At 32.1% G+C, this 117,355-nt stretch overlaps 15 protein-coding genes, 3 non-coding genes and 1 pseudogene across 23 annotated transcripts; 5 read left to right on the forward strand and 14 right to left on the reverse strand.

Annotated features, from left to right (window-relative positions):
• Positions 1-5,318: 5,318 nt before the first annotated feature.
• On the forward strand, positions 5,319-9,314 carry LOC125849172 (pentatricopeptide repeat-containing protein At3g20730). Of its 3 annotated transcripts, none has more exons than XM_049529199.1 (3): positions 5,319-7,561; positions 7,969-8,088; positions 8,917-9,314. In XM_049529199.1, the coding sequence occupies exon 1, from the start codon at positions 5,599-5,601 to the stop codon at positions 7,441-7,443; it is 1,845 nt and encodes a 614-aa protein (XP_049385156.1). In that variant the 5' UTR covers positions 5,319-5,598; the 3' UTR covers positions 7,444-7,561; positions 7,969-8,088; positions 8,917-9,314. The 3 variants fall into 3 exon arrangements, with proteins under 3 accessions (XP_049385156.1, XP_049385157.1, XP_049385155.1); XM_049529200.1 differs by lacking the exon at positions 8,917-9,314 and having other exon boundaries at positions 5,319-6,604; positions 6,713-7,561; positions 7,969-8,579; XM_049529198.1 differs by lacking the exon at positions 8,917-9,314 and having other exon boundaries at positions 7,969-8,579.
• Positions 9,315-9,637: 323 nt separating this feature from the next.
• On the reverse strand, positions 9,638-9,711 carry TRNAT-AGU (transfer RNA threonine (anticodon AGU)). Its single transcript has one exon. It is a non-coding gene; the product is annotated as a tRNA-Thr (tRNA).
• A 3,340-nt stretch (positions 9,712-13,051) lies between these two features.
• LOC125848589 (uncharacterized) lies at positions 13,052-14,410 on the reverse strand. 2 transcript variants are annotated; one of them, XM_049528472.1, is made up of 3 exons: positions 14,166-14,410; positions 13,821-13,876; positions 13,052-13,666 (listed from the first exon to the last, which is right to left on the reverse strand). In XM_049528472.1, exons 1-3 carry the CDS (start codon positions 14,385-14,387, stop codon positions 13,069-13,071), a joined length of 876 nt encoding a protein of 291 aa, XP_049384429.1. In that variant the 5' UTR covers positions 14,388-14,410; the 3' UTR covers positions 13,052-13,068. The 2 variants fall into 2 exon arrangements, with proteins under 2 accessions (XP_049384429.1, XP_049384428.1); XM_049528471.1 differs by having other exon boundaries at positions 13,052-13,669.
• A 3,245-nt stretch (positions 14,411-17,655) lies between these two features.
• TRNAR-ACG (transfer RNA arginine (anticodon ACG)) lies at positions 17,656-17,728 on the forward strand. Its single transcript has one exon. It is a non-coding gene; the product is annotated as a tRNA-Arg (tRNA).
• Positions 17,729-17,875: 147 nt separating this feature from the next.
• Positions 17,876-21,674, reverse strand: LOC125847766 (uncharacterized protein At4g18257-like). 2 transcript variants are annotated; one of them, XM_049527448.1, is made up of 4 exons: positions 21,264-21,674; positions 20,094-20,408; positions 19,234-19,400; positions 17,876-18,204 (listed from the first exon to the last, which is right to left on the reverse strand). In XM_049527448.1, the coding sequence occupies exons 1-3, from the start codon at positions 21,572-21,574 to the stop codon at positions 19,244-19,246; spliced, it is 783 nt and encodes a 260-aa protein (XP_049383405.1). In that variant the 5' UTR covers positions 21,575-21,674; the 3' UTR covers positions 17,876-18,204; positions 19,234-19,243. The 2 variants fall into 2 exon arrangements, with proteins under 2 accessions (XP_049383405.1, XP_049383406.1); XM_049527449.1 differs by lacking the exon at positions 17,876-18,204 and adding an exon at positions 18,514-19,158.
• Positions 21,675-23,347: 1,673 nt separating this feature from the next.
• Positions 23,348-23,419, reverse strand: TRNAT-UGU (transfer RNA threonine (anticodon UGU)). Its single transcript has one exon. It is a non-coding gene; the product is annotated as a tRNA-Thr (tRNA).
• A 405-nt stretch (positions 23,420-23,824) lies between these two features.
• On the reverse strand, positions 23,825-27,529 carry LOC125847764 (urease accessory protein G). Its single transcript, XM_049527446.1, has 7 exons — positions 27,383-27,529; positions 27,108-27,296; positions 26,419-26,479; positions 25,676-25,877; positions 25,409-25,530; positions 25,200-25,304; positions 23,825-24,106 (listed from the first exon to the last, which is right to left on the reverse strand). Exons 1-7 carry the CDS (start codon positions 27,454-27,456, stop codon positions 24,023-24,025), a joined length of 837 nt encoding a protein of 278 aa, XP_049383403.1. The 5' UTR covers positions 27,457-27,529; the 3' UTR covers positions 23,825-24,022.
• A 961-nt stretch (positions 27,530-28,490) lies between these two features.
• On the reverse strand, positions 28,491-31,235 carry LOC125847765 (cytochrome b561 domain-containing protein At4g18260). The gene is made up of 4 exons (XM_049527447.1): positions 30,928-31,235; positions 30,600-30,764; positions 29,991-30,139; positions 28,491-28,970 (listed from the first exon to the last, which is right to left on the reverse strand). Exons 1-4 carry the CDS (start codon positions 31,057-31,059, stop codon positions 28,583-28,585), a joined length of 834 nt encoding a protein of 277 aa, XP_049383404.1. The 5' UTR covers positions 31,060-31,235; the 3' UTR covers positions 28,491-28,582.
• Positions 31,236-33,453: 2,218 nt separating this feature from the next.
• Positions 33,454-34,232, forward strand: LOC125847284 (uncharacterized; annotated as a pseudogene).
• A 158-nt stretch (positions 34,233-34,390) lies between these two features.
• Positions 34,391-36,840, reverse strand: LOC125846982 (60S ribosomal protein L18a-2). Its single transcript, XM_049526699.1, has 4 exons — positions 36,670-36,840; positions 36,469-36,584; positions 36,308-36,371; positions 34,391-34,908 (listed from the first exon to the last, which is right to left on the reverse strand). Exons 1-4 carry the CDS (start codon positions 36,682-36,684, stop codon positions 34,567-34,569), a joined length of 537 nt encoding a protein of 178 aa, XP_049382656.1. The 5' UTR covers positions 36,685-36,840; the 3' UTR covers positions 34,391-34,566.
• A 1,600-nt stretch (positions 36,841-38,440) lies between these two features.
• LOC125846983 (60S ribosomal protein L18a-like protein) lies at positions 38,441-44,633 on the reverse strand. The gene is made up of 4 exons (XM_049526700.1): positions 44,237-44,633; positions 41,434-41,509; positions 40,935-41,049; positions 38,441-38,763 (listed from the first exon to the last, which is right to left on the reverse strand). Exons 1-4 carry the CDS (start codon positions 44,448-44,450, stop codon positions 38,704-38,706), a joined length of 465 nt encoding a protein of 154 aa, XP_049382657.1. The 5' UTR covers positions 44,451-44,633; the 3' UTR covers positions 38,441-38,703.
• Positions 44,634-46,175: 1,542 nt separating this feature from the next.
• On the reverse strand, positions 46,176-49,100 carry LOC125848340 (F-box/kelch-repeat protein At3g23880-like). The gene is made up of 2 exons (XM_049528190.1): positions 47,800-49,100; positions 46,176-46,512 (listed from the first exon to the last, which is right to left on the reverse strand). The coding sequence occupies exons 1-2, from the start codon at positions 49,017-49,019 to the stop codon at positions 46,440-46,442; spliced, it is 1,293 nt and encodes a 430-aa protein (XP_049384147.1). The 5' UTR covers positions 49,020-49,100; the 3' UTR covers positions 46,176-46,439.
• A 1,603-nt stretch (positions 49,101-50,703) lies between these two features.
• LOC125848121 (GDSL esterase/lipase At4g10955-like) lies at positions 50,704-52,094 on the forward strand. Its single transcript, XM_049527926.1, has 2 exons — positions 50,704-50,879; positions 50,961-52,094. Exons 1-2 carry the CDS (start codon positions 50,743-50,745, stop codon positions 51,970-51,972), a joined length of 1,149 nt encoding a protein of 382 aa, XP_049383883.1. The 5' UTR covers positions 50,704-50,742; the 3' UTR covers positions 51,973-52,094.
• A 176-nt stretch (positions 52,095-52,270) lies between these two features.
• LOC125848496 (F-box/kelch-repeat protein At3g23880-like) lies at positions 52,271-55,587 on the forward strand. The gene is made up of 2 exons (XM_049528373.1): positions 52,271-53,773; positions 55,295-55,587. Exons 1-2 carry the CDS (start codon positions 52,374-52,376, stop codon positions 55,344-55,346), a joined length of 1,452 nt encoding a protein of 483 aa, XP_049384330.1. The 5' UTR covers positions 52,271-52,373; the 3' UTR covers positions 55,347-55,587.
• Positions 55,588-65,239: 9,652 nt separating this feature from the next.
• On the reverse strand, positions 65,240-67,261 carry LOC125848721 (cytochrome P450 710A11). The gene has a single exon (XM_049528646.1). The coding sequence runs from the start codon at positions 67,051-67,053 to the stop codon at positions 65,548-65,550; it is 1,506 nt and encodes a 501-aa protein (XP_049384603.1). The 5' UTR covers positions 67,054-67,261; the 3' UTR covers positions 65,240-65,547.
• Positions 67,262-68,716: 1,455 nt separating this feature from the next.
• Positions 68,717-71,997, reverse strand: LOC125848974 (40S ribosomal protein S14-2). Its single transcript, XM_049528941.1, has 6 exons — positions 71,846-71,997; positions 70,927-71,046; positions 70,796-70,841; positions 69,343-69,428; positions 69,110-69,239; positions 68,717-68,978 (listed from the first exon to the last, which is right to left on the reverse strand). The coding sequence occupies exons 1-6, from the start codon at positions 71,846-71,848 to the stop codon at positions 68,911-68,913; spliced, it is 453 nt and encodes a 150-aa protein (XP_049384898.1). The 5' UTR covers positions 71,849-71,997; the 3' UTR covers positions 68,717-68,910.
• An 872-nt stretch (positions 71,998-72,869) lies between these two features.
• Positions 72,870-77,663, reverse strand: LOC125848835 (phospho-N-acetylmuramoyl-pentapeptide-transferase homolog). 2 transcript variants are annotated; one of them, XM_049528776.1, is made up of 8 exons: positions 77,334-77,645; positions 77,143-77,217; positions 76,246-76,463; positions 75,602-75,836; positions 75,443-75,507; positions 74,554-74,747; positions 74,134-74,342; positions 72,870-73,232 (listed from the first exon to the last, which is right to left on the reverse strand). In XM_049528776.1, the coding sequence occupies exons 1-8, from the start codon at positions 77,499-77,501 to the stop codon at positions 73,050-73,052; spliced, it is 1,347 nt and encodes a 448-aa protein (XP_049384733.1). In that variant the 5' UTR covers positions 77,502-77,645; the 3' UTR covers positions 72,870-73,049. The 2 variants fall into 2 exon arrangements, with proteins under 2 accessions (XP_049384733.1, XP_049384732.1); XM_049528775.1 differs by having other exon boundaries at positions 72,872-73,232; positions 75,602-76,049; positions 77,334-77,663.
• A 2,764-nt stretch (positions 77,664-80,427) lies between these two features.
• On the reverse strand, positions 80,428-85,698 carry LOC125847953 (la-related protein 6A). Its single transcript, XM_049527718.1, has 11 exons — positions 85,324-85,698; positions 84,115-84,196; positions 83,814-83,908; positions 83,614-83,685; positions 83,450-83,529; positions 83,273-83,357; positions 82,950-82,997; positions 82,799-82,864; positions 82,570-82,704; positions 80,860-80,983; positions 80,428-80,771 (listed from the first exon to the last, which is right to left on the reverse strand). The coding sequence occupies exons 1-11, from the start codon at positions 85,528-85,530 to the stop codon at positions 80,644-80,646; spliced, it is 1,122 nt and encodes a 373-aa protein (XP_049383675.1). The 5' UTR covers positions 85,531-85,698; the 3' UTR covers positions 80,428-80,643.
• A 3,564-nt stretch (positions 85,699-89,262) lies between these two features.
• LOC125848105 (uncharacterized) lies at positions 89,263-93,187 on the reverse strand. The gene is made up of 3 exons (XM_049527910.1): positions 93,028-93,187; positions 90,264-90,764; positions 89,263-90,108 (listed from the first exon to the last, which is right to left on the reverse strand). Exons 1-3 carry the CDS (start codon positions 93,116-93,118, stop codon positions 89,525-89,527), a joined length of 1,176 nt encoding a protein of 391 aa, XP_049383867.1. The 5' UTR covers positions 93,119-93,187; the 3' UTR covers positions 89,263-89,524.
• Positions 93,188-117,355: the final 24,168 nt, after the last annotated feature.

Below are 117,355 nucleotides of genomic sequence, written 5' to 3' on the forward strand. Positions count from 1 at the left end.
AACTCCAAGATTTTTCATTCCAAACTTGCTTTTTAACATACGTTTAGTAGCATTTATGTCATTGTGTCTCTATTGATGATCAACATATCACCAATTATACAAACAAACAATGACCTAGTGATTTTAATGTAAACACATTTACCACTTCCATCATTCTTACATCCATTTACCAACATAGTTTGGTCAAATATCTTCTGTCATTGTTTGGGCGCTTATTTTAGTCCATAAAGTGACTTAACAAGTTCACACATTTTTTTTTCTTTACCAGGAACCATAAAACTCTCGGGTTGTTCCATATAAATTTCTTCCTCCAATTCTCCATTTAAGAGAGTTGTTTTCACATTCATTTGATGAATTTGGAGGTCATATACCACAGCTAACACAATTAACATCCAAATGAATGTAATTCTAGTTACTGGCGAATATGTGTCGAAAAAATCAAGACCTTGTTTTTTTCTTGCTTTATATCTGTCAACAGGTCCATTGACTTTCATTTTCCTTTTGAGGATTCACTTTGAACCCAAAAGTTTATTTCCTAGGGGAAGATCAACCAACTTCCAATAGGATTGCTCAAGATTGAACCAATCTCACTATTAACATCATCTGTCCAAAATGATGAGTCTACAGAAGACACAAGAAATGTTACAAAATCATATTCGAAGAAAGTAGATGTCCTTTGACATTTACTACATCTCGGAATCTCTTTATTAAGTACATTTTCCTTTTGTTCTTTCCAAGGTCGTTTAGACCTTTCACTAGACTACTCAAGTCTAATATTACAGTCCACTGTCTTAGGTCCTATTTTAATCCTTTTAGGAATAGGAACTTGAACTTTGGCTAGACACCCCCACACTTTGAAATATTTCAAGTTGGATTTCCTTCATTTCCATTTCTCATATGGAATAGATTGTGTCCTGGAAAAACAAAACTTTTTATTTCTTTTTTTATGAAAAGACAAAACTTTTTGTTGTTCCTTTTTGCAGTAAGGATAGTTCCTCCACACAAATTTTGTATTAAACCAGAACTTATAAGTAATGCATTGATCATTTCCTTCAAAGTTCAGTTTTTTTTTCCTATTAGATTGAGGTGAATAGGGCAATAGTTTGATGGATAATTCCACTTTTCAAACATATTTCTGCAAAATGAGATTTATATTCTCCATCCCTATCACTTCTTATCTTTTTCCCAACTGATTTTCAACTTCAATATTATATTGTCTAGACGTTTCTATTGCTTCATCCTTACCATTCAACAAATAGACATAGTCGTTTCTAATGCAATTGTCAATGAAAGTTACGAAATACTTTTTTCCACGACGAGATAGTGTTGACTTCATATCACAAATGTCAGTGTAAATCAATTCTAAGGGATTAGAATTCCTTTCAACAGATTTATAAGAATGCTCAGCATACTTAGATTTCACACAAACTTGACATTTTTTATTTATTGCACTCAAAGTTAGACAAAACTTCTAAGTTGATCAATTTTCCTTACAAAGTTTTGTAATTGACATGTCCCAAATATTCATGTTACAAATAGTTTGACTCAAGCAAGTAAGAGCAAATAAAAATATTGAGTTTGAAAAGCTCTCCGCGAGGTAGCTTTTTCTCATAGATATTTCTTCCTTTTTCTTACAATTTTGTATGACACAAACATTGTTTAGAGTCATCACCTTGTCAAATGTCCTTTTCAGCAGGACCTTTCCATAACTTTCAATTTGATTGTTATAGAACTACCCATGAACAAAGTTTCATCAAGTCCAATAAAGACAATATAGTTCAAATGTTTCTTTTACAAAACATAACGAATAACTATTCACCAATATTCATGTCTATGCAAATACTTTATTATAATAAACATATCTTTTCATGAAAAATCACAACATTTTAAGTGACACGTTTTCATAAAAGAACACAATTATTTTGAACAAGTATATATATAATTTGGTAGTTTCATACTAGTCACATCATATACTAGTAATAGAGAAACTCAACAACCACAATACCAAATATACTCCAAGAATTTTGTGGGTCTAACATAATACAAAAGTATCATTGAATTTCATATCTTTTGCTCCAGAATTAAATTAGACACCAAGTCTAATTTTATCTTTATCATAAGTAAAGAACCCCCACATTTTAAATGTGATCTCAAAAATATTTTTCAAGTACTTGAAAATAGTTTTTCCACATATTTTCCCAAACTATCAAAATGTCATTGGTAGTATGAAACCTCTTTTGGAAATATTATTCTACAAAAGAATTATATTGCTTCAATTCTCTTTGACAATCTTTACATAGTGTCAAAGTTCATTCCATAGAAGCACAAAATCACAAACTTTAAGTCACTGGTATATTTTCCTCTATCACAAATAGACATACCACTTCGTATTTAGAATACTAACAATAAAGACAAAAAATTTTGTACAATATGTTTCTATATAACAGTGAAGTTTATAGAAAGTCAAAAGTACAACATTGACTTATTATGTGAAGTTTTCATATTTTTCAAACCAATTGCATAGTCTGACTTATCCAGAGTAAAAACTACAAAAGTTTTTAGTCTACAAAAATCAAACACAATCAAATTTCACATGGAGTACACAACTACAAAGGTTTTTTTCATCTCCAAGCAGAATTAAACATATTCTTTATCACATAGAAATGTTTTTATTTTCAATAGCCTTCCAACTATAACATTTTGACATACTATTTTATCAAATAAAAATATGCATCTCTCATTTTGCAAACTAAAGAATTTTAAAGGCAACACTATTTGCCAAGCAAAATTCATTCCACAATATATGGTTTGCAGATCTTTTTCCAAAGATACACATGATAAAAAATCAAAGTTGTTAACTCTTAGAAACTATTTTTCTCCTTAGACAAAATAATAAGAAGGTTACCTAGTGTAATTTTTAACCGGAATACCATCACTTTTTATGTACATTCTCACTTCGACCTTTCTAAACAAAGCACCAAATTCTGGAGAAGTAATGCATTAATCTTCTACTTCCATGATTTGTTTCTCTCAATCAGTAGAATACAAGAAATACCAACAGTATAATAATTTCCTTAAGATTGTTGTTCATTTTGTATTCCTAAGATACTTAGAACAAAACTTTGAAGAACTTGGTAAGATACAATAAAGTTTAAGAACATTTTCACAACTAGAAAATTAAAACTAGTAGAGAAACTAGAATCAGAAACAGATTAGAAAAAATATACGAAATATTTTTTTTTAAAGAAGAATTGTTGTCAATCTGTGTTTAAAGAATCTTATTGATTCCAACAAACTTTGCAGAAACACGAAGTTACCAAAGTTTAATGAACCAGTGAAGAACAGAAGAACATAAATTAATTCACAAATCTAAAATCTGTAACACATACCAGAATCTGGAAAAACAAAAAGAAGATTAAGTTCACTGAATGTACAATGTCCTCTTAAGGAAATTATTCCTCTCTAATATTCGAGGTTTGATTTGGAATATGTCCTCCCAGGATAGAATGATCTCAATCACCAATGTATTGATACCCAAAATGCTGGTGTTGGTGAGCCACTCAACGGCAGTAAAGTACACTTTGAATACTAGATTTAGTAGTAGAAGAAGAAATCCAGAAATTGGTTCTTTTAAAATGAGAGGAAATCCCTCAGGTCTGTTTGGAAAGCCACCTGGTAATTGGAATTGGTGTAATTACTAGGGTAGTAATTACTAGCCTACTAATTACACAATCTAGTAATTACATTGACTTGTTTGGTTGCCACAGTGTAATTTCCTTTGTCCTGTTTGGTTGGACGAATGTAATTACACAGTTAAATTTTAAAATAGATCAGATTTTGAATAAATAATATTACTATGTATATGATTGTTAAAATCGATTTTTTAATTTATTATTATTATTATTATTATTATTATTATTATTATTATCAGAAATTAAAGAAAAAAATTAATTCTCATATTTATTTTAATCTCAAAACTAACAGGAGAAAATACAAAAATAAAATTCATACATAATCTACCTAGACATCAAAATATGAAAGTAAAATGAATCAAGAAATAAATCTTACTTGAAAGAAGAAGTACAGGGCTTGTTACTGTGCTGCCGTTCTTCGAAATGGAAATGTCCAGACAAAAAAGGAAGAAGTGTCTTGGTATTCCAAACAAAAATATATTTAAAAAATATAATATTAAAAAATTCATGTAATTACATGGTGTAATTACACTCAATTCCTTACCATCCCTTGGGAATTGAGGAGTGTAATTACTCCCCTTCAATTACATCCAATTCCCCTCTTACCAAGTAATTACTTGGTCTACCAAACAGGACAAAGAGAGTAATTACACCAATTCCCAATTCCATTGTGGCCTTTCAAACATGCCCTCAATTTATAGAAAACAGAGGGTAGTGTAAAAAGGTTCTTATTATGCCTTACCGGAAAGGTCACAAACCTTTGAAAAGTCGCAATCTTTCGGAAAGGTCACCATATTTCATAAAAGTCACAACTTTTCATAAAAGTCGCAACTTTTGATAAAAGTCACAACTCTTCATAATAGTCACAATTTTTCATCAAAGTCACAACTCTTCATAAAAGTCGCAACTCTTCACTTTCCATTCACCCCTTTTAAAATCCAACAATATCTAATTCCACTTTTCACAATTGCACTAATTCTGTGTATGTTTGGAATGATCTTCTTCTTAATTTCCTATCTTTACTGCTTTGAAAATGTTTTCTCTACTAAAAAAGTTTCCTAGCAAAATAGTTCTTCTTTCTGTTTTTTTTTAATTAAAAAATGACTTCTCTAGCTAAGGAGCAAGTCATTTTCTTTTACAAAATTTTCAACTTTCGTTCAATTTGGTAAACACTAATTCATTCTTAATCAAAATTTTCGAATTGAATCTAAGTCCCCTGAATATAAAGGTATCTTTGCTAAAGAGTGTTTTAATCCCATTCATGTGGATATCAAGCACCAGATGAAAAATCAAAAAAAGAAAAAATTCTGAAAAAACGGATTTAAATTTTATGATTTCAGAATTGATGATGAACTAATGAAAAAGACTGCTCAGATCAAAATCTTTGTAAAAAACAAAATAGCTTATAAAAAAAAGAGGGCACTGCAATTGTGTAATTACTCACTTTAATTTGGTAGAGAGCTTAAGCCCAAGTGTCGAGCTATTCGGAATTCGGGTAGAGATGGCTGCGCCGGCGATTGCTACGGTGGCTGGCACCAAAATCTTTCCTTAAAGTTGAAACCCTTACTTTGTCAGTTCTCAGTTTTGTTTGGGCAAGCGGGCTTGGGCTTTGCCCTGCTTTGGGCTTAGCAGCTGCAGCTGCAGCTGGATTCTTCTTCGCAGGGGCAGTAGCAGAGACAGGCTTAGAAGCTGCAGATCGAACCGATGTAAGCTTGTAGGAGCTCTTAGCTTACCAGAAGCAACAAACTTCTTCAATTGGTTAAGCAACAATTTGTTGAAATTTGGTGAAAGATTTATCTGTTTATCTTCAATGAACTTCGTAGCAGAAAGCTTGAAAAGAAGGCTATTTCTATCTCTTCTCCTTCATCATTCGGTTTTTCTGTAGAGAAAGGAAAAATGCAAAAGAATGATGAATAGAACGTATAGAAATGTAGTGAACTGGCTTAGCCTAACCTCTCAGTTCCCTCCCTTGAAATCATACATTGAATCGCTCTGTAATGCCAAAAGGCTTACGGAAGCTCTAAGGCTTGCTTTTGACAACCCCATTGAAGCAGATTATACTATTTACTCAAATATAATTCAGCTTTGCATTGACCTAAAGGCTCATAAGCAGGGTCGTTTGGTTCACTCCCATCTTATAACTACTGGGTTTCCTTCAAATGTTCATTTAGGGACCAAGTTGATCATTTTCTACACAATGTCTGGTGACATGGTGTCCGCCCGCAAGATATTTGATAAATTGCCCGAAAGGAATGTGGTTTCATGGACTGCACTTTTATCTGGGTACTCTCAGAATGGGGATTCACAAGAATCCCTTAATGTGTTTGTTGCTATGCGTAGGGAAGGGGTGAGGGCAAATCAGTTTACTTATGGAAGCGTTTTGAGGGCGTGTACTAGTGTGTCAGGTATAAATTTAGGAAAGCAAATACAAGGGTGCATTCAGAAAAGCAGGTTTGTGGATAATTTATATGTACAGAGTGCGTTGGTTGATTTTAATTCTAAGTGCGGAGAAATGGAGGATGCTTTTTGTGTTTTTGAGTCAATGGCAGATAGGGATTTGGTTTCTTGGAATGTCATGATTTCTGGATATGCTTTTCGAGGTTATAACATTGATGCATTTCTGCTGTTCCGTTGGATGTTCAGACAAGGTATACTTCCCGATTGCTTCACATTGGGAAGTGTTCTCAAAGCATCTGTAGGAGGTGGCAAGTGTGGTGGACTAGCAAAAATCAGTCTGATACATGGATGTATCATTCGACTTGGTTATGGGTTGTATAGTATTATTAGTGGAGCGTTAGTTGATGCCTATGTGAAATGTGGAAACCTGGCTAATGCAAGTTATATATACAAGAAGATGCAGAACAAAGACAGGATTTCATGCACTGCGCTAATTACTGGATACGCACGTGAAGGTAAAAATATAAATGAGTGCCTAGAACTCTTTTGTCAATTACATCAGAATCATAGGGAAATTGATAGCATAATTTTATGCTCTATGATCAACATATGTGCCAATACAGCGTCACTGTCTTTGGGGAGACAACTACATGCTATTGCGATCAAATATCAAAGCACTCTTGATGTGGCAATGAGTAATGCTTTGGTTGATATGTATGCAAAAACAGGAGAAATTGAAGATGCTAACAATGTTTTTCAGCACATGACGGAGAAAAATGTAATATCATGGACGTCAATGATCTCTGCATATGGTGTGCATGGTCGAGGAGTCGATGCAGTTTCATATTTTAAGAAGATGGAGTGTGAAGGCTTTGAGCCAAATGATATAACATTCTTGTCTCTCCTGTTTGCTTGTAGCCATAATGGGTTGACTGCTGAAGGATGGAAATGTTTCAGTGAGATGGTTAGAAAATATAAAATTGTTCCAAGAGATGAGCATTACTCTTGCCTAGTGGACATTTTTGCACGCAGTGGCTGTTTGAATGAATCATATGATTTGATTTGCAGGCTGAATATAAAACCTAGGGCCTCTCTTTGGGGTTCAGTTCTTGGGGCATGTAGCATATATGGCAATATGGACCTTGGAAAGGTAGCAGCCAGGCATTTGTGCAATATCGAACCTACGAATGCTGTTAGCTATGTGGTTCTAGCAAGTATGTATTCTGCAGCTGGCTTATGGGATAGCGCATGGAAGGAACGAGATGTGGTTCAAACTAGAAGGTTACCAAAAGATCCTGGTTACAGCCTTTTTCATTCTGGCAATGATATGGTAGCACTTCTACCTACTGGCTGATACATGAAAATGATCCAGATCTTCCTTGTAATGTTTCATATTACCTGGATTTGTCAAAAGTAAGTTTTGGTAGTTATAGTTTCAGCGTGCAGTGATGATGCAATGAAGCTATGAATAGGTATTCGTTCTTACCCACTTAATCGCTTATACTTCTTACATGTCTTGCCTGGTCATGTTTTACTCAATCTGTCGAATCTGTGATTTAGCGTTGGGGATAAAATGAAAAGCTTATACTTTTTCTATATGAAATTTCAGCTTTTGATATAGCTACATCTTAAACCTTCTAACTTTAGCCTACTTTAAGTCTAAAGTTATTGTAGTAGATACCTTGTGGAATTAGCCGAGGTGTTCACAAGCTGGCCTGGACATCAAGGTTATAAAAAAATTAGAGTCTAAATTTCATTCTCGACATTTATAGGACTTGGTGCTACTTGAACACTGCATCAGTCCCAGTTTAGGTGTTTTGATATAGGCTAAGAAAAAGCTAAAATACATCTTCTACAATATTGTTCTGATTTTTCTCAGGTGAAAGCGGATTTGACAGAGGGATCAGCTAAACTAGCCGATGCCATTGGTGATGATTCTGATGTGGTAATATGTACTATAGGTTTCCAGCCTTCGTGGAAATTGTTGGCACCTTGAAAGGTTAGTCAACTCAATCCACATAAGAAAAGCAAAATCTGTTTATCTAGGGTAGATGTGTTGATTTGATTCATTGAAGCCTAAGAGATATCGAAACACTCTGGGGGTAATCCCTGCAAAAAGTTGAAACTCTGAATAACAAAAGTCTCCCGGTTGTGAATTTTCTTATGCTGTGATAGTTTGTTCCATTTCTTTGATATCTCTGTTTTCTTTTTCCCTTCCGTGTGTATTTTGTTGTTTTATATTTAGAGGAAAGAGCACTTAGTTGCAATGTTTCTTGAGAGTGAAATGTTCTCCTCAGCAAAAAATGCATGGTGAAGCTCGTGGCATGAGTTTATGTTCCTATTACTGATCTTTTAAAGATCATGGGTCACACTTGGTTGTTTAATTCAGCTATACAGTTAAACACATGAAACAGTTGACTATTATGAACCCAATATCTCTAAAAAATATCAGTTCTTCAGTACTTTAACTTTGTGCAACAAGTTACCATGTCAATTTGTATCTTATACTTGTATTCTGGGACAAGTGTTTTATGATTACTAGCCAGTGCCACAGTGGAAAGTTTTTTATTCTTTGATGCATCTTACAAAAAAACAACATTTGTAAGTAAATTTACATTGTCAAAGTATATCCAGTAAATTGAAGACATGATTTCTCATTTTAAGATTTTGTTAAAGTGGCTGAATTCTTTGATTTTGCTTTGAGATTGGCCCTTACCATCAAAGCTACCAAAGGTAAAAAAAATTGAAATTATTTAGATTTGCTTTGATTGAACTGAAATGGGAACTGCAAATGTGACTTTCATCTGATAGCATTCCATCTTTACAGAGAAGCCTATTATCGTATCAAAGCTGGAGAAAGTGGCTTCAAATGAGGGGTTTTAATGTGAAGAGAAAAGATGGAACCATGACAATCCAGTGTATAAAGAAAGGAGAAAAGGGCAGCTAGCAATTGATGTAGAGATTTTTCGAGATTATACCTTTTCATGTGATGAAAATGGAAGTGACAAAAAAAATCAGGGACACACTATAAACTGAGAAAAGCTCCCTTTTTTTCTAAACTTTATGTCCTCACATAGTGCCATATAAATTGGAACAGAAGGAGTAATTATTAATGTGCTTAGAACATAGCTAAGAAAGATCAAAGATTAATCATGGTACTTGTTCAAAGTATATAAACAGATGTACAATTATCAGTTAATTGGTCCATTACTAATAGACTATAAAGGTACCAAATTCAGCAAGCAGTTTTCATATACAATCAGTTATGTCTTTCAAAATGAACCCTAAGGGTCTTGTGAATTTTTAAGAATATGAATTGAACCCGCCCTCGGCCCTGCATAAACTAAAACATGTACTACTTCACATAATCAACCATGCACCCCACTTCGTTGCCATCCCTAACCAGAAAACATGAGCCTAATAAGTGTGTAATTAAAAAAATGACATATCCCTGCCATCTCTAACCAGAGAACATGAACCTAATAGTAAGTGTGTAATTAAAGACACATCCACATGATTCGAAGAAAAATGAATAGAACAAAACAAAATGCTCTTGTTGAGAGTCGAACTCAAGACCTCCCGCTTACTAAACGGGTGCTCTAACCAACTGAGCTACAAGAGCCAGGCGAAATAAATTTTAAACTCTTTAATGAAATCTTTTGTTGGACATCTTTGAGTAAAATAAAAACATGTTTTACGAAAAAATTTAAATCACTAGATGGATTAATAATAGTGCTATTTAACTTTCAATCTCATACTACACATCCACCCTCAAATTTTGTGCTATTACAAACAGGGGCGGAGCTAGAATGTCAGCTACGGATTTGATTGAACTCAAATTCAAACTTTAACAGATTTTGTCTTAGAAATTTTTTAATCAAGTTTGTACATTTTATTAATTTAGAATCTAATGATTTTAAAAAGATTAGAATCCAAAATTCATATTAACTTCACATCCCAAGTTCGTTTTCATTTTCAAGCTAATGTTTCGTTTCTTAGTGAGGAGGGTCTTAATTGTATAGAAAGTATATAAGATAGGAAGTAAGTAGAAGTCTTTAATTATTTACCTTTTGTTTCAATACTTTTGTGTAGAGTTGTCGATATGGTCTGGTCCACCTCATTCGGGCTAATTCATACAGGCTTTGAAATTTTACGAGTCAGGCCAGGCTAGCTCATTTTTTGTGTGGGCCAGAAAATGGTCGGTCAAACCCACAAGTACGTGGGCTACGGGTTTTGCCAGGTCAGCCCTCTTTTTTTTAAAAGTATACTTTCTTTATAATTTTTTAAATTAAATTATAATTTAAAAATATTATCATAAATATCAACAAGACAATATTACATGGTGTTAGTGTTACTACTTGTTAATCAAATCCACAAATAAAATTGTCTTTATAATATTTATTAAGTTTGATTTCAAGTAAAAGCATAAATAGTTAAATAGAAATATTAATCTAATTGTTTTCCAATGATCATAATAAAACACAAAAATTATGACAACATTCCATAGGTGACGGCCTATGCAGTGATTCCCTAGAAATTTTAGGAAAATTTTATTTTATGTAGTACATATTTTATAAACATAATTTTATATTTAAATTGTAATATTTCAAACTTTTAACAGATTTTGAGTTTAGACGATTGTTACTTTTAATACTCTATTTTTTTATTTTTTTTAATTAATTTTTATTTAGCCCACAAGCTGGCTCTATCCATATTTCTCAAGCCACACAAATCGACATGCTTATTCAGGCCGGGCTAAAAGCCCTTTTCTTAAATGGGTTCAAAAAATCGTATCTCAATCCTATCAAATCACGGGTTAGGCCAAGCCGGCCCTACTGGCCTAGCTCATATTGACGACTCTACTTTTGTGTTTGTTAAAACTTTGAGACCGAATATATAATATGAACAATAACGTCATATACGATGTATCATCAATGAATTTTTATATTATTTGACCCAAAAAAAATTGTGTTGTTTAAGATATTTAATTTGAAACAAACTCATACATCTTTTATTTTCAAATATTACATTTTAAAACACCCTCAATATTTCCATCAAATCAATAAATACACAACTTATACTTGTATATAGAATTTTACGTTTTAACTATAATACTAAGAAATTTACTGCTAATATTCTGTTCTCTTCGTTTTTGCTTCAATTTCTAATTAAGATACTTTAACGAAAATGGACAATTCGATCCTTATATACAATATACAAGCTACCCATAATGTGGCTAATTTATATTAGTTACCAATTATTCTCAGGTTTATCTATTTTGTAATGTCTCTTTAAATGTAGGAAATATAATAATGTTTTTAAAAAGTATATATATAGATCAAAAGAAGTTGGAAGTAAAAAAAATTAGTTGCATTCAAAACATAAAATAAAAGGCTTACAATTAGTGTTTTAATTTGTATAGTTGGGTACTTAGTATTTTTGATTCGGGATGATTTTGTTATGTTTTTATTTAGCGCAACAAGTTTAATTAAATGGGTGTGGTGAAATCATATACAGTGGATTGGTCATTTTTCATAATGAAAATGATTGTTCTTGCTAATCCTATTCATCCTTCCTTCTTTCATAATGTTAAAATCATAAATTTTTATTCATTGAATATAAAACAAACATATTCGTTGACACAATATTGATTACTAAGAATTGAAATTACATTTTTATCCTTATTTTTATTTGGTCAACGAAGTGAGAAGGTCAATCCAACTACACATTAAAATAAGTATTAGTAATACTTTCAATGTAATTAAACCAAAGAAAATTACAAAATATTTTTGTGAACTCCATTGAATTTACAGTTCTCGTGTTACAAGTCAAGTTATTTACTGTAATTTTTTATGTGAATTCATTTATTCTATTTCCCAGTAAACCTTATATGGTAATTAAGAAAAAAACACACATTTAACTAATAAATAATCAGAACTGTTTGAAAAAAATAGTGTTGACTCTAAATAGGACTTCTTTCGTCTCATTTTATGTGACATTCTTTAATTTGATACAGAATTTTGAAACATGTGGTCTAAAACAATCCTTAGATATTGATGTGGTTGAGAATCATTTCACTAAGGGTGAAAGGGAAATTTTAAATTTACTTCCTCTATCCAACAAAATTTTTCCACTATTAACTTTGCACACATTTTAAGAAACTATAAACAGAAGAGAATTTTACTATATCATATTTTGAATATAATAAATACAATGTTTTTAAAATGTAATATAGAAGTGATTATAATTAATGATAATGGTAAATTGTGAACTAAGTATAAAATTATTTATTGATTTCATAAAATGAACAAGTATTGTTGGACATTCCAAAATAATATAATTGACAATTATTGTTGAATGAAAAGAGTAAATTATTTCTAATTTATCCTCCGTCTCATTTTACATAACACATTTCCTTTTTAGTCTTATTTAAAAAAGAATATCATTTTAAAATAATTAAACTCTAAAATTTCCATTTTATCCTTATGATATGATTTATAACCCACACAAATATCTAAGAATCATTTTAGACAATGAATTTAATAAATCTCTTTTTTGGAGTACTACATTCAAAGAAAATATATTTTCTGCATTCTTTTAGCTGATACACGTGATGAAGAAGAACTCATATACTTACCATATTACCGCCGCACGCCGTACACTGGAATACAATTCAAAAACGACAATGGAAATTACAGTTCTATCCCTATTTAGATTTGTTCAGCGTAACACAAAGTTTACATTTATGTAAAAAAAAAAAAAACATCGCCACACATGCCAAGGCTACAGTACACTGAAGCAAATTAAAACTAGTATATGTACTCACCTAGAGTAGACTAGAGTAGGACATTACAAACATGAAACAAAAATAATCTAACATAACCTAAAAAGTCCCTATTACAAAAAAAAAAAGTTACAATATTCTACGATAATACAATATCACAAAACATGTTATAGCTAGATATTGTTGTTGAGAATTTCACATTAAAGATTTGAGTGACCTAGCTTTGATGGGCTTACGGGTTCTTTTGATCTTCAGCGTACTGTTTTCAACTTCTTCATCATCATCATTATCGTCTTCAATATAGTCAAATCCTTCATTATCCATTTGAGAAGATGAAGATTGTGCTCCCTGAGTAGACTTCCCAGTCGACGACGAACCTCTTTTTTTTCCCCATAAAGGACCAAAACCCGAATAATAGTAAAATTCGGAACTCGACGATTTCTTAGGACGATGTGGGCGGCCGCGAGAACTCTGAGTCGTCTCAGCTGCCGCCACAGGCCCAGCAGCAGTACTAGTAGTAGTAGAATGAGCTGATTCGTTGTTGCTACTACTGTATTGCTTCTTCAGTACTTGAGCAAAATGGTGCTCACATAAATTATGCCCTCTTTTCGATTCTCTACTGCATTGCCATCCCTTTCCGTCATTCTTCACGCACATTGTTGTAATATTAGCATTTCCATCCTTGTCGAAATTGCCGGAATCAGCAGGAACATCAGAGACTATATTATTATTCTCCGAATAATCCATCTCTTTCCTCTTACTATCATTCACCTCCTGCTTCATTGACGTGATGCTACTAGAAAAAAACAATGCTAACTCAATGAAATTTTGAATCGATCTATATATATACCCAACTATTACGCCCGAAATTTTGAATCGAACTTCTAATTATCGTTTTCTGAAGATACTGGTAGCTAGCTAGTAAAAACAAATTGAGTAAAAGTTACCTCAGTTCAGAATCATAAAAGGTCCCATTTACAGCGCAACTATCATATCCATACAACTGCGCGCAGCAAAGCAAATCAGAAATATTTTTTTAAAAAAAAACTTTATTTCTCAAAAGAATACAAGCTGTGCGTTGGGAAATAGGGCGAAACAGTGAAATAAATTGAATAAACAAGGCTAAATACACAACATAAATGGTGAGATTGAGATTGTTTTCATTAACCCTAGTGATGATAAAAAACCCTAAAAAAACCAGAAACCGAAGAGACATTGAAGAAACGAAATGAGCGTTATTCTATAGATCTGGAAAAAGGAAAGGAAGAATAAATGAGATTTATTGAACTGACCTTGTAAGAAGAAGAAGACGGCGCCGGTGCCGGAGGAGGAGGAAGTGTGTGGTGGTTAATAATATTATCGTTTTGTAAATCTTCAGCGGGGAATGTGATAACATCCCATGGAGATTGATTGAGCTGACAAACGTGGGGCTGTAAAAGGGCACCGTGCTGTTGGAGAAATACGGAAGAAGCATAGTGGAGCGGGGAAATTTTGGCATGCTTCCTTATTCTCATGGCTGAAAAACTCCAAGTGTATTTTTGAGGGGTAGGCACGACGGAAACAGATCCAAATGGGTCTTATATGTGTTTTTTTCTTTCTTTGTTAACTACGAGGGCCCAATCAGCATTATATGTTTTATATTGACAGTTGTACCCTTATTTTGTGTTGGTCACAAAATTAAAAATTGCCAGACATAAATATATATTTTTGTATCATAATATATGACTTTAGTTTCTAATTAGGTACAAGTATATATAGTTGAAAGAACAAAATTAAAGATCAAATTTCCTTTTTTTTTTTTCGTTTTCCAATTTTCATTAAATAATCCCTGTTAAATAATAAGTACTCATCTACACATTGAATAATGATTAATATTTAATAGAAGGATAAAAAAGACACAAAATAATAAATTATTATTTGATTTTATAAACTGGACATCTTAAAATAGTATAATGGGCAAATAAAAATGGACGGATGGAGTAACATATTTTTCATTAGTCTTACTTGACATAAGCTCTAAGTACTTGAAGTTTAACCGTGGGGAATTTTAAGCAACAATCAAAAGTAGAGGGTTGAATTTGAACATTTTTCTTGAAATAATATATTTCCGGTCAATATATGTGATGATTTAAAAATGACAAGAATATGAAATGTCTCAAAATATAACGAATTGTTAATTAAAATATTTATTTTGTATAATAAATGAGTAAATTGTAGACTTTCCCCTTATAGATATATTTTAATTGAATTTGGTTTATGGCCTACTATAGCAACTACAAAAACAGGGTAAAATTGGTTTATGGCCTATTTATACATTTTTTTGGTTTTATGTTATATCTCTTGAGAGAATTTTATTCTTATACATAGAATGGTTATTTTTTTCCATTTAAATTGTAAAATGTCATAAAGTTCAATCATATTTCTAGGACATGGATCAAGAAATAAGAATGCAATTGCAACCTAGTGGATAAATTAACTATTCAATATTAGTTTTGTATGTATATGTTTGATTAGATTCTGAATTTAAAAAGTCAAAGAATAATTTGACATATTAGGCATTCTGCAAAGTCTTTTTATTTTCTCTCTCCTTAAAAAAGAATGAATTTATATGGCAGCTAAGATTAGATAGTTCTTGAAAAATGAAACATATTTTCTTCTATGGAAAACAAAATGAAAGAAAAGTGTCATATAATAACATTAAAACATATATCACAGAGAGTAATAAAAAAAAACAGGGGTTACAATATGCATAGAAAATTATAAGCATCTTACAAAAATTATAAGGAAATAAGCATATTATACCAAAAAAAATGAGCATGTGGAGATTCCAATTTCTAAAATTAGAAACTAAATTGGAATATAATTATTTTCTTTTATAATTATATAATTACAGCTGACCAAGTGTCGTCATCTATTTTCTATGAAACTGTTGCACACTATATATATATTTGTCTTTGTCTAATATGTGTAGGATCTCAAAATGAAACTAGTGTAAAAAATAATATTTATTTGTTCCCTTGAATGTTTTTCTCTTCGGTTTTGGTAAAAGGAGATTATATATAATAGCTGTAAATATTACTGTCCTACATAGACTATATTAATTATTCTAAAATTATTTCATATTCATTATTTAGTTTGATATATTAAGAATAGTTCTGTATTTACCTATACTTATTCATGTATTGCTAGTATCTTAGTTAATATTATATTACTTATACCTTCTATAATACTGAATTAAATAAATTTTAAGTAATATCATAATAATACAAATACACATATATATATATAACAATTCTATGATACATTCTATCAAACGATTATTTTCCTTAGACTTCCTTGATGTAGAAGAGTAGAAATCTGATATTTAAATGCTTGCTTTTACCAAAACAAGTAAATTGTACACCTCCTCAATCCAATCTACTGTCACACATCTCATTTATATGTACATCTGCAATTCAAACACTAATAAATTCCTCTCATTATTACTTCCTTTTTCCCAATTTCTTTTGAATCATCCACATTTCCCTCAATATTTTGTTTCTGTAACCAACGCGCAATAATTTTTCTTTTGATTAGAGTAAGTTATTAAAAGAGCACTCTTTATTCTATAAGTCAATAACTTATTAAAGAGTGTGCTAAATTAAAAATATCACTTATTTTAAAAGGCATACATACTTGAAGATGATGTTAAATTAAATTATTGCGAGTTAGGCTAAAAACAAATTACCTCGATATAAAATTATTTTTTATTCCTAATTTATAAGATTTTGAATTTTAGTTTTGGGCATATGTGCTTTGTCAAAATTACAATTTTTAACTAACAAATAAAAACAAGTTTATTACATCCAAATGGCATCCATGCACAGCTGCAAGAGCCTTACACCTCACTGCTACTCTCCGCCGCCGGCGTTACCACCTGATCCTCTTCGCTGTCTCTTCCCCTCAAACTAAACGACAACGAATTCAACGGAACCAGGAACCGCCCCGTAGGTGGGACCCACAGGTTGAGCACCCCTTGTGGCCTACCAGAAGGTCTCCAAACTAGCACTGTCATAAACTGGATCGGATTATTCTCCAGCATCTCCGACTCCGGCGATTTTGTATCCTTCAACACATCGGAGAGCAAAACTCGAGCGCTCCCCACCAGTTTCTCTCGAATGTGACCGTGAGCGTAAATATCCACGTTTAACGCCGCCATGATGTCATTTTCCGGCAGCTTTTCGTGGAATTTCACCTTCACTACCTGGTTCCAGATTGGATTGGTCCCGTCGTCTCCGTCGCCGGTGTGCTCCGCTACTTTGGTTTTTGCCACGTGGACGCCCTTCTCCACGTAGACGTCGGCGTAGGTTCTCATCCTGGTCAAGTGCTTCACGTTCTTCAGGCCTTCTGCTGAGTATATGAGAACTTCTATCTCTCTAAGCCGCTCCTCCGGCGGTGACCTCCGCCGGCGTAAATGAGATTCAGGCATTCCGGAGATGAATTGGAATTGTTAAAGTGATTTTGCAGAATGCTAGCTTATGTAATTTCTTTGGTCCAACTTATATATTTACACCGATTCATCTTCTGGAAGTTTCCGGTTGCAATAGAATTTAATTTGAAATTATCAGTTAGATTTAGATATATGATACTCCTATTTATACTAGGAATTTAAAATTCTTCCAATTATTAATTATCATCATATATTATAATGTTACTTATTTGAAAATAGCAGCATTATAAGTACTTTAAAAGCTCAAGGGGAATTAAAATAATTACCGAAAGGTAAATTATCGTAGCATCTAAGACTCCATGGCCCAATGGATAAGGCGCTGGTCTACGAAACCAGAGATTCTGGGTTCGATCCCCAGTGGAGTCGTATTTTTAATTTTTGTTGCTACACAACAATACAGGAAGAACATTTTCACTCTATACATCTTATCCTTTTGCTCATCAACAGTGTAATATCTGTTGAATTTAGCCTCTTAGCTGTCTAAACACTGTAATAACGAAAATTTTCATTTCTCTGATCACTGAAAAGACGAGAGATTCACTATTTTCTTTTCCACCAAGTATACAAAGTAATCGCCTTTACATGATACACATGAAAGGAAACAAGAGAAACCGTCTGCAATTTGAGTTAACATTGGAGCATTCTCTGTAACGATTGAGCTTTCTAATCATTGATACAGCTGCACTGGAACTTGAACTACTTGGTTTCTTCTAAGAAAGTCCACAAATTCAAGGTGCTAGATGCATCCCGCCATTAAGTTACCAAAGCTGATGCTTGGATTCGCTATCCTCAGGGCTTTGTTCAAATGAAGTGCAAATTCAAACTTCCAGCCTCAAAAACACCTGTCAGCCAAATTGAAGATGTCCAAATGTGATTGTTGCTACAAATGCTGTAAGAGTCTTTTGCAGGAGGTGAATGGGGTTTGGAGTATCAACTTAAAAAGAAATTCTAACAACTGGGAGGTGAATAGGGCTGCTGAATTCTTCCATCTTTTAAACACATATCAGCAGCTAAATAACACAGAAGACAGCATAACATGGATCTCCCTAGCAACAAGGGTGTGATTACGGGGAGTTCATGTTAAGTCCTTGGTATTTTTCAAATAGTTTAGGGGTATTTTTGACCCTTTTCCCATTTATAAAACCACTTTACTTCTCAAAAAGAGTATTCTTGGTAGAACATGACTTACCAAACAACCAGCTTTCTACAGCTTAATCTAGAATCTGCAATACCTTACTCCTAATTTCTCAATAGTAGATTACATGAATAATACAAAAAGGTAATCATAACAAATATTTGCTCATTTATAAAGCTCAACTCCAAACATGCCTTAAAAAATATTTGACATATATTCCAACAATCTAGAATTCAATGCATTGCCAGAACACCAAGGCTTATAGTCTAGTACAAGTAGTATCAGCGAGAGTTTTCCATAAGGTAATTCCTACTACATTCCCCTATGCAATAGGGAAAAAAATTAAAAAACATTGTCAAATATGTTCAAAAACTTGTAAGTAAGTTCATTAACACAAACAAAAAATCAACACCGAAATCTCAGTTAATTGCCAATATGACTGCATACCACTTCAATTTTTTTCTTGACTAATAACAAATACACGGACATTAAGGCCCAAAACACCCATGCTAGTCTACCGGCGTTGTTTGGAGACTACAATAAACCTGAAGCTTATATTCAGGTGAAAATTTGGTGCACACACAATACTCCAGAATGTAAAAGATGATGAAATTCTTCCAAATAGCATGGTGTCACCAATCACAATGAAGTCTAAGGAACGCTGTAACAATTTCACAATCTTTCAGATGCCTAAGCTGAAGAAGAACGTTATTGTTATAGGAAGTTAGAAGTTTACCTCCTCTGGTCTATGTTTGCTCTGTCTTGGAAGCCTTCAATTTCTCAATCTGCTTGAGGAGATAAGCCTGCTTTAGTTTTTCTCGACGTGCTGCAACTTGTTCTTGCCTACGTAGCTTGAGTTCTGATGCTTTTTCCCTTGCTTGACTTGCTTCTTTATGAACTTCCCTGAGAACAGCAACATGCAATGCAAATGTAAGTAGATAAAGGTTGTGAACAAATTAAATATAGTAAGAGAAAACAGACTGATAAAGCAATAAATGAACTTCTTCGCAAACAATTAATGATAATTTTCTGCACTTGTAACTTATGTTTAGGGATCAAATTCTTTGTTCGGGAAGAAAGTTACTTCTGAAGCAAACTACCCAAGAAAAGGAATGGAAAAATAAACAAAGACAAGAAGAGGAAGGAGGAGAGGGGTTTCCTTAAAGCTGACAATCAAGAACAAACCTAAGATACCTAGGATGTTTTGGCACCCAAACTCCCATCCTTAAAATCCAGACCTGTAATTTATGTTATTTTGATGAATATTGTTAACTGTTTCTCTTTTCTCTGTTTTTTGCGGGAGCCTTTCTGCGTTTGAGCACATAAGCAAGTACCATTCTGATCATTTATTGGTTCATAATTCTTCCATCACAATTGAGTAGATGTTTTATTTTCCTAAACCTATTAAATTATATAAGCAGAAAGTGCTTGCAACAAATAATGCTATGCACAAAATGAAACAGACAGGCTTATGAGTGACTGCAAAGTCTCGCAAACATCTTAAGTAGTGTAAAACACAGGAACTAGAATTTTTTTCTACTCAACTGAGCATACAAAAATCTAAGCTCAAAAAGGTGTATAATTTGCAATACATACATTACAAAGCGCTTATGTTCACTTCGGTCGAATGTGCCAGCTTTGCCAAGTCCTGCAGCTTTTGTGTCTGATAGTAGGGAGGCATCATCATCTCCATCTTCATCTCTTGGTTCTGTGTTAGAAATGTCATGCCGTTGAGGCTGCTCAGAGTCTTCCTGCTCCTGGCCCTTCCGAAAGAAATCAACACAGTACTTCTCTTCCTCCTCCCCATCAGAAAGCTCACCCCTCACCAGCTTATCATATAACTTAGCCTTTCGTTCTAAGGCAGCATAGCTTACAGAACCGTCCTTGATTGCTTTCATCTCAAGCTTGTCCCTAAATTGAAGGAGAAAACAGACATGAATTACACTGTCGTGGAATCATAATATTAACATCTCATAGAGAGTCACGCATATGCCTAAAATCCCTAAAGGTTGCGGGCTTGCGGCTTCTCTATTAAAACTAACTTCTTCCTGCAAGGCTGTGCCTTCTCTAATTTAATTAAACACTCTCCACCATTCATGCCTAAAGGTGAAAAAGAATACAAAGTATAGAGGGAACTTGATATGGAAAGACAAATTAATATGCGACGGGGAGACTGCTGGCACATACAAACATGATTTGATTCTACAGTAAAGGGCTGGAGCACCAATTACTCTAGTGGTTCAGACAATATCCTCGGAGGTTTTCTGGCTCACAGGCCTCATAAGACACCAATATGCTACCAGAGCAGTCCTCCACCCACTGCTTAAACATATGCAGGACTCCAGAAAATTATCCCAAAATAAGATAAAATCCATCTTCAACTCATGATATAATCAATCAGAACAAAGAATCAAAATTGGCCCTAATTTCCACAATTGCATTAAACTATAAAATTCTAGTATATGACTTACTAACCGCCATCCTTTCCCAATTCCAATCCTACAATCAAAGCCAGAATCTTAATCACATATACAATTGCAATATGTAAGCCTGCTAAGACCAAATTCCAATCTTAGTTTATCACAGAATCCGATTGCTAGAGAATGCTAGTATCCACTCTTTGATATTAACAAACAACCATTAACACATTCTTACTTTACCAAAATAGATTGTAAATTATGAAACCCCAGAGCCTGGACACGAAAAATTGAAAACGAATACTACAATCAAATAGCAAAACTAGGTCAAGGGAAGCAGAAACTATACTTGGCCTCTCTGGCATCAACCCCATGATTCTTAGACGAAAAAACGTTCTTGGCAGTTATCTTCTTCTTGGCACGATGGATCTCTAGATGGGAATAATTCGGGTCAGCAGCAGAAGGGTGGACGGTCTCTTTGGCGACGCGTTTGGCCTCTTCTTGAGATTTGTATAATTGGGCTTTAAGTTCAAGGATGGAAGAAGCGCCGACGCCTTCAATCGGTCGGATCTTTTTGGGCATGATGGTGGATTCCGTTAGCCATCCTAACGACTCCACCACAACCCTCTTCTTCTCGTTCTTCTCCCCTCCTTCCGCCATTGATTTCTTGCTCTGCACAAATTCACACACACCTGTATTGGTTTTTGATGGTTCGAGTTGTTCCTTCGCTTCTTCTCACTGTCGTTTGGGTTAGGATTGAGGATTTGGGAAATTTTGGAGACTTTATTTGAAATACGACATTTTATAGGGGCTTTCTGAGAAACTTACAAATATTCTTCTCTTAAAAAAAATTCCATGGGCAAGTGGTCAAATTTGGCTATGAGCTATATGAAATGAAATATTAAATTTGTTTTTCGTTAATAGTTGGGCTTAAATGTTTCGTCATTATTACTGAAATAAGTTGAATATCGTTATTGTAAAAGTAAAAACTTAGCCTTCGATAATGTCACATGTCTCATGATTAAAAAACAAAGGAAAATTTTGAACCTTTAACATAGTTCAACTTCTTAATTTTGATAATTTCCCCTCCTTTTTAATGTTTATTGAGTTTCTTAGTTTTTTTATTCGGATTGAAAATTTTCTGCTTGTACAATAATTGAATTGGAAGAACTCTTCTATTTCTGTTTATCTCTTCCCGTCATTATCACCATCATCAATATCATTATTTTTACTTCGATTTTCCTTATTCTTTCTCTCACTTTGTTGCTTTAGCGCTTTATTCACTAGCAGAAGGGAATGTGTTAAATGACTTGAACATGCAATATAAGATATTATCATTATTATGCAAGTATATAATCATACAAGTGTCTAAGGAGAAAGTAGGAGTGGTTGGTGGTATAGATAGTGACTGTGTGAGAGAGAAAGGATAATGCAAAGAAAATTCAAAATTTACAATTAGGAAGAAGGGTTAAATTTGGTGAAATTTTCGATTTTTAATTGTAAAAGCAAATTTAATCTATTTTAGTAACATTAAAGATATATTTGACCTAATTATCAATAAATATTTTTTTTATTTCGCCTATTTTTTGTATTATTATCCTATCATCTACACAGTATAAAACATATAATTTTTAAAAGATAATATATAATTAACTCATACGTATTTTATTTATGTAAAATCATATAAAATGATAATCAGACAATTTTACTTGATGTGCTAAATTTTGTACGAAGCAACTAAAAAAGCCATTAAACTTAATATTAGCTACTTATTGAACATATATTACTTATGCAAAAATTATCAAAATATATTACAAATTTATTAATTATGTATATTTAAAACTAATTCTTTACTATTTAAAAAAACACAAAAATATTTTATTATATATTATCAGGGTTTATTTTGTTACTTTAATTCATGCTTTATTGACAATATAATTTTTTTTTAAAGAATGTGGTGCAACAAATGAGGCTGCTCCTCCCTTAACCAAATGTCTGAAGTTTGAGCCCTGGATATGAAAGAATCCTTAGTAAGGAGCAATTCCCCCAAAATGGAAACTTATACGGTGCGAATCTGAGTTAGTCGGGCTCCAATATGGGTGGTGTAAGACAATACAAAAATAAAAAAATGTGGTTTGAGCCCTAAATATGAAAGAATCCTTAGTAAGGAGCAATTTCCCCAAAATGGAAACTTATATGGTGCAAATCTGAATTAGTCTAGCTCCAATACGGGTGGTGTAAGACAATACAAAAACAAAAAAATGTGGTTCGAGCCCTAAATATGAAAGAATCCTTAGTAAGGAGCGATTTTCCCAAAATGGAAACCTATACGGTGCGAATCTGAAATAGTCGGGCTCCAATGCGGGTGGTGTAAGACAATACAAAAACAAAAACAAAAACAAAAAATTGTGTTTGTTTTAAAAATAAAAATTTTGCCCCCATGCAGGATCGAACTACAGACCTCCAGTTTACAAGACTGGCGCTCTACCACTGAGCTATAGGGGCTTCATTATTTTGATTGTTGCGTTTATGCATTTATATTATTATTATTTATCAGCCAAGCAATAGAAACTTGAAGTTTTTCATTTTAAGTATGTAGCTTTTTTGTTTTTAGGATTATCTATTTGGACTTTTTGAAATGAAATACGTCCTTTCTTGTAAATAAACGTTACAGATTTGAAAAGTATTTTAGAAGTACCATTGTTGGAATAGTTTTCGATTGAAAATAGTCTAAATCTTACATTAAAAGCTCAACCAACCAACAAATTATTGAGTTTGGACAAAGGCGAAATACCCACCTTGAAGTGACAAGAAGAAGACATACATACCACAAGCAGTAGCAGAGTGTGGGGAGGTGGAGTATACGCAAACCTTAACCCTACCTTGTGAAGGCAGAGGGGTTGTTTCCGAAAGGAAGTAAATATGATTAATGATGATCAAACAAACCAAATTAAATATAGAAACTTACAAATACTTAGTGCTTGTACATAACAAGCATTATTCAGTAGATAGATTATATTACTCCAGAAACAGGGAAAATGAATGTTCAGATAGCATTGGAGAAGCCAAAAGATCCATAATGTTCAAGTAAAGTTTTCGATTAACATTTCAGCGCTTCTTATTGCCTGTTGAAACTTCCCAAGCTTGTAAGATATGGTTCACTATGTCCTCTACGCCAACCCCATGCTTCACCTGCAGTTGAATCAACACATTCATATCGCGTTAGGAATCAATAGATAAAAATGACCCTGTGACATTTTCCTGTGGTGTAGCTACGCAATGTATAGTTTCAATAAACAAACCAGCTTCCAATACTGTAACGTGCCTGCTTTTAAACCGCACATTTGCACAAGAAAATTCAGTTTTCACAAATGAAATCTCTTTCTTTTCTCTAGTACTAGTTCTTAATAGTAGGCAAATCTTCTGCTGTACCCACCCCTCTCAACTTTTCCTTTTCAGTCAAGAAGTTTATATATCAAGGGATCATGTTATCAAAGAAGTATATCTGAACTAGAATATTTGTGTTATTTGATCACTAAAAGTATTTATAAACGAAGATTCAGAAGCTTCTCCACCATCATCAAACAACTTCAAATAGAAGACGAGGGAAATGCCCCAGAGAATCACGAGAAACTAAAAGAGAACAAAAGATGTATGTCTGACATGAAAACAATTTCTTTCACTGTTGATTTGTGTAGTCACAATTTAGGAAAGCAAATGTAACATGGAATTCTACATAGCCAGGGCAATGATTCAAATTGCTAACACAAGCCAATACGACTTTTTACACATCTATTACTATATTCTCTTAAATCATCAATCCCCACAGTGACCAAGCTATTTTGAATAGCATGTAAATTCAGGATCAGTTTCAAAATGTATTGGTGTGCTCAAGTATATTTACTATGAAAAGAGTATATACTGAAGTCAAATCAAATGAAAACAATACAAATGATATTACTACGAGTTGATTTTGAACTTTTGGAGATAGAAAGTCTATTTATTTATGGAAAAAAGGTTAATGTTTCCCGGACAAGCTATACAGACAGAAGGTAGAACAAAGGAAGTTATTTTCGGACAAACTTTTTACATTTCAAGAATTCACAAAAAACACCAATGACATTTTGTATATGCACATCATTGTTTACTCTTCAAATACTGGGCAGTTATATAAGCTGATCTTTCAAATAGGTAAAGCTTGAACAGTGGTGATTTGATTGAGAGTCATTCATACTAATAAAATTACAAAAAACAAAAATGAATAGAGATGAGAAAATTAATGAACCTGAGCAAAAACAAAAGGGCCACCATCCCGCATCCGAAGTGCATCACGCTCCATGACGGACAAATCTGCTCCCACAGCTGGTGCCAAGTCGGTCTTATTTATCACCTAAATTTAAGAACCAACAATCATATAATAATTTGATCATGTGCAGACAGAAGTTTACACTTCATAAATTTTAGAAGTCAAAATGTGCATAATAAGAAACATACAAGGAGATCTGCTTGCGTAATTCCGGGACCTCCTTTTCGAGGAATTTTGTCACCTGCTGATACATCTATTATGTAGATTATGTAGTCAGCAAGTTCCCTACTGAAGTTGGCAGCTAGGTTGTCTGCAATGAAGGAACTTTTATTAAATGACGAGAGACCAAAATTGAAACGGGTTAATAGATCATACAGTGATGTAAATCTTACTGAAAATATAAACTTAAATATCCTTATTAGTTTGCGTCTGCAACAGTTTTTATGACCAATTACCTCCACCAGATTCACAGAGTAGTATATCTGCTTTGTACAAATTAGAAAGCTCCTCAAGAGGTCCAAGGTTAATGCTTATATCTTCCCTAATAGCAGCATGTGGGCATCCTCCTGTCTCCACAGCTCGAATCCTTTCCTCCGGCAATGCACCATGTTTTATTAAGAACTCTCCATCTTCTTTCGTGAATATATCATTTGTTACCTACAAAGAAATGCATCTTAACATGGACAACAATTCATTCTACATCTTCGAACAAAAAAGTGAAGAATTCATGATCATAGACTTGGAAAGTGATGAAAGAGCATCGGAATTCCTGAACACCAAATACATCCTTGAACATAACTTATTTCCTGCCAAACTAACAAACGTCAAGTAAACTCCCAAAACTTTGGTTTGAAGTTTTGGTAGATGCCAATATGTGATGTGCAGGAAGGAGTTCTTAATGATTGAAAAACAAGAACATGACCTATGAGATAATCTTCGAAGGCAATTGTGAATAAAGAATGTTGTTATTCCACTTGAATGACTCAATCAAATGGAAAATTGCACATAACCCCCATCTTCATCTAGAATTTCTAATGATGAGGCAGAGAAAGATATGAAAACCACCAATAAACTTCAGCTTCGTACTTCAAACCACAAAAGGGAATCCGGAAGTTCCAAACAATTGTGCAGACTAAAGTTGTTCATGAAGCAATTATATCATAATGGCAAAAGAAAGAAATCATTTGGTGGTACATACTGCTGCAAGACTGTATTTTTCCCTCAAGACATTACATAATGCCAGCATTAGAGCTGTTTTCCTGCATATAAAAGAACAGTTAGTCCCTCAAAATCTCAACATGTTCAACCAAAATTTTACAAGGTAATTACACAAGAAAGAAACTAAGTGTGGAGGCAAAGCAAAAGCAAAAACCAATACTACAACAACAATAACATACCCAGTGAAGTCCCACCAAGTGGGGTTTGGGGAGGGTAGAGTGTACTCAAATCTTACCACTACCTCGTGGAGGTAGAAACTGTTTCTGAAAGACCCTCGGAGAGGCAAAAACTAATACTATACAGTAAAAATCAATTCACTTCAGTACATTATGAACCTTGAACTGAAAAGGAAAATGCTCTTGCACACTCATACACACACTCACACAGTAAGATATGTGTCTAATGGAACAATTGTGTTCCTACATGCAGAGTTCTAAAGATTCAATTTTTATCTATAAAAATGGCCCCTTTTGTTTTTTACTTGTGTTGCTGCAGCTGAAAGAAAATCCTACTTATAACAGATACCAAAAGCTACTAAATATCATCCTCCCCCTTCTACTCTCATTTCTCAAAGATTGCATTTTTCTTCTCAAATACTGAAAACCCTTTTACTTGAACACACATCCCAAGACATAAATTCAAGAAAAATTGAGGGAAAAGAAGATATACCCAGTACCAACAGGGCCGCCAATTCCAATAGTAAAGGCTCTTTCACTGAAATTCCTGTCAATAAGTGGAGGTGCCCTTCTGCTAAAGTAGCCAGGTGAATAAATAGGTTCATGAGAGTGAGGAGCCAACCCATCATGACTATGGTATACTTTCCCATCTGCTCCTACCCATGATGTTGCTTTTGTGTCCCTGATTCATAAATTAAGTCAACTAATTAATCAAGAATCAACCCCCAAAAAAAAAAAAATTAAAAAAATGACAGAGCAAGTTTGCACTCATGGGTATGGTCATGATTATGATGGTGGTGATCATGGTCATGGTCATGCATGTGGTGATCTGGAGAAGCCATTTGAGGTGTTGGGAGAGTGGAGATTCTCACAGTCACAGAGGGTATCTCAAGAACAGTGGAGATAAGAGATTCCGAATCTGCCATTCGATTAAAATATTCCTTAAATTATTCTTTCCTTATTGGGAATAGTTGGTGAAAAGAGAATTTCAAATGGTGGTCCTTTATATTTAAAAAGTTAGTTTAATCTTGTCCTTCAAATGTGGTTGTGAGCAAAATTGGTTCTTTATTTTTATCAGAGGTAGACGGTTTATAAGACTAGAGCAAGTTATTAACATGGGAAATAATGTTACTCCATGATGTCTCATTTTTTTAATTTTAATTTTTTCACATGACATGTTTAAGATCATAAGATTAAAAGACATTTTGATACATTCTACATATCTTTAATTTAAGACTACAAGATTCAAAATTTTGTTTATTTTTTTCAAGTTAAAACTAAAAAAATAAATTGAAACGGAAGAATTAATTTAAAATTGAATGGAGATTTTCCAAGAAGAGAGCATGTTATTAAACGAAGTCCATTTAACATTAAATGGTGAAAATGATCAAAAGTGTACACTTTTTTAGTAGAGATATAAGATTACTTTGTTCAAAATTATACTTGAAGAACAAAAATAAACTTAGCACTAAAAATAAAGGACCATGTGATGATAAGTTATATATTCTCAAGGCTGTGGAGCCTTTTTGGAGTAATTCCTTTAAAAGACTACATTTTCCAAAAAATTTAGAATTCTAAATGAGCCTTTCCTAATATAGGTACTTGTTGTAGTAAAATGTAAACACATATAATTCTTTAACTTATGGTACCTTTCCTAAAATATTTGCAAATGTTGATATCTAATCACCTTTTGATTGACCAGAATTTTATGTATTTTTTAGTTGTTGATGACTGAATGCATACTTAATTGCTTATAAACAACTGAGTTTCATTTGATCATGCCTATTTTGAGATTTATCTACAGGACAATAGATTGAAAATATTGAGAAACACTTGTAACAAACATGCATGTCCCTCCAATAACTTATTATATGATTTTTATTTTTTTTCATTATTGATTTTCATACAAGATACATATGCAACACACGTACCCAGAAACTAGTAGTTTCCAAGAAACATGAAAACATTTCAAGTTTGTTGAAATAATTTGTTTAGGACATTATTTCTAGAAAAGAAAGTCCCAAGTGCATTGCTTTTCCTTCCTGACTCAGTTCTCATTATCATCTTCTGTTCATCATTTTGAGTAACAACTATTTCCACTTGAGGTGTTATAGTTTCATTATTGTCAAGAATGACCCCTTGCTTTTGTATATATTCCCATTTGTCTTGGAAAAGATAGAATAATCCCATGAATGAGATTTGAGCTGTAAAAATTATTGTCCAAAGACTTATTGGTTTAGATGTCCTTTGATTGTAAGCATTTAAGCCTGTGTAAGTGTTGATAATTCCTGCCAAGCATATTGTTGTTCCAAGTAGCCAATGGAAAAAGTACCATACACTTCTTCCTTTACTTCCCCTGTAGTCCAAAATAAGTTAGTCTTCAGTTAAATCCCATAGAGATGTGTCTATCGAGAGGAATTCAAGATTTAGAGTTAGTTGATTTAGAAAGAGTGTGATCTAATTATATGTTTTTGGTATATGTACACATAATTCTAGTTGAAAACTATGGTTTAGTGGAACCATAGAAGCACCTAGATGTGCATTACTCATATTGACATTATAAGTGTATGTACAAAAGGCTCAAAGGTGTGATATAGTGTCAATGAAATTGGTGAAAATTGTTAAACAAATCAACGTTCAAATTCTAATAAAGATAGAAAACGTACTCTAGAATTCAGAGGCGAAGCCAACGTTAGGAGTTTGGGGGTTCTAAATCAAATTTATTTGGGGGTCATATGTTAATATACATATATTTATTTAATTTTTAAATACAAATATAGGATCTACGAAAAAGCTAATGAGTTCGTCCGAACCCATTAACCCCCACCTAGCTCCGCCTTTGCTCTAGATAATTTGTTTGCATCCATAAGTTGGTGAATAAAGCTACTCAATACTTGAATTAATGAAAAATAACAAATACTGAATAGTATAGTTGATTTTCGTGCAAAATAACTATAACATCATCTTTAATTTATAAAGAAAAGTATAGGTACAAAAGGACAAACAAGAAATCTAAGGAAATACCATGGGCTACAAAAGTAACTCTCATAGAAAAACTCGAAACGGTTTTGAGCAAGAGAGTATTTGTACCCGAAAAATACACAATTAAGTAGGTAGAGGATATCTAAGGGTTTAAAACAACTCTCTCTAAGTAACTCAATAAAATTGCCTCGGGAGAGGGGACACAATGACCAACCCTAGGCGATTGTTTATAAAAAACACAAATCTTTACAAAGTCGTAAGTCCATGTATACATGTAGATTAATTTTCTTTTAGAAAGCCAAGGTGCTGTTTTTCCTACATATATTTTTATAATTCAACCTACACTAAGTATCACTATATCTATTAGTGGTGTTGAAAATAAAGGAAAAGTTACCTCTTAGGCCTTCGAAATCCCATAAAAAATTGGACATAGATGGCAATATAAAGTGCTAAGCCTATTCTTTGGTGATTGTTGTTGAACAAATTTTCAAAGCTCTTTATTGATAGCACAGCTCCAGCAGTAGCCAACACCACAGAGAGCACCTTTTCAATTAGAAAATAGAAAGAAAAAAATAGGATCAATTATTACAGCCAGAAACAAAAGAAATAACATAATTTTTTAATTTTCTATTAGTTAAATTAATCCTCATTTTTGCCACATACAATGGACATAATCATAGTCAAATATGTTTTTACTTATACTCCCACCAAACTGTGGGCTCACATAAAATGAATTTTGAATTTTTTAATCCTTACTATGATTAAAGTGCACCTATGATAATTAAGTAGCAGAACAAAGTAAAGATCATTACTTGTCATGGCTCAAAAGAAACATCTATCAAATCTTTGTTCGTTTCAATTTGCTTATCTTACTTTCCTTTTTTAGCTTATTTCGAAAAGAATGTCTCTTTCCTTTTATGACACTTAGGAAGCAATTCATCTTTTAACTCCGTGCCAAGTCGAAACTAGACAAACAAATTAAAACAGATGGAGTATTAAATACCTGAAGAGTTCCATGAAGATAAAAGAGAATTTTGAGTTTTATTGTGCTACACTCTTCTGTGTTGGAGAGTCTTATTGTGAGTATTCCAGCAGGCATCAAGAATCCCATTGAAGCCCATAATAATATTCCATGAATTTCAATATCAACTATCCTATGAGAATTCACCTGTACAAATACTTTTCATTACTTGTCAAATTCTCATTCCTTGATTGGATAAAAAATAGCAAGGAAGGGAAAGTGAAAGATCTTAAAACTCGTCAGATTTAAATTCTGAATCCGCCGCCTATGTAAACACAACAATTTTGTATGGGGGGGGGGGGGTTCATACCTTAGGAACATGTTGGTTAATGCTAATCAACTGGCTATTGAGTTGGATCTCTTCATTGGATAAACAAAAAATGAAATGTGGAAATACAAAAAAAGCAAAGACAGAAATAATTGACATCCAATATTTCCTCATTCTTGATTCTTCAGAGAACAAAAAGATCAGCAGCTTTAAAAAGGCAGCAAATTTAGTACTGAAGAAATCTGATTTTTTAGGAAAGTTGAGTAATATGATGGAAGAGGAAACTCAAGATGACAAATTATTTATTGTAGTGGGATATAGACTTTTAAAACCATGCAAGGAATTAAAGGACTACTTTCAAAGTTTTTTCACTTTATAACATTCTTAGCTTTTATAGCTTTTTTTTATTATTATGATATTTCTAATGACAAACAAGGATAACCATATTGACTTTATTTAATCTTAGTTATAATGATGAGCATGTTATCTATAGATTAGACTAAAGACATTTTGTTGTTTCTTGTATAAAAAAGGTACTCTTAGATCATTTAACAAAAAGACCAAGTGTCCATTTCTTCATGTCTTGTGCAAAATTGCTAGCTATATATAATAGTAATAACCTTTACTTTTCATATACTAAAAGTTACTACACTAGATAACACAATAACTACGGCTTCAGTTCCAAACAAGTTCGGATTGGCTATATGAATTCCCACACTTCATTTAAATGCATCTCATATAATCTTATGAGGATCCATCATGAATTGACAAGTTTTATATTAGCTGTCAGCCTACCGTAACCCTCCTCCTTTATCTGGACTTGACACCGACAATGTGAACAAGCTCATTTATAATTGAAGTTGATAATAAGTTAGCATTCCATGATTAGTCACAAGGTTAATGCATCCCCTTCTCAAAATTCAAGGGGTTGATAGAGACACAATTATAGCTAGAAAAGAATTTTTAAATGTACAGTTAAGAATAACACCACAAGTTTCAATCATTTGGAATATATATGGGGGATATCACTTTTCTAACCAAAAATTGAACAAACACCAAACATATGATTTCTTCACAAACATAGGAGCATTGCTACTACTAGATTCAACCAAAGCTTGATTAGCAAGTTTTAGTACAAGACAGGTCAACAGTAGAAAATGGTAATGATATTTGCATACTGGTGGTAGACAAAGATAAAGTGCTTTTGCCCCATGTAATCATATACCAAAACTTCTTTCCTCACATTCATAATAATGGTTCCCAAAGTGTACCATTAAAAAGCATATGCATATGAATTATAATATCAATGTAGTTTGACGTGTGATAGTAAGTTAGTTACCTCAATCTTAAAAAGTGACTTGATTGTGTAAATGATTCTTAAGCATCGTTAGTGCATAAAACTTAAAACTGTTCTACAAATAGATCATACTTAGGTGTCCAATATACCTTTCCTCATCAACTATTTCCATATTTCAATTTTATGTAATTTCTATCTATTTTAACTAAAAGAAACAAGTAATTCCTCTTCCTATTTCACTTAAGAAATATTGGTTGAAGGAACTTTAGGAAAATGTTAATTTATGACAAAGTTTGAAACTCAAGAATATTTTATCTTATTCTTTGTTGATCAAAGTAGAAAAGGATACCCTTATTTTATCCCTGTAGAAAGATTAGTTTCATGGCTTACTTTTTACTTTAATATATTGAGTATCCCCTTTTCATTTCCTCTCTTTGAAATTCTTGATTGAGGTTGGTGAAAATAAACTGTCCAAGTAATATAAGAGGTTATTTCATCTTAGGCTTGTCAAACATTGCAGCTATATAAAGTAGTTTGACAAAACTTTAGTACTACCTTTGTTGGAGTAATCATAGGTCTTTTGTAGCAAATGAAAGGCATTTTGACATCTATCCTAGTTTGGTGAGGGGTCACATCCATGTCCTAAATTCCATCTTTGTTATGCATGCACTTTTTTTTTTCTCTTTATTGTATAACCAAAATCCTTTAATCATTGTGAAAACAGATGATTATAACATGTAATTGGCATATCTAAATATGATCAGAACAAAAAGGCAATCTTAAATCAACTCAACTAAAGCACCAGAATTGCATAAATCTGAAGTTGCTTCTAAATGGACGTATGACCAAACATGTTACATGAACAAGTTGGCTATAGTGGCCCCTTTTTTTATGTATTCTTGAGGCTACCCTCAGAAAAAATATACAGCAGATTCACATATTAATTTGTAATATTTGTTTGGATGAATGTATCTTTAAAAGAGATTCTTTTTTAAAACAGACTAAAGAAAAAGCTGGATAAATAAATTGAAACAAAGATGATATATAATAGTGCAGTTCCATAAAGTTGTTGAAATATTTAACGAATGAGGTAAGGAAAAGGAAAAGGAAAAGAAAACCTATGTAAACTAGAAATCAGAAACATTACTCCTATAAAACCAATCTTCATATTGGTGTTTGGCATACCAGTACAAATTACAACATGTATACTAATATAGTATTGCTCTAATTAAATTATCACATTCCCTATTGTTATATCAGATCAGAGTAAAATGTGGTCAGAGGATCTGTTGAGGTTAATAGCTAATTGCCTTGTTACATTTACTGATCAAGTTACGTTCGCATCTGTTTGTACTTCATGGAGGTCTGTCTATATTGCTAAGTATTCGTCCTTCACATCTGCGGTGTCTACTGTATCGTGATGACGATAATGAAATAGGTGAAAAGTTTCTTTGTTTACATGAAACAAAGGTTCACTACCTCGACTTTATTCCAGAGGTCCTTGGTACAGTTGGTTAGTTTCTAGTAATGATTACTCTCCTAGAATCTCTCTATATAACCCATTCACCAAGGTTCTAATCGCCCTTCCACCGCGGTATAACTTTTCCTGATGTGATAAAATACCGTCTCACCCAGTATATGAGCTTGAAACCTATGATGATGATGGCCACACAAAAACTTACTTTGTAAGCACAAGTTTTGTGCACAAATTCAACTCTTACCAAACCTAATTGTATGGGTGCTGCCATCTATGGTTGTGAGCATTGTAACTTGGCCTACTGCAAACCTTGGAGATGAAAGGTGGACATGCATTGACAAAGGTATGATGATGTTAAATTTCATGACGAAAACTTATTATATGCTGTGACAAGTGCACGTCTTCAATTCGTCTGCTAATTCTCCAAAACTGGATACTACACAACCACCACCACCACCACAACAACAACAAAGACACGGGGGGTCTGAAACAGGAAAGACAAAGCTACTCGGTCAAGATTTCTTATTGCTCCTGGTTCAACAATTGATCTGGACAGGGTCTATACGGGGATAAAAAAAATTCAAACACAACTTGTTTTCACATATTTATGGCATACCCAGTGAGACTTCTCACCTCTTCTCAAACTGAGACAACACCAAGATGAATCAAACGAAATCAACCCCACATTTACCACCAATGCTAACAAAATTTATTAGCAAGAACTTCAACGATAAAAGCAAATAGAAATCCATGATTAAAAATACTCTAATAACCACCATCATTTGGTCAGTAGAACAAAAAGGTTTAACTTATATCTCTTTCACAATGAATCTTAACTCAACTCAACTAATGCACCAAAATTGCATAAATCTGAAGTTGCTTCTCAATGCACATATGACCAAACAAGTTACATGAACAAGTTGGGCTTAGTAGCCTTGTATGTGGTCTTGAGTTTCCTAGATGGCGGCCTGACTTTCTTGAACACCAACGGGAACTTGATCTTGGAGTCATGGAACTGCTTTGTGCTCTCCCTCTTGCACAGCTTAGCTGGAATGGTTGCTGTCTTTATGATCTGAATGCAGTGATGGCGAACTCTGTGGCGAGAAGCCATCTCAGTGTACATCTGCTCCACACCACCATTCAATGTGGTGTCACGGTACTCCTTGTACATGTTGTGGTATCCAGTTCTACTTTGGTAACGGAGCCAAATACCATAATTCTTGATTGTTGTTGGGTTCTTCTCGAAGATCTAAGAAGTTGAACATAAAATCTTTATAGTTAGGAGGTTCAACAGAACGGAGACGGAAATATTGCTGAAATGAAATCCCCTAGTTTGATGGAACAACCAAGACATATCACGAAAATGAGAAAAATTCAGGAAATCTTATAAAATCTCCACAAACAATTTAAACACAGCAGACAGAAACAACCAGGGATTAGTGCATGATGCAGTGCCACAATAACCAAAACATTAAGGTCATACCAATGGTTGAAAGGGATTGTAGGGAAGATATTATATTTGCAAGAATAAGCACAGGTGCCAGGAATGACCATCACTGGACTATAAACAGGCAACAACACTGAACACTTTCATGATTTAAACTAGCCGTTTTGATCTTGCTAGTGATTTGTTTTTTTCTTGTTTATCGACAATCATGAAACTGGATATCTGTACAAAAAGCATCATTTCATGATTGCCAATAGACAAGACAACCAACAACAACAACAGAGCCTTAATCCAAAGCTAGTTGGATTAACTATATGAATCCCCTTTGATTTTGTTCCATCTGAACAAATTTCTCATTTGCCTATTCAGTTAGGTTCTCCAACACTAAAGTTAGCTAGTTTTGCTTCTAACAAAGAAATCACTAGCAAGATCAAAAAGGCTCTAAGCAAAAATTGACCAATGTACATTTCCAAAAAATAAAAATTGGACATAGGTGTACAACTAGACCTCAATTCCAATTAGATGGTATAGCCTCTATCAAATTTTTCTCTGCTAACAATTTTGCAAAGAGGGACCAATATTGCTCAAATTTGAACATTCTAACCAACTTAAATAAAAGGGCTTCACCCAGATATTGCAGCATTTTCTAACATCATATCATAGCTTGAAATTCCTGTTGCACACCAAGAGACAGGCCTCTTATCTCCTCTTTTAAACTTGGTGGAACACTGTGTTAATTACTTGAGGGGAGTTGATGTTAATTGTTTGTATCATATGCATTAAGTTGTCGGGGTTTGGATGTGCTCCTTAATGCACAAAACAAGGTAAATAGCACTGATTCCAGCACATATTGAGCCAAGAACTTATTATTGGGCAATAAAGATGAATGGGTATTGAAAATGCAATCTCAAAATCCAATCTTTTGAGATAAAGTTTCAAACCGAAAAGAAAGCCACCCTTGGATAAAATAATATACATCAGATTTCACATATGCAACCAAAACTTCATACGATTTACATTTGTTTATTCAAAAGCGCAAATTAATTAGAACACGTAAAATAAAATAAAAAACTAATTACCAAATACTAAACACCATGCACCAAAAATTGCTATCATTGAACTACTGATCATAACATTTCTAATACATAATCTAAAACTACACTCAGTCCAGATAAACAAGAGAAATGAATCTTAATCATACCTCATTAATAGCCAGCATCTGACCGTTGCTCTTCTTCACCTTCTTAAGCTTCCTCAAGAAATACCTTTATATCCAACCAAATCAAACAAAACCCGGTTAGCATAAGCATTAACCATATATACATAAACAAGAAGATTGATAGGGAAAAAGTTGTAAAATACCAGAATTTGGACTTAGCACGAACTTCATTTGTAGCCCACAACTTCATACGATAAATCTTGGGATGCTCATCTGTTTCAGTGGGCAAGGCTCTCCCGACAACCTGGTACTGATGGAACTGCAATAACAACAAAAAATAAACACCATTGTTGATCAAACCTCAAATAAAAATGGAAACCCAGTAAAAAAGGAAGAGTCTTTACCTTGTACGTCACCATTTCGGCAATGCTCTCTTTCCCTCTGCACTACGTTTGCCGCCGAAGTGAGTAAAAAGAAGAAGAAAGAGCGTTCAAGGTAAAAGTGGCTTTACATAGAGCCCTAGCTCCTAATTTGGGCTACATACATAATTGGGAAGAGGCGGCCCATGTCTTAATGCTCCAATTTTGGGTTAATGTTTAATTTTTGTTACTTATGGGCATAAGCTTATATTTTCTATCATAATCTAACTTGTCTCATAAGGCATAACAGGTTATGTCATTTAGTACTCATTTGATAGGAGGTATTAATCAAAATAGTCCATAGATTAAAATTTAGTCCAACAAATGCATTGTTTGGTTACTTTATTTAACATAATCCATGGATTTGTTATACCTCATACAAGGTCTTATTTTATCTCTAGAAAAGGGAGGGATAACTAATCCAAGGTTTAACAATCCTTGGATAAGACCCCTAAAAGACTAAATTATCCCCAAAAAAACTTCCTAATTCTTTTTTGTAATTTAATGTTCCTTTTTATTTATATGAGAATATTTATAAATATTCTTTTAACTTCTCCAAATTTGTTCCATGTAATTTGATGATTTTCAAATTAATATTTTTTTCTCCATGTTTGATTTGTTACATTGAGTTGATTTTTTCCATTTTTTTTAAATGTAGTTTGTCGATTGACCACTTGAGCTATTTTTATTTTTTAAAAAAATAAGCTTCACGTATTTGAACAATTTAAGTAGCGTTAAATCTATGTTAAATTTAAGGTATATTTGACCAACAAAAAATTAGAAATATACCGTGCTATCAAGGATCTCTATAGTGGCATATCACACCTCAAAATTAATAATATTTTTTTATATATATTTTAATATTTAACTTGACTAGTTTAATGAAATATAGAATCTCATAATAATTCAAAGGTATAATAGGAAAGAAACTTTTTCTAGAGTTTTAAACTAGACATAAGATTAGGTGAGAAACAATGAATCAAACGCTTGATAAAAACTAATCTCTGCATTGCTAAACTCTGCATTACTAATCCATGCATTAGTAATCCCTGCATTATACATCTTTGTACCAAACGACCCCTTAATCCCTACAGAACTTATATCAAGAGAGATATTAATACTCACGGCATAACTTAGTTCCTACCTAACTAATGTATCTAGCATAAGTTCTATTTCAGAATTCCCACAAATTATGTCACAAGAGGCATAACTTAATTCCTACAAAACTTATATCATATAAGACAATTATTTCATATAAGACAAAAAATCTCTAAACTGATGCAAAGTGAATTATCTACTCACAACTTATACTGAATTAAACAAAAATTCTCTAAATTTATATAGAGGCAAATTAAATTTAGCACACAACTTTTCACTAAATGACCATAGATTTGAGAGACAAATAAATACCACCCCGAAATAAGACAATTGGTGCAAAAACTTAAAAAACCATCCAACCAATCATATATGATTTTTAATTATTATTTTTTTACAAGACTTATATATTCCAGTATGAATTAATAATCATACTGAAAATTAGTATAGGAAATTTTTTAATTTACGATAAATTTCAAAATGAATTGGATAAATGTATATTAAATCTATTATATATTTAAGTTTTAAAAAAAAAAGCATTATGAAACTGTATTATGTATTATGTATATCCAAAGAAGCCATAATCTTAAAAAATGGTGAACTTCCCCCAATGGCGCTGAATATAGTTCTGCACTTATATTTTTTTGAAATAGGTAACTTTTAGTTCTGCACTCATATTTTGGGGAATTTTCAAAAAATATACATCACTATTGGAGCAAAACCAAGAAGTACCATAAACATTACAAAGGAAAGTGCCTGTTTAGTATAAGAACCACCCAAGTCAATATTTGCTATACATATTGATTGAGAAAAGGATACATCTTTCAAACAAAAACCAATTGCTTAAGTTGCTCTATCCTCTCTCTTTCCCCCTTTTCTATGGAGATCGCCACGATAAGTTCACATATTGCAGCCTGGATAGCCTCACCAGGAATGAGTTGCCTTTGTCACACCAAAAGTCACAGCAATCAAAGCAAGCATGGCCTGATTTACCGAACAAATAAACAAAGTCAGAGGCTGATATGGTATGAGAAAAGAAATCGATAAATAATGGAGTGATGTGCAGACTGTGCTTCTATTGGGTACTGCAGAAATCAGAAAGCTAATCAGTGCATAGCTACAACTGCTTGGATGGTAATAACAAACATTTGTCCCCTCCCCCCTTCATCCCCCATCTACCCTCAACCCCAAACAAAGATAGGGTTAAAGCACTTTTGCAGCATATTACAACTCACGTTTAGCATTACTAAAAGGGTGTTTAAACTGTAACACAGAGTAGGATTGACACTAACACAAATTACTTAAGTATTGCCCTGCAAGCAGAGCAGCATTAATGCACAGGAGTATCAGTGCAGGATTGCTTATTCGCTAACATGGGAGGCTTTTATGTGACAGCTAAGAAGTTGTCCCAAATCAAATGGAGGAATAGTTAAACTGCACATTACTTGGATACAAATCCACTATCAGAATAAGAAGATTGAAAACATGAACATAAGGCTTCAAGCCCCAGCTTTCCTGAATATCAGTCAGCACTAGAAGGAAAAGTAACATAAATACATAAAGAAGCCAAAAACTCATGCAACAGTCAGATTAGGACTTTGGCTCTATTGAGAATAAAGGTTATTGTTGAAAAATTTGTGAGAAATGCTTCCTCGCAGCCTCATAGGAATGACAATTTGATGATTGGGTTAATCTGGCAGACCAGGAACATCAAACATGACATGAAAAGGGGCTAAAAGCAATTGTGCCAAAAAAAAAAGGGCAACTAAAAGAGGTTGGTCTTAGAATAAATTACCCAAATGTAATCCATCTCTTAACCTAGTCTAATTTTCCATCCTTTTAATGTTCCTCTAATATATCTTCATAGAAAAGCCAAGTTATAATATATATTTAGGACTGCTCTTGCATAAGGTAAATATCAATAGAAAAGGATATCTAAGTGAAATGAAGTAAATTCCAAGGTAGGCGGGCAAGCACTCACAGGGTGGAACAAAATATAGTTATTTAATATCAAATCCACATACTCTAGAAGTACAAAATATTTATTCTTTTCAAAATTTCTAGCTGCCCAAACCAAATTTTATTACTCACCCTATTCTATTTTATATGGCACACATTTTTTCTTAGTTTGTACAACAAAGAATAACGCCTATATATATTTGCGAACTCTTCAACTTTAAACATCAAATTTTACCCTTAATGACATGCTTTTATATCCATAAAAGTGACAATAAATGTTTAAAACCATAAGTTCTAAGGGTACTTTTGCTATGTGCCAAAAGTCTTTCTTTTACTCTGTACCCAAACTGGGTAATTGTACCCCAACAATATTGCTCAACTCGACTCCTAGAAAAGCATATTTTTTTATTTATTTTTTGATAACCGAGAAATCCGTCTGCGACCCGCCCTTTGGACCAATCACAGCCTTCTAAACTCGGTGGATAATGGGCCCGCCCCTCTACCCTTCTCCACTTAAATACCGGGCTTCGCTTTGCAGGGTGTGTGGGGCTTGAACGTGCGACCTAAGCCACAAATCTTCCACCTTCTGCCACTTGAGCTAGGCCTTAGGGGCTCCTAGAAAAGCATATTATGCCCAAGAATTTGTGACATAAGGGATATCATCAACCATACAATTGAAACAAAAACAAAGCACTTAACAAACTATTGCTACTGCACATTATCCATCCCAAAAAATGAGAGGACTTACTAGAAACATCTTTTGTCTAATTCACCCGAGCTGCGAGAATTAAATCTACAATTTATATAGCATTCAAACTTCTCATTTAACCTTACACTTCCAGTCTACCCCAACAAAAGAAATAAGTGGCCTACACTGCCACACACTGCTTAAGTTTGTTCCTTATTTTTCTTTTTCCGTTTCATCTCTTGGTAAGTGGTAATCTTATTTCTTCATAATCGTATTCATCCTTTTCTCTTTGTCAGACTATATAACTTTTGTAGAATATCACGGAGAGTTATAGCACATGTGAAAGGAATCCCGGTTTTAGGATCACCCATAATGCCAGTAGGTAGAAATGAGAGCATACTTCTGACATTAATCCAGTATTACAAGTGTGAGGCTAACATAGCCATGCCTGGCGAAATCAAGGCATATAAAGTATCTTTCACATAGTAATTTGAGAGAGAGAAATTACCCCTAATGTGCATGCTATAAGGCCAGCCTTCTCTCTATAATCAATCCGAACACACAGAAGAAGAAAAGCTCCAACGTACCAAGGTATGGTACCAAGAAAGAAACCAGAGATGAACCTTGCAAACAAAACAGAAAAAAAATGAAAGTAAGCCAACATTGAAATCTTAATCACTCTTTACAAATTGAGTTTATGAAAATCTGGTCACTGAAACACCAGAAAGAGGTAAATCCAGTAGCAACTATCAGATCACACTTTTTGAAACCGCTGAGTTGTTATTCCTGTGTGCCTTCACATTGTTTCCCCAACATCCAACTTACCAGTCTTTATTTTAATATAAATAAGACTCTAAAGACAATGAAAGAGCTCTAAAATAAAACCTGAGTATGATTACATATATCACTTTTTTTGCATAAAGCAAAATATTTATCAATCCGACCACAATACATAAAGAAAATTTAAAAATAAGGGCTCAAGAAAATGTACAAGAATAGAAACATACAAGGACCAGCCGATCCCCACACCACAGCAAGGAAGACGGTGCTCCCTCATAGGTCTACCTTCAGCAACAGCATAACCTAAGCCACGGTGAAGAAACATAATGAACATGGTGTATATCATCTGACATTAAAATAATGTTTTTGAACAACCAAATATTTTCAAACTAGCAATTAGAGCAGAAAAAATTAAAAAGCATTTTCAAAAGTGTCATTCCTGAAATTTTTCGAGACAGCGTGTATAACTAGTTCATCATTCTTCCTATGTCAGTTTTCTTCTAAATAACATTTGACTCCACTTCTACAACTTCTAAATGCTTAAAGAAAGTTGGAGACATCACATATTCCCTCTGCCCGATTAAATGTGGAAGTGTGTAACTGGGCACAAAATAATAAAAATTAAAGAAGCTTTTGACATGTAAGCAAAAGACACCAAAATAAAATTATGAAGATCCAGAATTCCAAAATTTTCTGACAGCCTAAATCTAAGGTGGATTTTTTGCTTTTATCATTTTCCTTATTCTAATCTTTATTCTTCAGTTCACTTTCCAAGAAACACAATCTTGATTCTTAACAAATCACGAAGTTACTCTGAAGAAATGTTACCAGCCTCAACAAAAAAAAAAGTTACTCTGAAGAAAGTGAATTATCCATACCACATCAATCATCATCCGTACTATAGGTATCTTCTCTATATTTCTAAGGGGGAGGAGCCATATTTTTCATAAGTGAACAAAACATTTTGTTTTATTAATATAAGCAGCCAAGCACAGAGCGCTGGACAGTACAAAAATAAGTCATTTCCCAGCAACAAAAGTTTGCCAATTGCCTAGTTATAACCCTGTTCAAACTGAAGAAAATCTATGAAACCTATCAAAAAATCTAGATTTCATACATGGTTGATTCATTCTACATCTTGAATTTTTCTGGAGTATTTTCCTATATGGCATGTGCTGCTTTTAATGAGTAGTAGGAATGGATATCATCACCAGACATATATATTTTTATTTTTTTTTTGAGAAAGTTAACTGGTATTATAAACATAGAAGTACACCAATAGTGAACTCATGTAGCAATTACATCAAAAGTATAGAGGGTTTACCAAAAAGAAACTAAGCACCTTTCTCCCTCATAAACTATCTAAGAATAGGGTGATGTCCCCCGGATCCTTGGGAATAGAATGGATACACCAAAAGTAAAAGGTCACTAAACAATTCATTTTAATGCTTTGGAAAGGGATGCTCTTGTTCTCAAAACATCTCTGATTTCTCTCACTCCATATTGTCCACCAGATGCAGGCAGGGGCAAAGTTCCATCTCTCCTTGTGTCCTGACTGACTTCCATCTCTATTCCAACATGCTAGGACTTCTGCAGTATTTCTAGGCATGGTCCATGTGATACCTCTTCGGTTAATAAAATACTTCCATAGCTTCTCAGTCACTTTACAATGCAAAAAAAGATGGTTTATTGTCTCTGTCTCAGATTCACACAAAAAACATCTGGAGCATAAGTCCTTTCCTCTTTTCATTAAGTTATCCTGAGTCAGAACAGATTGTCTTGCAACAAGCCATGTGAAGTAAGCCACCTTATGTGGTATTTTCCCTTTCCAGATCATCTTCCAAGGCCACAACTCCTTTGTTTCAGTTGAAGTGTCTAGTAATTTGTAGACTGATTTCACCTTGAACTTGCCATCTTTCTCCAGCTTCCATGTCAATTTGTCTTCCTCACAAGTGAGGTTCTTGGCTTGTTCCAAGGTATTATAGAACTGAGTCATTCTCTCCACTTCCCAGTCATTGAGGAACCTTCTAAAAATCAGGTTCCATCCTTGTTCATTTCTGACTTCTACAATTGTAGCCATTTTCTGCTGATTGAGAATATAAATGTCTGGGAACTGCTGTCTCAAAGGTGTTTGTCCCATCCATGTATCATTCCAGAACAATGTTTTCCTCCCATTTCCCACATTAATCACAGAGTTGTTCCAAATTCTTGGCCACTGATTTCTAATAGTTCTCCATAGCCCCACACCATAAGGAGTATTGACCTCCTTAGTAGTCCATGATCCTTCCTTTCCATATCTTGCAAAGATAGTGTCCTTCCATAAGCTCTGATCATCTGTTGCTAGTCTCCAGAGCCATTTTAGCAGAAGGCTCTTATTGTGGGCTTTCAAATTCTTAATTCCCAGACCTCCCTCTTTTTTGTTGGAAATAACAGCATCCCACTTGACCAAATGAGATTTCTTGACCCCTTCCCCATTACCAGACATATATTTTATGTACTACCTTCATTATGTTTAAATTTTTGCATAGAGTTCACTATATTATACAAAATTCATATGGCATTTTGACGAGTTCTAATTTAACAACTATAACTTCTTCCCTACGCATTCACCATATTATCAATCCCCTTCTTGTAATTCCTCAATGACAAGACCATACAAGGATTTCGTTTTTTTTATTGGTGACAAAACCATACAACCATCTAATCATATACTATAACCAAAAGACTTACATACCCTGCATTGTGTCCCGAATTAACTTATTAGCAGAAAAAAGCTGTACCTTAACGAATCATGCTATATATACTTGATATAGCCTCTGTACCTCGCAATATGGTTTGCCTACACTCTACCCTCCCCGATCTCACTCGTGGGGTTACACTCGGTATGTTGTTGTTATTTTAAATAAGACAGGATGAGAAGTTGAATTAAAATTCCCAACTTTAACTTAATTCACGGAAACAAACAGAATTTATCAACAAGCGTAAAAAAAGTATTCATGTAGATATATATGAATATGTGGGAAAACACACCGTGAACAGTTTGATAACCATGAGGATAGTATTGAGGAGGAGCGCCGGTAGCACCAGGCGGAGGAACGGGCTGAGGAAAACCGAACACTTGATGAGACTGTGGAGGAGGAGGCGGATGATTGGCTACTCCTTGAAATGTACCGTAGTAATAGTTTGCCGGCAAGGGTTCGCCGGTGGCCGAAGAGGCCCTATTCTTCCCGTCTTCTTTGCTCATACTTCCCCTGATAGAGATCGAGTAACAGTTTAGGGTTTCGGGATTGAGTGGAAGTCGTAATGTTTCTGACGCCGATTGTCAGAACAGATCGGCGCGGCTACGTGATCGGCGTTTTCGCGGTCTTCGGTTTCTCTTGGGGGTAAGATGTGCTGCTGGTTTTGTCAATTTGTTTTTCGGCTTCGCTTAGCTGGTAAGTTTCACGCCAACACGTGGATATAAAAGTTAATTTTGGATAAAAGTAAGAAGACCAGAATAAAAAATTATATAAAAGAAAAGAAAAAAGAATATATTTTTAATTTCAAATATTTATTTTTTTACCCCATTTCACCCCTACCCCTGCCAGCCCCACCCACTCCCCTACCCCAAAAAAAAAATTAAATTTATTTTAAAAAATATTTTCAATTTCAATTCAAAAATTATTTTCTACTCTCTAGTAAAAAAAGAGATATTTTCTCAACAATAATTTTCATTCATAAATCAAACATTAAAAAATCTTTTTCGGAAAATATTTTCCACTCACCAACCAAACATGAGAAAATAAGTCAAAAATCTACTTGTTTTTCAGGAAAACATTTTCCTTCATACCAAACANCTATTCTCTAGTAAAAAAAGAGATATTTTCTCAACAATAATTTTCATTTATAAATCAAACACTAAAAAATCTTTTTCGGAAAATATTTTCCACTCACCAACCAAACATGAGAAAATAAGTTAAAAATCTATTTGTTTTTCAAGAAAACCTTTTCCTTCATACCAAACACACCCTAAAGGGAAAAGGGTCAGAAATGTCCTTAAACTATGCGAAAGGAACAAAAATGGCATCCGTTTACGGTTTGGTCCAAAAATGCCCTTCCCTTCAATATTTTGATCCGAAAATACCCTTATTGTTATTTAATGGGTCAAAAATGTTCATTTTCTAAATAATATTTTTTTTTTTAATTTTTTTTTAATACATTCTTTTTCTAATAATATTTTTTAAATTAGCAAATATATATCTTACTTCAATTAAGAAAAAAAATAAAAAATGAAAATATTTCTTATTTTATTATAATTATTTTTTATGATGGATATATTGTGATCTTATATATATGGCATGTATTATCTGTCGAAAAGGTACATGAAGTTATTCTATTTTAATTGATAAAATGAGATTAAGAAGAAGAAAAAAAAATCCTACATTTTTATTTGTTAAAGTGATTTTAAAAGAAAAACAAAATAAGAATCTTTAATAATATGTTAATTAGGAAGAAGATACGTTTAAAAAGAAAAAAATAATATATTTATTCCGAAAAGGGCATTTTTGACTCATTTAGTAACTATAGAGGCATTTCTGACCAAACTATTAACTGTAAGAGTATTTTTGAACCAAAATATTAACGGCAAGGACATTTTTGAACCAAACTATAAACGGAGAATATATTTTGTTCCTTTCACATAATTTAAGTGCACTTTTTTTTACCCTTTTTCCTACATTAAATGCCCTTATAATATGACTCAATTGCAAAAACACTTGTGGGAAAAGGAACAAAAATTGAGTGAAGAGAACACAATGGAAGATTTTATGAAGCAAAACTTTCTTTAGTGCATAGCCAGGTTCATGATTGCGGATTGTGCAAACCAACTTATCCTGATGGCATATTGAAACGTGGTAGAAGAGGATAGCTCAACAAAGGAAGCTAAGTAAGGGCGCTACAAGAAACACAAAGGAAAGTCATGCTTCAGGATCGAACAACTAAAGTCGAATTAGAATATTCGGCCACAAACCCACCATTGTTTAATCAAGTACTTGTAAATCAAAACAATGTGCAATAGATATTAGTTGACAATCTGATCAACAAAGTAGTCAGATGAATTAAACTCATCTTCTTCTTTAATACAAACATCTGAGAGACCAGGAACTACATACATTGTGGATTCCAAACTAAAAAGATGTCAAAAGTTTTTCATGTCATCTCTAAGGAAAGCAAAAAGGGGAAGCAGAAACTTCTTTCATGCAATCCTAGTAGCCAAGTCAACCTGTTGGGGATCGTCGGTGGTAATGATCTTCAAATTTATGCCAGCCCTGCATTATCAAGAAAAAGAATGTAAGTGAGTTCTCCAAATATCTTTCAAAGCCAACAATCCCTCGCACCACTCATTTCTACTCCGAACATGCTCCTCAGAGACCCATGGACCAAATAGCTAAGAATATTATGTCTAAAACAAAGTCCCAACCAACCAAGGAGAAAAGACAGTGGACAGGAAGCAAAAAGAGAGCTTCTAAGCTAAGGAAAAACAAAGCTTGAAATTCAAGATCAAAAGCCCCAAAGATGCAACTTGAAGTAGCAAATGATTAAATGAAGAGGAGATCCTTTCTACGAGGAGAGGATTCTAGAGAAAGCTTCTAAGCTAAGGAAAAACAAAGCTCGAAAGTCAAGCTGAAAATCCCCAGAGATGCAACTCGAGTCTTGTAGTAGCAAATAATCAAATGAAGAGGAGATCTTTTCTACAAAGAGAGGACCTCTTATACTGGCTGTCAAACTAATGTCTTTGAGCATCCAAAAAATTAAGATATGGAAGTGTCACACTCCATTTGAGATAGAGGGTGCACACACACTGAATATGGTAGAAATGAAATAAGTAGCTAACCCTTTCATTGAATATAATCTTTAGTTCAACATTAACATCTATATGATTAATAACACCCATACTTGTATATACAAGTATAAAAGTTCATGAATCAAGAAATGAGATACAAATTTAAGAACACTTGCCAGAAACAAGAAAAAGAACATCTGAAAGCAGAAAAGCACTGGCTCAGTTGAACAGATAGGTACAGAATTGTTGGACTTGGTTCTATCAGTTTTTTTCTTTTGAAGCCTTGACTTAGTTAGGCAATACAATCCACATGAATTATTTCAGTGAAACTTATGTTTTTCTGCTCTTTCTTTCAAATACATAATGGTTAAAATGCTTATGGAACCAACTACCTCAGAGTCCTACAGCATCGGCAAATAGAAATTTTAACACACAAACTTCAAGGATCTAACAATCATATTATGTCTATTCCTTGTTGCTTATTGACCGCACCACAACTGATGCTCTAAAAAACAGAACACCACAGCAGCAATTCACAAGCATCTCCACTAATTGCTTAGAATTATGTAAACAAATCGTAGAGTGAGTTCACATAGAAAATTAAATCATAGTCTATCTGCTTAGTTTCACCAGGTGCCCGTAACATATATATATGCACAACATGATAAACAAAGCAACAACAACATCTCAAAGAGGGAGTTACCAATCAGCACAAAGCAAGCATATAGTAACTTAAAATGTAATTGAGAAGACAGAGATTTCATCACCGCACTTTAGGAGGTTTTCACGTGCTACTTTATCTCTAGCAGTTTGCTTCTCAACTGGTAGCATCCCTCCAATTAGAACTAGGCTCTCTGAATAGTTGAAAATCACGGTTGAACCTCTCTTGGCGTTATCGATGCACAATTTTGCCTTAACAGAACTAGTCACCGGATCAAAGAGTAACAACACGCCATTTTCATCCTCAGCTACAATGTCACCATTCCTCAAACAGCCAATAATTCTGTCAAACCCGAACACCAGTCCAACATTGCATTTCTTACTCCAACCATCTTCATCGTCCATTACCCAAACATCAACGTTATATTTGTCTGTTTTCACCCAGATTAACATACCAATGGAATCCTCCAAATTGACAAGCTGCCACCGAGTTCCCACTGTTATTCCTGGCATAGGTAACTTCTCAAATACTTTCCTATCCACATCAAAATACACCAACACCTCACGTAACCCATACTCATCCTCTACTAGAGCAGTCCAATAGGGTATCCCTTTAATGATCACATTGCAACAAGGCCCAAGAACTCTAAACCCCACCTCATTTTTCACCTGCTTCCAACAGAAACTCTTTGTCGAATACATTTCCACTTCATCCGGAACCCTAGATCCTACCCTGAAACACAAAAGACTTAGGATAATGAAATCATTCTCTTGTGAATCGTACGCCAACCCAATGGATACACCAGAGTGCACTCCCATTAGGGGTTTCTTCTTCGAAAGCTGCACCGCCCTACACTTCCTCATCATTGGGTTCCAAAGAGTGATTACATCACCCCAAGGTGGCTTACAAAGGCAAACAATGCCATTGCATGAACCCACAACGGCCATCTCGTGAAAGAAGAAAGGAAAAGGGTTATCGAGTTCGGTAACTGATGATTCCGGCGAGTCGAATAGTGAGAGTACATGATCGGTGGACTTAACATGGCGGGTGTGTATAAGAATGGGAGAATTAGTGGGCTGCAAAGAAGAAGAACGGTGTAAATGGGTGTCTATGAAGTTGGGTTTGGAAATGAGGTTCCGCCATGGCTTGCAAACACACCTGAATCGTAAAAGGGTCTTGACAGGGAGACGAGAAAGGATGTTAGAGATGATTTCTCTAGGGAAAATGCAGTCGGATGTTGGGTCCGGAGGTTTGCTCTTTGTTTTCTTGGAATTCCCCTTCCCTTTCCCTTTCCCTTTCCTTTTCCCATTTCCTTTGCCTTTAGCTGCCATCTTTGCTAGAAAGGTGAAGACGAGAAAGGGATTTGTGAATCGACAAAGACAATTTTGGGGATGCTGACAGCTTTAGTTTTGACTCTTGGCATGAAGAGGGAAAAAAGTTGGCCAATTAAAAATTCCCAAGGGTTATGGAACTGAGAATTATGATGTGGATGTGTGCGCATACTAGAACGAATAAGATTAGAAATAATGACACTAGAGATAAGTATGAGTGATTTTTGTGATGGATAAAATAAGGGTAATCAGATTGAGATAATTTGGACATGTGAAGAGGCTCCGTTATAGACTAGTTCAGATTGGCGATAATAGGTTCGAGGGGGTAGAGACACATTGAAGAAGTATTGAGGACATGTGATTTTAAACAAGATATAACATCTTTAGGAGGTTAGGGCCATAGATATGAGGATTTAGAGGTTACTAGCTTAAATAGAAAGTTAGTAGATAGTTGACCATTGTCTCGCTTTCTTGCGATTTAGGCTAGGTGGTTGTTTGGCACTCATTCATGTTTCTCCTTTGGTACAAGTAGTTTTGATAGTTTTTGTGTTTTATGTTGCTATCTATTGTGTCTTGTAGTTTGATTTTCATATTATTTTCTTGTTGTTAATGCTTCTTTTCCTGGTATGTTACATGATGCTTACTCTAATAAGTATTTGTTAACCTCTTTTCTTCCTTATGATTTTTTATAAACCTAAGTCGAGATCTTTCAAAAACTTTTCTATCTCATGAGGTAAAAATAAGATTTAAGTATGCTTTATCCCCACCAATATGACTAGACTATATATGTCATTATTGTTTTTCACTCATCAAGTATTTATTAGTCATTTAGGTCAGTAAAATTTAAATAATGGATGATAATTAGTTTTTTAAAATAAAGTTCAGATATTAGAAATAATGAAATATCTAATTCGTGTAATTTCTTATACTAAAATAATATTAAGTAATATAATATTGTTGAATATTTTCAAATAAAATCGATTGTTGGGGGACAACTGATAAGGCAATGACGATTCACCTGTCTATTTTCCTAAACCAGGTTTTTCAGGATATTAGTGTGGCGGTTGTCAAATTAAGATGAAGTTATGATATCCTATTTTATTGCCAGATTCGTTCCAATAAGGAAAGATTCAAAGAGATCGCTATTAAATAAAATTTTCATGAACTAGAATCGAGTAGAATGAGAAAAAAAGGAGATCAAAATATTTAGAGACTCGACAAACATTTGTTTAATGAAGTCGTGAATCTTCGTCTTATCCTTGAGATTCGATAAGATGTTCATCAGAAAATATAAATGAAAGTGCATGCAAAACATTAGGACAAAGAAACCATTTATATATATATATAGATAGATGTATTCCTAGAGCATTATGCTAGTTTTCTTTTAGGTCATTCAGAGCAAAACAGAATCAGATTCTGTTGTAAGCTAATCTATAGGAATAGAATAAGATCAGACATGACTAATTTTGCAAGGGTGAGTGTTCTTTACCAAGATAAAACACTTGCATTTTGTAATAATATGTATAAGATATGGCAGGAGAATCCATATTAATTCACTGGTATCCGATACCATATACAAATTATATGAAATGCAAAAGTGATTCCCTTTTAGGCGTTGGTAAGTGTATTTTTGTTCTCTTTTATGAAGGCTGGTTTGTCACATTTTATTTGCTACATACAACCTCCACCTTATTAAGAAACTCAAGAAAAAAGAAGTGACTAAATGAGAACATATTGGTCCTTCAGAAAGAATTCCATGGAGAGAAACCATTCTTTCCAGTACCATCCCAAGGCCTTCCATGTATTTGGTCCTCGACACATTTCTTCTCCCGGATGGAGAGAACTCATCAGCTCCAGTTGGTTGGTTTCCGTTTATCATTTCATGTCTTTGTTTAGATTTCAATTCCTTGTACTACTTATAATGGTGTATAGAATGTGCAGGAAGAACGAAAGCTACAAAAGAGTAGTGATGGCCTGTTTTGTACAATCAGCATACTTGCTTGAACTAGACAGACAAGAAAATAGGTATGGCCTAGAAACTGCCCTTGCACCACAGTGGTGGACACCCTTTAAGTACAAACTGGTTGAACCCCTTGTAGATGAAAGAGATGGTTCGATATTTGCTGCAGTTTTGGAGTGGGATCAAGCAGCAGCCCTGGCTGATTTTATACCAATAAGACCAACTGGTGCACCAAAAGTGGTATTAGCCATCAGAGGAACACTCTTGAAGAACCCCACAATAAGGAGAGACATCGAGGATGATCTACGTTACTTAGCATGGGAAAGTCTCAAGGGATCCTTCAGATTTGAAAGACTCTTATCGGCTCTAAAATCAATCATCTTCAACCAGCAAGGGAGCAAAAATGTGTCCATCACAGGGCACTCATTAGGAGCTGGTTTTGCTCTCGAGGTATACAAGGCGTTAGCTGCTGAAGGAACTTATGTAGAAGCACATCTTTTCAATCCACCATCTGTTTCATTGGCCATGAGTTATAGAATCTTGAGTGGAAAAGCTGGATTTGTGTGGAAAAGGTTCAAATCAATGCTTCCTTCTAACTCAGAGTATCAAAGCAAGAGCATCGCGGAGGATGCAGCTGAATCTACAGAATCAAGAATCACTTCAGAGCTTAAGCAAATGCTGCCTATGCCTCATTTGTATGTTAACACAAGTGACTACATATGCTGCTACTACAATTATCCAGATGGAGTACAAAACAATAGTTTCAATATTGGTAATAAGGAGAAAGAAGTAAAACCTGGTGGAAATGCGCTAACCGGTGTAAAGCTTTTTGTAGTGTCAAAGGCAAAGCAGAGGTTTCTTGAGGCACATAGGCTTAAACAATGGTGGTCTGATGACTTGGAACTTCAAATGGCTCTCAATAACAGCATGCTAATAAGTAGGCAGCTCAACTCCCTATACACCATTCAAGCTCCAAAACAAACTCAAGGCTAGGCTCAAGTGTACTTGAATTTGGACTGGCAAAAATATTGAAATTTCAAGATAAGAGATTGTAAGTCTTGAGATTCTGCATTTGACTTATGAATGAATTGAGTTACCTAGCTCTTATATAAACATTTGACTTGCTAAAATCGAATTTTCGATCTTGCATATAAATTTGGCTTGTGTTCCAAAATACAGAATTGAACAGCACAACAATTTCTTCTTGTTTGTTGTGGCACAAAAGGCAAATGTATCTTTAATCATGTAAATGCATGTTAAAATTATACATACCTTAATACCAAATAGATTTAAAAAAATGCACGAAACAAATATTGGTTATATGTAACATTATGTAACACTGAAAAATCATATAATTATTCATCCCAACAATATCACAGAATACAGTACAAATTATGTCTTGTATCCTTCCTTTATTCAGAGCTGATGCCAAAACCTGCAGGTCTCTGTCGAGTCCCCAGTTCTGTCACAAAAGACAAATACATGCTCTGATTTTCGCAACCCTAAAACCCTTCTTCTTTGTTAAGATTGTTACTGTGATTTCGCAAAAAACCCTTTTTCCTGCTTCTGAGATGCCTCCTAAAGGCAAAGGAAATGGGAAGAAGAAAGGTAAAGGTAAAGGAAAAGGAACTTCAAAAGAACCAAAATGCAGAGCTGCAGCAGAATCAGAACCAATTTCCCACTTCTATTTCCCAAGAGAAATCATCTCTAACATCCTTTCCCGTCTCCCTGTCAAAACCCTTTTACGATTCAGGTGTGTTAGCAAGCAATGGCGAAACCTCATTTCCAAACCCGATTTCATCGCCTCCCATTTCCGTCACTCTTCTTCTTTGCAGTTCTCCGGTTCATCTATTCTTATAGGCAGCCGTCATCACGAGTCTAATCATCATGTAGTCTCACTATACAATCCGCCGGAATCAGTTGTCCAGGTGGACAGCCCCTTCCCCTGTTTCTTCCCCAATATGTACATTGTGGGTCCTTGCAATGGCTTTATCTGCCTTTTTAATCCACCGTGGGGTGAACTGATTACCCTTTGGAACCCGGCGATGAGGAAGTATAAGATGGTGGAGCTCACTGATAGCTTGCCCCGTCAGGGACTGCACTTTTTGGCGTCTATTGGAATGGCTTTTGATTTCCAACAAAACGATTTGCTGATCTTGAGAATCTTTTGTGTGGGCATTATGTATGCAGTCCCGAACCATGTTGAGATGTATTCGAGTAAGAGTGGGAAATGGAAGAAGCTGAAAAATGAGATGATTTTTCATATTCTTGAGTTTACTTGCAATGTGATTGTTAAAGGGGTGGCGTATTGGTTGGTTTGTATGCCTGATAAGTTCGGATCGCGTGCTGTGTTTGTGCGATTTGATGTGGGGAAACTAGTTTTTGAGAAGTTACCTTCGATAGGAAGGTGCAAGAAGCATCAATATCTTGTGGAATTGGAGGGTTCTCTTTGTATGTTAGACTGGGATCATAAAGATGATTGTCATATGGATGTTTGGGTAATGGATGATGTAGATGGTTGGAGTAAGAAATACAGCGTTGGACCGTTAGTCGGGTTTGACCTAATATTGGGTTGTTTGAGGAATGGTGACATTGTAGCTAAGAATGAAAATGGAGTGATATTCTTGTGTGATCCCATAACTAGTTCAATCAAGGAAAAGTTCAGCTTTGATAATAATAAGGATGGATCATATGTGATTGTTGATTATTCAGAGAGCCTATTTCTGATTGGAGGGATGCTACCTGTTAAGAAGCAAGATGCTCAAGATAAATTGGCGCGCAAAAAAGTCACAAGGTTTGATGATCAATTTATCATTATACTCCAGTTTATGTTACTACATAAGTACATATATTATATATACTTGCTATGTGTAGGTTCTCAGCTCCCACTTTTAGATGTTGTCATTGCTTCATTTTCTTATTTTATGTGATCGTGAACGTGTTATACAGGAACTTAGCACATTAACTCTGATGCGTTAATTACTGTGTGAACTAAGTCTACTGATTACTTTAGTTAATTATGTTCAATTGGTTGAGATGCTTGTGTATTAGTGCTGCTCTTAGCTTCTTTCAGATTTCTAACCATCTTATTATCCTATAACATAGACCAATTAATTAAAAAAAAAAGAGATGATAGAGAATCCGTTGAGAAGTTAACATGTATCCTAGGTATTCATTCTTACTATAATACTTCCATAATAGCATTAGTGCAAAGGTCCCCAGCAAATGTACTTGTGGTTGTAACAAACTGCTCTGTGAACTAGTCGAGACACATACTGGCTTAGCCAATAGCACTATTTAAGAAAACATTGGTCCAATTCTATTGACCTTTCCTTATAAAAAAAATATAGAGTTCTATTGATCTTGCGGAAGAGTCTTTGAGATTTAATAAAAAGGGTGAACACATACTGAGAACTGTATTCCCTGGTCTTGGCGCTTTTTAATTTTTAAGCTGGACTTTGAATCAATAATGATACATGTGAAATACTAACAGAAGAATATATGGACGGACCTTTGTTCATTTTCATTTTTTTCTTTTGTCATTTGTCATTCTTGAAAATAGAAGAATATATGGAACTTGGAAATCAACATTATGTCATTTTTGTCACAGAAAAAAAGTAATAACATGTCGAACCTGTAGAGCAAGGGAAACTCAGAAAATTTATTAACCTCGACTCCTGAACTGATTTACTTATCTTCTATGAGACAATTGTTTTTCCCTCCCTCATTACTGATGAAAGTATTAGAAAATTTGTTGCCTTTATTCAATTGCTAATTTCCTCCTTTGTTAATTTGTCTATCAATCTTTGAATTACTAATTGACCGGTCATACTTTTGGCATCTGTAGACAATTATTATATACTCTATAGTGTAGACTGTGGAGTGTGTCTGAAGTGAATTAAGTGATATCAAGCACGGCAAGGAAGAGAAGGAGAGCATGGAAGTAGCTCCTTTAGTACTTTGTGGATAATATGGAAAGAGTGTTTGATGGAGTTGCATTTTTTACTTACAGCTTAGTAGAACATTTTTGTTCTTTGGATTGGAGTATTTCTAATATTTCAGTTAGTGTTCATGACTGGATGCTATTCGTAACAACACAGGCTTTCTTATAGGATTTTTTTTTCTTCGGATATTGTTTAAGTAGTTCAAGTATTGCAGTTAGTGTAGACTGTAGATGCTAATAGTAAAGAAACATGCTTTCTTGTAGGATTTCTACCTTTTGCATACATCTTAAATGTTGAATTTTCACATTACATGGATAAACTTTAACTCATTTTGAGAAACTTACAAAGTTTGTTTTTGTTTGATGATGCAGGGATTGCTTAAAGTTCTTGATGGGACAACCATCAGAAATCATCATACCTTGATTGATTGCTCCTTTTTGGCTAACCTCAGAGATGGCATGAAGAGTCTTTTGGTGAATTCATGTTTGTGGTATAATACTTTTTCAGATTCGTAACATCTATCTACTTTTATGTTGCCTTTCTTCTTCACCCAATGTTTGCCCTCTACTTCTTTTTGTTTCGTAGTTATTTGCATAATGTGAACTGGTCTCATTGTGATATTTGTTCATGTGTATTGATTGGGTAATGGTGTTCAATTAATATGTGAAGAGGGAGTATGACTAATTTACTCAAGTTTAGACAAATATTACATTAATTTAGTTATCCTAATCTCATTATTGGAAAGGGATATTCTTTCACCTCTTCGAAAATCCATATCATCCTTTTACGTTGTATTAGTCATATTACAAGTGCAAATAATAAAAAAAGACTTCTTATTTTTTTCTCTTTTTAATTTTGTTGATTAAAAAAGAATCTTAGATATTACTGGAAGTCTGGAACTAATCTAAAATTAAAAAAGGTTCATTTCTAGTATGATAGATTATTTTGTAAAAAAGTTATTGTCCATCTAATTTAATTGTTAATTTATTAAATTAATTATCAACAAATGAAAAACAATAAATCATTTAATATGAGATGGAATGAGCGAATAATTATGTAACTGTCACCATTTAACTAACTAAAATATTATTATTATATATATATTGTACTCCTTCCAAAATATTTGTTACAGAATCATATGAATTTTGACCAACACTTTTAAGATGTGGTTTTTTATCATAATTTTTAATATTTAAATTTTAAATATTAAGATATTGAATTAATCTAATTTAATTTAATATTTAAAAATAGTTATATTAACTATGGAGATAACTATTTTGGAATGCAAAAAGTAATGATTTCGAATTATCTTCTTATATATCACCTGTTTTTAGAGTAATATTTTTAAAAAAAGATAAAATTGGTGTAATATTTTTTAAAAAGGATAAAATTGGTGTAATATTTTTAAAAATTAATCAATTTTAATTAGTTAGATATAACATATTTGTTATAATATATTAACTTGAATATTGTTGTAAATTTTTTATTATCTTTAATATGAATAGTCTTTTTGAATTAAGAATCTGAAACTAATATCTATTTCTATATTGATACATTTTCATCACGTTTTGGATGAAAGCCCAAAATGTTAGGTTAGTATATATATAACTACTAATGGGGGTAAGCATGACATTTTGGTGCAATTTGACTCTTAAAATACTCAAATCTTTTTTCACTTTTTGAAGTCACGAACCATTTACCATCTTCAACTTTTTGTAATTTTTATCGCAAAAAAATATGCTACCAAAAGGTAAAGGTGAAATGAAAGTAAGTTTCAAGAAAACAAACACATAAAAAAGTTTCAAACGAACATCTAAATGCATTTTTTTTCAAGGGTGCTCAACCAAATTACTTACCTGAAATCAAACACATATTTTTTTGCATAATTTTTGTTTGTATTGTTGTATTCTTGAAAAATGTATAGTCTTAATTTTTATTTGTATTGTTGTATTCTTGAAAAATATATAGTCTTTGATTTTAGTAATATTATTGCTAATAATTTATAGTAGAAAGGATTAATAGGATGTAGACATTTGTTTGTAATATAATCTTCGGATAATATCGTATAAATTTTTATTTGTAAATATGAAAATGTGAGAAGTTTATTTCAAAATTTTAATATATTATCAGATATAAAGATTAAGGAGTACACAACTTTTTATAAAAATCTTTTTTATTGGGCCGCGAAATTTTGAATTACTAAAAGGGGCCTGCGAACAATAATCCTAAATATTTTCAACTAAAATCATCTTTTGAATGTCATTGTAAGTTGTCATAAGTTCACTATTTTAAAGATAATACAATATATTATAATTATCTCAATCTAACCAGAAAATTTCTGGTATTACAAAGTGAAACCATGGTGAATAGAACCCAATAATAAAGGGTTTATACGAACGAATCCTTTAAATTTTGAAAGAGACACTTTACTCAAATATTAAAGAAAAGTCAATTATTGTTTAACAAAAAAAAAAGATTCTTACTAATAGAAATATGAATGATGATGATAATTAAAATAATAATGATGAGAAAACGGTACACATTCTTAATACGTGGTTATTTTTAAGGTTAACCATGTTATAATAACTTGTAAAAAGTGAATATGACATCCCTTTGTTTGTGCAAGACGACTTTTTTGTTATTAAAAAAGACTGAAGTGTCTTGATAAAATAAAAGTTGAGTTAAAAGTATATATATATATATATATATATTTTACAAAAAAAAATAAGTGAATGGCCAAACACTATTGAGAAAAGTTTTAGAAAGTAAAAACCAATTCAAATACTTATTTGTTGGCTATCAGTTAAACTGATTTTGAATTTAAAAAATATATATATATATTATCAGAGCAAGGGTCAAAAATGCTCTTATTCCACCTATTCGATCAAATTGTCGTTCGTTCCACCTATTATAAGAAGAAAATGCCTTTGACATAAAATATAAGTATAAAGTCTCAATGTCCACGTGAATGGTGTGAGTAAGAGGGAACAAAGGTTAAACCTTTGGTTCACCCATCTAAAGACTTCTACAATTACTCCATTTTGTGGAACCAGCGCCAAGTTTCGATCCTTAATAGTTTGGTTTTGATTTAACTAATAAAAAAATGCTTATAAAATAAAGATATATGACTACTCCAATAATTTGACGCAAAAAGACAATAATGTAACTTTACAAATGCTCATAAAATAGAAACAATAATAACTAACATGAAAAGAACTATATAAGTGTAACACAAAGAGAAATACGGTTCTTACTTTAGATTTTGACGTTTTGTATAATGTGAAGTTGTGAACTCAGTCATGAAGTGTGAATTGAAGGCTAAAGGGCAAAGACAATAACTAATAATATATTGAGATTAAATAATAAATTACTACAGTCTTAATTAATTTATTGATTTATATAATAATCCAATATAGAAAAAAAATCAAAATCGAACCATGTAGTCGTTACAATTGTTGGTGTGCTGTTTTAGACCTAATGAGTTGTTGAGATAAGTCTTAGTCCTTACAGTTGTTATTGTTGCGTGGCCCTGCATTCTTGTTTCCTCACAAATATTTTCTGTGCCCACAAATTGGTAATGAAGACAAAATAAAAGAATATCTATCTGAATTTAAAAATATATTTGGAAAATAGTTTGAATAACAATAATTGCTGGATGGAACTTTTATTACTCCCATTCAAACTTGAAATATAATTGAACATAATTCGCCAGTTCAAGCTTAACCCCTAACATTATGTTTGTAAATCACATTTTTGAAATTTTTCATTGCAACACTTTTCAATTTGCTAATATTATTACTAATTTTAATATAAAATAATTTTTTTGGTTACAAAAATAATTTTCAATCATCAATTAACGCCAAACACATATTTAAGCCAGAAGATATTGAACATTAGTTCTCTTTTAGGATTAAAAATGCATAGTTTTTTTTCCAGGATTACTAGTGTTTTGAATGTACATAAGAACAATTAGAACCCACAAATGGATATAGTATTTTCGTTACAAATTTATCTAAACTTATAACTTCAATACGAAATATAAAAATATATGTTAAAACCTATTGAGATCCTAATAAATATTAAAATTGAATTATGGATCCGCCTATGTCAGAACCATGTGTACGTACTGTATGGGGATTTAGACTTGCTAAAAAGATATATATAACACCAATACTGAAATTTATTGTGTATGATTTATTTACTTTTAAAATGTCATATTTGTCTTTAAATGTAGCACGAACACTATTTAATATTTCCAATAAAAAAAAAGTATACTTAATTATGCATCAATTATTTTATTTTTTTCCCTTCAACTAACCAAAAACTATACTTTTTGTATTCGATATTAGTTGAATTTGTGAGACAATGCAAACATATTAACAAAAATATTTAAAGACATAATTTAAATCATATTTTTGACTATTGCCTTTTGTGAATCATAAATATAAATATATTTATAAGTAGTGTAATTTATCTCCTAGATAATATAAAACTTCAATAAATGAAAGGAGGATGAATATGAAGAAAAAAATTCTAACATTCATGTTGAACTCTAAACAATGAAAAAAGTCTCAAAAAATTTGAATTATTTCTAATAGATGAGTGTTTATTCCTATCTTTATCCAAAAATAATTATCTAAAATATTGTCAACTAAAATCATCGTTAAGTTGTCGTAAATTGACTATTTTAATTTGTAAGGATGCTAGAATCTCCCATTTGACAATTTTTAAAAGTGGCCTATTTTTGCCCAATAATAAAGATTTTACCCTTTTAATTAAAAATACTACTCACTTATTAATAGAAAAATAATGACGATGATGATAACTATATCCCATCTCAATTGTATGAAGTACATATAAAATATTATCCAAAATTATTTATTTATTTCAACAATATATTACTTGTACTAAATATTTATTTATTATTATATATCCCATCTATACGTATGGTATGTCATGTCACATAATTTTATAGGCACATGTTTTTTCTTTGGAAGTAAATGATGTAATGTGCCTATATATAAATTATCAATTGTGCTACCCATAAAATATATTTAGGTCCCCTACACTCTTGAAATAAAGTCCTTCGAAATTTAATTACAAAATGGTATAGGTGTGGGGCACCTCATAAATATAGATTAAGATTATAATCAAAGTCTGACTTTTTTGCTTTAATAAAGACTTGTATTATGAGAAAATTGAGAAGAGTAATGCTACCAAAAAAATAATTAGGCAAGTAAGATTTCTCAGAATTTAGAAAATTCATATAACAAATAATTAATATTTCACTAATTGTTACGCTAATCATCACCTTGTCTGATTTATTATCAGTTTCCATCTAAGTGAAGATTGTTCTAAAGATTATTTTCAATGATCGAAAAATTAAACATATAAAAAACATTGCTATATTTCCTGCCCTTCAAAATTCAAATAAACGAAAACAGCAAATTTAACGTATCGTCCACAATTTATTAAAATATCACCCAATTGCGTGGCCCATAATTATTGGAGATTGGACCCTCCATCTTTTTATCTATGTCAAAGTTTCCAATATTTTGCCATGCTCCTTTATAGGCAGATTTTATTTATTTAATTCTTTTTACGGAACAATCAATCAGTGGCGGAGCCTCAGGATAGAACACATAACTTGAAGCAATTTTTACAACTCTTTAATCACTAGTCCACTATACTAAATCTTTAACTAATTGTATCAAAAGATGTCAACACTTATATATATATATAATGTAATTTTCTGACGATTCTTGTCTTAGGTAGCTCCGCACATGAGAACAATGAAACCTTCTCTCAATAATGTCGGTCCATCTCTAGGGAATAGATATCTACTTTAATAATTTCTTAAAAAGAGTTTTACCTAGAAATTTTGACACGAATTCAATTTTAATCAAATCTTAATATAATTATCGGAAAAAAAACCTAGATTCTTGGTATTCATCTATATTTGCATTAATTTATTTTTTTTTGGGACATTAAAGCTGTATATTGCATCAGTACTGCAATGCATTAAATACGTAGATAACAAGACACTATCACAAATTTTATAAATCGAGACGCATCAATTGCAGCTAGGGTGGCAATTTCAATCCATACAAGTGAAATGAAATTATTTTTCTCATATTAAATTAAATGGATCACTCATATTTTTTTAAATGGATAAATATGAACTTCAACCTATTTAAGCTCGTACAAATATAGACAAAATGGATAAACATGAGAATTCATATATATTCATATATCACTCTATTATCATAAAAATTCCTAATTGCACTATTTATTTTTGAAAATAAAATATAAAAAATTGGAGGTGGGGGCAAACAAAAGAAATTTTGGAATTTTTTATAAAACTTTTTTTGGATGTGGGTGAGAGGTGTCATAAGGTGATGGGGTGGGATGGGATGGTAGAGGTTGAGGTATTAACAACTTAGCTTTGGTTTAATATTTTTTTGCTTTAGAAGATTAAAATGGGTTACAACCATTTTACCCAAATCATATTTGACTAAACTCATATTTACCCATATTTTATATGGGCAGATTATGATCCAATCCATTATAACTCAATCCACATTCTATCCATCAAAATCCGATCAAATCCATGCATTTGCCACCCCTAATTACAACCATTGTCCGTTTGGTGAGATTACAAATTATTATGTCTACAAATATATAATTTTTACTATTTAGAGACAGAGTCAAGATTTAAATTTTATGTGTCATTTATAGGATGTAGTAGATAATTNTTTACCCAAACCATATTTGACCAAATTCATATTTACCCATATTTTATATGGGCAGATTATGATCCAATCCATTTTAACTCAATCCACATTCTATCCATCAAAATCCGATCAAATCCACGCATTTGCCACCCCTAATTACAACCATTGTCCGTTTGGTGAGATTACAAATTATTATGTCTACAAATATATAATTTTTACTATTTAGAGACAGAGTCAAGATTTAAATTTTATGTGTCATTTATAGGATGTAGTAGATAATTTAATATATGTTTTTTGTTTAGTAAGATATGTATAATTTGGCCAGAAAATTTGGCCAAAATTTTGCCAAAATGGTAAAATAACATATTTCACACTATGTTATTTTACCTTTTTGAACATTTTTACCCTTTTAACTTTAATAATTTTTAATTAAAAAATGGAAAAAATATTAGTTTATTTTAAAATAAAAGGAAAAATCCTTTTGGCCAGAAAATTTGGTCAGAATGATATTTTAGCTATGTTATTTTATCTTTTTAAATATTTTTACCCTTTTAACTTTAGCACCTTTTAAGTAAAAAATGGAAAAAAGATCAATTTATTTTAAAATAAAAAAAATATTATAGTTTTTTTAATTTTCTAGCCATTTAGCACTTCCCAAAATAAAAAGGATATTATAGACTTTTAAATTTTCTCGCCAAATTTTCTCAATCTACTGATAATCAAGATATGTATTAATTATATATTGAATTCGTAGCTAATCATGATATTAACAAGAGCTATTAATGCATGGATAAACCCGAATAAAGACATAATTATTGCCCTTAATTTACTAAAAACATATTCACCGTTATCAACCTCATCATTACTAATACATGATATTAAATATTGTTGTTATACATTTTTTTCAAACGACCCAAATGAATTCTGAATCTAAAGACAAGACCTCAAGTGTTAGGTAATTAATTTTTGAACTAAAATTTTATATATATTAAGTTGTTTAATTTTATATATATATATAGATCGAAATCATTGAGTTCAACTATATACTATACATCTGCCCCACTCATTTTTGTTCCTCAATTATTATTTTTAACCTTTTTGCAATCCTTACAAAGTAATTTTAAACTCTAGAACCCTAAAGTGTGCTTTACATGTGTGTCATAAAAATAAAACTTTCTTCTATATTCAGTAATGTCCCATAATTGTCCCTCAATTTTTTCTTTTTGTTACTTTATGCTATAATGATTAACGTGAATCTCACAAGGGCATAATAGGAAAGTATAACATGTGATAGTTTCTATAATGATAATCTAAAATAAGAAATCTAATGCACCAATAAGGATCGTAATGAAATAGTAAGTACTCTTTCAATCTTAATCAGAAATTTTGAATTGGAGTTTCCTTGGATACGCAAGTTACCTTTATTAGAGAGTATTTTATCCCTTTACTTATCGGCGCAAGATTTAGTCGGACTCCAATGTGCGTGGTACTAGACATCAAGTGAGAAAAAAAAAACTAATTTTTGTATCAAACAAAGAAATTTGATTTTAAGATTAATTAGCAAAACAAAATATACTAATTAATTAATAATTAAAGAATATAAGTTTTAATTCGTTCGAATCACAGGTCATGTATATTTTTTAAACTTTTTTTAGGACAGATACGTACACTAATTACATATCCAGCTCATTTTATATGGAGGATGGCCTACCTATAACTAATATATCCACATATATAACCAGTTCATTGTCACAAATTTAAAAATTGCTTTGTGCACAATATTTTTTAGCAATATATGATGTGAAAGCTTTTAAATCATTGTTTTAACAATTAATTCAAAACAATACCAAAAAAGAAACAAATAACAAATCTTATGACTTGTTTCTTCTATAAAAAAAAATATATAAATGTGTTATTTAATTTAATTTCAGTTGATATCTTTGATCTCCAATTTTAGATGTTCACAAATAGATATTTAAATCTATATAAAGTTAAATAAGTAGATATGCATGTCATACATGACAATTCACGTAATGTTTTATCAATTGAAGTACAAAAATATCAGTTGGGAGTAAGTTAAAAAAAACTTTTAACAAATCTTATGGCTTAGAAATGCACTGAAAAATGGCTATAGTTAATAATAAAGAAAAAATAAAAATAAGTAATAAATTATTTATTAGCTTTCAAATTGAACAAATAATAATGGACAAATAAAAGAAAACAAATAGATTACTTGTTGGTTAAGACAAGTTTTCCAGGTCAGTGCCAATAAATAGATTTACTTGTTAGTTAAGAGTGCCAATAAATAGATTACTTGTTAGTTAAGACAAGTTTTCTAGGTCAGTGCCAATAAATAGATAAAGATTCTTTAACGTACAGAAGAAAGACAAGACAAGATATCCATGGCAGTGTTTTCCCAAACTTAAAAAAATTCACAACCCACATCACCATAAATTAAATAATCTATATCTCATCAATAATTTAAATAGTTGGGAATTCAAGGTATGATTTAGTTTAATTTGTTTGTCCACATTAAAAAGATTCATGATCAATTTAAATGAATTTAACCTTTAAAATTCTTATCACTAAATTCAAAAGTTCATATTTTAGGAAAAGTATATTCAACCAATCAAATATTATTTGTAAAAGATTATAACTAAATATAGCTTTGTTTTAAAATTTAAAATAAAGTGAAAAAATATTTTTAATAGTATGTAATAGCTTGTATATATGATCTATGGAATTATGTGACTATCTATTTTGAGATATTACTCTTTTAGAACAAAATTGTATGATTGAGTTAAATTAAGGTAGTTTTCTAGTTCTTAATAATTAGGGGTATAAACCATATTTTCATGAATGATGAGTTTATATGAATTCAACATCTGAATATAACTCGGTTATAATCTGATAATCGATTTGCAAAAAATATTTCAAGACCAACATTACATTCGAAGTTGAAGAAAAATTTAACAAGACCTGACCTGACCACACAACCAAGAAACCGACCTTGACATTGGGAGTCAAGTATTAGGTCAAGAGTCGGATTCTAGATCTCAAGTTGAAAATTGGGGTTGGGAGTTGCGATGATTTTTTAGTCGAATCACCATATTAGGGTCAAGGGTTTGGTCCCCTGGAGGGGGGGGGGATCAGAATCTGGTTCTGGATCATGAACTAGGGTTTAGGGTCGAAGTTGAAAGTTAAGACTCAAGCCAAATTTTGAATAAAGGTCAGGATTGGACCCCAAATGAGGTTAGGAGTCCTGTCATGGTCAAGAGTTGGGTTTTGAGTTTAGAGATGTGGTCGAAATCGGGAGTTGAGTCTTGGATCGTAGGATCAAGGTTCCCCGTTTGAGTTCGAAGTCGAGTCCCATGTTGGGGCGAGTCCAGGGTCTAGAAAATATCTATTTCACATAGAATAATCATTTTTCTTAAATTTAAGGAAAATATTTATTTAAAAAAAATTCTGAAAAAATTTGAAAACATCTCATATTTTCCTCATACTACCAACCACACACCTCAGATATTCTCTCAATGTCCAAATTGTACTCAAATTATAATTAATGGGTCAAAGTTTGAGTTCAAAAGTATAAATTTTATCCATTTAAAAATTATTCCCCATACAATCAAATATAAACGTATTGATAAGCTATGAGCTCATGTTGATAACAACACTATCCATAATATATATATATATAATAATAAGTACTCCACTAATTAAAAGGAATTTCTTTCATTAAAAATCTTCCACACAATCCCAAATATTTGCCACTCCATCAATTGCTCCAACAAACATTTTAAAAGAATCATTTGATCAAGTTACATGTACACACTAAAATTTAAAAAAATAAAAATGGGACCAAATTGATTAATTTTTTTAAAAATGGGCAATCATCGAGTGCACCTATGTGCAAGGAACACTTTGCAATCATCCTTTGGAGCGATGGTTGGAATATACGAGATATCATCACAGCCGTCGGTTTTGTGTCTCTTGAAATCAATCAGAGCCGTAAACATAGCAATGAAAAGCATCAAGTGGTTAATAGCATACTTCTGGCCCACACATGCATGGGCCCCAGCTCCGAATGCTAGAAAGTTCTTTTTGTAAACCCGCTCCTCTTGTCTTTCCTCCATGAACCGGTCCGGGTCAAATTTCTCCGGTTCAGGAAAACCCTGAAATGACGAGTCAAAAACCGACGGGAACACAATTGTTCCTTTCGGGATAACGTAATCTTCGGTTAACCGGAATTCTTCGCCGGCAATATGTGGCACCATAGTTGCCGGAGCTCTGATTCTGATTATCTCACGCGCCACCGCTTCCAGGTACTTCATTTCCCTGAGCATCTCCGCCGTCAGCGGCTGCTCAGATTCTGGCGACCAGAATTTCGCTACCTCCGACCGAACTTTCTCCAGAACTTGTGGGTGAGAATCCAGAAGCACGATTGCCCATAACAGAGCAGAAGTAGAAGCATCTTGAGCAGCAAAGAGGAAGTCGAACAGGTAACCTCCAAGTTCCTTGTTAGTGTACTGAAATGGCTTTTGTAATCCATTGCTATTAGCTTCATTAATCTCTCTTAAACTTTCCTGCATCCAGAAATCAATCAAGCATGTGGGTTCTTCTTCGTTTTTCATCTTGTTTAAGCTCTGTTCCACACATACCGAAAGGGTGTCGACTAATCTCCTAACTGCTAATCTAGCATTTCTGAAGGCAAAACCCGGTAAATCTACAGGGAGTTTCATTAACCCAACATTGAAGTAATTGTAATCAACATTGAATCTCTTTCTGGATTCTCCATCCAAATATGGACCAACGAACACAGTCTGGGAAGTATCTAAGTTCATATCCCGGCAAAGTAGTCGAAGCGGGATTGGGGTGTTAGGGGATTTGGATGCTTCATCTAACCAGGACTTTAAGTATTTGATAATAATCCTCTGTTGGATATCAGTGTAAGTTCCAAGAGCTTTAGGAGTAAAATTTGGGGCAATTCGTCGGCGAAGGTCTTTATGTTCTTGGCCAAACATGTAAATCAAGTTATGCTCGCCGAATAGTTTTTTCCCAAAAGGGTGACCGATAAGATGGAAAGCGTCGGGGCGGACATTGGCAAAGACCTTATGGGAGAGGTCAGTTGAGTGGATATAAAGAATGAACTTACCGATGATATAGTTAACAGAGAACCCATGTCCGGTAGACTTAGCTAAAGCTGATTGAAGGTCCCAGAATTTAGTTGGATTTGTGACTAAGGGAATTACGTTGCCAAGAAAGGGGAATACAAGAGTTGGGCCAGGAAGAAAACGCTTCTTCTTGATGTAAGAGATCTGTTCAAGAAGAAGTAGAAAAGCTATGAAAGAGAAGAAATAAGGTATCCATGGGGATAACAAGACCCAAATGGATGCCATGTGCAGTACAGTGCAGTGCAGTATAGTTCTTCTTCTTCCTTAGCCTTCCACCGGAAACTATTTGATGATATGGATTTAAATGGTGTGTAGGGTTTATATAGTAGGATGAAGGTTGGATAGGTTGGTCAAACAAGAAAGCTGAGAGAGAAAAATATAGTGAAAACTGTGCAAGAAGTTGGAAAACGTGGAAGAAGAAAAAACCAAAGCTGAATTATATTAGGCAGAAATTTCAGATTGTACAGTTTCATTTACAGGTGGTCTTGGTCGAGAAGGTGAATTTTGTTCAGTTTTCTAGTCTGAGTTTCACTTTTGGAGATGGAGAAAGTGTTATATTGGGTATAAGAAAGCGGAAAAACGAATTGATTGACTATGGTAAAGGTTCAGCTCACAAGAGAGTCAAGCAATGTTTATAACAATTTAGCTGTCGTTTGGCATGCATGCATTGTATCCTGAAACTATTATACCTTATGTTAAACGACTCGTTAGGGAATAGAGAATGATTATTTAGGGTCGAAATCCAGCTGGTCATACTAATAGGAGTGGTCCAGTCAAGACATTTGCAAAGAGACAAAAGCAAATATTACATGGGGAATTTGCTCTTCTCCTTTGAAATCTCTCTGTCCCAAAATCCTTTTAACCTATGGGGCCACCTCGATTCCATCGGACATTTCATTACCGTTCACCAATTCAAGTATGTGTTATAAACATGTGCTCAACTATACATTTTCTAAGGTCGGATTTCTAGCAATCTGATGTTAAGATACGTTTATCTGTTTACTAAGAGTGACAGATATCTATAAATTCTTAAAAGGTTGCTAATAATTGGTGATATTTTAATACAAGTTGTAATGTAACATGTTGGAAGAATGTTTACTCTTTTTTGGGAGAGTAGGGTCGTTTTTGAATGCTATTGCTAGTGGGTTAGTACTTAGTAGTGATTGAGAATACAAGAGAAGGCATGTCCTTTATTGACAAAAACAACAATATTTAACTTTACCCATCTTTTTAACATTTTTTAAAATTATTACTCCATTTTTGAAACGTTTTTCAGTTAATCCAAGTGCCTTCTCAAAAATAGTTAAATTTGGTTTATTTTTTTACATACATTAGTTCTCCAATGAGTTCTCGTTTCAAGTGTTTTACTTAAATCTGTTTGGCTTTGTAAACCATGAGTTTTTATAGAAATCGGGTTGAATATATCTCTTATATATATAGTGTCATAAACTTATCAAATTTTCATTTAGACTCCGTAACTAAAGGTGTCACACTTGATTTTTGCGTTAATCTCAAACATGACATGTGAAAAATAACATAAAAGTTCCCATTGAAAACGGAGGCTGGCTAAGTTTCTTGGACGGTATCTGTGTAAGGATAGAGACAAATTTTGGCCCCCCACACTAAAATTTTGGGTTTTTAATGGGTACATAATGCAAATTAAGAAATGTGTGTGTTATAGTGACAGTTGGAATATAAATCAAGTGATCGGTAGAACAATTAGTTAGCAAAGGAGATGAACTTACACGTACTAAATATTTTTTTGAAACCAAAAAACACAACAATGGCACCTTATTTTCCCTCCCTTCCCATCTAACTAATACAAAGTGCAATCAGCATACCAACAAGACGGGAAAACCATGGAATATAGATTCTCAACCAGCTAATAGATAGAAGGCTAAAATTCATATTTCTCTTAATTGTTTCACAAATTTAACCACGAAAAAGAAGCAAAATTTATAGGCAAGGCCAACATCAGTAGAACTACATAGTAGATGAATACGATTCAAGTTCATATCAAAACTAACACCTGCAGCATTCTCAACAAGAAACCGCATTTGCTTCTTGACAAAAGCAGCAAGCTTACAGCCTTCTTCCTCTCCTACCACCCTTTCTGCGAGTGCTATCAGTAGGAATTGGAGTCACGTCCTCTGCAAGATAATTTATAAAGTTATGTGATCCATCTACAATTTCACTTCACATTAAGTGTTTTCTCACAAGGGTTTTACTAACATAATGGACAGATAATTCTCACTTTTGATACACAAAAGCTAAACATTACCTATACGACCAATTTTCATTCCTGAACGAGCAAGAGCCCTGAGAGCAGACTGAGCACCAGGTCCAGGTGTTTTGGTCTTGTTTCCACCAGTGGCTCGAAGCTTGATGTGAAGTGCATTGATGCCAAGCTCCTGTACTCAAGAAGACAAGATCCAAAAGAGTGAGCAGAATGAAACACATTATTCAACTGATGGTAGATGGTAAGGGAAAATAAGAACTGAATATAGCTACAACCTTGCATCTCTGAGAAACATCTTGTGCAGCAAGCATAGCAGCATATGGGGAAGATTCATCCCTATCAGCTTTGACCTTCATCCCACCTATTAGAAACAGGTGACAGCAGAGATTCATTACACCTCTTCCCAATAAATAACAAAGACGGTAAAGAGCAGGAATATAGACGAGCTTTGGAATTGTTTAGAAATGCTATACAGAATTTGAAGTAGAGCTCAAATAGTTACAATCATAACAGGCTCATAATCCAGAAACTACTGAAAGTCAACATAGACAATAGCCTATTATCTTTGATTGTGATTCCTAATTATTATTGCAATTGTGATGTTCAACATAACCGGAGATAAAATCCCAAAGGTAACAAAAGTTTATATCTATTCAATTTCTAAACAAAATAAACATCACACAAGCAATATGGCCCATAATGCTTGAGATCAGCAGTAGAAGCCAAAAACCAACACCAAACCAGGGGCGGCTCAAGCATATTCGTGGCCTAAAACAAAAATCAAACGGGGCCTTAAGTTAAATTGTTAATAACTTTTATCTAATTGATTTGTTCTAGTTTTCAATTGATAATATAACCATTCTTATTTTAAATTATTTTTAATGAGATATAGTACTCCAAATATGTCAAATTCTTCTAATAATTCCTTCATTTTTCGTGAAAAATTACTTTTCCTACAAATAGTATTCAATATTTATTAAAAAAAATAATAACTTATAACCTATTATTATTAAAAATGAGGCCCCTTAAATTTTGGGGCCTAAGACACATGTCTTTTTTTTAACACTGTCGAGCCGCCCCTGCACCAAACCTAGAATACATCACAAATGTCAACTACTATAACATAGTAATCACATTATGCACCATCATTAAACAATTCTCGGTTAAAATGTGAAAGTAATTACAAGTCAAACCAATGCAACCTAACAACCATTGAAACCCAAAACTTGACTTTCTGCCATGTCTGGTGAGGATAGAATTAAGGTATACAACATATCCAGTGCAATCACATTAATCACATGTATTTTCTTATATTATTTGATAGCATTAAGGTATACATCAAATACATGGCAAAGATGTCACTCAGATGGCTTTTTTTTTGTCAGAACAGTGCTTACAATTGCGTGCCATAACTCTAAATGAATTAAAGGCAAGTAAAAGCCAGATTATGTAAAATTTGATCCCTTAATTTACAAAGGAGGAAACAAAAAATGAAAAATAGAATCAGACTTTTTTTTCTTCTTCTTCTTATCAAAACTACTGTGATAATGAGAAAGAGTAAAGAAAAAACGAAAATAAGGATCGGGGTCTTTCTAATTATTTTTTTTGCAGTTGAAGCTGCGGTGGAGGCTTCGGCTTGGCTCCCAAATCAGCCCCTCAACATATAAGCCAAGTACCAAGATATTCAAATTTAAATAAGCCTACTCTGTGAAAAGATATAGTCCTTACCAGTAATACGAACCATTGTTTCCCGTCCAGACAAATCAGTCACGTGCTGCAGTCCAAAAACAAAGTATGTAACTACTTGAGACAACGTAATGAGACAATAAAGAATAATGGATCCATCGGTTACCACATACAATGAAAGTGTCATTGAATGATGCAAAAATGTGAGCGACACCGAAAACAAGCTCTCCCTCTCTCACAGAAGGACCAAGAGTGACGGTCTCTTCCTTTGGCTCCCTAGTTCTCCTCTTCGACTGCAAGGTCAAGTCATCAACATAACAACAAAATAGATAACAATAGAAAGCTTAATACTGACCAGTCTTTCCTTCATTATTCGACAAAGCAAAACAATAATTTCCTTTTAAAAAAATAAATCTAATTAAGCGCAGATCCACCATAGACGCTAACTGTTCAGCAGAACACTCTAAATCTCTGTTAAAAAAGTTAATTAAATATGTATAAAAATCAATAAAGAACCCACTAAGCCAAAAGGATTTTGGCCTCTACCCATAAACTTAAAATCCTAAATACGCAATCTGACTAAGTTACAAGGTTCAACAAGGCTTACTTATAGAGTTCATGCATCACTTCTAAACCAGCTACAGCTTGTCCAAATTCTTTAATTTACTAGTCATAAGCTTCAACAATTTGGTTTACAGAGCAAAACTTTATCCAACCATTATCTATGGCTAAAATGTGATGTAGCCAATTTGCATCACTTTTCGAAGTGAAGTATCAAGATAGTCTACTGGGGTATGTTCCAATTCCACAGATCATTGTCCTAAATTACTGATACCTAAATGTTGTTGTAAGCAAGAGATTAACAATGGGGACCATGTCTTTAAGCAAGATCAAAACAACAACAGAGGAAAACCAGATTTTCACTAGGAAAGGTACAATCTTTTCATCAGAAATCCAGAACAATAACTAATCTAAGCATACCCAGATAACTCATGGATTGAATTGAAGCTATCCTAAAGATACAGCAGCAAATAACATCAAATTCATCCACAATATTCAAGGAAAACTAGTGTATTCGATAGATTTCATTACCATGGTGTTGTTGCTGATGAGACTTCTGCTGAAACGGCGGTGTTCAATTCGCAGGAGGTTGAATTCAGAGAAGGCGATTTGGTTCAGCTGCAGCTTTATATGTAGCAACACGGCGTTAGGGTTTCAGCATCAAACTTAAAAACTAAAATTTTATAAAACAACCCCCACATGTTTCTGATAATGTTTAATTGAATCATTGTCTTTTTTAAAAATCCAAATTGCACCATTTCTTCAAAAACTACCCTTTCTAGTTTCTATCTCCGTTCATTTTTAATTGTCATAATTTTCTTTTTTAAAGTCAAACGGTAATAACTTTGACTAACATTTTACGATGTATTTTTTCATCATATTGATATGCAAGAAATTTGAATTTATAGTACTTTTCGTGTAGTTTTTGAATTATCCAATTTTTTTATTTAAAATATTGAATTAATGTAATCTAATTTAACTTTGAAAATTAATCAAATTGACATGATAATTAAAAGTGGACATATGAGTATTTCTTTCAGTTTGTTTTTAAAAGAGAATATTATTTTTTCATGTTTGGTGAGTAACTTTTATTTATTCAAACATCTTATCTAACATGTTTAAGATGATAAAATTCAAACGTACATCTATGATACATCAAATACATATTAATGGTCGTTTGAGAAATTGAGTTGAATTTTATCAAATCAATTATAAGTTTTTAAAAATAAAATCATAATGAGTTTTTGGATACATTTATAAATGTATCAAATATATGTCTTAGAATTATATGTTTAAAATATATTATATATATTAAGTTTAAAATTAATGAAGCAATTTTCTTTTTACTTGGGCCTTGGGACGGGTTTCGGATTGAAAACAGTCGTAGAAATATCATTACTTTACTTTGGTATAAAATAAAGAGGGTGCTCTCTGTTGATTCTCGATAATCCTCCTCCTTTATCCGAATTTGAGACAGGCAATACGAAGAAGCCAGTAATAGGGTAATTTTAAGATTCTCAAATATTTGGATAATAACTATTTAATGCTAGTTAAGTTACAGAGGTCGACCAAAATTACATATATTTTTTAAAAGAAAAAAAAATAGTTTCTTCAATCTATTCTCTAAATTTGAAGGCAAAAGAGAAAATTTGCAGGAAGTGACTTAAACTTGTCAACTATGCAGTACTCTAAGAAATAGCAAAAGCAGACCCAATATGCTCCATGACTTGAGAGTTTATACTGAAGTCAGTCCCACATATCCAGCAGTCAAGGCTAAAATGCTAGAAAAAACATATGCACCAGCAACAATGACAGGTTCTTTTACTCCACATAATTCAAGGTGGTGATGTAATGGTGCCATTCGAAACAAGCGGTGTCCACTTCCTAGGAAATGTTTTGTTGTCTTGAAGAAGGAAACCTGAGACACAGGTAAGTTTGTGTCAGTTGAATCTAAAAAGTGCAAACATATCAGTGGAGATAATTCGATACAACATTGTTAAGTAATAGGTGAGGACAATCAAGGTGCAGAGGTTGTATATGAACTAGACATTAATTTCATATGCCATGCTTATAGAAACAGCAAAAACTCAACCTCATCTCAGGTCCAAGAACAAGGACCATCCGAAGCAACCTTCTTATGAGAGTGGAAAAGCCAGCTTGATTAGTTAATTACATTTGCACAGTGAAAGATTCGTAAAGCAATAAGGAAGCAAATTTAAGTAGAGTGATGCAAACTTCTCAAACTATGGAAAACACATTTGTTTCTCCTTAATTCCCTCCATGACTATATTTCTAAAGAGAAGTACACACATGGACGATCAGGAGAAAGCAAGGGAAAGAGAAACCAATGTAAGAAGCCAAAGTTGCATTGCTAGGTAGGTAGGTTGATAGAGACTAGAGAGGGAAGGGGAACTGACCACAGTAATAAAAGTTCAAAATAAAAATGAAAGGGGCTAAAGAGAGCAATGAACTCCTCTTCCAAATTCTCAAACACTAACACAAGTAGACAATAGAAGCATCTCTAGATTACAAACTTCGAACAAGAAATCCGGAGAGGATAAAGTTACCAACAACAACATACACAGTATAATCCCATAGGTGGGATTAACGGAGGATAGAGTGTATGCAGACCTTACCCCTACCTCGTGGGGGTAGATCAGTTGTTTCCGAAAGACCCTCGGCTCAAGTAATGCATACCAAATAAAAGGATAAAGTTACCAGAATGAGAAATTCTAAGAATATCATATTTGCAAACAAACTGATAATCATCCAGAATTTTTGAGAAAGAGAATTATCCATGGGTAAAGTTAACAAGTTACCTGCAGTATAACTGATAGTGCTTCCAGGACAAAAACACCAGATGAAATGAACAATGGAAAGAACATCCCTGTACAAGCAGCCATAGAAGCCAGTGCACCCCCTAAGGCTAAAGCTCCTGTATCACCCATAAAAATTGATGCTCTGTACCGGTTGTGCAGAAGAAATCCTGCACAGGCTCCTGCCATAGATGCTCCAAATATGGAAAGCTCTGTTTTGGATGCACAAACCCATACTCAGTAAGAATCATGAACATTCAGAAAATGCAAGTTTCAAGACACTGCTACTCTAGGAAATTAAAATGAAATCAACTGTTTTCATCACAAAATTTTTCATGAACAATATTGAACTAAGTAAGACAATGTAGTCAGTACACTTGAATTGCAATAAACACCACAAGGATCAACAGTTCACGCACTGACCAGAACATATAGGAAGCACTGCAATAGACATAGCAATGAACGCCAATGTGGCTGTTCCTCCAGCCAATCCGTCGAGACCATCAGTAAGATTAATTCCATTAGCCATGGAAGCAAAGCAAAACGAAGTTAAAAAAGGATAGAGTCTTCCAAGGCATATAAGCCCAAGAGGTGCGGGTAGGGGAACCACTGTTTTCCTGCATGCACACAGAAGATATGAACCTTAAGCGATACAGAACCATTTTTTATGCATATACCACATTGGATTTAATAACTAGCTGAGAAAGAACAGGTTTCTGTCACTATATACACCCTACAGGAAGCATGTTTGCATCTTCAGAAGAAGAATATCCAAGTGAACTCTAAGATTCAAGCAAGGGTTCATAGGCTTTGCATTCTTTATTTGTTCTTATTTTTGTATTCAACACTCGAACTGTAATTATTCAGAAGATGTGCAAGAAACTGATCTATCAAAAAGAATGAAGATTAGTGTTGTATCTAAAACATCCAGCATTTGTATATGCTGCTAGGAAGTTATCAAGATCAGTAATTCCTGTCATCCTCTTTTTTGGTTAGGTAACTCCTGTCATTCTTATATCCCCCTGAGTTAGTCGCAACCTTAAGTTAGAGAGTTTTTAATCCAATTACGGAATGCTACAAAATTCAAAATGTGGCATTGACCAATTAGAAAATTCAGGATACAAATTTGTTAGGACCAAAGCCAAACTAGGGACGAATCCAGTTCATTTACAAACATCAATTTGAAGACTGAGAATACATGAGCTTAAATTTTGTTGATATACTGAATAAGAAAAACTAGTTGTTAATATAAGATAGATTTGTGAGTTACCATCATAAAAAGGTTGATGAAATTAGTTACAAGAATGTATACATGCTGTAGGGTGACGATATGTCCGATGCATACAGCCAAAAGGAGAAAAATGTCCCAGCAGCTACCTGTGTGCCAGAGAGGAGTACCGTCAACTCTCCAGAGAAACAAGAAGCCAAAGTAGGATTTGCAGAAAGTACAAAAAAAGGAAAAAAGGCTCACCTCCAACATGATTCGAAATCGAGCGGATAAGCCAACATTATTATTCCTCATACTTATCAAATCATCAAGTAATCCAATTGCTGCAAAAGTTAAGGTTGCTGCAGAAGCTCCAAGAACTTCCAGAGAAGAAAACCCAACAATAATTTCAGCAACAATTACGCCAATTGGAATAAAATACAATCCGCCCATTGTAGCAGTTCCTTTCTTACTAGAGTGCCGAGCAGGCCCCTCCTTCCTTATTACAGAGTGGAGTTTCAAACTACGAAATAAAGGGACACAGACATAACCTACACAAGACACTGCCACTGCGGAGATGAGAAAGGGACGCATCAGGTAAAGTGGAGCCAGGGGCAATCTAACAATTTTCCATGCACAACAATCCACAAGAGACAGAAGCACCGTCGAGAACATTATGAGACCTATGTTGTTTAGAATGCCATATTTTATCCTGCATATATGGGTTTGAAAGGCACTTAGAGAATGGAGAAATTAACAAAAACAACCTCCCCAGAGTAATTCTAAACAGACAATCTTCATTCCTTTAAGTTCATCAGTCCAATAATTTTATAGCAGCAAAGTATAAGGCACATTGAACAGGTATAAAGATATATAGGTACCAGTTATACTGGTACAAGTAGATTTACCTTTTTCTCTTGTACGCTCTGCCAAGAATTGTTAGCTGGCGAGTTGTTATGGGGTCGTCAGCAGAATAAAGCTGCTCCTTGGAGGTAGGCAAATCAACATCCGTGATTGGCTGTAGTAAAATATCTCCATCACTGTCTTCACCTTCACTTGATGAGAACCTATATTCGATTGCTCCATTATTATCTCCCCAGTCATGAAATGAAGAGACCCCAACATCCTACATAAGAAAAAAGAAAAAGACATATCACACTGAACGAACTAGTATTAGGTTTGTTCCATGGCAGCAGGGGGAAATCGTTATAGAATATTGTCTCATTTATCTTCATTCTTGTACACCTCTTTCCTGTTGCCTAAACATATATTTAGCAGTCACTTGAAAGGTCCCACTTCAATCTGTCTTAGCAATTAGAATCCTGATATTTCCCATCAAAGAAGAACTCCAATTGGGCATTGTTTTGGTGGATGAATTTTTTGAAAGGTTTTTCTTGAGCTAAATAGTTTCCTAAGACAAACTACTTCTCTTTTTGTCACTATCTACTCTGCTCTTCACACTTCATAGCACTTGCTCCAATCAACATGAAACAATATTTTCATTCCTTGCTACTAGTAATCATCCTCATACCTTTCCTCCCTCCACCAATATGATATTTCACCGACGTAATATATAGACAGAAATGACTTTAAAACTTTAGTTCCTTAGGTAAAAACGTCTTCATGAAACAACATTTTCCGATGATGAAATTCTACATCCTACCAAATGGAACATAAACTAATAAGTATGTCTAAAATTGGTAAAAAAAATAAAATCAGACATTGGTCTATCTTCTCATAGATTAAGTGAAAAGAGCAGCGATACAAAATAGAAATAACAAAAAAAAAAAGGAGCGAAGAATTACATCATCCATTGCTCGAACTTGAAGAAGCATAGGAGGCAAACAGAACCCATAACGCCTAGCATTTGATCTACAGATCTTTATCAAAAACAAATTGCAACGTAAAACAAAGAAAAAAAGTCAATTTAATCAATAACCCACTTGAAAGGTACGAAAACAGTATAGAATTTTGCAAAGACTATTCACAATATTACCTTCAAAGGAAAATGAGAGCTTAATCGGAGATGATGAAAGTTGATCAATAAACGCTGAAATTTCAGATTCAGAGACCCTTTTCGAAATTGAGAAACCCCAAGTCGATAGAAATCAGAATTCAAATCCAAATTTGAAGCACAAGATTTGTGAGATCGCATGACTAACATTTTTCAAAGGTGTAAAATCAAAAGGATTATCCGATTTACATGAACATTAACTCCATTAAACAAACATAGGTATGAAAAATTGGTTTGGTTTTGCAGAAAGAGAGAAGAAAAAGGGAATATACTGAGTTCAAAGAAGAATGGCTAAAGAGGGAAAAAATAAATCCTCCACCTGACTTCGAATTCCACGGAAGAAAACCTTTACGGAGTGTGGTGTGTAACGCGCCATTAATGCGCGTAAGAATCGAATAAATAAAGGGATGTTTTCTTTTTTTGTTTTATAAAAATAATTGGGAGGGCGTTGAGTCTTAAGCGCATCTTCAACCCAAACATCTAATTTTACATCAAAATTGGTGTTAGCATTATTTTAGTGTAAATTAACTCCAACCCACAACATCATATTTTGTACCGAAAAAAAATATTTTCTTATTTCATAAAACAAATTCTTTCTAAAACACTCACCATATATAATTCATATTATTTTCTTTTATAGTTGTTTAATATAAAATTATTTTATATCATAATTTTTTAAATAATATAAATTGCTAGCATTGTATTATTTGTTTAATAATTTATATGTTTGCATTTTAAAATTTTTGTGAAGGTTAATTGTAGTTATATCCAATTATAATTAATAGTAGAATTAACATAAATTTATTTTTTTAAAAAAGTCATATATAGAAAAATTAATTTATAAAAAAAGCTAACTTTTATATCTAAAATTAATATTATAAAAATATTACATAAAAAATAATTAAATATACAAGTGATTTAATTAAAACATACAATTTATATAATGTTTAATAAAAGTTTTGTATAATGAAATAATATTAAAATATATAATAAAGTGAATTGGCGTGATAAATAGTGTTACACCAAATTTGATGTAACACTATTCACACACCAAAATGGTGTAAAAAATTGATGTTTAGTTGGAGTTCCAAAACATCAAATTTTACACCAAATAAGAATTTGGTGTTAGGTTAGAGATGGTCTTACGAACAAGGTTAAAATTTAACTAGAGAAAATGAGGGAAAATGATTATAAGATAGAATATCGACCTTCACTAATAAATCAATAAATTAAAATTTCAAGTAACTAAGCATCGAAATATATTTTTCTCATGTGATGGTTTGTTTTGGTGTGGTGTGAAAATGAATGTTGGATAACTGTTTTTTTTTTCTTTTTTTCTGGACGGCAAATTACAGATTTTGTTTTTTCATGAATAATTAGAAGTTATTGATTGTTACTCTTTCCCTGTCGATTTTATGTGAAGTCGACTAGAAATGAAATTTATTTGAAAAAAATTATGATCCTCAAAAAAGTTATGATATTTTTATGACAATAAGTTCTTGATATTAAACGAAAAAATACATTATTTATAAATATAGGAATGTCAATTTGTAAAACAAATTAAAAAGAAAGTTTAAATTGAAATTATCACAAACCATTTTTAAAACAAAAAAAACAATCTTAAAACCATTTGAAACGTCTCTGATATACATGTCATTAGTTAGTGCTCACCATGACCTATGTAAAAGAAGAGACAACTAATTCTTCACAAGTAATGAAGGGAGGTGTACTTTGGAATTCAATTTATTTTGATAGAAAAGAAGAATCAAAATTGATCCTCTCTCGAAGAAGTTTTAAAAGAAGGGACAACTAATTTTGCACAAGTAAAGAAGGGTAGTGTACTTTGAAATTCAATTTATTTTGATAGAAAGAAGAATTATAATTGATCCTCGAAGAAGTTTTAAAAGGTTATTTTTAGCATGTTGGCATACACTAATTCAATAAAAAACACCGATTAGCCCGACTTCCTCAAATATCCTCAAGGAGTAAGCCATTTTCTATCAATAAATTTATTCTTCTCACGCTTGATCCTGAGACATCAGAAAGTATAACCATCTTCAAACCCATTGGTGGTGCTTGGTACACATAAAAGTCTTGTCATATTATCTCCTCTAAACTACTATCCAGCCAGCATACTAATAGAGCAATCAAGGAGAAGATTTGATTACAAATTTAAGTTTGCAAGTCTTCCTCTTCTATTAGATATTGCAATTGAGCATTGCTAAGTCAGATAGGACAGACGCATAAAGAAATTGGCAAGCATTTTAACAATGAAGTTTCCATTATGGGTGACATTTAATAGCCATTCATCCTAGGGGTGTGCATTCGGTTTTTTGGTTTGGTTTTACACTATTCGGTTTGGATTTTCGGTTTTTGGTTTTGTAAAAGTGTAACCCAATCCGATCCAAAATAAATTTGGTTTGGTTTGGTTTTTCTCTATTCGGTTTGGTTATTCGGTTATGTCAATAATTAATAACATATATAACCAAAGTAATAATATTTAATCCCTTAAATATACTTTCTAATATAAATCATAAGTAAAACTTAAAACACAATACTTATAAGTATACCTATTGTAAATGCAATTCAAACATAAAAGGGAGAAGACACAAGTACCCCCTAGACTATGACCGAAATCCCATAGACACACCTTAACTAAATTAAGGTCCTATTACCCCCTTGAACTCATTTTTTTTGTAATTTTGTACACCTTTTGACTTATGTGGCACAACACGCGACTCCACGCAATATATATATATATATAGATATATATATATATAATTCGGTTTTTTTTGGTTTTTCGGTTTTTATCTTTTAAAATCCAAAACCAAACCAAAAAACCAAACAAAGTAATTTATTAATCCAAAACCAATCCGAAAAACCAAAAAACCAATCCAAATAAAATTTCGGTTTGGTTATTCGGTTTAATCCGAATAGTGCACACCCCTAATTCATCCAAGTAAAAATGAGTTCTTTAAAGTAATTTTAATAAGTCACCTTACCACAGTGCAAATTTAGGAAAGACCACATTAGACGTTGAATCAACTGGACAAACCAATGATGGCAAAATTGGCACAAAAATAGTCTTTAATAACATAATGGCACAAAAGTACAATGTTATATACCTCTGTCTCCAGGAACCCACAATTCTATAACACAGGAGTACATTTGCAAATTCGAAGCACTAACCATTGAAATTCATCATCCAAGCATTTTTCACATTGAATACATAGCAACACAATCCTCAAAACATAGATTATATTTGCAGTAAGACACATTTAACAAAACATCATTAGCTTGGAGATGAAGAAAGAGGTCGGCCTCTTCCCATAGCAAATCCTCTGGTTCCATCAGGCATTCTTGGACCAGGAGGAGGTTTTGATGGTTCAACCAAATGAGTGGAAGAAGTAGCTCCATGGCCTGGTGATGTTTAAACAAATATCATTAAATTCAAGAGAATAAGGAGAAGCAAGAGAGAGAACAAGCATAGTGTCCTCGGAAATCTTACCATGTCCATTTGTGCCACGCTTGTTTCTCCTTCCACGGCCTCGACTTCTGGTTGGCACCCTGGGCCCATTTTTCTCCTTTTGTGCATGCTCCCCAATGGTCTCCTTCAATAGATGGTCATCCTCCTGAAATGCAAAAATTACATATATCAACAATATGCAAGAGAAATTGAAAATGTACTCCACTAATCCTGAAATTTCACTATTGCTATAAGTGAACATGGCAGCTAGACAATTATTTGTCAAGTGTACAACATAAGAAGACAGTTCAAGAACGAGTAAAAAGCTGATTGGTTTGACAAATGGCACAATGAAAGAAACTGGACTGACAATAGAGTGATTGGTGGATAACCATACCACGAACTATAAAGAGGGAGTAAACAACAAGGTACTGTTTGAACCTTTTTGCTTAACGATGACTATGCTACTCCTTTCCTAATCAAACTAGTTTGAACATCTTAACTCTTTGTTCACCTTTTCATACTTCGTTTTTAAGAATAACCACCCTAAATCCATTTGGCAGACGTGTCTCGTGTGAGAAAACATTTTGGGAGAATACACAACTTCCCCTCTTGATCCGAATTATCAAAATAACACTTAAAACTTTGCACCTAATATCTCCCCAGACACAGTACTTTCTCAAAATGTGTCTCACACCACCCAGTGTGGTGACTTGATAGACAAGGGGTTTATAAAAGCATTGCAAGTGTTATTTAGACCTACTTTCCTTTGTTCCCCATCATTATTTCCCTCATTTTTTTTCAGCATAAAACTGTGCCCTGAAATTCAGATATCTTTAATGTTCTTTTTTTAGAAAAATTTCCCAAGCCATGACATAAAATTTTCAACTCAATCCAACCTTTTTCTCTCTCAAACCTTTATAAGGCTTTGATGAGGAAAAGAACCATAGACGTTGAGTAAACCGAAAAATGGAGAGGATAAAGCTTTTGGTTATGTCAGTTGTGACATTTCCTGCTGGGCACTTTTTTGGATTTTACAGACTAAAATTTTGGTCAAGTATTTTGTGAATGAAAATAGTGTAAGAAACAAGAAGAGTGAAAGGTGTTAGTGGGATTTTCTATAATGGATGTGAGTGATGTACAAGTAGATGAGATGAAATATGAATTTTGTTTCATTGATGAAAGAGGGAATAGTGAGAAAAGGGGGAAGAAGGGAGTGCACTGGTGGAGTGAGGAGATGATTTTGGGATTCAGTGGTTTCAGGGTGTGATAATGATCGAGGGAGATAGAGTGTTACTGAAATATGTTTTTTGGTGAGCTCCCTAGGAATAATCTTTGAAAAGAGCAAGGGTGGAGTTAAGTTTCATGGAAAGTGTGTCCAAAATGAGGTGGATTCTGCATGTGCCAGTTGCCATGCATGAAGGTATGGAAAATGATTGAGAATATTTTCTCTTGGGGAGAAAGAAATTTTGAATTCTGTTCCAGCCATAACAGCATACAAGCTGGCTCTTTAATTATTTTATCGACTTTCAGCAACTTCCTGACTTCCATCCATCAGTTTTTATCAACTTTTTTCTTCTTTTTGTTTTCCACTTCACCCTATTTCTTAAGGTATGTTGATCAAAACTTGGAAAATATCCATAATAAAGTAGGCATTACTCTTCTGTTTTCTAGCCACTAAAGCGAATATACTACTACTAAACAACTATATTTAGACATAAATCTAAAGATTGCAAAGTAATAATGATTAACCTCTTCGTCTTGTGAATCAACGCGATGCTCACTTGAATTGTTTTCCTCATTAACTGCCAGATCAGATGCTTGGATATTGTTATTCCTATCAAAATCTGGATCTCTCCAACCTTTCTTACTTTGGCCAGGCTTGTTCTGAAGAGTTAATATAACATGTTATACAGCATACACCAATGACAATATTATTCGATGTAAAGGGAAAGGAAGATAAGGAGACAAAACAAATTACTATTTTCTTGAGAAGCTTGACTCGCAAGCCAAATCTCCAATCCTGTTCATCATTCAAAATGGTCACCTGAACAGCCACCAACGAAATGAACATCATCAGATTTTATGAAATGACACAGCCAAAATGAATAGGAACTTTGATTCACACTCACAGCTTTTTCAGCAGCTTCCACTGTGTTATATTCCACAAGAGCATGCAACTACAACAAGAAAGAGAGAAGAAGAAATAAATGTCCATAGCATACATGAATAAATAATATAATCCTACCACTTCAAAATTTCTCATATATCCTTCAATGTGGTTAGATGCAAACATAAACAGCATGGCCAGTTGGACCCTAAACGTGATATTATTTCTCATGAACAACTAGGAAAACCAAAATTCTAAATATAAGTCAACTGTTTTGAGACCCATCCCATGCTTCACACTAGTCAGGTCTACAGATGCTCTGACGTAGAAGCTGTAATTACCTACCTTGCCACTGAGCAGCTTCTCTGCAGTTGTGCATTTTCTGGGATCTCTTTCAGTGTGTGGATCACGAATGGTAATATGCTTCACACTAGAAGTTCAAAATAATTCCAGACCATTATTTCCAGGAAAATTTAATGACCAAAAAGAAAATAGTGTATGAAAAAAGAAAAGGCAACATACTTTCCAGCCTGGCCAAATATGCTTCGAAGGTTATTCACTGAATGATCCTCAGGTAAATTTTCCACCAATACAGTACAAACCTAGAACATGGTAAGTAGAAGAATAAATTCATCCAAACTTTAGTTTAGATTATATTCATTGAGTTCCAGTAGAAGTAGCAATACCTTGGGATCTTTAATATCACTTAATGGAAGAGGATGAAGTCGCTTCACCTTTCTCCCATCACGGCTTACAACCTCCAGAATAAGAAAAAAAAAACAAAGAGAATGAAAGACATAACCTAGGAATATTTGCATAAAGACGAAGGGATTAAAAGGAGTATAAATCAATATTATTTATAGTTAACAAGAAGAATTAGACTTACAAGCAGAGAAGATTCCCCAAGTGCAGCTGCTATTATTGATGTCTCCTTCGTAAGCTTCTTAACTTTTCTAAAAGAGGCAATTACTTTCACAGGGACTGCAAGATAGAGCACTCAGTTGAGATTTTAAGATATAAAGAAGGTAGTGGAGTGCATCTGTATAGGGGAGATACTCGAGGATACAAAAACATATAGCCCCCGAAACAGTTACAAGAATAAGTGAACATAGAGAGGGAGTCGGAAAGAAATATGAGGCCACTATGAGAACCTTCCTCGTCATAAACAAATAAGCTCCAACACTTACCAAATCCTTCCTTGTCTCTAGTCACATACTTCAACAGAAACTTGTCAGTAGGCAAATTTTCATCGCTGAAGTAATACTCAACCTGCAAGAGGCAAAATTTCCTTTCAATCTGAGAACTGGATAGTCGTCAGAAGCAAAAACTGCCATGTAGTAAAAATTATATGCTACAGATTTTACTACTAATATCTAGCCACTAAAACAAGGCATGAGTACGGTTTGTGTATACCCCATCCTCCCAATACCCCACTTGTGGGATCTCACTGGTATGTTGTTGTATTTAGACACTAAGACAGAGCAGCAAAGGTATAGATACCAAGGACTAGTAGAAGGCTAGAGTAATCAAAGGTAAATTCCAATATCTGAAGGTTGTATAAAGCAAACGTTATGTTACGAGAATACCAAAGTATGTATCTGAGAAAAAAATGCTCATTAACCAAGTCTACACAACTTCACTTAAGGAAAAGGTTTCTGAAATACAAGAGTGAAATCATGCATTTGCGATCCATTCTGATAGATGCAGAAAATCTTTGTCAGGTACCACATAAAAGTCCAGAAAACATCATGCTATAACTAAAGTTCCTTTACAAGTTTCAGCAAGATGTTGCAACTACAATAAATGAACAAACCTACAATATCTCAAACAAATTTTGAAAAATTAAATCTTTTTCTCAAGTTCTATTCATATAATTAAGAACCACAGGAAGAACTTGATAGGGACATCCAATGATAAAGAAATAAATTCAAAATCAGATTTTGTTTACTATAATCAAATGAGGAAGTCTCAGAACATATGAAACAATTCACATTTATACCTCCACCTCATCTACCATATATAAGAAACATTTCTAACTTTTAAATAATAATAATCAGCTAATCCAGTAACCCTAACTTAGCAAAAACAACAGAGCAACAACAAAAATTGCAACCAATCAATCCAATTGAAAATTTTCACTTAAATAAATTTCTGGGCCACATCTACAGGAAACCTACTTGTGGGATTACTCTAGGTATGTTGTTGTATATCTACAATTAAGCAAATTTCTGAACACCCATCCAATCCAATTGCACACAATCATCTAACTCACTCATAAACTTAACGTTTTAGCATATAACCCTAAAACTCAAAAATTCACCCAAGAATGAAAAACCCCATTTTGTCAATTGATGAAATAAACCAAACCCAAAAGAAAAAACAATTAAAAAAGGAACCTGCTTAACGATCTTGTTACGAAGATCATCGGTGAGTACAGTAGCGGTGACTTGGGCATGGAGTTGATCAGGCGGCTGAGAAAGATCGTCAATAAAGTGAGACTCCGGCGACCCAACAGGTGAAAAATCAGGACGATCATCATCATGGGGCGGAAATGAAGCGGTCTGAGAGGGTATGGGGAGTACTCCACCACCGTCTGCTTCCATTTTTATTTTTTTAAGGAGAGGGAAGAGAGAAGATATGGAAAACTGAAAGGTCAAAGAAAAAAACCCATCATTTTTTTCCCATTTTTTCCCCTTCTTCTTCCTCCTTATTCTTCTTCTTCTTCTTCGCTTGATCTCTCGAAGAAGTTGTACTGTAAATAGGCAAAGTATATATAGGAAAGATCAATAGAGACGAAGGTTTTTTTTTTTTTTTAGGGCCTTTGGTTACTCAAAGTGTGCTATTTTTAGTCCAAAAAAACAAAATAATATTTAGTCTGTTTTAGTCAAATTAGTCCAGCTTTCAATTATTCTATTATAGAAAAAACAATTAAGATAATTAAATTATTTATGATGATTTTTTGAAATATTTATTAGTAATTTTAAAACATATAATTTGATTAATGTATTCCTACTAAATGTACTACAATATTAAATGGAGTTGATATCTTGCACAAAATTCATAATTAGAAATGCAATTAATGGGTGTGATTTTTGTCATTCACATAACTAATATTCTATATTAGTTGTCTATATTATAAAAATAATTGTTAATTTAAATTATTAAAATAGTACTAATTAATTTTTTTTCCTTATTTAAACCTTACAATTAATCTTCTTAAGCTATAAAAAGAATTGTAAAGTTTCGAAATAATTTTTTTAAGGGGAAAATTAGTAAAACTATTAATCTTATTTATAATTTCTTAAAGAGGTTTAAAAAAAGTGAAAACTTTAATATGAAACAAAGAAAATGTATATACTCATAAATTATGTAGAAAATCTATGAATGTTAATTTAAACTATAATAAAAAGTAAAACAAAAATAACTAAAATGATCAAAATCACCTTAGTATGTTAAAACAATTATTTTCCCAAATGGTTAAAAAGGAAAACATAGCATGCATTACTATTTCTGAATTACTAATTATTACCGTACATTGTTAATTTCTACATTATAATTTGTACGATATTAATTTTTATATAACTTATCTTTGCACAAATGCTAAACCTTTTCCATCTCAAGTTACATTACGCAATGATTACATTTCTTATAACTTACAATATTGATAGTACTTACTTTTCATATTTCAAGCGTTTCATATAAATTCTTTTCAAATTACTCTTCATAATTTGCATACGACTTCGGTGCATAATTATCGTATTGATACCGAGGTAGTGACTAGTGAGGTAGGTTTCAACATGCCACATAATCATCTATTCCTTCCGTTTATTTTAACTTATCACTTTTAATATATAAAATAAAATATTATTTTTTCTTGTTTTACACTCGGTATTAAATACTTATTCTATAAATCATTTTTCAAAAGCTAATACTAAATATTATTTAATAGGGATAGCTTGGTAAAATATCAATATCAATAGTAGTTATTTTCTTAATGATTGTGTCAAATCAAACAATGACAAGGAAAAGTAAATGGAGAGAGTAATATTTTTGTTCGCTATTATTTAGAACTCTTTATGAACTCCCTTGGTAAAAAAATAAGTTATCCTAAAAATGGCAGAATAAGTAATTTATATGGGTTATCCACTCATAGTTATCTATATACCCATTTAAAAGTGGATAATTAAATAGATAAAATAGGTAAAAAATGTTAATTCATAAAAAATAAAAAAATAAAAAGTGGTCAGGCTGGTAGGGGTGGGGTGGTAAAATAAACTTTTAAAAATTTATTATTTTTTATAAGAAATTTAATTTTTTTAGATATTTTTTTAGGGGGGATCGGGAGTAGTAGGGATGAAGGGGCTGGTCGGTGGGTTGAGTGATTAAAAAAAACCTTTTAAAAAATATTTTTTGTAATAAAAAAACAAACTATTTTTTTGGGATTGGGGTAGGGGGTTGGTTGATAAAAAACATTAAAAAAATTTGTTAAGGATTTTAACAAAATCCCTACTATAATATATGTATCCATATTTACCTATATTATCGATTGAGTAACTCGTTTTTACTCATTTAAAATATGAGTCGAGTGGAGTACTTTATCCATTTTTCTTTAGCTAATTTCGATCTATTCATATTCGACTCAATTTGCTTGTTTGTCATTCCTAGTCTATCCTAATGCAAATATTATTGAACCGATAATGAAGAAGCTAATTTAACAACTTTTTGTTCGGTTTTAAAAAGTGTGAAAAAAAATGAAGAGTTATGACTTTTATGAAGTTGTGGCTTTTATGAAGAATTACAATTTTCCGAAAAGATTGTGATTTTTCTAAAGGGTTGGGACTTTTCGAAAAGATTGTGATTATTCTAAAGATTGTGACTTTTCTAAAAGATTGTAACATTTCCACAATAAACACTTGTTCACACTATTATTTGTTGTCTATAAAAAGATTGATTTCCTCTTATTTTTAAACAAGTTTTCTCTATTTTATTCAAAGGGAAAAATGACCTCCTCCTTTTATAGCCAAACCTGCTAACTACTTTTTGTTTTGTACAAACAAATTTTAGTGTACTTTATTGCCTTTGAGTGATTCGTTAATACTGTGATTTTAGGTACCAACACACCGATAAGTAAGATCGTAATTTCTTTAAAAAACATTGTGTATGGAATAATTTCTATATACAACTTTACCGTGATTTCAAGGATCCAAAAAAGGAAAAAAGAATCCACCAGAGAAGGAAGTACTGTGTACATCATATGGATTACATAAAATGAGCCTGCAGAATCAGCTCTTTCAATTAGAAATAAAGTAAAATCAACTCCATGAAGTACAATCCAAAAATACAATTAAAGTTGGATCATAACAGAATAAATAGATTGAGTTATCAACAAAATGAAAGAAAAATCCATTTAGGAGGCAACTAGTATATTCACAGATGGAAAATAATTAAATTTATGATACATTTGGTGAGTGCAATCAATGGCAAAGGGAACGCAAAATATAAAGAAGTAAGCATAGGAAAAAGATTAGGGATCCAACATATAGAAAAAAAACTAATTTTGACCTTATATATATACCATGCAATTTTCCAGCAAAGAGTTTTGGATGAACCTCCTCCCGGTTCCTACCCTGGGTGCAACATTGTGATGAACAAAATAAAAATGATTACATCCCATCAAGTTGTCCTCAAGTTTTGGAGCCTCTCAGGATTATTCTTGAGCTGTTTACACCAATCAATCATCACTTTTAGTAATGAGTGATCGAGTTGAGAAAAGCCACCAACACAATGCATAGTTTCCCCAGTACAGCAATCAAAGTCCAGCTTGAAGATGTTCAATTTTCGTAGCTTTTTTAGCGTCTGCAAAGGGTTCTTTTATAGTCGATTCTTGACTAAGGTGAGCTTGATGAGATTAGGAGTGAAATTGCTCAAAGCTAGGTAACTTGCTTGGTGAGAAAAAAGACATCCAAGTGCATTTAAAGAAGATTTGGATAGCCTGACATAACAAATTTTCCACTCAAAATGGCATGTGTAGTGTCATTAGATAACTGAAGATTGTCAAGCTTCTTAAAGATGTATGGTTTCTCTAGAGGCACCTGAAACTGCCAATCTTCTTGTATTTTTGTGTAACCACTTGGGGTTACAGTAGCATACATTCCTTGTCTCGAAAACCCAATGTCCAACACAGAGTCGAACAAACAAAGACAGGGCACCTTACCTCTACCTTTGCGGGATAAAGAGGTTGTTTCCCATAATTATACTAGTTATTAGTCATACATCATTATAAATTTAAATAATTTCGAATATGCAAACAGAGCCAAGTATAACAAATAGATGTGTAGTAGTACTACTATTTGTCATAGCACCACAGAAGATAGTAGTGTAAAGGATCCCAAGATTACTGAACCTTAACAAAATGAAGCACTTTCAAATTTTGATTGCAAAAATACCAAGACATACTACATTGACATGAGGAGACATACATACCTTCTATTTAATACAGCCAACTTTCTTATGCCGGGGCGTCCGATTCTGGACCTCCCTGCTGTAGTACTACATTGGATCCCCATATACGTTGTGTGGAATAGAAAGCTATTCATCTTAACCCAAAACTAAGACTAACAACCAAAACATAAACCCAAACCCAAAAACCTTGACTCTGCTAGACGCAGACAGTTCAACCCTCACATCATCCACAACAGGTCCACAAAGAGAGCTCATATCATCACTTCTTGTATTGTAATAGATACTATAGAATGCGATACGTGTCCTGTCTGCCTTGGCAGTGAAATTCAGGTTAGCATTCTGAAATGAAGAATTGAAATTGGGAGTGTAATGGATGTTTTGGGCTTGATCACCAGCAAAGGCCATGATTGCTAGTGGTTCCTTGCATGAATCCCCTGCATGGCCAAACAAAAATGTCAATCTGTATGGCTTGTTAGGCTTGGTTTCAACCATCTGGGATATAATGCCTTCTTTTCCTGAAAGCAATTCTATTGCTCTCTTCCCTTCTGGAACTGTGAAGTGATATGTATCGATGTATCGAACTGCTCGATTTGATTCAACTATCCAACCAGGGAGCGATGATGTTTCCTCGTCGAGGTTGGTTGGAAGAAGAACACCGAGAGAAGTATTTCTAAACATCCATGGACCTTCTTCAAAGTCTCCATTAAGTACTGCATTATCTGTTCCAATAACCACATTAAGTAACAATTAGCTTTTATAACTACACGAATATTTCAAATCAAACTATGTCGCATAAATTAAAAATCGAACTATATAAATATTTGACCTAAACAGCTGGAAATGGGGCCCAATAAAGAAACAGATATGACCTTACTTTTTGACTTATCTGGAACGAAAAGCTTCTTGATAGCAATATCATCAATAATGGGTCCACAAGTGGGGTCATCTTCCATGCCAGGATTTGTAAAAACGACCCGCACGTCATCTTCTTCAGCCTGAAAGGCCCACGCGTAGGAATCCCAGCCTTGAACATTATACAGAGTCTGAAGATCAATGGTCTGTGATGCTGGAGGAACTGAAACGTTGAGTGACTCTAGCTGAGCGCAGGTGCGAGCCGCGCTGAAAGTGATTGAGTAAATGGAGCCTTTCTCTACTTTGAGCTCTTGGCTTATCTCGGCGTCGTTTCCAAGCCGAACGGCGTGTCTACCTTGTGGTACGATGAGGATCATTCCACCCTGTTTTTGCCCGGATTCCACTACCTCTACGGTGCCGTTTGATTTCCAGCTGGGGATTTCGGATGGCCCATCGGAGAATCCGTCGCCGGAAGAGAAACCGCCTGACGGCGGGGTCTCAAAATTACCGTTAACTAACGGGCCTGCAAAACACAACGTTGGATTGATAATTAAGTAACGATGCGCTACAAATTATAGAAACATACAAAGCGATTTAATTAACAATGCTTTTACCTACGCAGTAACATCTGAGTCGAAAATAGGGGTAAAATTTTAGTAAAGTCTATCTTCGTATATCGTACTCGTAAGATTTTCACGGAAAATGTTGTTATTGGTTTGTTTCACTTGTGCAGTAAGGAAAATGTTTTTTCATGTAAAATGTTTTACTGGAAAATAATTAAAATTTTGATTTATTTTCTTATGTTTGATTGTTGAGTAGAAAATATTTTTTTAATTTTTTTTTTTATAGTGTTTCATTTATGAATGAAAATTATTTTTTAGAAAATATCTCTTTTTTTTAGTAGAGAGTAGAAAATAAAATTTTAAATTAAAATTCAAAATAACTTTTTAAAATAAACTTAAATTTTTTGGGGGGAGGGGACTGGCAGGGTTGGGAGTTGTAGGGGTGAGATGGGTAAAAAAATAAATATTTGAAATTAAAAATATTTTTTTAAAAATAGAGATTAAATTATTTATTTGGGGGGGGCGGGGGGGGGAGAGGGTAGGCCTGGCAAGAGGGGGGTCAGGGTGAGGATGGGTTAAAAAATAAAAAAATTAACGTTAAAAAATGTTTTTTCAAAATAAGCTTTAAATTTATTTTTTCAATAAAAAAACTATACTTTGAAGTTGAAAGAAAGTTTTAGAAAATGTTTTTCTTAAGTTTTGAAGGAAAGTCATTTTCCTTAAATTTGAGAAAAACTAGTTGATTTGAAAAAACATTTTATTCAACCAAACATGAGAAAATTGAAAAATATTTTCCGAAAGTGCTTTCCTTCGTACCAAACACACCCTTATAGTTGTCTTTGTTTCTCATTGTTGTTCATCGAGTTATTGTCTCTTTAATCGAATCTTGAACGAATTTTTAGAATTGAAATACTTTTGTATGATAACTATGGTGTATGAGTCCATTTTCGCATATCTCAATTAATTTTACGAAATACTTGTCATTTAACTCTGTTCATTAAAATTAGGACAAATGGAAAAAATTTAAATACGAAAAATCATAACCCTCAATTACTTCATTGACCACAAGAAAATACTCAGTCTGTCCCTAATTACTTGTCTACTTTTGAATTGACACATCTATTAAGAAGACAATTATTGACATAATGAGTTTACTATTTTACTTATATTAATTATGAAGTAGATAAATTAAAAAATCAAGATATTTAAGAAATTTTATATTTTTTAAAATAATTAATTAAGTGTATAATAGATAAAAAAGATTATTCTTTGTTAATTTATCAAAATGTATAAGTAATTAGGATAACTAAAAAAAAGAAAAATGAACAAGTACAGAAAAAGCATGTGCATTTCATAAGCTAGAAAAAGTACAAATAATTATGTGAAAGCACCTAATATAAATAAAAATAATTTACTATTGAGGTTACTTGAAAGTCGTACCAAATAATGATATGAGAACATTTCACTCAGAGTTCACGCGGTAGAGGTAAAGCCATTTGACAGGTATTGTGATTGTATGAAAGGAATATTTATCAAATTAAATACTATGGGTAGTAACTCTGTAGGCCCTAAAATGTAACAATGGTATTATTGATATTAGCTTTGCCTACGAAATTTAAAAAACTTTTACCATGAGTGGTACATCTACATTTTTTTCGTTTTATGTGACACTAATTAATTTGATATGATATTTAATAAAAAAATAATTAATTTTTACATTAGTAATTACTAGTAACGACATAACTATTAGAGCAGCATAACTCTCTGCCATCGTCCATAAGTACTCCTACATAGTCATGATTCTTACAGGGTGTCTCAGTAACACCTCAGGACGATCAACATCAACAAAATGATTACTTATACTTAAATACAATTAATGTTATACTATTTACTTAAATAACTTTGTTTGACATTTTAAAATTAAAATTATACCGTGAGTAGAAATAACATTTTGATAAACACACATTAATATGCTGCTGTGGAACTTGATTGAATTAATTCTGTTTCAGACAGAGATGAACAAAATAAATTATTTGTGATTAAATGTTCGTACCAATGTCAGTCCCAAAATGATTATAAGCTTAAATTAGCATACGTTTGAAGCTAAAAAGGATGATAGAAGAAATTATTTACCAGATCTCATACCAAATAGAGGTAAATCAAACATCAAAGTTGAAAAAGAAAAGTAGTTTCAAATTAAAATCGAAAGAGAAGAAAGCTAACCATCTTGAACTTGTCCAGCAGCTGAGCAAGCAAGAAGAAGAAGAAATGCAGAAACCCATTTGAATTTTGTTGAGCTCGAAGCTATTTCCATGGCGACAAAGAATAAATTCCCTTTTTTTCTATTCTAACACTCTGCTTTGAGTGAAGAAAAGGGGCAACAGCAAATGTCCTTTTTATCCAAGATTCATGCTTTTATTTTTTATTTTTTATTTTTTTGTGGGGCCTCATGCTCTTTTTGCAATTTTCTTTCGTCCTTTTCCTTTTTCTTTTGCGTTTCCATTTTTTTTTTTCGTCTATTTAGTTTTCTCCACCAGTAGTAAAATTGTCATAAAAGATACTAAACTATGTAATTTAATTAAGAGTAAAGCTTAAAGGTAGGGTGAAGAAAACAAAATTCTTCATTATAATTTGTATGGTGTTTTTTTAATAGATGTGAAATTCAAGAAATATAGATTTTTTTTAATAGCCTAACAAAAAAAAAGGTGTAACATATTATCAAATGATGTGTTGCAGTTGATGAAACTATTCCTTCTTTAACAAGAAGCTTTGGATGAGAATGAATTTTTTTTTCATAAGGAGCGCTTTCTCCTAATGGAGCCCTATGCAAATTTAAACTAATAAGACTTTAATATAAGTATCGAAATAATGTCACATAAAATAGAACGAGGAAAGTATTTTTTCTAAAAAAAGATCTTTGATGGAGTAATATTTTTTTTCCGTTTCAATTTATATGACACATTTCGGATTTTGAAATTCAAATAAGTCTATTTTTTACCATAAAATGTCTTTTAAATATTTTAAATTGACAATTATTGTAGCTTATAGTATTTTTTACATAGATACAATTTTTGTTTCAAAAAAATCAAAGATTTTATACATAAAATTTTGATCAAACTTAAACTGTATGAATCTTGAAAAAAAATGTGCCACATAAATTGACAGAGATGGAATAATTTTTAAGTTACTTTTAAATGCTTTTGATTGGGATTGCAGGGGCTATGGTTTTTTGAGGTCGACTTTAAACAGCTAGCTAATTTACTTTTAGGAGCAACTTTTTCTTTTGTTGATCAATGAATATTTGAAGGACATGAGCTTTTCCTAGTACAATAATAAGAAAATGTGTTTCTTAAGAGAAACTTTGGTAAATTAAGATTCTTCTAATTTCATATTACAATATCCTTTTGTTAAGTACATGTATAATATACTTTTGGTTTTCATCCATTAGAGAATAATCTCCCATCAAAGATTATGTGGGTTTTTTTAACAAAATTTTGATTCAAGAAACCAAAAATAAATAAATAAATTGTCTTGTTGTGAAACAAACTTTGGCCTACCACGCTCCTCTTGATCCCACTATCAATGCCAATTTCAGTTGATAATACAAGTCACATAGTAATTAGGATCCAGATGGATTTCATTCGAACATGATATTTTATTTGAATATGTAATTTAAATATTTGTAAATATGAAAATTATCAAAATAATAATAATAATAATCAATTCTTATTTAATCTTATCAAACGAATAAATTATAAATTATAATAAATAAATAATGTATTAGGATATCATAGGACATCGTATTAATATGATCATTTCATAAAATATGAGCAATCTATTAACATCAAGCATGAGTCTATTTTTTAAAATAAAATAAAATAATAGCTCTTTTATAATATTTAAATTTATGAATAAAGTTTTACATTTAAAAAATAAATTAAATTCTACTTTTTAGAGAATTTGGGATTAAAATGACAATTTGAACTTAAGTTCAAATTATATGCAAATTTCATAAACAAATATTCATTTCAAATCGAAACTTGAAATTTGAGGTTTCAAATCCTTTGCCTAACACCTGCTTAGAGATATTTTTTTTTTGTTTCCACTTGTGATTTATATATTTGTTGTGGAATTTGATTACTTTGAATTTGCATCGAATAGTCTCGCCAAAATAATTCTATTTTTTAAAATTTAAACCTAAAATTAGTAGTGGAATTAGGATTTTTACTTTTTTTAAAAAACACACAAGTACTATTTAATAATTTCACCCAAGCTCCTACTCTCACCCTCCACATTCATATATTTGTCTAGATCATCTATAAATTTATTTACAATAGCAATTTTTTAAAAATTTTAAGTATCGATCATGAAAACTATTTTTTTTTTCAACGATACACCCTAAAAGTAAATCTTTTTATGTTATTCATGTGATAAATTAAAATTAATTTAATTTTTTTAAAAAGAGAAAAAGACAAATATACCCCCAAACTATCATAAATGACATACAGGTACCCTCCGTCATATTTTTGGGACATTAATGCTTCTGCCGTCCAAAAATTAGAGCATATATACCCTTTATACTAACATACATACACATGTCATAATCTTATTCATCGTTAATAAATATCGGATGGATGGATAAGATTGCGCCAGATGTCCCTATTTAGTTTTCTGTTATAATGAATGACATACTCTAATTTTTGGATGACATGGACACCAATATATCCAAAAAGTAACACGAAAGATATTTACATACCATTTACGATATCGGGATATATTTTTCCTTTTTTCCCTAAAAAAAAATGTAGAGATACTAGGGGTTTATGTTATACCCACTTCCAAAATTTGCAGTGTTTTTATTTTATTATATAAAGAAAGCATACAGTACATTCCGCGTTTTTTGATTTTGGTGTTTCACTTTCTCACCTTTAGTGGGACCCTCAACCCAATGTAGGGTCACCGCCGAATTTTAGAAATTTGCGAACAGCATCTTAAACAATTCGGAACTTCAATTATTAATTCTTATGATTTGTTTACGCATAATACATAAACATAACATTTTACTTAATGTCAATTGTCAATTATAATTTTCAATTTTGGATATGTATTAATATGTATTTAAATTTATATAAAATTAAATAAACATACGCATTCATTTTACATGAAAATTTTATTTCCTACGTGTATTATATCATTATAAGATATAAGTCGTTAAAGCTAAGTTAAGGATCATAAAGTTTATGAATTATGTCATTTGTTTAATGATTTAAACTTTGAGATTTTTTATGTTAAAAAATCATACTTAAGGGACCAGAAAGGTATATTAGCACAGAACCCGAGGAAATGGCGGGAAATACTCGTGTCTGTAGCAGTCAAAGTTGCTCAACTTTGTAAAAAGAAGCCTAACCCTCCAAACTAGAGTATGTATAGTACATGAAGACTTTTAAGGATCGCTTGTTTGATTGGAGGATTAAATTATTTGAGATTATATTTTTAAATTATTATTTTTTATTTAAAAAATAAGATAATTTTTTTTTGTATTTGATGAAATAATTAAATCGTCGTAATTAAACTTTGAAAAAAAATTATATTATTATATTTTAATTGAAAGTATCAATAATTTATTTTTAATTAAAATATAATCTAAAATTTTAATTTGAAATATTTCATTTTATTTCGCATAACAACGATCCCTTTAGATACGTCATTGGTGTGAAAAAAGCATTGCTTCTACTAAAACTGCAATAGAATAATTTTAGAGAGAGAAGTAGTGAATTATTAATTTTATTTTTGAATAATTTATATTAAAAATATTTCTTTATTTGATTAAATAAACTTAAATATGCTTTCCATCTAGTAACAAGAGTTAAATAACTGGTAAATTCTCGTCACGTTTAAAAATGTTTTCAATAAGAGTCTTATTCTCTTACGAGATTTTGAAACTGATTGTTATGTCATGTGACAGATCGATGATATATCTCATTTAGTTAATCAAATAGATAAATGTTTTTAAAATTGTCAATAGTTTAAGGACAAAACTGATAATTTGCATCAAATTTAAAAATATTTTTAATAATTCTCTTAATTTTAGATTAATATGGAGAAGCCATTATGTTACCATCCAAAAGAAAAAACAAATGCAGCTAGGGTGTTCACGGATATTTTTTAATTTGAGTGCCATTCAAGTTGTTCATTATTGTCTGATAGTTTCCATGATACAAATATCGAATAAATTCTTTAAAAGAGAGACTAAAATTATCTTCTTCTTTTTTCTATCAAGATATGAATCCAAATTTTTGAGACTTTTTATCAGTCTTAATAAGTAATTATTATTTTTTCATGTGTTTCGACTAAATCCGAATACTGTAGGGCCTATTTGGAGATGGCTCCCAACATGATTTTTTTCCAAATCTAGGACTCGAGTTCATATCACTACATCACAACTCATGTTGGTAAATATGGAGATATTAATATAATACCAATATATATATATATATATATATATATAAACTTATAAGAAACACATATTTTTGATTAAAAACATGTCATATACAACACTGACACCAAAAAAAAAAAACTAGCTCGATAGTATTACCATTTACATTATATCACTATTTTATTAAATCACATAGAAATGCAAAAAAAAAAAAGTATATTGTGAAACTCATGCCATTGTTTGATAAGTTTGAAATTAAATAAATGCGAAATTAAACCAAAGCTTTGAATTAACTTCATTTTTTTTTTCTCAATATGAAATTAATATCAGTTCAATACATCCAGTCAATTTTTGGGGGTGGACTTTTAAGAAGATTGCAAGTCTCTTTTGGGCTCAAATGTTGTTGGATTTCAACGTTGGGCTTTAGTAGAAAAGACACATGAAAGAAAATTTACATTTGTTGGCCACTTTTCGATCTTATAATCGAAAAATAATAAAGGGAAAAAAATTTAAATATACAAATTAATTATCTTAATTACCACTATATAGCAATAGTTTTTTTTTGCCTACATAACAATAGTTTTTTTTTTCAAAGTTAGGTTTTAATATAAAAAAGTATTAAGTTAAATTAAACGTTTAATTAGTGCTCCACAATTTCTACTTTTTCCTTTTTTTTCTCAAATCTTTTACCTTCCATGATTTATTCAAATTGGTTATATATATTCTTTCCTATCAATAAAAGGTTTCTTAACAAAAATAAAACTTTCTTTCTACTCATTTTGGTCGACTGTTCAATTATTGATACCAACAATTATTCAATCTTAATTCAACATAAAGGACGTTGGGACGCATCAGGTATTATTGATAATTCAATATTTAATTTGTGTTTTTTTACGTGATTTTTCTAATTGAAAAATCATGTAGTATACCATGTTTGAGATGGGTTTTTTGTGTTCCAATTTTAAAAAAAAACGTTAAAAATCAATTTTATAAAATTGAATTTTGTCAATAATGAGTCGTTTAATTAATAGAGAAAAATAGATTGTTGTTGTTATTCACCAATTTCGTGTTTTGATTTTTTTTTAATTCTTTGATTTGTTATGTATGGTTTTGGGGTTTAGAATAGAAATCATATTCACTGATTATGCGTTTTGGTAAGTGATTTGGTGAAATTGATCGTTTTTAATTAATTTGGTGTAATTATGGTTTTTTTTTGTCATTCAGACTTGGGTTTTTTGCACATGTTGATGATTTTTTTTTTTTTAATTCTTTGATTTGTTTTGTATGGTTTTGGGGTCTATAATAAAAATCATATCTAGTGATTATGTCTTTTCGTAAATGATTTGGTGAAATTTATTGTTTTGTATTAGTTTGGTGTAATTCTGATTTTTTTGGTGTCGTTCAGAGTTGGTTTTTTTGTACATGATGATGGTGTACGTATTGATTCAATCTTGATAATTTTTTGTGTGATTCAGAGTTGGTATTTTTTTTAGATGATGGTGTACATGTTGATTCTATTTTGGTACATAATGATGGTGTAAACACCATATTTGAGTTAAGCATTATCATGTCATCAAAAATCGTTCTTTTAAACATAATGTATAAGTTGAAAACATTGAAACGACCATTCTGTTTGACAAGATTCACTACTAATATGTTTTTATCTGAAACAGGTAGATATATACCACCAAAAAAATCAATTCTAAAGAGGTAATGCTACCACCAATTACAAGAAAACAACCACGCAGACCACCGAATAACGACCATAAGAAGGGTTTTAACGAAGAAAACTACAAGAGGAGTAAAGTCACTTGTAGTAAATGTGGTACATCAGAGAATAACAAAAATACTTGCCCCAAATTTGCTTATCATAATTAACAATGATGTGTTATTTTTCAAAAAAAAAATCTTAATGTTTTCTTGCTTCTTGCAAAAATTCTGAAATTTTTTAAGAATGATAGATGCAATTTTATCCAACTTTGGTTACTCTTGATTAGTGTATGCTTATTATTGGCGATTTAATTGATATATCGTTGGTATTCACGTGTTTGATTGAAAGGATGGTATTAAATATCAATCTTAAATATTGAATATGAACAACGACTACTTAGAGTAATTGAAACCAAAATTATTACACAATGTTCAGTTAAATATTTTGGTATAATGTTTGAGTAATACTAAAAAATGTTAATCAATAATAATGGTTGTTATAATGGATAGCACGCACATATTTGGTGTACTTTTGGTGAAATAATCACAAAGATTGTTCAAATTAGGAGTATATGGTGACTGATATTTTGATATTACGAACATTGAATACACAAACGAGTTAAAGTGATGAGTTTGGTTTGAATTAAAATTAGAATTAATGCACATTTTTAACGTAAAAATTTAAATAGTTAAGTAATACTAAAAAGAGCAAATTTTAGGTATAACAAACATAAATATCATATTTATATATTATAGCTATAGTTTGTATAATTGCGCTCCATAACAAATTTTATGTTTGCTATGGAGTTGTTAATATGTATATTTCGGGATTTCTTCCCTTTTATATAAATTTTGATTTTTTTTTTAAAAACAGCGGTAATTTCTATTACAAAAAAGAAGAAAATCACTAAACTATGCACATTATATTGTAAAAGGATTCCTTTCCTTCTACGTCTTCTTCATCAGTGGTATATAAGGAGTTTTCTTTTATACAACAAAAACATAATATATACTTATACAAATTAAGCTAAATACAATTTCTTATACCTTTAAATTGTATACAATTTTTTAAAAACAAAATATGAATTAAATTTTGTATTAGTTGTAAATGGTTTATGTATATGTTCTCTGTTTGTCTTGTCAATTGTGTGTGTATATATATGTGTGTGTGGAGTTTGATATAAATACAAATTTTATTAGTTGTTATTTGTATATGTATATGTTCATTGTTTTAGGCTTGTCAATTGTATATGCATACGTATATATATGTGGAATCTGTATATAAATAAAATTTTGTATTAGCTATAAATAGTATATGTATATGTTCTTTGTATTAGGCTTATCAATTGTATATGTATACATATGTATAAGTGAAATCTCTCTCTCTCTATATATATAATTAAAAATATGTATTAGTAGAACTATATATTATAATTTGAAAAAAATTGTATATAATTAAAATCTAGTGGAAACTATATATAATTTTTTAAAAAGATTCTGATTTGGGGAGAGAATTTAAGAGAAATTGAAAGAAATTGGGAGAGTAAAGATAGTTAACAATTTTTTATAAAAATAGAGCGTGGCCCCCAACTAATTTAAAGAAAACTGATTTGGGGAGAGATCTCAAGGGAAATTAAAAGAAAATGGGATAGAAAAGATAGGGAATGGATTTGTATAAAATAAATCTCCCGTTTTTTTTAAATGCGTGGGTCCCAATCAAATGGCAAAAATTGTGCAACATTTGCTACGAAATACAAATAAATGAAACAGTAGCTATAGGATTTATTTTGATTTAAATGGTTGCTATTGTGTACAACTTTCTCTACTAAAAGATGTTAATAATAATTGTTGTATATTATAACCACCAAGTACACAATTGATATACTTGTGGTGGAGTAAGCATAAATATTGATAAAAATGAGGAGGTATATATTGACTGATTTTCTGGTATTCTGCATATAAAAACCAATGTAACAATGAATTAACGTAATCTTTTTTAATTTGAAATCATGATTAACCCACATTTTAAACGTAAATATAGATTGATATAATATTGGAGTAACACAGAAAAATCTGTCATAATAATGTTCGTATATAGTGACAAAAATGTTGGTATTATATACCAACAACACACATTCAATCTGTAGCAACTACTTAAGTTCGAATATAAAGTTTGAAACAAAAATGAACATAGACAATTGACGTAATAAAAACACATTTTCGTATTAATACTATGATATATTACCAATCACACACAATGGTATTATAAACCAAACTCACACTATAGATTCTAGTTTACTCTTAATCTTTTAGAAATGGGGATGTCATCCTCAAAATCACTGTCATGAGGATAATTTTCTTCAACCAATTATGAGGATAATAACAACACACTCGTTGATTCGATTAGAGATTTTGTTGTTGTCTCTAAAACTGAAAAAAATCGTCAGTTTTAGAGACAACAACAAAATCTCTAATCGAATCAATGAGTGTGTTGTTATTATCCTCATAATTGGTTGAAGAAAATCATCCTCATGACAACGATTTTGAGGATGAAATCCCCATTTCAATAACAATTTTCTTCTTTCTGTAATTTCAAAGTAATGCTCCATATCTCAAACGAAAATTTTTAGAATAAAAAACTGTCATTGATATGTTCATATTTTCTCGACGCACATACTCATCAAATACACAAGTATACAAACCACAATAACTACAAAAAATATGGAATAAGATTTTTTCGAGGCGTTCTATCCATAGAAATCAATATATGAAATAGAAAAAATTAACAATGATGAAAGGGATGGATGAAAGTGAAGAATTGAAAGTGAAACAATGTCGAAGATGATGGAAAAGAGAAGGGTGAAAACTTTTAGCAAAATAAATTACATAGGAATATCTAATGTTTTGAATGAATAAAAATGTTGCGAAGATAAAAAAGTTTTACTATGGTGTAAACACTTTTACTTTTTGTGGATTTTTAGCAAAAAAGCAGTAAAATAAAAGGGTTTAGTTTAGTGTAAAAAACTTTTACTTTTTGTGGAGTGTATAAAAGAGACAAAAAATAAAATAAAAATATTATTGGATAGGCACAATAGCGTGTGACTTAAAAATAGTAATTGAAGAGATAAAATATAGAAAAATTAAATACCATAATTATCATCCCAAAATTAGGTAAATAATCCCAAAAAGAAAAGAGAAGAAAATAAAAAATAAAAAAATTAAATTAAATCCGAAAAATTAATTATTTTGCTATGTTTGTAATTTTAAAACTATTTTTGTAATTAAATAGAAGTATGTGTATATATTGTTAACTAAAGTCTTAAGTAATATATTATTGTAATTTTCACAAATGATTACTCTCAGATCAAATTTCACGATAACATTCTTAAGTCTTATTAGTTAATTTAAAATTTCTTGACAACGCTATTTTTCAAAAACAAGAGCGGCTGAAACGTGACTATTCTGAGTTTTATCGACACATAATGCATTTGGGTCACTCGTCATGGGCTGGATGGGCCGGAAAAACGATTCTACAGCCAAAGGCCCAAAAAGAATGAAGAGCCCAATGGATGTCTGTTTCAATGGACTCTCTGCTTTATACTCTGCTCTAATTTTTTCGTCCCAACTTTACTTGTGGCACCAAAAACTATGAAATTAACCTATTAAATTGTGAGTTTAAGTTTTATACACCACAATTTATTTTACGATTCGTCATTAAAAATATATCTACACATCAATTTTCTTAATATGTTAAATTTGAAAATAAAATATATTACCGTCCATGACATTTAAAGTGATTATTCCTAGTTACTAGTTTTACAACACAGGTATAAATAATTTAGCTAGCTTTTGCTATATTTTCTCCTTCATAGTTTGAAATTCTTCTAAATCAAAGTATATTTATTGAATAATAAGTGATACTTCATTTCAATTTGTATGTTTTAACCTTAGCTGGTTTTGTAAAGAATGTTTATTTACTTTTTTAGCGACTCTTTAATTCAGTCTTCAACCTAACATATTTCAAGAGCACCATATTTTAGTACATTTCACTTATCTTTAGTTTAGAAACACATAATTCAAAAGTCTTCTTTACTTTCTTCAACTATCAAGTCCGTACCAACTACCAAGTCTAAACCACACAAACATATTGAAACAGAGGCCGTATGCATTATACATTCCCCTATCTCACCTTATCTAGTTGGGCCCTCATCAATCAATGAAACATTAGACCCTTTGGTGCGGCAAAAGTCGTAGAAACTACTATTTTATATATATATATATAATATACTTTGTTAATCAAGGCAAAGAGCATACATTATACATATGTGATATGCTATACGTTAGATGAATCTAATTTGTTGGCAAACTCTAAAGAGACATGAATATCAAGAAGCACTTTCTTAACAATCACACATGTTGTCTGCCTTTTCCTTTTTCCTTTTTGCTTATATTCTTCAATTTGATAATTAAATGCAAATAATCTTACATGGGAAATAAATCCACATTACCTTGTTATCACCTGAGAAAAAAAGTGGCTTATTGCGCAAAATCATTTACATATTTGAATACTCTATTCATTAGTGAGTGAGGGTTTCTGTTTGAACCTTTATGCTACGTTATAACTACTTGTACTAAACATTGTACTCTCTTCATTAGTAAAGTTCATTATATCTTTAATTATATTAGATGATTAATGTTGAAGAAGAAGGAAGCTGACGATTGGAACATGTCAAAGGAACAGGTCCAACGAAGCTGACTGACGTGTTTGCAACAAGTGTTGATGAATAAGGATGCAACATTGCTCTAGAATTAGAGTCGCACTAGGATTAGACTACTTATATTAATTAGCATTATATTACGACTAGAATTATATTATGATTAGGATTATATTACGACTAGAATTATATTATGATTAAGATTATATTACGACTAGGATTAGATTATTTATAATTGCATTATTATTATTATTATTATAGTAGTAATAGGTATTGTAGTAGGACTCTAAGTATAGTTAACTTAGGACTTTATAATTTTCTCCCTATATAAGGAGGTTGTAACTCAACATTATTTTCATCAATACAATCATTGATTTCTCTAATCCTAGACATGAGATTTCTACATGGTATCAGAGCATAAAAGCTCTTTCGCTCTCTGAGTATTGATAAAAAAAAATAGAAAAAAAGAAAACCACACGTTGCAATGGCCCTTTCTATCGAAATCATGTCAATCTCCTCACTTCACCAAATCATTGTCGCTTGCTCCATTAAACCTAAGCCAACAAACTACACACAAATATCTCAATTGATTCACGTGATGAAACAAACATATCTCATCACAGAGAATGAACCAAGTAAAAACAGTTGTTCCACTGGACAAACTGCTGGGAAAGTTGTAGAGGTCGAAAAGGATGCAAAAGAAAGTAAAACCATTGCTGATTGGAAGGAGAAATATGTGTTACTAAGGAGTTGGATCTCAAGCACCTTGACCGAAAAAAGCATGCACCTAATTGTGGGCTGCTTAACTGCCAAGGAGATGTGGGAATGCTTGAAAAAGGCTTATATTCAAGCAACAAAAGTAATTTATTTTGCTAGAGGTTTAGGTCTCAAATACAAGACCTTTAGGATAATCACATTAGGTAAGACACTATATTCCACCCTTAATCAATTTATTTATACTCTCATGAGTTTTGATATAAGGGAAGATGAAGAAGAGGTGTCACAACAAAACCATAATATGATATTCTCTGCCTTTCTGAGCAGGGGAAGAGGAAACAACAACATCAACTCCAGAGAAACAAGTTTCAAGCCTGCTGGACAGGGAACAGGTTCTCAGAACAATCAATATGGACCAGGTTCTCTGAACAATAAAAGTTCTCAAAGTGAAAATAAGGAGAGGAATAATATTGAGTCATGTCAAATCTGTGGTAGGAATAATCATACTACTCTTAAGTGTTTTTATTGGTGGAACTACTCGTATCAATCTGCAGATAAACTATCACAAGCAACGACTAGACATCACATTCATACCGAAGCATTGACAAAACAAATTTTTGCTGGGTATTCAAAGTTTTTTTTTGCTGCGTATTCGAATCAAGCTAGGAGTAACTGTTCCTCTATTCACTAGCTTGAGGGGAAGTGTTGAAGAAGAAGGAAGCTGACGATTGGAACATGTCAAAGAAGCAAGTCCAACGAAGCTGACTGACGTGTCTGCAACAAGTGTTGACGAAGAAGGAAGCTGACGATTGGAACATGTCAAAGGAACAGGTCCAACGAACCTGGTAGACGAGTTTACAGCACTGCTCTAGAATTAGAGTTGCACTAGGATTAGACTACTTATATTAATTAGGATTATATTACGACTATAATTATATTATGATTAGAATTATGTTACGACTAGAATTATATTATGATTAGGATTATATTACGACTAGTATTAGATTATTTATAATTGCATTATTATTATTATTATAGTAGTAATAGGTATTGTAGTAGGACTCTAACTTTACAATTTTCTCCCTATATAAGGAGGTTGTAACTCAACATTATTTTCATCAATACAATCCTTGATTTCTCTAATCCTAGACGTGAGATTTCTACAATTAATAGCTACATAAATATCTATGACTTGTTTTAAATTATAAATTTCAAAAGTTACATCTTTATTAAACTTCGCGTCAAGTTAAATAACTTGATTGAGGTGGTGGGAGAAACTAATTGTACTCTCTTATTCTCTTTTTCCTGTGTTTGCTTTTGTGGATTCACGAAAAATAGAGCACTAGAACAATCTAGGCGTACCATATCTCTGGAAGACTTGAGGAGTTCTATTGCGCGCAGCGTATATTTTGAATGTATTTTTTCCGTGATTCGAGGACTATTTTTTTAATGTAAAATGATTTAATCCGTATTTGATCGTTAAGAATATTAGGCGACTATTTTGACAATAGCCATGCTTGATGTCTTGATTTCTTTATGAATTTTGTAGGAATTTATGGGATTAAGTTGATGGAATATTCAAAATCTTGTTTTATGATCTTTATGAATACGCAAGAGTTTATGAGTTATTTGAAATGTCCCTTCATGGAAATATGTATTGAACGTACGATTAAAAGTGATTTTTAATACTACGTAACCTGATCTAAACTCATTCGATTTGATTTTTACAGCAACATGTTAGCTGGATATATGACTATATAATTCCCAAATCTTGAATGTATATTTGAACATATCTCAACAAAATGACATTTTTCTTATCCGATTCATGATGGTTTCTAGTATAGTTATTCTGATTGATTTAATTGACTTTTTTGTGTGTTTTTTTGACCGACACCTATATCTTAATTTTGATTCATTTTGGTGCATGCCTCACTAGTTTTCTCATGTTCTTTCCTGGACCCACTAGATTTTCTTTTAGGTATATATGGCAATCATTTTCCATTTTGCAATCTTGGCAGGCTGTGGGATGGAAGCTAGTGGAGTTTTGTATTATTTTAACTTTTTCTTTTTGAATTAAAAAATAAAAATGATTTCTAAATCTTTTATCTTTCTACATTTTATTTGGACTTCATACTAAAATAGTTTTTTTCTTTTACTTGCTTATCATAGCGTCTTTCAAAAATGATCTCTCTACCTTCACCAGATAATAATTAATAACATCTGCATATTCTCTTCAGACGATTTCGCTGGCTATGTATTGTTGTTGTTGTTGCATATCATAGTAAATTGATGCAAATTTATTAGTTTTTTTCAATATTATCCTTATTAATCATTAAAATATTAACATAAAACAATAAAGTTTTTTTAAGTATAATTAATAAAAAAAATTAGTAAAATAAATATGTATTTAAAGGAGAGCGTCAAGTCATAACGAGTCAAGTAAAATAGAACGGAAGGGAGGAGTATAATGTGATTGACTACTTTCCAATGATGTTGGTTTGACCCATTGGTCGTGTAACATGTGCAAGCCTCTCAACGCTTAGTGACTTTGGTCGCACTAAATAACAAGTACCTTCCAACTGCCGACTTAGAGTAGCATCCCTCATTTGGATTTTTTTTTTTTAAATAAAAAAATAAAAATTCATACTCGATATTTGATATTTATTTTGAGATTTTAATTAGTTTAGATTCACCCTCTTACCAAGCTCATTTCATTCTCAAGACAAGAGCTATGGAATTTTTATTTATCTCATCACAACATCCGATGACTCTTATTGAGGTTTTGGTATAGGCCATGTGAGTTGTGACATGAATTTTATTTTTAAATCAGATATGGGTTGGGGGTTAAAAAACTCTATCCTCTAATACTATGCCTGCTTTTCTTGTACATGATTTTTTTTTCAATTTATGGGTTGTTATAGCAATTTCAAGTTAATATGCAATTAATATTAATCGTATAAGAGATCGAATTCTGATACATTTAATAATTTTTTAAATATAATTATATGGTCTAGGCAAACATTATTTGTTTACCTGAACTCAACAACGGACGCTCTTGGTTGAAAGTTCCATCAGTTGGAATACTGAATAGAACCTCTTTTGTTTGGGTCGGTAGCTAAAAGAAAGTCCTCGCTTTCTCTTGAACAAGGGAAGGGCAGCATAGCATTAGCTTCAATTGAACAAGCTCAGCCTTGAAAAAAAAAGTGGTAAGCCGACGTTGAAGCGAAGTCAATAGTGGTAATTATTATACGTCTAAAAGTCATAACCATTACACTAGATTCGCACTTGCCTAGCAAACATGGTGCCCAATCGGAAGTCATATAATGCAACATACTATTCAACATCTTGTGACGAAGAAAATAGACATTAGACCTAACTAATCAATCTCAAAAATTAGTTCATTAGGTGAGAATTAAACTAAAATAATGAGTTCGACTGAACCTCTACATCATCTTCTAGCTTCATTAATTTCATCCACATTTAATGTGAAACTACTAATACTCCTTCGCATATTCAATACTAGACATTTGAAGCATAAATTGACAAAATATAATATGAAGTTTCAATATAGAAAATCAAAAAAATTAAGCTTGATATATTTAACTCTGATACAATAATAAGTGCAAGCATATGCCAATCTAGGTCATAGAATCGAATCATCATGTTTCAATAAATTAAACGTTTGAGTTGTTGATTACGAATTACTACTAAATTAGTATTGAAATGAAATGAATTAAATGAGTTTCATCCAAACCAAATATATAGTTGAACCGGAGATTATATAATTTTACACGTAAACAATAATTCTAAAAAGAATATATTGAAACGCGTTGAATATACAATAATGTGAACAAACAACAATTATTATTGTCTTAATTAATTAGTTTACACGATAACTAACTTAGGACGCAGCCATCGACAGCCACGTATACTCAAAAGAACAGAAAAGTATAACACATAACTTTGTCTTTGCATTTGACAGGTAACCCAACAAGATTCCTAATTTTGACATGATAATTAGGCAATAAACCAAGAATTTGAATATTTGTGGAATTCAGCATCATTGCCTAAATATCTGCTTGCATTTTTTTGTACAAGCCACAGTCAAATCAACTACTTATAATTAATTAGGCAAGATAATACTAATCGGACGTAGTTAATTAACCACCCACACACTTAATTTATGTGGTAGTTTTTTATTTCTATATATTTAATACACGATCTAATTTTCAATTTTCATCTTACTTGTTCATTTTTATAAATCAAGAGAAATTTATTGTTTGTTTTCAATACTATTATTATCATCAAATAACTACATAAAGTATTTAGTTTTTTCGTTCGTTTTTACTTGTCTACTTTGAACATTGCACATTTCTTAGAAACCAATGATTGATATTCCTTAGAAAACTCTAATTTTAAAACCGCGGATAAGTTAAAGTGAACGATGGAAATAATAGTTAAATTTAGATTATTTTAAAAAAAAGAGTGTTAATTTGTATAAACACATAATTAATTAATGTCACATTCTATATATGGACCCTTACTTGCACTAATTGAAATCAAATCCTGAAAGAAGACCAACACATGAGGGGGAACATCTGCCACGTGCTTTATCTTATTGGATCTCAAACACATGGGTTGTGTTGCAACCTCCCCCCCCCCCCACCCACAACCCCCCACCCCAACCCCAAAATAATTGATTTTTTTTTAAAAAAAATTAATGAAAGTGTATATCTACGTAAGTTTCCAACGAAAGAACCCTTTAAATTAAGCTTCAACTTTTCAATAACATAATTTAGCTAACCCTAACGAAAAATCAAAGAATGAAGTTTTCCATAGAGGAATATATAAGAATGCATAATATTCCTCAAAGATATTACCCTTTCCGTTCACTTTTATTTGTTATTTTTTAAAAAAAATAGTTTTTTCTTTTTATTTGTGACATATCAAGAAAAAATAAATATATTTTCTATGTTTACTCTCAACATTAAATACTCATTATTCAAATCAATTTCCAAGACTTACATCATTTTATAGGGATAAATTGATAAAATACTCATATCAATTATTATTTTCTTAATAAGTATGCCAAGTCAAAATGTGACAATTAAAATTGAACCGGGAGTATTTTAGAGTAGTTTCTTTTTCTTTTCAAAACTATACTGTCCCTTTTTAAAAACAATATTTTTCACATACTCTAGTTCAAATTAATGCAAGACCAAATGTACTAACATAAATGAAAAATGGTCCCACTTCCAATCATTTTCAACTTAAAGAGTTATAATTAGTGTTCATTGGTTAAACCAAAGGACCACAACCCATAGGTATGATGCTAAACTTAGCCCCAAGAATATTCATTCTTTGTCTTATCTAAATTAAAGAAACAAACAAAAATACACACTCATTTCCATTAAGTTTTAAATTTTTTCCTTAGTGAAAAAATTACGAATTTATTCTCATCCTAATGATCACGTAAAATGAGCTAAAAACTTTTATCTTTGTGTCAAATTTAAATGTGCTCACAAGAGGTTATAACAGGGTAGATAACTCTTCAGTCTCAACTATATATCTCGAATTTGAATACTAAAAATAGATCGTATTCATTTTTATCTTTTTGATGGAAAACGTTTTCCCTCAAATAAAACTCTGATATTTATCCAAATAAGTAAGGCCCTAAAATAACTAGGTAGGGGCAGAGCTAGTGGGTGGACCATGAAAGTGGCTCTTCACATGAACTGACACCGGAAAAATAAACCAGAATAGCACTAGCCTGTGGGTGCCTTATTTGTTTCATGCAATAATAGATGAAAGAAGGCAATTGGGTGAATCTAATCTTCATCAACTTGGCCCTTGGCCTGCCCTCTCACTTCACGCGGGAACAGAGACAAATTCAGAATTTTAAATTTCTAAAAAGGATGTATATCTTATTGATTTCTGAATAAATTATCTATACATATAATGTGAATGTTATAAATATACTATATATAATAAGGTTATTTATATTGAATTTGTAACTAAAACTCTAGCTCTGTGTTTATGTGAGCTTATGTTATTATTTTGATTCGAATCATTTCTAATACGGAATTGTCCAGGGCAGGGTCGATTTCACACTAGAAGTGGATTAAAGAGTGCAAAAAAGTACCTTTCTAATATCGTACTCAATAATTGAGTACTAGTGTTTTATTTATGTTATAAATGAAAAAATACGTCGTAAATCATGGAATAAATCATAAAGTTATTTTATTGCGTTTAATATTTGAGTACTACATGTATCTATCTTCATTGATGATTTTTCTTTTATGAAAAAAAATGGGATATTGTTACTTTAGAATAAAGAAATATCTTCTAATAATAAGGCAAAGCAAAGGCTCGTGACTTATCTGTATTACTGTCTTTCTGGTACATACAAGTTGATCATCATAATAATAGTACTATGAATGGGGACCTTTCCAACAAGGCAAACAACTAATCTAGTTTTCTGATGTATTTTTAGCGATAATTAGCATTTTTTTATAAATGTTTCTAAAGCTTATAGTGATATTAAATCTAGTGACAATTAAATAATATCGATAAAGACTTTAACACACTGTTTTTGTGTATATTTATTGTTGTTTTGGTTGTAGTGCTTAAGCCGTATATATATATTTTTATATATATTTATTCTCAACTCATCGATCACCAATATGAGCTCAAAATCCTGATTAAATTCATAACCAATAGATTCATTAACATGTTATTTGCATGATTACGAAATTGTAATGATGGTTAGTTTCCTAAAATGATGGTTTGAAATTCTAAAATGAAGGAACCCCTAAAACTATAGGTAGCTAATGGTCAAAAATATTATTCCAAGCTAAGATTCTCTACGAAAGCATTTTGATTTAGTGAAGCATTTTTGTAGTCAAGGACCACAAGACCATAAAGATGATAGATATAGAAAAAATTATTGGAAAGTACTCTCATAGAAGGTATATCTAGGAACACCCTTACCTGTGAGTAGTTTTGGAAAATTTATCTGATCATGAAATTTGATTAGATTTTATAAATTTGATCTTCAAATATTTTCAAGATCCGTTGTTTGGAGTTTTACTGATAAAACTTTAAATGTTTTTCAAGTAAAATGCATGTCCAAACACAACTTCAAATTCCAACAATCACAACTATAAAAGCTAATAAGAGATCTCAAGTTCAAAATCTATTATCAAATGGAAGCTAATCAGAGATCTCAAGTTCAATTTTTGAAAATATAGAACTTCTTGACATGCATAGAGCGTTTTAAACTCCCATATAGTGATCATAAGCAGCTCCAGAATTTAAACTTTATTGGTTCTAAATTTTTGGACAACGACTCAAGTGTTTGTAAATGAGTTCTAGTTAGTGTATTTTCAAACACAACTAAATATAAGAATTTGAATCAAAATTACTGAGTTATATCAAATTCATATGCTAACATCCACAATCACCTCTGCCTCTGTTAATAAACCTACACAATATGAATTTGAATTAGTCGGATTGAATGATAAAAGGAAAAAATTATGTTGGACCACCTTTTGCTGAGGACCATGGTATGCAGCATCCCGTTTTTAGGCCCGTGGTTATCTGCACTTCACGAGATTTTTTCCTACTCTTTTTTTTTTTGGGCAAAAAAAGGATTAATTGGGGTTAAATAATCACAAGAATATTGTGACTCTATTAATTGAATCTACCAAATTAAACTTTGATCATGATTCATGCATCACTTTTGACTTAAATATTATATACTTTATTCAACAATTTTGTTAAACTCGTGAGTAAGTAGTATGATCCTAATTAACTAAATGGATAAAAAACCTAATCCAGAAAGTTGAAAAAACAATAAACAAACAAATTATTATTAATTAATAAAAAGAAAAGTTGAAAGAGACATTTTTTTTTTCATGTTTATAAATTTGCATTTTGTTTCTTATTCTTTTTGTCCTTTGTTATTTTTGTCTGAACTCCAAATAATTGGGAAGAGATATTTTAAAATGGAAAGAGATTTTGACTTTCATAAAAAAAAATACTACATAAAAAATTCATATTCTATTTTATCATCTCATACTATATGCTGGGCCTATGGGTCTACAAGTAATAAATTAATAAATATGGTTGATTAAAATAAGTTATCTTTAATTAGACTTTACATTCTTTTTTGGGTCTGGTGGTGAGGATTGCCTTTTTCTCAAAAGTTCCTTTATTCATCCAATTTAACTAAAATCTAGAGAAATTGACTTTCTTGAAACTTCAAGAAAAGGATCAAACTTATCATTTTTTGGACTACTACTCTAGCCCTTTTTTTTCTAACATGAAAAAGGCTTATTTAATTAAATAATTAATTACTATATAGTACCAATTTCTTAAATGTATTTACTAATTAACAATCAATTTCAATTTAGATGGGATGGATGGAGAGAGAGAGAGATTAAAGGACAATAAGAGACTCCCAAGGTGTGGGGTGTTTCTCACAAGGATCTTGAGTAGGTCCTACCAAATTGAACTACAAAGTTCAATGAAGATTATGCCAATATGATATATAGGTGATAGCTAGGGAAGGGCAAGTAGTGAATAGACGCGGGACAAAGATTGTGATGGAGCGGTAAATACTCCTTCATCCTTAACAAGAGTTTTGAAGTTCGAGTCTTCTGGGTACAAACTCACCTTTGTTAAGGAGTTAGCCTTTTACACCTCAATATAAAACCTTCTGACATGAATTCAGATTTAGTCAGAATCTAATGTGGGTACCATCACCAAATGTGAAACCAAAAAAGTAGTGAATAGACATTTTTAAAAATAAAATAAAATATCCAAACAAAATTAAAGATGCTTTCTCCAATATTTAATTGAATTGAGGAACTATGGATGAAATAAAATGAAGGTATCATGAGTTAACTAAACTTGAGGTACCTTAAAACTTAAATTACATGAAATGAATAAGTTATTAAAATTCATACCACTACATAAAAAATATCATTAGCGGCAATTAGTTCTTAATTACTGCTAACTATGTATTTTTAGCGGCAATTAGCACTCTTTGTATATGTCCCTAAAGCCTTTAACGACATTGGTTCTAATGGCACTTAACTAATGCCGGTAAAAACTTTAACACTCTTTATTAATGTCAATATTTATTGCCGCTAAAAGTTGATTTTGTTGTAGTGTACATACGAAATAATGTAGAGTTTAGGAGTGATAAATCCAACTTATTAAAACGTCGGAATTTTGATTGCATTGGTGACATGCCAAACACTTTGTTTGGAATTAGGCTTTAGCAATCCAATTGAAAGGAGGTGTCGAGGTCGCCTTCCTTTAACGTGAGACTTTTCGGTGCAAATCTAAATTTAATTAGGCTAATATAGATACCAAAACTGTATATATTTACACATTTTCTCTTTTCTGCTATTATTTCTCTGTTATATTGATTATCTTTCCTCTGCTTTCAAATTTTTTGCCCAATATACTCACTACTTGTTATTCCGAAATATGAATTAGCTAATTTATTGATAGATTTTAATAAATATCATTATGACTCAAGTTTTCGGATCGTGAAATAAATAGATATGATCTCAAGTGGGCTAATTAAATTGTAGCTTAGGAAACAAGTGGAGTGGATATGGCCAAACTTGGCCAAACTCTATGGAACCTACACCCACTAATTCTCACATGTGATGCACGTGGCAGTTATATCTAAAAATATCCTTCTCAATTTTCGCTTTAAAATATTTTATTTGAGTCAAATGATATATCGGAAATATTTTCTTTCATTTGTTTGACCTATATTTTTTAGTCAGCTTTCAAAAGAATCATTTTTAAGTGAATTTTAAATTTCAAATTTTCATCTGATGTATTTAAGATAATAAAATTTAAAATATTTTAATTTATTTAACACGTATTTAATTTAAAATTATATAACAATTTTTTAAAAATAAAATTCATGTCAAACTAAAAAATTGAAACAGAAAATTAACTTTTATATTGTTGGTCTTGTCAACGGCAACTACTAACAAAGTAAAAACGGATTGAAAAATATAAATAAAAGAAAAGGACAAGGATTATTATTATTCATATCTCTTGACATCGACATTAAGAAACTATTTGTATTTAAGATCCAACTTCGTTGACATAAGCTTAGAGAAAAAAATAATATTACTTTCAAGAAAAGTTACTTTTTGGTATTTGATACTATTAAAAATAGATTTTTTAAATTATTTTATATCAAAAAGGAAGAAAAATTACCCCTCACTTCACTTGTATGTAGAAAGTAAAGTACCTTTATATTATTTGCTTCAATTAATGCTAGACATTATTTTTATAACTTCACTTATCTTTCTGAGTGAATTTTGAAAATATTTTACTTATTTCTTACCATTATACATATCACATTTTGAGATTACATGAAAACTGTGCTGCGCGCGCGCACATATATATATCTTTTCAGACTTATAATTTCTGTTCATATATTTTTTCATTTTTATTAGGCCATTGCAACAAAAATAACTTTTTATGATAATTAATATACATATTAATAGAGAGTGATAAAACTTTTACTGACATTAGTTAATTGATATTGAATTCAATGCCAGTACAAGATTTAAGGACTTTCTCAAAAAATGTTAAATATCGCTAAAAATATATTTTTATTAAAAGTTATTATTATTAAAAATCATTTTTGATGTGGTGTGCAGTCTCTTACCCTTATGATCTCAATTCTTTTTCACTTTCCATATCATTATTTTATTTAAAAGGTGGACCAGTTTGTTCCTTATAAGAGGATGAAATTAAACAATTATTTTTGTGTATGTATGGTAGGGTAAATTTCTATATATGGATACTAGACCACAAAAAAGAGGATATCCTTTATATTTTACTCTAGATTCTTTACATATTTTAGTTTGTTGTTTTATTTTTACTCAAGAAGAAAAGACTTTACACATTTATTCTTCTTTAAGTTTTGGACCACTTGTGATGCTGCTGTTAGATCATGTAAAGAATTATTTGCATTATTGCCCTTCAAACGAGTTGGTGTCTTAGTATATTTGGTAGGGTGGGACGAAAATATTTTCTGAAAAATATATTTTAGTTTTCTTATATTTGGTTGGTTAAAATATTTGGAAAATATTTTCTCAAGCAAAATAATTTTTTTAAAACGAAGTAAATGAGTTTCATAGTGGAAGTAGAGAAAACAAGTTGTATAAGTGACATTCTAAGTTTATTGTCTCTTCCCTCAACTCTCACCCCTTGACCATCTCACCACCACTCTCAATCTCATCCCGCTTCCATAGTATTTTGCTAAATAACGCTCTCTTAGAATAATATTTTCTTACTTACTTATTAAACACTACAAAATAAGTAAGAAATTCACTTGTTAATATTTTTCTTCAAATTAAATACACCTTTAGTCTTCGATTTTGTCCTTAAAAGTCAAATTTATACCTAGCAAAACAATAATTATGAAATATTTTAATCTAAAAGTCTAAATTATGTCCAACAAAATAATTATATAATTTAATTATTTATTAATAGATAAAATTAAAGACCTGCATAAAATAAGAACAAAAGTGCAAATGATACTATCTTTCAAGTAAAGGAGAAATATAGCTCCTTAGCCCAAAATATAACCCTACTAATACAATTTTTTTTGTAGTTTCTTATATGATGTTTGATATCTTGTCCTACTATTTTATATTCGTCCCAAATAGGAGCCCATTCGAGACTTGAACTCCTTATCAAGATTGTTTTCATATTTAGGATTAAACATAAAGCCACTAATTAAGATTAGAATAGTCTCATCCATATCATCACATCTGATGATACTAACCCAAAATTGTTCTTAAACTGAATTTGGTTTCTAGTACAAGTTCTTTCGAGAATATAATGATTGTTCGTCTTATTGGGATTCCACATAAATTAATTAGTTTTGTATTGACTACGATTGTGTTTTTACATTCAAATTTAAAACCGATAATTTGAGCAAATTCACAAAAACCAAAATTTTCTATACTAACAAAATTTTACTTTGACTCGCCCACTTTTAGAACCTTATCTTAAAAGCATTAAATTAATAATTAAGCAACCGTACGTGTGATCCTTCGATTTGTAAGTGACTATTGCTGATCGATTTGACCACATCATTCCAGAATATTTTTTTACAAATACATTTGGTTACAATTTATTTTTGCATGTCTGACTTTTTATCTGCATTAAATTTATTTTTTTTTAAAAAACATATCGGAAAGTTCCATGTTGAGAGGTAAAACGATGTTTAACAAAAATGATTCGATATTCAAATAGACTCAAACTGAGCTTTCTGATTAAGAATAAAGGTTTACTTATCGCTCTATCACAATTTATTTGTAAATGAAGTTCAATTTTGCTTCAATGCAAATTAAGTCGGCAAAACATCTTTCCCAAATAGTGTGATTTTCATGATAAAATTCAGCCTACCTAATGGGTCCTCCCTCCTCCTTGAGATTCCCTTTCATCATCATGATGATATCGTCATCAAAAGAAGAGGTGGAATCAAAATTTTTATTTAAAAAGTTTAAAATATAAAATTTTTTAAATACACGAAGGAGTCAAAGGTTGTTCAACGTTTATTATATGTAAAAATAATTTTAATTATATACAACCGACTTATTTTTTTGTCGAAGAAGATTTAAATAAACCCCTTTATCATACATGACTCGGCTCCGCCCCTAATCATCATCATTAAATAAAACTTAAAACTATACCCTTTTCCATTTAATCTCTCCCACCTACACAAACACCTCATTTTCTAAGAAATTTCATGCATGTGGGAGTGTTATTTATTGCATGAACCAACCCTTCACCCGTCTCTATCATTTTGCATTCTACACCAACATTAACTAAAACGAAATTTGTAATATATGATCCAATTTGTGACTTAGTAGACAAAAGGGATTCAATGAACTCCAAACATCAAGCACATGGAACCTTA

This window comes from Solanum stenotomum, chromosome 12, assembly GCF_019186545.1.
Source record: "Solanum stenotomum isolate F172 chromosome 12, ASM1918654v1, whole genome shotgun sequence".
Lineage (NCBI taxonomy): Eukaryota > Viridiplantae > Streptophyta > Magnoliopsida > Solanales > Solanaceae > Solanum > Solanum stenotomum.

What these genes read in the sequence shown, in the direction of transcription:
- LOC125847953 (XM_049527718.1), bottom strand. Translation starts at nt 85,530, where the DNA reads ATGGAAGCAGACGGTGGTGGAGTACTCCCCATACCCTCTCAGACCGCT. An exon ending in GTGATATTAAAGATCCCAAG is followed by an intron (nt 83,530 to 83,613) that starts GTATTGCTACTT and finishes ACCATGTTCTAG; the next exon opens with GTTTGTACTGTATTGGTGGA. An exon ending in TGGAAGCTGCTGAAAAAGCT is followed by an intron (nt 82,865 to 82,949) that starts GTGAGTGTGAAT and finishes GTGGCTGTTCAG; the next exon opens with GTGACCATTTTGAATGATGA.
- LOC125848721 (XM_049528646.1), bottom strand. Translation starts at nt 67,053, where the DNA reads ATGGCATCCATTTGGGTCTTGTTATCCCCATGGATACCTTATTTCTTC.
- LOC125848589 (XM_049528471.1), bottom strand. Translation starts at nt 14,387, where the DNA reads ATGAGAATAAGGAAGCATGCCAAAATTTCCCCGCTCCACTATGCTTCT. An exon ending in CGTCTTCTTCTTCTTACAAG is followed by an intron (nt 13,877 to 14,165) that starts GTCAGTTCAATA and finishes TGCTGCGCGCAG; the next exon opens with TTGTATGGATATGATAGTTG. An exon ending in TTTTATGATTCTGAACTGAG is followed by an intron (nt 13,670 to 13,820) that starts GTAACTTTTACT and finishes GTTTTTTTCTAG; the next exon opens with TAGCATCACGTCAATGAAGC.
- LOC125848496 (XM_049528373.1), top strand. Translation starts at nt 52,374, where the DNA reads ATGTCTTGTATCCTTCCTTTATTCAGAGCTGATGCCAAAACCTGCAGG. An exon ending in GCGCGCAAAAAAGTCACAAG is followed by an intron (nt 53,774 to 55,294) that starts GTTTGATGATCA and finishes TTGATGATGCAG; the next exon opens with GGATTGCTTAAAGTTCTTGA.
- LOC125848105 (XM_049527910.1), bottom strand. Translation starts at nt 93,118, where the DNA reads ATGGAAATAGCTTCGAGCTCAACAAAATTCAAATGGGTTTCTGCATTT. An exon ending in TGCTGGACAAGTTCAAGATG is followed by an intron (nt 90,765 to 93,027) that starts GTTAGCTTTCTT and finishes TGTGTTTTGCAG; the next exon opens with GCCCGTTAGTTAACGGTAAT. An exon ending in CGTTCCAGATAAGTCAAAAA is followed by an intron (nt 90,109 to 90,263) that starts GTAAGGTCATAT and finishes TTATTGGAACAG; the next exon opens with ATAATGCAGTACTTAATGGA.
- LOC125847765 (XM_049527447.1), bottom strand. Translation starts at nt 31,059, where the DNA reads ATGAGGAAATATTGGATGTCAATTATTTCTGTCTTTGCTTTTTTTGTA. An exon ending in TTAACCAACATGTTCCTAAG is followed by an intron (nt 30,765 to 30,927) that starts GTATGAACCCCC and finishes GTATTTGTACAG; the next exon opens with GTGAATTCTCATAGGATAGT. An exon ending in GGATTTCGAAGGCCTAAGAG is followed by an intron (nt 28,971 to 29,990) that starts GTAACTTTTCCT and finishes TTTGGACTACAG; the next exon opens with GGGAAGTAAAGGAAGAAGTG.
- LOC125848974 (XM_049528941.1), bottom strand. An exon ending in AACAATGGTTCGTATTACTG is followed by an intron (nt 69,429 to 70,795) that starts GTAAGGACTATA and finishes TGTTTCTAATAG; the next exon opens with GTGGGATGAAGGTCAAAGCT. An exon ending in AATGAAAATTGGTCGTATAG is followed by an intron (nt 68,979 to 69,109) that starts GTAATGTTTAGC and finishes ATTATCTTGCAG; the next exon opens with AGGACGTGACTCCAATTCCT.
- LOC125848340 (XM_049528190.1), bottom strand. Translation starts at nt 49,019, where the DNA reads ATGGCAGCTAAAGGCAAAGGAAATGGGAAAAGGAAAGGGAAAGGGAAA. An exon ending in GCACGTGAAAACCTCCTAAA is followed by an intron (nt 46,513 to 47,799) that starts GTGCGGTGATGA and finishes TTGATAATGCAG; the next exon opens with GGCTGGCATAAATTTGAAGA.
- LOC125849172 (XM_049529199.1), top strand. Translation starts at nt 5,599, where the DNA reads ATGATGAATAGAACGTATAGAAATGTAGTGAACTGGCTTAGCCTAACC.
- LOC125846983 (XM_049526700.1), bottom strand. Translation starts at nt 44,450, where the DNA reads ATGAGCAAAGAAGACGGGAAGAATAGGGCCTCTTCGGCCACCGGCGAA. An exon ending in TGGTTATCAAACTGTTCACG is followed by an intron (nt 41,510 to 44,236) that starts GTGTGTTTTCCC and finishes ACCGTGGCTTAG; the next exon opens with GTTATGCTGTTGCTGAAGGT. An exon ending in TTATAGCATGCACATTAGGG is followed by an intron (nt 38,764 to 40,934) that starts GTAATTTCTCTC and finishes TCGGTAAATCAG; the next exon opens with GCCATGCTTGCTTTGATTGC.
- LOC125848121 (XM_049527926.1), top strand. Translation starts at nt 50,743, where the DNA reads ATGAGAACATATTGGTCCTTCAGAAAGAATTCCATGGAGAGAAACCAT. An exon ending in GAACTCATCAGCTCCAGTTG is followed by an intron (nt 50,880 to 50,960) that starts GTTGGTTTCCGT and finishes TAGAATGTGCAG; the next exon opens with GAAGAACGAAAGCTACAAAA.
- LOC125847766 (XM_049527448.1), bottom strand. Translation starts at nt 21,574, where the DNA reads ATGGCGGAAGGAGGGGAGAAGAACGAGAAGAAGAGGGTTGTGGTGGAG. An exon ending in GTTGATGCCAGAGAGGCCAA is followed by an intron (nt 20,409 to 21,263) that starts GTATAGTTTCTG and finishes CCTTCAATTTAG; the next exon opens with GGACAAGCTTGAGATGAAAG. An exon ending in GAACATAAGCGCTTTGTAAT is followed by an intron (nt 19,401 to 20,093) that starts GTATGTATTGCA and finishes TGCTGTTCTCAG; the next exon opens with GGAAGTTCATAAAGAAGCAA.
- LOC125848835 (XM_049528775.1), bottom strand. Translation starts at nt 77,501, where the DNA reads ATGTTAGTCATGCGATCTCACAAATCTTGTGCTTCAAATTTGGATTTG. An exon ending in GCTCTCATTTTCCTTTGAAG is followed by an intron (nt 77,218 to 77,333) that starts GTAATATTGTGA and finishes TTTTTGATAAAG; the next exon opens with ATCTGTAGATCAAATGCTAG. An exon ending in AGAGCGTACAAGAGAAAAAG is followed by an intron (nt 76,050 to 76,245) that starts GTAAATCTACTT and finishes CCATATATGCAG; the next exon opens with GATAAAATATGGCATTCTAA.
- LOC125847764 (XM_049527446.1), bottom strand. Translation starts at nt 27,456, where the DNA reads ATGGCTTCTCCAGATCACCACATGCATGACCATGACCATGATCACCAC. An exon ending in GGCGGCCCTGTTGGTACTGG is followed by an intron (nt 26,480 to 27,107) that starts GTATATCTTCTT and finishes TTTTATATGCAG; the next exon opens with GAAAACAGCTCTAATGCTGG. An exon ending in GCCCTTTTGTTTTTGCTCAG is followed by an intron (nt 24,107 to 25,199) that starts GTTCATTAATTT and finishes ATTCAACTGCAG; the next exon opens with GTGAAGCATGGGGTTGGCGT.
- LOC125846982 (XM_049526699.1), bottom strand. An exon ending in CGTGCTAAGTCCAAATTCTG is followed by an intron (nt 36,372 to 36,468) that starts GTATTTTACAAC and finishes TTGGATATAAAG; the next exon opens with GTATTTCTTGAGGAAGCTTA. An exon ending in AGATGCTGGCTATTAATGAG is followed by an intron (nt 34,909 to 36,307) that starts GTATGATTAAGA and finishes TCAACTTCTTAG; the next exon opens with ATCTTCGAGAAGAACCCAAC.